The sequence below is a fragment of the Budorcas taxicolor genome, unplaced genomic scaffold (assembly GCF_023091745.1).
Source record: "Budorcas taxicolor isolate Tak-1 unplaced genomic scaffold, Takin1.1 scaffold153, whole genome shotgun sequence".
In the NCBI taxonomy this organism is placed as follows: Eukaryota; Metazoa; Chordata; class Mammalia; order Artiodactyla; family Bovidae; genus Budorcas; species Budorcas taxicolor.
The window spans coordinates 114,610-257,429 of record NW_026291620.1 but is presented as its reverse complement, the minus strand read 5'-3'; the positions used below and the strand labels follow the sequence as shown (position 1 = coordinate 257,429).

Genomic DNA, 142,820 nt, shown 5'->3' with positions numbered 1-142,820 from the left:
CCCCACTCCAGTTCCCTTGCCTGGAAAATCCCATGGACGGAGGAGCCTGGGGTCGCGAAGAGTTGGACACGACTGAGGGACTTCACTTTCACTTTTCACTTTCATGCACTGGAGAAGGAAATGGCAACCCACTCCAGTGTTCTTGCTTGGAGAATCCCAGGGTTGGCAGAGCCTGGTGGGCTGTTGCCTATGGGGCTGCACGGAGTTGGACACGATTGAAGTGACTTAGCAGCAGCAGTATTGCAGATTAAGCTGCCTTGAGGAGAAAGCCCTATTTAGTCACCTGGGAGACATAGCCTGCTGCTCTTTGGGAGCCAGTTTAAATTTCACCTTCATTAGCTTTGAGTGGTTTTGATTGTGGTCAGCCCAGAGGAAGTTGATGGGATGAAGCCTGGAGAGATTGGAGGAGACCTCGTGGCTTGGTTGCCATCCTCCATTCTGCTTTGCTTTGCTAGAAGCTGTGAGCTGGATGCCAGGGTGGAGCACTGAAGCATGAGGTCAGAGGGCACGGGGCAGCTGTGGAGATAGAACATCCCTCTGCCCCTCCTCTGCCAGTGACTCAGAAGGCAACCAGTGGAGCAGAGCAGCACCTGGCAGGGCTATCCCACAGCTTCAAGCATGAGTGATGACAACAGGGATCGAACAGCGGGCTCCTATTGGCACAGGTACTTGAATATTTCATGGGTTTGGATTTGAAAATTAGTTGAAAGGTGAGATATTTGTTTGTAGTAGTGTCAGATTCAGTCACAGACCCTCCAGAGCTTTGAGAATGGCCTCTTCAGCCCTCCAGACTCTAGAAGTCTCTTTCCCTTGGTTACTCCACCCCCTGTAGTCTCACTTGTGCCTGGTAGTTGACACTGCCAGCCCTCACCTCCACTTCTGGAGGCAGCACCAACAATTCACACAACAGACCTTTCTCACCCCTTTGTTGTGATGTATCTGCCTCCTAGGGCTTCCCAGGTAGCGCTAGAGGTAAAGAACCCACCTGCCAGTGCTGGAGACTTGAGAGACTGTTTAGATTCCTGAGTTGGGAGGATCCCTTCTGCCTCCTAACAGGTCTCCTACCCAACTCCTAGTCTTTGCCCCAAAGTACCAAACAAGACATAACCTCTTACTGCTTTGCTCTGACATCTTCAGTAGGTCTCTGCTACCTACTGGATAAAACCCAGACCATTCTGTCACCCAAGGCCCTCTGGAATCTATCCCCAGCTCCCTCCTCTGCAGGTAGACTGTATCAGGCGCTTTCTACGTGGCAGGCAGCGATGCAGGTTCTTCAGTGTAAATTTCTTGTTTCATCCTGACTGGCCTTTGCTGGACTTCGAACATACCTCACGTGTTCCTCTGCTGCTGCTGCTAAGTCGCTTCAGTCGTGTCTGACTCTCTGCGACCCCATGGACTGCAGCCTACCAGGCTCCTCCATCCATGGGATTTTCCAGGCAAGAGTGCTGGAGTGGGGCGCCACTGCCTTCTCTGGACGCATTCCTCTACCTGCTCTCTCTTAGAATGTTTGTCTGGCTGCATCAGGTATTAGTTTGTGGCATGCCAGATCTTCTTTGTGGCTCACTGGCTTCTCTAGTTGCTATGCACAGGCTCGGTAGCTGTGCTGCCATGAGGGTTTAGTTGCCTTGTACCACCACATGGGATCCTGGGCTTCCCTGGTGGCTCAGACAGTAAAGAATCCGCCTGCAATATGGGAGACCTGGGTTCGATCCCTGGGTTGGGAAGATCCCCTGGAGGAGGGCATGGCAACCCACTCCAGTATTCTTGCCTGGAGAATCCCCACGGATAGAGGAATCTGGCAGGCTACAGTCCATGGGATCACAAAGAGTCAGACACGACTGAGTGACTTAGCACAGATATGGTATCCTTGTTCCCCAGCCAGGGATGGAACCCATGTCCCCTGCTTTGGAAGGCCAATGGATTCTTAACCACCAGGGAAGTTCCTCCTCTATATACTCTTAAGTGTAAATGATGCCTTCTGTCTAGAATCCTCCTGCCGCTTTTCATGAAACTCTGCCCAGCCCATACCCACTCAGAGATCTCTTTCCTGAAAAAACTTCAAATTCTTCTAACTGGAATCTCAGCAACATTTAATTATAAACTTTCTTCTGTGGTAACTGAAGTTTTCAAGTGTATTTGTCTTCAAAATGGATAACCATTTAGACCGCAGAGACCAGCCTGAAACTTTGCAGTGCCAAAGCATCCTCCTTGGCTCATAGCAGGTCATACATGAATGTTGAAATACGCCATGAACCTTCTGCCACAGAACTGAATAGGAGGCTTACCCTCTGGAACCTGGGTAATAGCCAGTTCAGCACCCTCTGAAATCATGTTTTTAAGTAATTGGGTATGGAATTATTCCTATTTCTAAATCCCCAGTGGTAAGCAGAGATAAATGTGAGCTTTGTTGTATTAGCCCCTTAAATATTCCCCAACCCACCTCCCCCTGAACAGTCAGACTAATACAAATAGGGCCCAGCAAAGTGGATGTTAATTACAGGCAAATTCTGCCTGGCCACAAGGGTAAAGCTCTCCTAACTGCCTGATCACACTAGGTCGCCTGGCCCTGAAGACCAAAAAAGAGAATTTCCCCAGGGGAAGCCATTTAGGGGGCCAAGCCAGTGGGTATGGGCAGAGTGTTTACTGTTCTCATAATGGTGCCCTGGGCCTGCTGTTTATTTCGGAGGTTTTAATTGACTAGTGAGGTGGTGCTATACCAGCTCACCACCTATAAACCTCCCTGGAACCAGCTGAGTGAGTTAGGCACTAAGCCTGTGGGACAAATTTGGAGTCTTGGAAATTAACTAGGCATGAGATGATCCCAGAGCAGACCCAGGAAGCTTGCACCCAGAGAAGTCATGCTGCTGTGTTGCTGAGGGCAGAAGGGATCTTTCCAAACTGGCTGATCTGTTCCTTAATCGTCAGGTCACTTGCAAGCAGCCAGTTGGCCGGATCTGACTCAGACACGTTTGGCCTGACCTGTGGAGTGTTTTTTAACGTTTGAATTAGTAGCTAACACTTCAGTAGGAGAAGACTTCACATAAGAATCTGAATTTCTGGTTTCTTCTAACAATAGAGCACCTGGCCACGCTGGGCCGTCGCTCTCAAAGGGACATCCCCTTTAAATGGGGCATTCACTTCCCACCAAACTGATCACTCATTTTTTGTTGCTGCCCAGCCTCTGCTTGTTTCCCCTGTTCTAAAAAATTGTAGATTGCAGTGGGAGGTAGAATTAGATAGCTCTTCCAGTCTAGCAGCTCCAGGCTCTGTAATGCAGAGGCTTACGCTCTGCCTATAGAGGGTACACCTCTGGGTGTAGAGGCAGTAGTTAGAGCTCAGGGAGTCTGTGATGCAGTTGAGATAAGGCATTTTTCATGAATACTGAACTTCCTGCCACCAAGTATCACACCCTGGAGGGATAGGTATGTAGAATCCAGAGCATTGGCAGGCAGATGCCATTCTCTGGTTGAAGTTGGCTGGAGTTAACCTTTACTGAGCACTTACTCTCAGCCGGTCTTTTCAATCTTTATGACAGTCCTGTCAAGTAGATAATCAGTCCCATCTCTGGGATGAAGACACTGAGGTTAGTGCCACATGGCTAGTGACAGAACTTACTCCAAGGGCTTAACCAAGGTCGTCTCTCTCCACTCAAGCTTCAGTAGCTGTGGTGCATAGGCTTAGTTGCTCCTTGGAAGATCCCCCTGTGAGATCTTCCCGGATCAGGGATCAAACCTGTGTCCCCTACATTGGCAGCCAGATTCTTAACCACTGGACCATTAGGGAAGTCCCTGAACATTTGTTATAAAAAGCACACAAAAAAAGGAATGTTTAAACTAGCATATTAGTGATGATTTTCTCAAGCAAGAGTCCAAAATGATTTGGTTTATATACTGCAAGATGGGAGTGGGTGGAGATGTGTCAAGGGTCTGTTTACCTGGGGGACTGAGGGGTGAGCTCTGTGGCCCAGTGTTAGTCATGGTGAGCCCTTCAGACTTCTGAGAGGAGCAACTTGCAGGCTGCAGCACACATTCCTATAAATTTTCATAGCAATTGACCCAGGGGTACCCAGGAGATATGTAAATTCATTTTTTACTAATCTTCAATTATAATACATCCAAGATTTTCCAAGATTTAGAAACCATTGTATTCAGCTGACTGTAAACTTCCTTTCTTGACTGCTAAGAACTCCCCATCTCTGCCCAACTCCACCCCACCTCACCTCACCAGGTCTAGCGTCAGCTTTGGGGAACTTGGAAACCTCTGGTGATAAGGTCAGTTGGGAATTTACGAAGTCATGGGTGTCGGAGGTAAAGGTGTAAAAAAGGGGAGGAGGAACTGGTTTTTGCTCTAGGACACAGGGAACTTTTAAGGTTCTTGCAAAACCGTTGCAGCTCTTGAAAGCCTTAAAGTCATCAGCGCCCCACTGCGGAATTGCGGAATTCAGAGCTTGTCACAATTGTTAACACCCTCTTTGACCAGTTTTTTTTTTTAAATTTAACGAGTATTGTCTTCTGAGCCTTTTTTACCCCCAGCAGAAAGGTTCTGCTGTTTTGGCTTTAGGGGGTGTTCTACACAAAGCGCAGCTCCTTGGCGTGCAGCAGTCGAGGGATTTCTACCTGCTTGCTCGCTTTGCAGGGTGAGTAGGGTTCGAGGCTTAGAAGACGGGGCGCGGGGCAAAGGGCAAGTGAGAGTCACAATTTTGGAAGCCCCTATGGGTTATACTGAAGTTAACTGCGCTTCAGTTTCCAGGTTGAGCACAATGACCACCTCTTCCCTGGGCAGTTGGGCCCGGGCCGAGCGCGGAGGAACTCGGCTTTTGGCTTCGGTTGGGAAACCCAATTTCGGAGTGTGCGGAGACTGCGAGTCTTTCCGAACAGGAGGAGGCGCGTCCACTCGGGACCCTGCGTCCCACCGCGCGCCGGCCGCGTGGGGCTTCCCCCGGCCGAGCCGGGAAGGGGATGCTCCCTCGCAGCCCTCAGGGGAGCCCTCCCACTCTTCCCTAACTTTCCCGGCCCCTGGGCCGGAGGAGGGCGCTTCTCCCGGCGGGGGCGCGCTGGGTACTTAAAGGCTGCTCGGCGGGGCCAGCGCTCGTCAGTCGGAGCGCGCGGCAGCAGCGGCGCCCCGTGGAGCGAGGCGCGGCGGCGAGGAGCGGGAGGAGGGGCATGGAGCCGCCGCGGGCCTGCTGAGCACGGGAGCGCGGGCAGCCGGCGGCACGGTGAGCGCGGGTCTGGCCAGCCCTCTTAGAAGGGCGGGCTGCCCGAGGGACCCGGGCGCGCCGGGCTCCAGGGTGGCGCTTGCGGAGCCCTGCGGACCCCGCCGGCTCCCCCAGCCGTGTGGGTGCTGCGTGCAGCGCCGCGAGGCGGGCTGAGGGCTGCGGCATCTCCAGGCTTCCTGGCGGCGGTTCCTGTAGCCCTCTCCCCACTGACCCCTCCTCCCTTTCTCCATCCTCTCCTTCTCCAGCCTCTCCTCCCTTCCTCCCTTGCGGCTCCTGTTTTGTGAATGGATTAGGAGGTGGACGACGGTGAGGGGCACCAGGCTGGCTGGAGTCTCGCTGTCCCAGGCCCGCCCGGGTGTTCGCACCTGTCCAGGCACCAAGATGCTCGGTGCCCCGGTTACTGCGGGTCAGCCCGGCCGTGGCCGCAAGTACCTGCGGCCTGGGCTCCCCTTCCCTTGCGGGCTCGGAGAGGCTGGGAGGGCGGCCGGGCGCAAAGGAAAGAGCCCCTGCCCCGCGCACAAGTTTCCGTCCCGCCGCGTACGGGCCCCGCAGCAGGGCACACCTGTCAGCTGGAGAGGCTACAGACTGGGCAGCCCCGCGTAGTGTCGGGAGTAGATTGGCGGCGTTCGTCTTTGGCTGGAGGTTTTCTCTTTCCCACGTCTCTCGGGGTAGGGGGAGGGCTTAGAGAGCGTCCCCAGTCTCTTGCCCTTCAAGCCGGGTGCGCATTAACCTACAGGGGCCGAGCTCTCCTGGATCTCCTCTGAGCAAAGGGGGTGGAGGGGGACAAGAGGCTCCTCTCGCCGGCTTGAGGGGTGACACGGTCCCCTGTCGCGGCAGGGCCACTTGAGGCGGAGCTGGCACCAGATCCTGATTGCACATGAGGTACCTGGCTGCGGGACCTTCTCGGGGCCTCTGTGGTATAGGGGTGCCAGGATAAAGCCTTTAGTTCCTGAGCAGGGAAGGAGGGGTCCTGCCCGGGAAAGGAGGGGGCCGGCGACACTGAGGATGCCGCCTTTGTCTGCAGGCACACTTTGCCAAGGTAGCGCCCGTCCCCCCTCCCCCCAGGAGGTGAGTGGGGCCTGGTCCGACTGATTCCTTGCGTTTTCCGTTTCTTCCCGGCTGGGTCGTGGGAAACGGGCACGTGGGTGTGGCCGGCACCGTCTTCGTTGGAAAGCCGGGGTCTGGCGGGGGTGAGAAGCATGGCCAGTGCCTTCCGGGCTGCGTTAACCTGGTGGGCACCGCCTCTGGCACTGCACCGAGGCGGGGCGCCAGCGCCGGGCAGGTTGCTGGCTTGGCCTCGGCGCCCCCTGCTCTTTACCAGCGCGCAGGCAGGCAGCAGTGCCCGCAGCGCCCCCATGGCATATAAGCTCTAGAGGGGGGTGGGGGCGCTCCTGGGTGGTGGATGCAGGGCCTAGGGACCCGTGCACTGCTAGCGCGTGCGAGGCTCCCCCGGGGGGTGTGGGGCGGGGGCGACAAGGACGGCTGGGAATCCTGCAGAGGAAGCACAAGGCAGGCTCCCCGGGACAGCGGGGCAGAGCGCCCGGAGGCCGAGCTTCCCGGAGAGTTGAGGCTGCCAACAGCACTTTCCGGACCGAAGCTGCTGGAATGCTGCTGAGGCCTGAGTCTCCGGTTGATTTAGGCACCGACTACGTGTTCCTCGCCCCTCCTGTGTGAGAGGTGGCAGGGGAACCAGCTCCCTAGCAAGAAAGTATGTTTGTGTTGAGGTGGCAGTCAGGAGTCAGTTTGAGTGAGACCTAGACTTGGAGCAAGCTTGGAAGTGAGACCCCTTTGTCTGTAAAGGGTGGGCGGTGGTGGTAACAGAATTCTCCAGATCAGGCAGGTGGCAAGGAGAGGAGATGGGGAGAGGGCCTCAGAGTAGCGGTCAGGGAGCTGTCCTAATCAGCCTTCCCCCAACCCCTCCCCTCCCCCACTCAGTCCTTCAGGGCTACTAATCAGTATAATGGTTTACCTGGGACCTATGGAACAAGAAACCATTGGAATCCCTCCCCGGGGAGTTGCTAAGTCCCAGAGAATTTGGGCAAGATCAGGCAGCCAGGGTGATAGTAGGGCTGTGTCTCCAGCACAAGGCTTCAAGTACCAAGTGCTAGACTCGGCTCACTAAAACACAGCTCTTTTCAGATGGGCAGATGCTGGAAGTCCTAACAAAACCTGCCAGCATTTCCTGGAGTAGTGGGGCAGGGGTACGTGGACAGAGATTCCTTGCGGCTTCCTGGCAGGCGCCTGTCCCGGGCTGCTGGGCTGCTGGGCTGCTGCAGTGGCAGCTGCAGTTCCCCCTGGTGCCCCAGTGCTGGGCTTCCAGGAGGGCTGTCCACACCCCAGCTCTCATTTCCTTTTCTTTCCCTTGTCTGCTTTTCCTGGTTACTTTCTCTTTCTTTGCTGCCTCTCAAGTCAAAGAGAAAAAGGTGAGAAAGCAGAGAACATTGGTAAACTTTCTCTTACAGATTTAGTTGTTTTGAGAAAGGGAAGCTGTTTCCTCCTTTCTTCCCTCAGGCATGTCTCAATGTTTCCTGCTCTTTCTCATCTTTCCCTTCCCCACTTTCTTCGTGGTGTGATCCCCTGGTGGGTATAGGGCATGAAGGCTGCCTACCTACCCTGGCCCCTCCACTTCCTCCCTCTTCTTGGCTTCTCAGATGCTCAGAGCTTCCTCTGGCCTCAGGCTCACCCCTACTGAAGCTTATCTGTGAGAGCTTTGGGTCAGGTAGATCCCAGTTCTGCCACCAGCTAGGTCTCTCTCAGATCTCTCTGGCTTGGGTTTAGCTAATGATAATAAATGCTGCTTTGAGTGCTTTATGTATATAACCCATTTAATCCTCAAAGATGTTAGGAGGTTAGTGCTGCAACACGCATTTTACAGATGAATAAACTAAGGCGTAGAACAGGCACACAGTAAGTGGCAGAGCTGAGGATTCTTGCCTGGAGAATCCCCTGGACAGAGGGGCCTGTCCTCTGCTACTAAACTACTACTACTACTGGTCTGGCTTTCGAGTCTCCAGTCCTAGTCATGCTCAATAAATGGTGATGGTTGTTATTAGTGGATCATTTCCCCAGTTCAAGGCCAGGTCCAGAGACCATGCCCCCATGGCCATTGACCAGAGAAGCTGCCTCCCGCTGACCCACTTCTCCCACCTTCTCCCACCAGATGCCGGTGCAGCTGACAACAGCCCTGCGCGTGGTGGGCACCAGTCTGTTTGCCTTGGCAGTGCTGGGTGGGATCCTGGCAGCTTACGTGACAGGCTACCAGTTCATCCACACAGAAAAACACTATCTGTCCTTTGGGCTGTACGGTGCCATCCTGGGCCTGCACCTGCTCATCCAGAGCCTGTTTGCCTTCCTGGAGCACCGGCGCATGCGACGGGCAGGCCGGACCCTGAAGCTGCCCTCCCCACTGCAGCGCTCGGTGGCGCTCTGCATCGCTGCGTACCAGGAGGACCCCGACTACCTGCGCAAGTGCCTGCGCTCAGCCCAGCGCATCGCCTTCCCCGACCTCAAAGTGGTCCTGGTGGTGGACGGCAATCGCCAGGAGGATGCCTACATGCTGGACATCTTCCACGAGGTGCTCGGTGGCACCGAGCAAGCTGGCTTCTTCGTGTGGCGCAGCAACTTCCATGAGGCGGGTGAGGGTGAGACGGAGGCCAGCCTGCAGGAGGGCATGGACCGCGTTCGGGACGTGGTGCGGGCCAGCACCTTCTCGTGCATCATGCAGAAGTGGGGAGGCAAGCGAGAGGTCATGTACACGGCCTTCAAGGCCCTTGGTGATTCAGTGGATTACATCCAGGTGAGGGTGCCTCCCTAGGTGTGTGTGGATGTGTGGATGTGTCCAGCCAGCCAGGTATATCTCCTGGGGAATTTTAGGTCCAGTCTAGGTGCCTTGGGTCGTGTACTTTCCTCCCCTACACTTCAGAAGGCAGTAAATACAGTAATTTTCAACAGCTGTCCTGGGGTCAAGAAGACCTAGGCGGGAATCTTGGATCTGTGGGTACTTAGCTATGTGCATCTGGGCAGGTCTCTGGACTCTGGGCAGGTCTGTGGATTGGTATCCCCAGAGTGGCAAACAAGTGTATAGAATTTACTTTATACCAGACACGGTTATAGGTACTTCATGTGTTTTAGTTCTTTTAATCTTCATAATATTCCTAGGGGATAGGTACCATGCTTATTTCTGCTTACAGAAACTGAGCCTGAAGTGCAGTTGCCTAACTTGCCTAATGTCACACAGCAGTAGTGAGCAGAGCCAGGAGTTGAGCCCAGGTCGTTTGTCCTTGTGCAATACTGCCTCACCATTGGCAGCATGGGGATGAGCCTCGTCATAAAGTGTGGGGAAGAGCCAAAAAGAATCATGCTCCAAAGCACTCAGACAGTTTTAGTTATGGGTTGATGAAAAGTCTCACTCTTTCTGGTGTCAAGTTCTTGTCTGTGAGGCGGAGGGACACAGGTGCGAATCACCCCCCAGCTCAGTGCTGCAGCCATCTTGGCAGGGCCAGGACCCCAACAGACCCTGCCTTGCTTCCAGCTGAAGCAGGCATTGACACCTCCTTGGAAATTTTATTATGTTGACAAGGTAACACAGCTCCAGTTTTCATATAACAAAACCTAGAGAAAACTGATCAAAGATTATGCATCTCAGTACCAAGTAGAAACTGACACCCAGGACCCAGATTTGTGGTCCAGCATCTGTTCCCCCTTCTCTGTTCCTGCCCTTCTCCACATATGCCCATCTCTTGAATGAGTAGCAGCTGCTGTGGTCGCCCACCTACGTACCAGCACAGTCTTGCTGACAGCATGTTGTGTACTCCAATATTTAAATTTTCTATACGGTACCCACCTAAAATTAGCTTGCTGCATATTTTTTTGTCTTGGCTGTTTGGAAAGTTGCACCCTCACATACGAGTTGGTACACCTGCCTCTTCCTGCCTTCCTAGGCCCAAGGGCCTCCTCAGCGCCAGAGAGGGAGGGCTGTGAGACAGGTCTTGATTCTGCAGTCTGTCTAGGGTCAAGGGGCCTTTGAGACTTGCCTGTGGACTCAGACGACTTAGAAAAAGCCCTTGAGCCCTGGCACAGGCTCAAGCCATAGTGACTGCTGTCTATTCCCTCGAAGCACAGGATCCCCTCAACCCTGCCCTCCCACACCTATTCCTTCCAGTGTGTTCTGGTGGGTCGGCACATGGGTTCACTGTCTGGGGCAGCCCTGGGCCTGCCTGTCAGTGAACACTCTGGATTTCAGTCTGCCTTCACGAGCCCGCTTAAGTTGTCTTTCCCCCTTCAGGAAATAACCCTGCTTCAGCCAGTGGGCAAGCCCAGGCAGCCGAGAGCGCTAGCCTTTCCTAACCTTGCTCAGTTGGAAAGACCTCCCTGGGGTGAAGGAAGTGCCGCAGTGTGAGGAATGAGAGAGTCAGGGCTGGAGTAGTTGTGTGACCAGCAGCGCTGGGAAGCTTGGCCTGTAAGCTGAGGAGGTTCTGGGAGTGTGGCCTGAGGCTCCTGTGACCTTCCCAGTTTGGGCCAGTACTGTAAGGCTGTCAGTGGGGAGGCAGGTCAGAGTGGCTGTGATGACTCCACCTGGTTCCCCTCAGCCCTCCCTCTGCTGCTTGTCTGCAGTCATTGAATCTTCCAGTATGGAGAGAGAAAGCAGAGGGTTGGAGTGCAGCCCCCTTCCTGCAGGCAAGTGGGCTCTCTCAGCAACTTCAGTAGAAGAATTCTAGGCTTTTGTAGACTCTGGGCTCATCTGTGGATACTGTTTCTTGCTCTGTCAGGGGTCAGGAAGACGGTTCCCTTACCCATTGGCTATTTGGGATTTTCACACCATCTCAATCATTTTCTAAAATGTAAACAAGGAGTCAGGCAATAGGGAAAGTGTTTGTAGTACAGGTTCAGCTATTAACAATAATGGGTCACCTAACAGAATCAAACCAGGAGTCTCCCATTGGAGGGGAGGGTGGGTGGGTAGGATTTGATCCAGGTTCTGAGTGGAGGAGCTGCTACCAGCTTCTAGGCCCATCCAGAGCTAGAATCTAGGTGAGAACAGCCCTTGGCTCTGCTGGACCCAAGTCTGGGAGACCTGGCCAACAGGGCACAAATGGCCGGGCAGCCACAATGGTGGGGCTCTGACTGGGCTAGATACACCGTCCACTTGGGCTGGCTGTCTAAGAGACTGAAACAGGGCAGTGCCGTTCGTGATGATCCCGTGAGCAAGCTTTGGTGGTAGCCTCTGGCAGGAGCCATTTCTCAGCCTTCTGAGCAATGCCTGCTGGCCTTGCTCGAGCCACAGTGCCTGTCAGTCTGATTTCAGTGACATTTTCCTTTCTTCCCAAGGACCCCAGAGAAATATATTAAGACCACTTCTGAGGAGCCTGGCTCAATCAGGGCTAAAGATCTGTCCAGTACTAGACACTTCTCCCTTTCTGGGCCCACCACTGAAAGTCCCCTGGGTTCCTCTCTCAGCCAAGCAGCTATCAAGTCGGTACCTGAACTCTCCTGTTTCTTACTTCCCTCGGTAATTCATCTCACCCCTTCTATTTGGCATAGATCTCTTTGTTAGTGGTTTGAAGTGTGTCTGGTGAAGGGGTTATGTCCCTCGGGCAGTGAGCCACCAGGGTGGGGTGGGTGGATGTATCTGTGTCAGAATGGACTGACAGCGCCTTCCTTCTGCAGGTGTGTGACTCTGACACTGTGCTGGATCCAGCCTGCACCATTGAGATGCTTCGAGTCCTGGAGGAGGACCCTCAAGTAGGAGGAGTCGGGGGAGATGTCCAAGTAAGAAGTAGCCAAGGATTCCTGGGGCTGGAGGGTCTGGATTCTTTCTGCTTCTTCATCTAATTGGATATACTAGGGAAGTGGGCATTTTGTTTTGGAGGGGGGTTTCCTCTTTGACAGTTTCATTGGTACCGAAAGGCTCATCTGCTACCCACCCACTTTCCTGCCTATTTCCACCAGGGGCAGGGGGCCAGAAAATTACTTGACTGGTATGTAGAGAGCCTGTACTGCTGGGAGGGGCACAGTGTTCTGAAGTCATCCATCCTAGAGGGTGCTTCCTTTTTGGCCAGTGGTGCAGCGAGCACCTCCAAAGTTAGACCCCCTGAAAAACGCTTGCTGCTGGGGACGTTGCACTGAAGAGCTCTGTGCGGTATGGTATGAATAAAGGGCCAGATCTTCTTCCAAGGGAATTGCTGGCAACATACTATGTCTTCCCAAGAAGCTTTCCAACTGCAGAAAGGGTCAGGATCGGGGGCTGGGGTGTTACTTTGCTTCTTTCTCAAGCCCTTCTCTCAGCCACCACCACAGGCTGCCTCCTGAGACTGAAGGTGGCTTTGGCTGCTAGAGCAACTTCATTGGGACAGTCGGTGCATATGACATAGAGGAGAGGCGAGGCTGGTGCTGAGAAGAGTTGACTGGGTGTGGTTGCCTCCTCTCAGCCTCTGGTTTCCCATCTCTGAGAGAGCTGGGACTTGTGGCCAGGAACCAGAGCAAAGGGCTACGGATCTCAGAGTGTAGGGAGGCCTGCTGTTCTCTGGTGTCTGTCTCCTGGGGCTCTCATCCTCAGGCAAGGAGGCCCAGAATCTCTGGTTCCCTTGCAGATCCTCAACAAGTACGATTCATGGATCTCCTTCCTGAGCAGTGTGCGGTACTGGATGGCCTTCAACGTGGAGCGGGCTTGCCAGTCCTACTTTGGCTGTGTGCAGTGCATCAGCGGGCCCTTGGGCATGTACCGTAACAGCCTCCTTCAGCAATTCCTGGAGGACTGGTACCACCAGAAGTTTCTGGGCAGCAAGTGCAGCTTTGGGGATGACCGGCACCTCACCAACCGAGTCCTGAGTCTCGGCTACAGGACTAAGTATACAGCTCGTTCTAAATGCCTCACGGAGACCCCCACCAAGTACCTCCGGTGGCTCAACCAGCAGACTCGCTGGAGCAAGTCTTACTTTCGGGAGTGGCTCTACAACTCTCTGTGGTTCCACAAGCACCACCTCTGGATGACCTACGAGTCAGTGGTCACAGGTTTCTTCCCCTTCTTCCTCATTGCCACGGTCATACAGCTCTTCTACCGGGGCCGCATCTGGAACATTCTCCTCTTTCTGCTGACAGTGCAGCTAGTGGGCATTATCAAGGCCACCTACGCCTGCTTCCTGCGGGGCAACGCAGAGATGATCTTCATGTCACTCTACTCCCTTCTCTATATGTCCAGCCTCCTGCCGGCCAAGATCTTTGCCATTGCTACCATCAACAAGTCTGGCTGGGGCACCTCTGGCCGAAAAACCATTGTGGTGAACTTCATTGGCCTCATCCCTGTGTCCATCTGGGTGGCAGTCCTCCTTGGGGGGCTGGCCTACACAGCTTACTGCCAGGATCTGTTCAGTGAGACAGAGCTGGCCTTCCTGGTCTCTGGGGCCATCCTGTACGGCTGCTACTGGGTGGCCCTCCTCATGCTGTACCTGGCCATCATCGCCCGGCGATGTGGGAAGAAGCCAGAACAGTATAGCTTAGCTTTTGCTGAGGTGTGATGCAGCCCCCAAGCAGAGCGGGAAGAGTGCAATGGGTAAGGGAGGGAAGGGGAATGGAAAAGACAGGGTGGGAGGGAGAGGGAGTGCTGTTTTAGTTTCTTAATGGTCCAAAGTGCAAAGAATGGTGACTGTTGTATGGCCTGGGACAGCTCTGTTTCGAGGAGGCAAGTCCAGTGCAGCGGAGGAGAGGCAGAGGAGGCACACTATTTTCAGGCCGCTTGTCTGTTGCCTCCACACATACAGGTGGCCTGTGGGCAAGATTCCATTTCCTCCCCTGAGATCCAGAGGGAACTCAGAAGTGTGCTAAAGCAAATAGTAAGTTCCATTCAGTGGCAACTTCTCACGGATGAGTGAGCAACAAGGGCCCATGGGAAGGGGTTCTCTTAGTCCACCTGAACACAATCAGAGGTGGTGGGAGTACTTCTGAGTGATCTGGGCCAGCTAGTAACATGTCCCCACCTCAATCTAATTATCAATGCAATAAGATTGTGCCTGAAATACAAGGCCCAGAAGCCTGATCTTTGGGCATCAGAAAACAGGGTCCGGGAATGGTGCTTTCTTATGTGAAGTACCTCATTCCGCATCTCAGCATCCCAAGGATGAGCCAGACTAGCAGGGAGTTAGCACTGTACTGTTTTTAAGTGTGTGCGTGCGTGTGTGTGTGTTAAAAAGGAAAGCTGGCCAGGAGGAACAAACATTGGTGGTGGTGGTGCTAAAAGCCATGGGTTACATGGAGGCTGGGAGCTGACTGTATTCTACCTGGAAATTGCCCAAACATCTATCTAGCTTAGCTTGTCTGTGATCTCTTCTGAGAAGGTAAGATGTTTTGGTCATCTACCAAGAAGATTAAACTGTAACGTGATGAGAAAGGAAGTGAAGACTTGGGTATTACAAGCCATATACTCCTGAATTCCTCTCTCAAATTCAGCTCTGAGTCTAAGCCAGCCTCCTCACTTGGCTTCCCTTCACAGTGGTAAGTCGCCTCTCCCACCCTCCTCCTCACCGAGTTGTTTTTCAAGTGGTGAGTGAGACAGAGCCTAGGGCTCTCATCGGCCCCTCTGCAGTAGGCCAGCCTGCCATCAGCATATGGGGGGAAAGCTATTAGGAGTCTCTGACCAAACTGGCTGCAGCCTGGAACTGCCTGGACAGGTTCCTTGGCAGCTGGACAGCACACATGACATTCAGGCTACAGTTCTTGACAATCACCTCTACTGGAAAGCTTTTCAGCATTCCCTATGTGAGCCCTCAGTCCAAGCTGGTCATCGTTGAGACTGTCCATTCTCCTCAGTGGCTTCTCCAGGGAATTCTTACAGCCAAGTTGTGGATAGTCACTACTGTACTTGCTTGCTCCTGTCCAGAAACCAAGCAAGGGGATGGAACTGGTATCTAAATTCTAAGGTTCTTGTCTTCTCTCATGCCTCTTGAGGATGTTTGATTTTCCTCTGCTTTTTTGGAGAGGGTGTGAGGGAAGGCCGTTTTCTACAGATTTGCAATGCACAAGCCTGCTCTGAGCTCTTGGGTTTAAAACCTGGGATACTGACTAAGCCTTGGACTTAAGGGTTGCTTGCTCCAGTGTGCTCTCTCTCCAAACGTCCACTCCAGAGGGCCTGCTGACCTGTCAGAACCAGCACCAAGGTGGAGAGTAGTTGAGGGGCAAGCCTCTAGTGTGCCCAGGTGCTGCCCACAAAAGAACTAGGTGCACTCTGAGCCAGACTGGCAAACCCTGGTGCTTCCCTTCGTTGCCCGCCAACTCGTGGGTTTTCCAGGTGCGCCAACACTGCTGCGTCGCATAGGCCTCCAGTTTCTAGAAGACTGTTGGTTGACATCAGGCCTAATCCAGAAGGCTAGGAAGAGGCAGCAGGCATTTGCTAAAGGCAGTTGTTCCGGGCTCTTCCGTGTTTTTGCTGGCCAAGAAGTAAACTATTTTGAGCACTACAGTGGAGGAAATCCGGTCAGCCAACTGCAGAGCTCAGACTTCACTAAGGGCTTGTTTTTCTTCAGCTTTTACTTGAAGGTTAACGTGGGATGGACTCCCGGATGGAGAACTCTAGGCAGTCCTCCTCTCAGCTCTGCCTTGCACTTTGAGATTATCAACTTTTCCCAGGTCGAGCAGGCAGGTACAAGTAAGTGGGCTCACAACGTTTGACCTCGACTGGTTTTTCTAAGTTATTTTGTACATTTTTCAGCAGCGAAACCAAACTGGGTCTTCAGCTTTATTCCCGTTTCTTGCAAGGGAAGAGCCTTTATACAATTGGACACATTTTGGTTTTTCCTCAATGAGAATTTTAACCCTCTTTTGTATTATTTCTACAATTTGTAAACATATTTATTTTTACTTTTTTTTTTTTTACTTTCTGGTGAAATTTTTTATACTGCACTTATTTGTCAAAATAAAGTATCTCACTTAAGGCTGGTATCTCTGAACTCCTCCTTCCCTCTTTGAACTAATGAAAGCTCTTTAATTCAGTTCCAAGATGGGTATTTGAGGCAGAACTAGTTTTGTCAAGGTAATTCCAATGAACTCAGAAGCAGGTAAGTTATCAAAGCTGCCTCTGGACCTGGGGAATTCCAGTAGGCCTGCTTAGTAACTACACACCTGTGGTGGCTTAGTTTTTACTGTAGAGGATGCATAGGGTCTTTGGAGAAATTACTAAGCCAATGAGTTAGCCCTAGCTACCCAGTTAAGGCTAAAAACCAAAGCTTGCTTCCTCCTTAAATGAAAGTATATTATCTGAGAGGTCATGGAGGATTGTGGCCAAGCTGAAACAATGAAAAGCAGTGGGTAAACTTCCTTCCCTGTGGAACAGGTAATAAAAAGGGAGTGAAATCAACAGCCCTCTCGTCTCATTTATTAAAGAAACAGTAAGAAAAGATACAATGCGGGAAAAACACCAACCATCCTTTCACATCAGGCTGGACAAAGCACAGTGATTTCTCCCCTTTATCCCCCACCCCCACCCCAATTCCCATAATCCCATCCACATCAGTTTAATCTTGAGGTTCTTTGATTGGGAGTACCAGTGGAGAGGGAGTTGGATGAGCAGTGGAGCCTTGGTTCTGGCTTCCTCTAAGTCCCAGGAGAAGGAAGCTGCAGACCCAGTCAGTCAAGCGGATGCTGTATTTGGTGGCTCTCTGAAGTGGCTGCACTTCCCTGTTCTGTGTTCAAGTCCGCGGGGGAAGAAGGTATGGCAGTGGAGGATGACCAGGTCAGTGTTGCAGAAGCATGGTCCTTTCACCAACACAACATTTCTAGAGAGCAGTGAGCTCATTCTCCAGTGGTGAGCAGGGGACTATGTATGAATTGGGACCTGCAGGCCAATGTATCCCTGAGGAAAGGTCCACAAGAACAATTCAAGAACTAGTTAAGAAACAAGGGGCAGAAAGCTGTGGGACAAAAGCACAGCAGGCTCCTGAAGGCTGGAGATTCCTTCTCTCAAGGTGGGATCATTCCCACCTGCCAAAGTCCACATCCCACAGTTACAAAGTTCCTTCAGTCAAGAAAGACGCCGAGTGGGGAAAAAGGCTCATTTGAACCTGAGCCCCAGGTATGTACTTCAGATTGTAGTTCCGTATCTACTACTTCACCTGTCCAGAACCACAGTGCCTGGAAACCAAGGTGGTCCTGGAGAGAAAATGGTGTTTAAGGGGGTAACATTCCATTTGGGTACATTGCAGCCATCGGCCCCCCTGGTCTGGGGAAAGCAGCTGGGTTTGTGCCAGGGAGGCTCCCTACTCTAGGAAATGGAACCAAAGTCTTGCTCACAGGGCCATTCATTCTTGGAAAGGAAGCTGGGTTTACACCCAGGGCCCCAGTTGGCCTTGCAAAAGGAGCTGGGTTGATACCCACAGGGCCTGCTGGTGAAGAGCCTAGGGGCCCTGGAGCTGGCCTGGGGAAGGTAACCTGACCAGGGCCTAACGGGCCAATAGACCTGGGGAAGGTAGCTGGACTTGGACCCTGTAAGCCAGTGGCCCTTGGGAAGTTAGCTGGGTTGGGGCCTAGTGGCCCAGAGGCTCTTGGGAAAACTGCTGGACTTGAACCCTGGAGGCCAGCAGACCTCTGGAAGTTAACTGGGTTTGAAGCCAAGGTGTTAGAAGACTGAGAGAAGGCAGCTGGGTTCAACCCCCCTGCACCTGTCCCCCTTGGAAAGGGATTAGCATTTACTCCCATAGGACCAGCAGGCCTTGCAAAATGAGCTGAATTAGGGCCAACAGGGCCAGGAGCCCTTGACAGGGGAGATGGATTTGGCCCTGGAAGGCCAATTCCCCGAGAGCCAGGCCCTGAATTTGGGCCTATGGGGCCAGGAAATCTGGCCATGGAAGATGGGCTTGTGCCCATGTTTCCAGAAGCCTGTGAGAAAGAAGCTGAATTTGCTCCTAAAAGACCTGCTGCTCTCAGAATGGGAGCAAGATCTAGGCCTTGAGGCCCAGCCATTCTTAAGTTAAGACCAGATCCTGTGCCCAAGAGGCCACCTGCTCTGGCATCCAGATTAGGGCCTGGGCCCAGGCCACCTGCCCTTGGATTAGGCCCAAGGCCTGGGCCCAGGCCACTTGATCTTGGGTTGGGCCCAAGGCCAGGACCTGGAAACATACTTGACCTCGGGGCAGGGTTTGTACCTACAAAGCCTGACCTCAGACTGGGACTCGGTCCAGGGCCCAGGCCAACAGGTCTAGGATTGGGGGGACCATTTCCAGGAGTCAACAGGACACCTGCTCTCAGGCTGGGTCCAGATCCAGGGCCCATGGGGCCACCACTTCTGGGGTCAGGACCTGTTCCCAGAAGACCACTTGGCCTTGGGTTGGACACCGGACCTGGCCCTGGGAGACCCCCTAGCCTTGGGTTAGACAGAGGCCCTGGGCCTGGAAGAGCCCCTGCCCTAGGATTCAGAGCTGACCCTGGGTTTGGGCCCAAGAGACCAGCCGGCCTTGGGAAAGAAACTGCACCTGTGCTAGTGGGGTTCATCCCTCTTGGAAAAGAAGCCAGGCCCGGGTCACGAGCACCAGCAGGGAAAGGTGCTGGACTTGAAGCCAGTGAGCCTGATGAAGTGGGAAAAGGAGAGGGGTTCCTTGGAAATGGGGCCAAATTTCCACCAAGAGAACTGCTTGCCATAAGGAAGGGATCTGAGTTCAAACCCAGTGGGTGGCCTGTGTTTAGAACAGGACCCCCCTGGGGTCCCAGGGAACCGTCCAGCCGTCCTCGAGGTGGCAGGGGGGCACGAGTCCAAGGAGTTGGCCGCTCTCGAGGGAAAATCCGAGGTTCTTTCATACTTTCTTGGGGACGTTGGTGATGATGGGCTTGGGGCGAGTTTTGAAAAGGATCTTGTTTTTGATGAGTGCTGTCACCAGGTACCGGGTGCCACTCTCGCAGCCGAGTTCATCACAATCCTGCTCCCCGGGAGTGTGTTTCACAAGGACGGCAAAAGGTTTCTCCAGGTGGATGATTTTCCCATACAGGATATGATGCCCCACGATCAGCACAGGGATTCCCTTTGGCAGAACAAGAATGAGATGCCTAAGGTTCAGGGCAAAGTCATGATATCCAAGTGCCTTCCAGAGATGCTCTCAGGAGACGATGCTGGCACCTCCACTCCCTCTACCACTGCTGGGAAGCCACAACGGACAACCCACCCTCATATCCTTTTTCCTCTTTCCGGCCCCAGGTAAGAGAATTGCTACTTTCAGAACTGTGACCTTTCCAGATTCCCCAAAGCTAAATTACCCTGCTACTGCAGAGGTCGGGGGTGGGGGGGAGAACAAGTGGGGCTTGGCTAGACCCTGAATAACAAACCTGAGGGCAGTCCTCACTGTGGGTCCTGGGAGCACCACCTTGGTGTAGCTTGCTTTCCTGAGGCATTAGGCAGGGAAAGAAAAGTCCCCTCACCTCAGTGGTGTAATGTAGGTCTCCCAGGAGGTTTCCAGCTAATCCAGTGCTGTGGCGAGCCTCGATCTCCCCCTGTAGTTCCATCAGCACCCATTCTGCCAGGCCTCCAGCCCCAGCACTGCAAGCAAAGGGCTGGCGGTTACACTATTTTGGAGGGGTGAAGGATGAATCATAGTGTCCTACACCACCATTCAAGGCCCAAGGGAACTCCTTGTTGAGCAAAAATTCTTGGGAAATTGGGCAGTGCCACGCACTGAACTCAAAACTGAAAGGCTGGGATTTGTGCTGGATGCATCTGAGGACCCCAATTCTTTCAGGGAAATTTCAAACCTATATAGACTTGATCATTCAAGCTAAATTAAAACCCTCAAAATTTACTCACCTGGAAATAACAATCTGCACCATGAGCTTTACGTCTTCAAAAAGCAACGGAGAAGAAGCTGTAGAGAAAAAATATATTTTTTAGGATAATCATAACGAATACTGTGTGCCAGGCACTTTCTAAATGCTTTAGACACATTTAATTTCATTCCCGTAACAACTCCATAGCATGTACATTTTTTAAACTGGTATTATACATAGAGAATTCCTTCAGATCACCAAGGGTCAACTACAGTGTGGAAAGTTAATAGGTACCACGGTGTGTTCAAGGTCACATAGCTACTAGTCAACTAGCCAAGATTTGAACCCAAGACATATACTGCAGAGCCCACCCTCTCGTCAGTATGCTAACTTGCCTTTCTCAGGGGCGTTATATTTTCCATTCTGTGTATGTCTAAAAAACTAAGGAATTATTTTAGATTTAACTTTTTTCTTTGGTGATGGTGTAAGTAGATGTTTGCCACTTTGGTTATATTTCAAGATTCAAAGGATCTTGAAAAGCTGAGAGAACGGAAAAGGTCCTTCAGACTTTAGTGAATGGTAAAGCTTATTTCTAACGTGATTCTCATCAAACACATTGCCCATCTTTCATTTAGACACTAAAACAACCCTGATGCTTAATCCTTCATTTTATACAATGGCCCCACCTGGTGGCAAGTTTGCAGAATGAGTTAAAATGGGACATTTTTGCCTGTAACTGGCTTCTTATACTTGTCTTCCTAAGAAAGGTAGATTAACGGGGGGACTAAAGGGATGGGGGATCTAAACTATGACTTCTGTACAAATCTTTCCAATGAATAGATGAAGCCTAGTGCAAGGTTACAGATCAGTGTTTACCAACTGTAGAACAAGTTAATAGGTATGATTATTGTGCTCACCATTAGCAAACACCTGCTTAAACAGCTTTCCTTACTGACATGTCAATCTTTGTTTTGGATCTCCAGGGAAAAGTATCAATATACTGCCAGCAGCCCTGTAAGACAGCAGAAGCTCTTTCTCTTGAGCACCAAACACACTTTGGAACCATGCGGCCGGTCAATTACTGGACTTCAAGTATAAACAGCAGCTATTATTTATTCCAGAGAAGGCAGTGGCACCCCCAATCCAGTCCTCTTGCCTGGAAAATCCCATGGATGGAGGAGCCTGGTAGGCTGCAGTCCATGGGGTCGCTAAGAGTCAGACACGACTGAGCGACTTCACTTTCACTTTTCACTTTCATGCATTGGAGAAGGAAATGGCAACCCACTCCAGTGTTCTGGCCTGGAGAATCCCAGGGACAGGGGAGCCTGGTGGGCTGCCATCCATGGGGTCACACAGAGTTGGACACGACTAAAGCGACTTAGCAGCAGCAGTATTTATTTAATTTTTACTATGAATCAGATCCTGTGCATATATATTATGGGTGGTATCTCATTCAACTACTGTGAGACAGGGACCTCCCCGTATTTTGCAGATAAAAGTTACTGAGGGATATACTCTTGCTTATATGTGGCACAAACACAGCTAGCAGGTAGCAGAGCCAGTGTAAAATCGTAGGCCATCCGACTTCACACTTGTAATCAATACCTCTCAAACAGGGAGAAAACCAAGCGAGGACAAAAAGGCACGAAAGCATCAGGCAGGCGCTGCTTACATGCACTTAGCAAGAGCTACATCCAGAGGCATGCTTCAATACGCCAGGCCTGCTGCAGCACCGCCAAGTGTGGTACCCCTGACCACAGGTAATACACTGGCTCAGGCGAACAGAGGTCTGACAGGTAAGAAGGCCCTACCTCCACCGTCAGCAGACCAACCAAAGCACTTTCAATATTCTCCCAAGGTCTCCTGAAGGAGAAAGACTAACAATTTAAAATTAGAAGCCCTAAGTTCAGGTTCCAGCCTGACGTGTGGACACTCAGCACATACAAGTCACTGTGGGGCTAAAACCTAGACTGTCGGCTTCATTTAACTATTACAAAGACCAAATATTATAAGATGTGGAACTGCTTTAAAAGACTAACATATAGCTAATTTTTCAAAGGATAAGTAAATCAGCATTTCTACATTATAACTATAAAACTTAAGAGCATGGTAGGTACATTTTAGCCATAAATCAAAAAGGCTCAATAACTGAAACTGAAGTTGTGATGTTTCTAAGGGTTAATAAATACATGTTGATCAAGAAAGAGTTCTTGTGAGTTTTTAAAATTGTATTTATTTTTTGACTGATAACTGCTTTACAATATTTGTTTGATTTAAATAAACTTCTGGTGACTGATGATACAGTGTATTTTCCCTGATAAGTGCAAGTGATAATAAAATACAGGGAGTTTCAGAGAAGCAATAAAGTGTTCACAGAGATACACATTTTAGGAAAATCACGGCAGGGAAGGAGATTAATCTTTAAGACTTCTGACTCTAAGGTAGGAATGTATGGACTGTTTAGAAAAAGGGGATGTATTAATATTAATAGAAATATTTTTGGTGCATTCCCTATTTCCTGGACAGTCTCCTGCCAGAACAAGAATTCAAAATAGTGGCCTACTTAGGGCTTTCATTGCCATGGGCCTGGGTCAGAGAACTAAGAGCCCACAAGCTGCGAAGTGTGGCCAAAAAAGCTAAATAAATAAAAACAAAAACCAGAAAAAAAGTGGTCGAAGTCGATAAAGGAAAACAGATGCCTGGTAGCTGGGTCAGAGTAGCTGCACCTCCATACTTGTTGCTATTGCTTCAACAAGCCTACACAGCTCTCTATCCACTTACGTAGGCGGCCCTGCCTGAGTACACCTATTGATACAGGCAGGCAGCTAGCAATTCTCCTAAAAACAAAAATCCTGTGACCTAAACACTTTAGACCTAGACCTAATGAGGCTGGAGATGTGACGACAAATGAAGTTCACACCCAGCTCGCAGGAGTCTAGCTCATAGGAACCCGTGGACTGATATGGCTGTATTTACGTACATGGGGGTGTATTTACCAAGTTGGTATTAATAAATAATGCAGGGGAACTCATCCCTTTGAATTTTAAAATTCTCCTTCAGCACCATAAAATATCCTATTGGCTGAATCAGATTATTCTTTTTCTTGCTCCATGCTCTAAACAGCTGTTCTTAAAACTAGGTATGTTTACCTGGGCACTTCACTAATAACACACGTAATGGAGGTGCATTTCACCCAGTGTGGAGATAACTAAAAAAAACATGAGAACATGCAGTCCAATCTGTCCCCATCCCCTTGAGAGCAGGCAGAGCAAGTTAGTAGGAAAACAAAGAGGTGAAGAAGTAAAATACAAGTCAAATCCTGTTGGTAACAAGTAACATTATAATGAAAAATTTCTGTAAAACAAAGAAATTTCTAAGTCTTCAGTTTCAATTCATTCCAACTTTTACAAATAACCAAAGCAACTTTTAAATGTCTGTTCTAAGGTACTGCTTGTGTAGAAACTGCAGCTGTTATCAAGAGCAATATCTGAAGGCACAGTTTGACCAATGTACCATATCAAATCACGAAACTAAAAGTCAATGGAAAAGATTGCCCAGCACCTCTCTCAACAGCCTTGAGTTTAATCCCAGATTTAGACAGGATCAACTGTCTTTGGTTAAGAATAGTAATTCCAAGTTCCTGTAGAGCCAGAAGAATTTTATGATCTCACTTTTCAAAAAGATGTTTAAATTCAATGTATTTCAGAGTGGAGTCTCCAAGGCCACGACTACAGTATGAACTTGGAGATGGAAGGTATGGAAAAAACCAAACACCTTTTCCCTGCAATGAATTATTTTGACTCCCTATCCTCTCTTATAAAAGGGGAAATTTTTTTCTAAGTTTTTGAGGCTGTTACATGGCTAAATAAATACATATGTTCTGTACTCATTAGTCAAATGACTTTAGCTATGTAAAAGAAACTTTTTAAAAAGCATTGTGTACATTTTAACTCCTATCTTTTTCCTTTATGGAAAGACAAAAACAAAATGTCTTTTGGGGGAGGCTTAAAGATTTCTGGAAATAGTATCTAAAATTTTTTTAGAAATATCTGAGGTTACCTCAGATCATTCCCAATCTTAAGACCTGGAGTTATTTTGGAGGTTACAAGTAAAGCTGAAACACTGTTGTTTCTTAAGACAGTAGTCCCGATGACTTCAAGAGGCCTGAACAAACTACAGAGTAGCAAAGGAATCCCTTCTTCTCAAAACAAATGCATACTCACAATGGGAGCCCTAATTAAAACTCAAAAGGTTTGTCTGAAATCAGACCAAATCTGGGATATATCTTAACTGTCATTTTGAAGTCAGTTACTATTAAAGTTATTAAAAACCTGAAAAATCAAAGTGCCACCAGTTTCTTAATTAGGAAGAAAAGTTCAGGCAAGGCATTACATTTTTAATACAGAAAGCTTCATTTCTTATATAGCTAAACCTCTCTGAACATTTCCCTGGATTTTTTTTCATCCTGCAAACAAGGCACTGTCTGTCACTGCCTTTTTACAGTGAGGAAACAAGCGCAGAGAAGCTAAAGGTTAAGTAACTGGTCTAACACCTGAGAGTGGCTGCTGCGGAATATGACCTGACTGTAACTCCCCCACAACCCATCCTTTCCTGCGGTCCTCTCACATAGCACCCCCGCCACCCACCATGCCTGACGTCTATAGAGGAACTTGCTTTATAAACACTGCCTTTCTCACAGCATCTACCACCGGATGGCAAATAAACCACCTATGAGGAAAATCTTACACACTGCCACTATGACATCTGTGGCGTAGGCAGCTGAAATCAAGCAAGCCTGCTTTTCATCATATTCAATTGATGAGGCTTAAGTTTCTAAAATCCCTAGAGATGTACTCAAGGTCAGCTCCAGGATTCAAAATTATTGCCCAAACCGGTTTCCTTAATGTTAGACAAAGTCAGTCAGAAGAACAGAGCATTCTTTCTCACTGACTCATCTAATCTACAAAATTTTTTATCCATCGGTTTCTGAATTGTTAATATTACTAAGTGCTTAACAGAGAATAGCAATGAGCAAGGATCGTTAATAATGGTAACAGCTCCCAAAATAAGATATAGCAGAAAGTGTGGTATGTACGGTATTAAACAGAACATGCAGCTTTTATGGAAACAATGGGCTCTGACTCAATGGTTTAACCCAACTACACAGAATTAAATTTTATTAGAGCTAAAGTCTTTTTAAAATTTTCATTAGGTCCTTACAAATTTATATTTGCAAATTGCTGGGCCAACAATTAGCATTTATTGAGTCCTTATTCAGTCCCAAGGACTTTTCTGTGTTCAGGGATTTAGTGAGAATTCATTGTCAGAACTGCCTTCTGAGTCTACCATCTTTCTAGCCTATGTATGATGGAGGTAATGTAATCTTATGTCACAGTTTCTCCACCAATAAACTTAACATAAAAAGAACCTATCTCAAAAAGGTTGTTTTATTAAATGAAGTTATGAATGTAAAGTCCTTAGCATGTGCCTAACATATGGTAAAACTTAGGGTCAAGCTATTGATTACCTGGAGGAACATGGCATTTTCTTAGTATATGCCCAATAGAATGACTTTACACTACTGTTTAATTATTATTTTAATCTTTATAGTGGACTAAAACATCCTATAAAAGCAGCATGTTGGAAGAATAAAGTCGTTTACTTTATTGATGGGAGAACAATTCAAACATGGCAGGCAGGGTTTACCAAGCTGCTTCAGGGATTAAGTTCTGGAAGGTTTTCTTCTCTAAGCATGGTAGCTATTTCTCTGTGTGCCTTTCCAGCAAAGGAACAATTCATGAACTTTTACATACAACTGGATACAGATTACTTTTATTAGCAGTGTTACTGTGGTTTTGTGACTGATAGGGATAATCTAAGTTTCAAGGGAAGACCTTGTCTCTTGACAGACTTATTAAGTGATAAAATCCAGTTTCTAAATGAAAAGCCTGCTCTCCTCCGACAAGGGGCCATGGAGGGTAGGTGGAACTGAATGCTTCCGAACTTTTCATTAGTGACCAGTGTGTTCAAAAACGTGTGTGGACACTATGCATACATGTGGGACTTTCCCATCACGTTTTAAGATTCCCATGATGGAGGGAATCAATTACTGGTATTCGCAGACAATAGGTAGAAAAGATGGCTTCAGTCGTTCTTACTCCAGTTTTCTCCATCTTCTGCTACTCTGCGGCCCCATCTACCCTTCCTCCTTTTACTGCCCTGAGCCCCTCCCTTGCCCAAAGTCCCTTCCTGTCTAGCTCTGTTTGAGGTCTCCCTCTATACTGGATTTCCCTCCCACGAGCCCCATCTTCACCATCTCCCCTGACCCCCTCCTCCTCTCCCTGGAAATTGAGCTACAAGCACTTCCTATGTCTAGCCCCTCCCACTTTCTGGGACTTCTCCGTCCGCTTCCCCTCTCTTCCCCACCCCCACCCCATGACCCCCCCCCCCCCGACTTTCTCTAGGACCTCTTACCAAGACTTTCTCCTACCTCCCAAGGAAACTATATTTTAAACTCCACCCTCCAACCCCAGAATGGTCTTTCCAAACCGTTCACCCTCCTAAAGATCGCTCTAAACGTTATTCCTCTACCACCCTCATCTTCCAAATCGTTACCTATGTCCCCCAATTCTTAAGTACTTCGCTCCTCCAGGACCCGACTCCACCCCACTCTTCTCCGGCCTCTCACTCCACTCACAAAAGCAGCTGGATCACTCTCCAGTCTCTTCCTTCCAGTCACCCTCCCAACTACCGCTCCCAATAGCCTCTTCCCCCCAAGATTTAAAAATGTCCCCTCCAAAGAACTCACGGTCCTACCCCCCGCTTAGACCCTTTCTGATGTTCCCGCTACTTCCTGGGTTCCAGGTCTCCCCCACTCTCGCAAGCATCCCGTGCTGGGTTCCCTCCCCACCCAGGGAAAAGCCCCTTCCCGCACATACCTCGAGATTCCGGCCCGCGCTGCCCCCTTCTCCGTCCTCCGCCCGCGCTCGGCCACTCTTTCCGCCCTTCTCCCGCTCCGCCCAGCTCGCTCCCTTCCCTCCGCCTTCCGACTCCGCACCGCTCCCTTCTCCGCAATTCCCGGCTCTCCTACCCCGAGGGCGCCTCTGGGTCGCCCCCACCTCTGCGCGGCCCTCCCCGCTCCCCTCCCCCTTCCCGGCCTCCCCTCCCCCGCCCGCTGCTCCCCGCCCCTCAGCTCGCCATTCTTCCCCTCGAGCCGCGCGCCCCGCCCGGCCCCAGCTTCCTAGCTTCCCGCTCCCTCGCACCCTCGCCCCCCCATCCCCGGCTCAGCCCTCGCTCCCCGCGGCCTCCCGCGCTCCCTGCCCGCGGCCTGACCTGCAATGGCGGCCGCCGATCGCGGCGCCGCGCGGCCAACGGGCGACAACCGAACCTCCCGCCGCCGTCGCCGCCGCCGCGAGCACTGCCTGCGCACTTCCGGCCTTGCGCCGCGAGCACTTCCGGGGCAGAACACGCGGGCGCGCGCACGTGGGGCCCGGGGGGAGAGAGGCGAGCTCCCTAAGTGGCGAGCCCTTCCACCGGTGAGTTGGGGAAGGGGCGTAGGTAGCGGGGATGGAATGGGGTTGTATCTAGCGAGTGCGGCTTGCTCTAGGTCGGCCCCCCGGGAAACTCGCCGGTTCCCCTCTGCCGAGGCCGGGTGGGGGCTACTCCAGACATCCCCGGAGAGGGAAGGGGCGGCGGAGCCCTCGCGCGCCTCGGAAGCACGCATAGCCTAGCTGGGCCGAACGCGCCTTCTCTCCTGGCAGATTCTTCACCTTGAAGGGAGATGAGTAAAGGGGCGAACCTGACCCGAGTGCGTCTGTTGGCGGCGGCGGAGCTGGGGATAGAGAAAGTAATTGACAGATGCTAGATCAGTCCTGTTGCTTCTTCCCGCTAAGAAGCTCTTGGTTCTTCCTGCCCATCAGCTCCACCTTCACCACCGTAGTTGAGTCTGTGATTTGCAGACTTAGCATGCAGTGGAGATGGAGATGTTTGCCAAAATGCAGGTTCCTTGACCTCCTCCCACCCCCAAAGACTGGAATTCTAGAGCTATGGATTAGTACCCGGAATCCTGCCTTGTTAGAGATCGTTTTGGTTTAGGAGTTCTGCGGACTCTGAGAGACTCCTTTAGACTGTCAACATTTCTTGCTTTCTTAGAATGATCGAGGTATTGATCCTCTTCTTCACCACCCCCAACTCCAGAAACCTCACGCACCAAATACGAAGGAGACTTTAGTTCTGCCTCGAATACAATTCCTGGAGAAGAAAGTGGCAACCCACTCTAGTATTCTTGCCTGGAAAATCCCATGGGTGGAGGAACCTGGTAGGCTACATACAGTCCATGGGGTCGCAGAGAGTTGGACACGACTGAGCGACTTCACTTTCTTTTCGAATACATTTGGTCAGCTCCTTGTGGCTCCATTCAAGCGCGCACTCCCTGTAAAAAAATGAGGTTATGTTCAGTCTTTTGCTCTAAGATCAAGTTTTAGATTCTCACCTCTCTTCCTGGAGCACTTCCTTCAGGCAGTTTGCAGGATTGCTAGGAGGCTGGGTGATGGTCTATGTGTTGCTTTTGAATTTTTTTTTGTGGAAGAATCCTGAGCTTCTGGAGACTATTTGATAGATTCTGTGTGGACCATTAAAGCATCTTTAGTTGAATATTTTAAAATGAACCTCAGTCAGACTTCCCAGGCGGTTCAGGGGTTAAGACTGGGAGCTTCTAGTGACAGGAGCAGGGGAACTAAGATCCCATATCCTCCCCACCCCCAGTTCCTGCCTGGCCTTCTCCCCACCCCGCAAAAATGGGGAAAAATAGAAATGAACCTCAGTGAGATACATTTGGAGTCTGCCACATAGAACAGTGGTACTGTGCTGCGCTTAGTCAGTCGTGTCCGACTCTTTTCCACCCTATGGACTGTAGCCCGCCAGGCGCCTCTGTCCATGGGGCTTCTCCAGGCAAGAATACTGGAGTGGGTTGCCATGCCCTCCTCCAGGGGATATTCCCAACTCAGAGATGGAACCCAGGTCTCCCTCATTGCAGGCTGATTCTTTACCATCTGAGCCAGGAGGGAAGTCCAGAAGAGTGGTAATAAAAGACAGGAGATGTGACATACTGCTGTTTAACAATGATTCTTTTCTCCCCTCCTAGGAATGGGTGAATTTAATGTCCATCGAGTGCGTTTCTTTAATTATGTTCCATCAGGGATCCGCTGTGTGGCTTACAATAACCAGTCAAACAGATTGGCTGTTTCACGAACAGATGGCACTGTGGAAATTTATAATTTGTCAGCAAACTACTTTCAGGAGAAAGTAAGTCATATGGGAGCCGGATTTGGTGGTGTTGATGTTAATTTTTTTTTCTTAAGTTTAATTCTGCAAAATCTTCTGTCTTTTTTGTATTCAAAGAGATCAGAAGAAAATGACTCTCCCCTACTCTCTCTGTTGTTTAGAAACAAAGAACAGATATACAACCTCTTGTCTGACTGATAAACTTAGAGCTTCAGTCTATGTAATGTTGGTTAGAAAGATCCTACCTAGGAATTGTGGTGCTTACTGCCATTTGGAAACTGATGTTTACTAGATTTGTTGGGCGCAGCATTCTTATTGTCAAGATCATTGCTTCCTATCAGTCTCTGCACCTATAACTTTAGTAAAGTGGCATTTCCTGCTGTGTTATTACCCATTTCACTGTTAATTCAGAAAAAAATGATGAGATGTTTTAATATCAAACTTTTTGGTGATGTGATAGCAAGAAGATGAATTCCTAAATTATCTATTTGAGAGAAGGTAGATTTATATACCTAATGTTTGGAAGTAAAGAAGATTTTAAATTAGGTAAAATATCATTTGGGTATATGCACAGGGCTGTTACAGCAGCCTATTTTTCAAAGTCTCTGATTACAGATTTCAGATGCAGCAAAATAATTCAGCTCACATTTACTGAGTGCTTTGCATGCCCTCAACACCATGATACAAATGAATAGAAGGAAAAATGAATGCAGTGTCTTGCAGCGTAGTACTTGGAATTTAGGTACTCTGTAACTATTTCTAAATGACTGCAAGCATTAGGCATTAAGATGAATGTCAGAGGCCCTACCTTCAAGGAGCTCAAAATCCAGTGGGGGAAAGATGAGTATACGGTTTGAAATAGTGTGGTCAGTTTTATGATAGACCTAAGCATGGGCATAGAATCTTAGTGGAGAGGTGCCTTGCTCTGATGAGGTGGGTTTAGGATTCCTGAAAAGGGATGACTTAACTGAGCTGACCCCTGAAGCAATAACAAGAGTTAAGAAATCACTGGTCACCAAAAATGAGTCCCATTCTATAGCATGAAAAACATGCTGTGATGCACGCTTGTTGCATCCTGTGATTTTTCTTGTTATTATTGTTGCAACTATATAATTGTTTATATATTTGTTTAATGTCTTCTTCCCTGCTGAACTTCCAATTTTATGAAAAAGGGATCTTGTCAGTGATATGGCTGTATTCCCAGCATTTAGCAAGTGCTTAATACAAAGGCATCACTGAGTTAATATATGTTCAACGGGTCTTTACCTAGTACATCTTATTTTCCACTCCCATCGGTTTTCTTTTTTCTTGAACAATTAATTCAGTCTAGTCTTCCACCTTGTTTCCTTGTTCCCTTCCTGGCTATTGAAGATTGATTAGCTTGGGTGGTCACTGTCAGATCATGAGAGTGAAGAGTAGGGACTAGTAGTAAGGAGAGTTATCTTCTATTTGTGTCATCGACTTTGGCAATTTGGGCAGACCATTTACAGGTGCTCTGCTTTTTCAAGTTCAGCTAGGAAAAATTGTATCTCTCCCGGAGAAGGCAATGGCAACCCACTCCAGTACTCTTGCCTTGAAAATCCCATGGACGGAGGAGCCTGGTAGGCTGCAGTCTAGGGGGTCATGAAGAGTTAGGCAGGACTGAGCAACTTCACTTTCACTTTCATTCCCTTTGGTGGCAAGCAGCTATAAGAATAAAATTCCTTGATTGTATGAATGCTTTTTGAGCAAGAAGAAAACACTTAGAAATCTGAGACTTGAATGAAAAGCTGGAGTGAGCTGCATTCATTTCTTTTCTTTTCATTTTTTAGACAACATTTATTGGTGAAATTGGCCCACAGTAAGCAACATGTTTTCAAAGTATACATATTGATAACTTTTGACACATATACACCTTTGAAATCATCGATCAAGATCACTACAATGACTTTTAAAAATCAGATAACATGAAATACAATTACTTGCAGACTTTATTGTCCGAAAACATTTTGCAGAACTAGTCCTAGAAAAAGAAACAAAACCAACCGTATAACTAAAATGTGAGCCTGAAAAAAAATGAAAATATCAGTATCATGATCTTCAGATAGTGTGAAATTCCACACTAAGTTATTTCTAGAGGGGCATTTTAATTTTCCCCGTTTACCTGTGATCACTCAGTGCTGGTAGCTGGTGAATTCACGGTGGGTTGAGAAGTTATTGTGTTTCTGTAGTTTTTCCCAGGTCATGAGTCTCGGGCCACAGAAGCTCTGTGCTGGGCGAAAGGACAGCGACTGTTTAGTGCTGGACTCAATGGAGAAATTATCGAGTATGATTTACAGGCATTGACCATCAAATATGCTGTGGATGCCTTTGGAGGGCCCATCTGGAGCATGGCCGCCAGCCCCAATGGCTCTCAACTTTTGGTCAGTACGCAACTATTGGTAATCCAAACCGAGATCTCCTCTTGCGCCCATTTACACTTGCTTCCCTGTGCTCATAGGAAGGTAAAGTTACATTGTGGCCAGTCGCAATTCCAGTCTGAGCCGAATTCCAGCAACCAAGCAATCAATTGTACCTGGATTCCAATAGGAGATACACGATTGGGGTTATTACTGGAGATGTAAAAATCCCTTGTCCTTTTGCACCCTTTCTGCTTCTACTTTGGAGCTTGTTTGTTCATTAATGACACCAGAGGTTTCAGTTTGGTTCAGCATCTCCCAAACTGTGTCCTTTGGAATTGGGAGATACAGACACTGTCTTTTGTTTTGCTGCACTTTGTGTTTTATGATACATTTTGCTTCAGAATTACCACGTGTTAAGTCCTTCTGTAGATTCACAACACACGTTAGTATATTAAGAGTTCTGATAGGTCTTTTTACAAGTTGACTTGTAGAACCATGTTTCTCAAAAATTTTTTGAGCACAGACTTAAGATTTCCCTCCTCCCTGCGCATTCTTACCATTAATTTTCTGTAATGAGTTACTGATTTTTTTTTTGGTACTATTTTACAGTATCTTGACATATCTCCATGAAGGTGACACAGTTAACGGGTGTTTAATTCAGGCCATCGTATCTAGCACAGACATGCCGTGAAATCCTATTTCTCCTCCATGTCCTGTGCAGGAATTAGGCCACTCATTGGCCTGCTTTCTGGTTGGGATGTGATGGCTGCCAGGAACCAAATTTCTTGATACCAGTACTTTTTTCCTCTCACAAACTATTTTTCCTCTTTCAGAGCAAGTGTTAGCTTGATGGAAGAAATGTATATATTTTAAATGTGTATATTTGGTTCTCTAAAATGCTTTCTTTGTTTTCCACCCCCTTTTCCATGATAGGTTGGCTGTGAAGATGGATCTGTGAAATTATTTCAGATCACTCCAGACAAAATCCAGTTTGAAAGAAATTTTGATCGTCAGAAAAGTAAGGGTTATTTGTCATCAGGGCAGTGAGTAGTGTTAACAAGAAGTTATGTTTCTGTGCCACTGGAGATGGGATACTTTCCTATGGGTTCAGAGAATATTTTATCTGTGTGCCAACTTTCTGCGATGCAGGGTATATGCTAGATGCTGTCCTTAGCTCAGGTTCTCTTTACTGTGTAACATAACGTAGCTATGACTACCTGGTTAAGTAATAATAGAGAAAACTGGCAATCCAAAATAGGAAAGCAAGTGTTTCTATGTGAATCAATTTGTTAGTTCTCACTCACTTCAGTGAAGTTTTGATAAATGTGCATAAAGTCTCAAAACTAGGACTTTGCTGTAGGTAGGAGCTGTGGTTCTCAGTCCTGCTAGTACATTCAAGTTGAATGTGGGAATTTTATAGCCAGTTGCCCCTGTTCCAGCTGTACCTACTGACACTGACTTCCAGATCAGAGATTGGCAACCTGTTTCTGTAAAGACACCAGCTAATATTGTAGGCTTCAGCAAAGCAGTCCTAGATAATGCTTAAACAAATGGTCATGGTTGTTCTCGCCTAAAACTTCATTAACGACAGCTCACCCCAGGTTGGCCTTTGGGTTACAGTATGCTGACTCCTCTTCTGGAGAGTGGTGTCTGAGATGTTCTCTATGTCCATTAGTAATATTTATTCTCTATTCATCAAATCCCTGTATGTTTGTTTTTAATATCTTGCAGGTGTTCTTTTTTTTTAATTACAAAGGTGACACAGTGTTGTTAAAAATTTCACACGTTTGGCTAAGGGTGAAAGAAAAGAATAAGTGGCTCATCTCAGTCTGTAGGCAACATTTTAAAATGAATCTAGACCTTGTATCTTCGAACGGACGGATACATTTCCAGGAGTGCTTGCACTTGCTTTTCAGCTTTTTTTTTTTTTTTTCATTTGCTATATCACAGACATCTTTCTGTGTGAGCTGAGTTGTGCCCATGTGAGTGGCATTCCATTTTATGGTGTTCCATAATTTATTTGATCAAACTCCTACTGATAGATACTATTATTAATATATATATATATATTTTTTTACTACTCAAGCCAGTGCTGTAACAAACATTCTTTTCTTCACTTGGGCACTCTAGTAATATTTCTCTGTGTTGAAATTGCCAGTGCAATTGCTGTGACAGATAGGCACGTTTAAATTTTGTTTGGTTACTGCCTGGTCACCCTCAGAAGGTTGTGCTTGTTTACAATCCTATCAACCATTTATCCATTATTAAAAGCAAGCATCAAATATGTCATGTGAGTCCCAGGAAAAAGTTGTTCCTCACCTGTTGCAAAACAGTTCTTCACGAAAATGCAGTAGGTGAGTGCTAAGACTATAGAACGCTAGTCCTGTAGATCACTGTGGAAAGAACTCAGTTACTGTTTGCTGTATATGTACGTGTATGTCACTTTCTCTTTGGTTGTAAAACTCCCCAGGTCGAATCCTGAGTCTCAGCTGGCATCCTGCTGGTACTCACGTTGCGGCTGGCTCCATAGACTATATTAGCGTGTTTGACTCCAAATCAGGTGACTGTTTTTCTCAGCTCATTTGGGATGTGGGTCTTGTTTGTCAAATTCACATTTCTCTGTTTCCAAAAGCTTGTGTCCTTGTGCTTTCACCAACCTTCTGAGTTGTCACTATGAATTTCATATCTTTCTTAGATTCCTACTGCTGCTTTTAGGAGAACCTTGATTCTTCAATTAAATACAGTATTTTTCATCATAAGAATTCACACTAAAATTTGCCTTCAACCAGTAAGCCACTTAGTATAAATAATCAGTAGATACCTATTTATATATACCAGTTCTTCATAAAAGAAAGTGTCTGTCTTTGAGGAACCTAAGTTCTTGGTAACACAGTAACATATTTCCTCTGCTCTTGGCCTGGAGGATTGGCTGATGGATTCCTTCAGTGATGAGACTGACTTCAACCTGTTAGGTGGCTGTCTGTACTCCCCTCTAAGATGAGAGGATACGCAGGGCAGGGATGTCGCCTTTTTCTTCCTCTGTACTGCTTAAGCAAGTTTTTTATTGTTATCAGTCATATGCATATAGTCAAATAATTCCTTAAGGCTTGTTACAAAAAAGCAGGACTCCCCCAGTATCCCTTCTCCTGCTCCTCAAAGGCAATAACCTGCAACTCTTAGCTGTTTCTTTTGGTATTTGTCTCTGTGCTATACATAGTATGCTTAAAATACTGTGTTTTATTTTCTCAGTTTTAGCCCCTTATTTATTGACTTTCACTCTATTAACCCTCTTTCTTTGCACTTTGCCACATGTACCCATATTTTTTCTTGATCCTCCCAGTACGGTTATTTTGCAGTTTTGTTCAGATTAGCAGTTGATGTTTTTAATCTCAGACTATATAGGTACTACTGGCAGAGTAAATGTCTTTTCCTTCCCTGTATGGTTTTTTTTTTTTTAATTTTATTTTTAATTGGAAAGTACCCTGTATTCTTTTCGTTAATATTGTGTGTCTGTCTCTCTCTCTCCTGTGTGTGATTGATACATATATCAGTAATTCATCTCTACATTCTTTTAGTTGTATAAGGTAGGTTCAGCTACATCTGGTTTTCTTTCTCATTTTGGGTGGGGTGGGGTGCGCTGCACAGCTTGCAGGATCTTCGTTCCCTGGCCAGGGATTGAACCTGGACCCCTGCAGGGAAAGCACCAGACCACCACTAACCACGGACCACTAGGTAATTCCCACTTCTGGTTTTCTTTCTACTGCTTTCATCTCCTTGAAGGATTCTCTCCCAGAGCCTTCTGCCCTGCCTCAGTCGAGTGGAGCCAGTTTCTGGGCCTGCTGCACAACTCTGAGATCTTGAATTCTGGTTTTTCAACCATTCCGGGAATTCCCTTTGCTTGTCTCTCACGTGGAGTTCCCCGTGGCCATGTCATGCACTTTCCTAGTTTATCACTTTGTTTGGTGGATCCTGAGAAAGGGTTTTTATGAGAAAGAATTCTAAGTTGGAAATTATTTTTCCTTAGAATGTTGAAGCCGTGGCTCTGCTGTTCAGCTTCTAGTGTTATAAAGTCTGATGCCTTTTTGGGAGTAGATCCTTTGTGTAGGTTTTTGTGGTTTGTTTTTCCTGGGAGTTCTTAAGATCTTCCTTTTATCTTTACTGTTCTGAATTTAATAATTATGTTCTTTGTTGTGTGGATCTGTTAATATCGATTATATTGGACAACTTGATAGTTTCCTTCAATCCAAAAACCCATGTTTTCCATTTCTGAGGAAAATTCTTATAATCATTTTCTAAATGAGTTGCTCTCCATTTTTCCCTAGAATTTTATCATTTGAATGTTGGCTTTTCTCATTTATTTTCTTTCTTTCTTTTCCCTGTTACTTTTGATCTCTAACTTTTTACTCTGCTTCCTGAGAGAGTTTGTCATCTTTATCTTAGTCCTTTTCTTGAGATTTTCCTTTCAGCTGTTTGTTTCTAGACTTCTTCTTTGTTTCCTGAATGTTCTTTTTTATAGCATTCTCTTTTTATTTCATTATATAGTATGAACTCTTGCATTATATAGTACTAACTCTTCTCCAAGACTATTCTCGTCTCCAACTGTTACTTATTTCTCTCTGCCCCTCTCTTGGGCCTCTGCCTTCCATACTAAGGCTGTCCTCCAGTGTCTAGGGGTTCCTTTCATCACCAGACAAGTTTATTGCATCTAAACTTCACTGAGGAATGGTCTGGCTTGACTGTCAGTATGGGGAAGCTTTAAAGACAGGCTGTTTAGGTCTTTTGTCGTGTACAAGTCATATTTCCCAGAAGTGTTTTTTGTTCTCCTGTGGGGTGATAACAAGCAGGGCCATCAGCATTCTAAGAAAACTGGTGTTCTTAATGTTGAGAGACAAGTTTTCACTTAATCTATGCTCCATATACCGCTTCCACCCTCAGTTGCACTGATACCCCTCTTCAGAGAATAAGTTTCTGGTCTCCTCTGAGAAGTGGAATTTGGGGAGTTGCCTGGATTCTTAGCTGTGAGGCGGGACCTGAGGGATATCATATCAGTTCAGTCACTCAGCCGTGTCCGACTCTTTGCAACCCCATGGACTGTAGCACGCCAGGCTTCTCTGTCCATTACCAACTCCCAAGCTTACTCAAACTCATTGAGTCCATTGAGTCGGAGATGCCATCCAACCATCTCATCCTCTGTCGTCCCCTTTTCCTCCTGCCTTCCATCTTTCCCAGAATCAGGGTCTTTTCTAGTGAGTCAGTTCTTCAAATCAGGTGGCCAAAGTATTAGAGTTTCAGCTTCAGCATTAGTCCTTCCAGTGAATATTCAGAATTGATTTCCTTTAGGATGGACTGGTTGGATCTCCTTGCAGTCCAAGGGACTCTCCAGAGTCTTCTCCAACACCACAGTTCAAAAGCATCAATTCTTCAGCGCTCAGCTTTCTTTATAGTCCAACTCTCACATCCATACATGACTACTGGAAAAACCATACCTTTGACTAGACGTATCTTTGTTGGCAAAGTAATGTCTCTGCTTTTGAATATGCTGTCTAGGTTGGTCATAACTTTTCTTCCAAGGAGTAAGCATCTTTTAATTTCATGGCTGCAGTCACCATCTGCAGTGATTTTGGAACCCAAGAAAAGAAAGTCTGCCACTGTTTCCATTTTTTCCCCATCTATTTGCCATGAAGTGATGGGACCGGATGCCATGATCTTAATTTTCCAAATGTTGAATTTTAAGCCAGTTTCTTCACTCTCCTCTTATACTTTCATCAAGAGGCTCTTCAGTTCTTCTTCACTTTCTGCCATAAGGGTGGTGTCATCTTCATATCTGAGGTTATTAATATTTCTCCTGGTAATCTTGATTCCAGCTTGTGCTTTATCCAGCCTGGCATTTTGCATGATGTACTCTGCATATAAGTTAAATAAGCAGGGTGACAGTACACAGCCTTGACGTACTCCTTTTCCTATTTGGAACCAGTCTGTTCCATGTCCAGTTCTAAGTGTTGCTTCTTGACCTGCATACACATTTCTCAGGAGGCAGGTAAGCTGGTCTGGTATTCCCATCTTTTGAAGGATGTTCCATAGTTTGTTGTGATCCACATAGTCAAAGGCTTTGGCATAGTCAATAAAGCAGAAGCAGATGTTTTTCTGGAACTCTCTTGCTTTTTCGATGATCCAGCGGATGTTGGCAATTTGATCTCTGGTTCCTCTGGCTCGTCTAAATCTAGCTTGAACATTTGGAAGTTCACGGTTTATGTACTATTAAAGCCTGGCTTGGGCAATTTTGAGCATTACTTTACTAGCATGTGAGATGAGTGCAATTGTGCAGTAGTTTGAACATTCTTTGGCATTGCCCTTCTCTGGGATTGGAATGAAAACTGACCTTTTCCAGTCCTGTGGCCACTGCTGAGTTTTCCAAATTTGCTGGCATATTGATTGCAGCACTTTCACAGCATGATGTTTTAGAATTTGAAATAGCTCCACTGGAATTCCATCACCTCCACTAGCTTTGTTCATAGTGATGTTTCCTAAGGCCCACTTGACTTCGCATTCCAGGATGTCTGGCTCTAGGTGAGTGATCACACCATTGTGATTATCTGGGTCATGAAGCTCTTTTTTGTACAGTTCTGTGTATTCTTACCACCTCTTATCTTCTGCTTCTGTTAGGTCCTTACCACTTCTGTTGTTTATTATGCCCATCTTTGCCTGAAATGTTCCCTTGGTATCTCTAATTTTCTTGAAGAGATCTCTAGACTTTCACATTCTATTGTTTTCCTCTATTTCTTTGCACTGATCACTGAGGAAAGTTTTCTCATCTCTCCTTGCTATTCTTTGGAACTCTGCATTCAGATGGATATATCTTTCCTTTTCTCCTTTGCCTTTAGCATCTCAGGTTTCTTAAACTTTTTTCCAACCAGTCCCTCCTTTTAACCCCACTTTCACCTCTATTTCCAGTGTGTCTGGAGTCACCAGTTGCTGGGTCTTCCGAGGATTCCATGGTAGAAATCAGGTGGTTTTTTGGCTCTTCCTTCTGCTAATTTGGGACTTAGTTTTCAGGTTCTACTAAGTCAGTTACTACTCTGTGTCTGCTTTCCAATCCCCAAATTTTGATGCTGTTGTCTTCTATCCCATTCTCATGGAGATTTGGAAAAGAGCAGAGTAGCATATGTATGCAGAGGTGGCCATGTTTAAGTGAAGTACCAAACGTCTCTTTCCATCTCACCTCCTCACCACAAATGTCTTCTGTCAGCATGCCCCTGCCCCACCCTCCTTCTCCAGGTAACATTTTGGTGTTCCATACTTGAGTTCACCATAACCACTGTTTACTGGCTCTCTGTGATCTGGGCTCAAGCAGCTGAACTTACCAGATGCCAACACAGGCAGCTTTTCAAGACTAAGGAGAAATGAGTGCTGTTCAAGCGTGGGCTTTGCTTTTTTCACCAGGAAGCGCTATTGGTAAGATGCTGGTGGATAGGCAGTACATGGGCGTGTCTAAGCGGAAGTGCATCATTTGGGGTGTGGCCTTCCTGTCAGATGGCACTGTCATAAGCGTGGACTCTGCTGGGAAGGTGCAGATCTGGGACTCAGCTACTGGGACCCTCGTGAAGAACCATCTGGTCTCGAATGCTGACGTGCAGTCCATTGCCGTATCCGCTGTGAGTATAGCCCCTGTTGGAGCAGTTCCTGTACACCCTGGGCAGGGAGGGGAGAAGGCTGTGTCAGGGATGTGCCATCAACACTGTTCCCTAATCCTAAGTGTTGTAGTGGAGGAAGATGAGCTTAGGACACTGTGTCTCAAAACCCACAGAATTTGCCAGAACTCTTATTCTCCAGCAGTTAGAGAATAGCCCCTAAAAAGTTAGCTGAGAGGTTTTTTTCAGACTCCCCTCCTCCCCGGTTAACCCACCTTTTGACAGAGCAGGGTATTTTTAATGTAAAATTTGTATTTTATAAACATATAATATAAGCTTTTACAATATAAACTGATACAATGCTTTTTAAAATTTTTAGTTGGAGGATAATTGATTTACTATGTTGCCTTGGTTTCTATGTTGCCTTGGTTTCTACCGTACAACAACATGAATCAGCCATTAGTATCCATATATTCCCTCCCTTTTGAAACTCCCTTCCACCTCCCCCCTTCCCACCCCTCTAGGCTGTCACAGATTAGCACTCCCTGTGTTACATAGCAAGCTTCCCCCTCGCTGCCTTACAGATGCATATGTTTCAGCGATGCTCTCTCTATTTGTCCCACCATCCCCTTCCCCCACTGTGTCTACACGTCTTTTCTCTCTGTCTGCATCTCTGTTCCTGCCCTGCAAATAGGTTAATCAGTACCATTTTTTAAATTCCATATATATGCATTTATATTACAATGTTTGTTTTTCTGACTTACTTCACTCTGTTACAGGCTCTAGGTTCATTCACCTCACTAGAACTGACTCAAATTCATTCCTTTTTATGGCTGAGTAATACTCCTTGTACCTATGTACCACAACTTCTTTATCCATTCATCTGTGGATGGACATCTAGGTTGCTTCCGTGTCCTGGCTGTTGTAAATAATGCTGCGATGAACATTGGGGTACATGTGTTTTTTTGAATTATGATTTTCTTAGGGTATATGCCCAGTAGTATGATTGTTAGGTCATGTGGTAGTTTTATTCCTGGTTTTTTAAGGAATCTCCATACTGTTCTCCATAGGGTCTGTATCAATTTACATTCCCACTAACAGTGCCAGAGGGTTCCCTTTTCACCACATCCTATCCAGCATTTAATGTTTGTAGGGTTTTTTTTGATGATGGCCATTTTGACTACAACGCTTTTTAAAATGTAGAATTTATGTTTTCTTATTGAAAAGCTGCTTGAGACTTCAACATAAATTTTTGTCATATTACTCTTACGCATATATAAAATGGAAAGTGTATGAAATAAAGCAATTGGGGTATTCCTAGAGCTTTTTCACGTTCAGCTGGACTCTGAATCGCCTGGACTCAGTTCTCAGGGTCCATGGTTCCCACACATGCCTCTCTGCCATCCACAGTGTTCGCAGAAGATGCCCCACTGTGGTCACAAAGTTTTCTTTTAGGCTTTTGACAGCTCTTCCAGAAGTTTTGATACTCGTTCTTTATCTGAAGATGTCACACATACAAAGATTGACAGATATAAGATTTTTATTTCAGAGATGTTAAAATGTGGGAAAGTGTGTGCCTGAGAATCAAGGGATTGTGGCACTTTTTTTTTTTAACTGAAAAAAATGCAGTGATACAAATTCCAGTCCTCAGAAGTACTTATCGCAGACTAGAACTGGGCAGACTTTGGTTTGAATCCCAGTTGTGCCACTTAATATAGTTCCATATCTTCCTTGGGCAGGTTGCTGCTTTCATGCCTCAGTTTCTTCCCCTGTGAAAACAGGAATGTCCATAATACATGCCTCATAGCTGTCTGAGGAAAGATTCAATGGGTTGCACTTGTGAAGTGCTAGGTACAGTGTCTGGCACAGTGAGTGTGCTATTACCATTTTTACATCTCTTTTAAAACCAATCCTAATTTCAAGGCTTTTCTCCACACTCTCTTTCCAGAACAGATGGTTATTTTTAGGTTTCTTTTTTAATGGTTTTTCACTGATTAAAGAGTGAATTTTGGCAAACGCCCAGTCCTTTGATACTTGGAGGCCTTGTGTGTGTCCACAATCACATACACACCTTTTCCAAGTCAGCTTTTCCCTTGCTTGGTTCCTGCTGCACTCCAAGAAAGCCCTTAAAAAAAAACTTTTTTTTTTTTTTAGTTTAACTTTTATTTTGGCCGCACTGCTTTTCATTGCAGAGCATGGGCTTTCTCTAGTTGTGGCACAAGGGCCTCTCTCATTACAGTGAGCAAGCTTCTTTCGTTGTGGAGCATGGGCTCAGTAGTTGTGGTATTTGAGCTTCTCTAGTTGTGGCCCATGGACTTCGTTCTGCCACCAAGGATCGAACCCATGTCCCCTGCATTGGCAGGCAGCTTCTTAACCACTGGACCACCAGGGAAGCCCCCAAGAGAGCTTTTGTTTCCTTCTCAGTGCTTTTATAATTCGACCTCAAGGAAAGAGATTGTGGAATGAGAAACTTGCCTTCCCAGTTCTTCTCTGTAGGTGGGACTTTGAGCACATGGCCACTTGATCTGTTTAGTGGAGGTAGAGGCAAAGAGCACGTGTGTTCCTAAGCAGCTCAGTATTTTCCCTTTTGCTCTGGGCTGATGCCTTCACTTACTCCTTGGAAGAAAAGTTATGACCAACCTAGATAGCATATTGAAAAGCAGAGACATTACTTTGCCGACTAAGGTCCGTCTAGTCAAGGCTATCGGAGAAGGCAATGGCGCCCCACTCCAGCACTCTTGCCTGGAAAATCCCATGGACGGAGGAGCCTGGTGGGCCGCAGTCCGTGGGGTTGCTAAGAGTCGGACACGACTGAGCGACTTACACTTTTCACTTTCATGCATTGGAGAAGGAAATGGCAACCCACTCCAGTGTTCTTGCCTGGAGAATCCCAGGGACAGGGGAGCCTCATGGGCTGCCGTCTGTGGGGTCGCACAGAGTCGGACATGACTGAAGTGACTTAGCAGCAGCAGCAGCAGCAGTCAAGGCTATGGGTTTTCCTGTGGTCATGTATGGATGTGAGAGTTGGACAGTGAAGAAGGCTGAGCGTTGAAGAATGGATGCTTTTGAACTGTGGTGTTGGAGAAGACTCTTGAGAGTCCCTTGGACCGCAAGGAGATCCAACCAGTCCATTCTGAAGGAGATCAGCCCTGGGATTTCTTTGGAAGGAATGATGCTAAAGCTGAAACTCCATTACTTTGGCCACCTCATGCGAAGAGTTGACTCATTGGAAAAGACTCTGATGCTGGGAGGGATTGGGGGCAGGAGGAGAAGGGGACGACAGAGGATGAGATGGCTGGATGGCATCACTGACTCGATGGACGTGAGTCTGAGTGAACTCCGGGAGTTGGTGATGGACAGGGAGGCCTGGCGTGCTGCGATTCATGGGGTCGCAAAGAGTCGGACACGACTGAGCGACTGAACTGAACTGAACTGATGCCTTTCAAACTGTAGCCTCAGAGGAGGTAAAGGAGAGAGGCCTGTGCCCAGAGCAAAGGCTTTAGCAGCGTAGAGCATGTAGCTTTGTCAAGTCTGTAAATGGACAAGCAGGTAAACTCTTGAAATTGCAGTTTCCTTATCAGGGTAGAGGCCTATTAAATGATGATTAGGCAGGGGAAAAAAAAGGTAAAATCATGATTCATACAAACATGAAATAGACATATGTCCAAGATTTTCTGTACCTCATTAATTAATGAGGGAGCCAATAAGATGTCACAAGCAGTTCAAAGGGAGAAATCAGAGAACACAGTTATGTCAGGCCATCAGGAAGGTGAAATATTTTATGATTTTGTTGCAAACTCAGTGTCCACAGGGCAATCATCTACTGCATTCTACTAAACAGAATCCCTTTGCATCTCTATGCAGGAGAATCTTTTGCATCACTCTCAGCTTTTCACAATTTGTAGAGTTGTGAAGTAGCTCTTGAACGATCAAAGGGCTCCCTTGACAAGGACTTGCTATGCTCATTTCAGTCCTTTTACAGTTGCTCCCGATAGGGCAAATGATACTTAACGTTCAAGCTGTTGAAAGATTAGAGATGGTATGACTTAAAATTCCTAGCACAGTGTGTAGTTGACGGTAGCTCCATTCTCACGTGTTCAGACATCTAACTGTTCTTGATCAGTTCACCCACTGTTTACACTATTTGACTTGTTTAACTACTGATCTAGGTTCCTGATTTGTTTCTCACTACCCTATCAGGTATCCTGTTTTGTTTTTTTCTTATTCAGAATTATGTGCAAAAAATAAAGTTACAATGAAAATGATTTTAGAGAAATTTTAAAAAGTAGTTGTAGACACAGCAAGACCTTTTAAAACTAACAGAAATCCCCATGCTCAACACACTGACCAGAAAGAGCCTTGAACTGGGAAGCCAGGGAGCCTGCATGTTTGTGATATTGATCAGGCCACTTCCCCTCCTCAGGCTGCCCTTGCTCCTCTAAAAAGAACAGTGAATTTTAGGGTTTTATGAACTTCTGTCTTCTGGCTGCCTCTTTTGAGGCCCCTCCTCTTTTGCCCAATATTATTGCTATTCTGTTGAGGTCTAGTTTGCATTGTATGAAAACATTCAGAAGTTTAAAGTACTTCCTGTTTATTTTGTCAGCAGGGGGCGCCTTGTGACCTATTCATGGAATTGTTAGCTTCTGGAGGAAAAAAGACCCCGGCAACCTCCTGTCCCCAATTCTGGGCATTTTCCCCCATAAGCTTTCCAGGTAGAAGACCTCGGGGAATATTTTAACACTGGGCCTTGTTTTGCTCAAATGTACCTCCCTGATGATTTCTTTTCTCAGCAAGAAGACAGTTTCGTGGTGGGTACAGCCGAGGGGACAGTGTTCCATTTTCAGCTGGTCTCTGTGACTTCCAGCAGCAGCGAGAAGCAGTGGGTGCGGACGAAGCCATTTCAGCATCACACCCACGACGTGCGAGCCGTGGCTCACAGCCCCACCGCACTGATATCTGGAGGTGGGTTTTGCTCTCCGCCTGGCTGCTTCTTAACTCTGCCCATCTCCAATTATGTTCATGTGGAGCTTTTTCTAATTCTGATGCTTTTTCCCCTCTGCTTTTCACTGCAGGCACCGACACCCACTTAGTTATTCGTCCTCTGATGGAGAAAGTGGAGGTAAAGAATTATGATGCTGCTCTCCGAAAAATCACTTTTCCCCACGTGAGTATCATCATCTAACCCCACCGCCTCCTCACCTCCCCGTCCATCTGTCGCACAAGACAGCACCACTCACTCTTGGGCAAATCTGTAGGGCTTCTGTAGTTACCTGCCTTCTTCTTTCTTCCGTCTGTTTCACAGGCAAGCCTCTGGCAAAGATATTTACAGGGGCCAAGAGATTTAGGGCAGCATTCCTAGTTCAGCTTCTGGGGAAATCACTCCTTTTTCCAGTTTGGTGTGGTTTATGGAGATTCTGTTTGTTTTTGAGGCTGGGCTGTTTATTATCCTGGATGGGAGCAGAAAAATCCAGGCTTCCAGTGTTCTTTTCTAGGTAAACTGATCATCTTTCTAGGCTAGAAACTCTTCTGCCCACTATCTGCTTCTACGTTCCATTCAACCAGCAAACCTTACCGAGTCTGTTTCCTCATCTTCTCGAATCTGGCCATTTCTCTTTGTCTACACTGCCATGATCCTAGTTTGGATCCGTGTCTTTTCTCATCTGGATTTTTTAACAATAGCTTGTTAATGATCTCCTTTTATAGTTTGTGTCATTCTAGCTTATTCTCCACATGATTTGTTCAGAAAGCAACTTTATTCATTGCTCCATGCTTAAATGCCTTTGGTTGGCCCTCGTTGCCTTCAGCATAAAGACCTGCTTCCTTAGCATGGCTCATGACACCTGTCTTGATATGGAGAAGAGAGCTTCTTCCCTCCCCTCTACTCTTACACTCTTGGAGCACCTCCACCCCCACCTCTACCCAGTCTGGCAGTTCTGAAGGACTTCTCTTTACTCCCCACAATGCTCTCTTATCTTTGAGATGTTTCCTGAGCCATGTGTTTGCCTAGAACGTCCTGACCTGCTTTCTTTCCTGAGTGATCTTTACCAGTGAACCTGGTCTGGGCTCCTGTCTTTACTGCCTTGAAAGTGAAAATGAAGTTGCTCAGTCATGTCCGACTCTTTGCAACCCCATGGACTGTAGCCTGCCAGGCTTCTCAGTCCATGGGATTTTCCAGGCAAGAGTACTGGAATGGGTTGCCATTTCCTTCTCCAGGGGATGTTCCTGATCCAGGGATCGAACCCAGGACTCCCACATTGTAGGCAGACGCCTTACCCTCTGAGCCACCAGGGAAGTCCGTTACTGCCCTGGGGTTAAACTAAATATCCTTTCTACTTTTATTCATCACATATTGTGCTTGCTGCTGTTGCTGCTAAGTTGCTTCAGTCGTGTCCAATTCTGTGCGACCCCATAGACAGCAGCCCACCAGGCTCCCCCATCCCTGGGATTCTCTGGGCAAGAACACTGGAGTGGGTTGCCATTTCCTTCTCCAATGCGTGAAAGTGAAGTCGCTCAGTCGTGTCTGACCCTCAGCAACCCCATGGACTGCAGCCTTCCAGGCTCCTCCGTCCATGGGATTTTCCAGGCAAGAGTACTGGAGTAGGGTGCCATTGCCTTCTCCTATAGTGTGCTTAGCCGTGTTAAAATTCTGTGCACCTTTAGTGTAATTGCCTGTTTAATTTTACGTCAGTCCTTTAAACTGTAAGCTTGAGAGCAGTAGCTAGGTTTATGTTTGTTCGTTTGGTTGCGCTGGATTCTTGTTGGGGCTCATGGGAGTCCCCTGTTTCAGCACATAGGCTGTAGAGCGCACAGGCTCAGTAGTTGCCCCCTGGCATGGGGGATCTTAGTTCCTTGACCAGGGATCAAACCCACATCCCCTATGTTGAAAAGTGGATTCTTAACTACTGAGCTAACAGGGAAGTCCCAGTAGCTAGGTTTGTATTTACCACTGTGTTTTTAGATCTTATGACTGCCTGGTATATGGTAGTACTTAGGAAATACTTGTCAAGTCAGTGGATTTCAACATTAAAAGTGTTCTGAGGTGTTGTTGCGCTAGATTACCCCAGCTTGTTTCTGTCTTTTTGATTCCTGGATGGGTACAGCGACGGCTTGTTTCCTGTGCAAAAAAGAAGCAGCTTCTCCTCTTCCAGTTTGCTCATCACTTGGAACTCTGGCGACTGGGATCCACAGTTGCAACAGGTAAGCTGGGAGAAGGTCTTTTCACAACAAGAAAACTCGGAGAGAGAAGCCAGAAATTGCAGTTGAAATTCTGCCTGTGGAAAAATGGAAGTCGATTCTTTTGCTGTCTGTTTGACATCCTTACGGTTTCCTATCCACTAGACAGAGCAGGGGAGTTCCTCAGAGTGTGAAAATCATTAGCTGCACACCGAATCACCTCTGGAAAGTTTACAGTCCTGTACAGTGCGCTGCAGGGCATAGGGGAGGCAAGGGGCGTGGAATAGTTTGCCCTGGCTGGACCGGGATCAGAACAGGTTGTTGAACAATGACAGACTGTCATGTTTCAAGCCTTCATGAAAAAGAAGGTCATGCAGATCTTACCAGGGTGACAGCCTCATGGCCTTAGGTATGACACACATGTGTGGGTGCTGTTGTTTTATAGTAGAGGCTTTGGCTTTAGGCTCCACGATGAACAAAAGAAGTTAAAGTTGAGGCCACACAAACTTCACTTCCATCTACCTGCATGCCTGGCTGTGGGAAGCAGCTTCAGAAAAGAAGCGCCATAGCCATATTCAGGGCCCCCACGGAGAAGCTAAGAAAGTGCTCACTGTTCTCCTGTTCATATACATACCCCCAGAAAACTCTAAGCTCATTCTGTCAGACATGTTTCTGATTTCCCAGTGGTAGAGATTCCATTCTACCCAGGAATGACTTTTTAAATGAAAAAAACATTTGTATAGCCTTCCTTTGGGAAGAAAGATATCAGAGATGTTTCTTGTTCCAGGAAAGAATGGGGATACCCTTCCGCTCTCTAAAAATGCAGATCATTTACTTCACCTCAAGACAAAGGTAAGGAAGTTGAACTGGGTGTTTAGACTCTGAAATCCAGAACATATTTCCTGTTCTAAATTTGGGTGGGGGTCCTTAGCTGATATCCTAAACTGTAAAATGTAAAACTATTTGAATGAAGTACCATATCAAGAGGATTGGGTTTCCTGTGATTATAAGTCAGGCATTCAGAATTTATTAGATGAATTAATACAAGAAATTGGTTTTTCTTTTGGTATTATGAAGATAACATGCATATTCTTAAAAAATTCAAATAATATAAAAAGAATATGCAGTGAAAAATGAACCTCCTTCTAACCCCCCACCCCCCAGAGATGATTGCTGCCAACAGTTTCTTATATATTCTTTTAGAAAAAATGTTCACTTGTGTGTATGTGTATATATCCTTTCTTTCAGTACTGATGGGACTGCTATACAAACAGCTTTGCTATCTTCCTTTTAAAACATCTTCAATTGTACACTACTTGTGAATTACAGTCTTCCTATAAAGAACTCAAACAGCAGTGATAGGTCATATTTTTGTCCAGCTCTTTAATTCTAGTCACCCCTCCTGAAATGATTGCTGCTAATTGATTAGCTATATATCCTCCTTGACCTTGTTCTGCATATGAGTGTATGGATGTGTGTGTACATACATACTTACATGTTTTTTCCCTTTTTTGGCCATGCTGGGCAGCATGGGGGATCTTAGTACCCTGAGCAGGGGTTAAACCTGTGCTCCCTGATTTGGGAGCGTGAAGTCTTAACCACTGGATCGCCAGGGAAGTACCCTTACCTACATTTAGACGTTCTTTGAGTTTTTTGAATGATAACAAATGTTACACTAAACTTTTCCTGTGTAGTGCAAATTTTCTTTCACTTAATATTTCTTAGAGGTCTTTAAAGAAGGTTGTCATTAACAAAACAGAAAACCAGTCCCCAAGTCACCAGGCCTCCAAAGCTCCCCTGCATTCAATGCCTGCCTGATCAGGTTTTTAGAGTTAGGTTTAGTAGGCAGCTACCTGTGAAGTACGTGATGGGCTGCGATAAGCTGACATTATTCAGAGACCTCTGTTCTGGAAATCAAAGCCGCACCCTTCCGATGCTCCACCTGTGAAATAATCATAGTGATGCACAGCATATAACTGTAAGGATTACGTGTAGGTATTTGTGGGTTCAGAGTGGCAGTAGCTTGAGGATCCATGTCACAGTGAACCTTGTATGAAGTTTTACTTGACCGTTTGTCCTGCTTCCTCACTCTGCCAGGGTCCTGAGAACATTATCTGCAGCTGTATCTCCCCGTGTGGTGGTTGGATAGCCTGTTCTACAGCTTCTCGTTTTTTTCTCTATCGACTGAATTACGAACATGACAACATAAGCCTGCAGAGGGTGAGTGATAACCCAGGGTCTGGTTGAATAAGAAGAAACCTTGTAAGTGGGTGATTGTTGTGTGAAGTGGATATTTTCTGGATATGAATCCTTATTCAGTGAGAAAACGTAACAAAATGGTCTCTTATTGCCAAATTTAAAATTATGTTTTTGGAGGAGTAAATGCCACAAAATGGCAGTAAAAGGTTAGGCTTTTGAGGAGATGTTGGGGGGAGTGGAGGGGTTACAGTAGGCACGTCGGTGTTCCAGGCCCTTGGCCAGTGGGCCTCCTTGGAGATAGGAAGTACTCATGTGATGTGAGCCTGGCGCTGCTAATTTTTTATGGGCTTTGGGTCTAACTTCTGTCTCCTTCTGACCTTTACCACTGTTTCCCCCAAGGTTTCCAAAATGCCGGTGTTCCTTCGCTCTGCCCTCCAGATTTTGTTTTCTGAGGATTCAACAAAGCTCTTTGTGGCGTCAAGTCAAGGGTCTCTTCGCGTCTTTCGGCTCCTGGAAGGAGGCTTCACGCACCTGCATTCTTTCCAGCCCCAGTCAGGTGAGAAGTTGGGACCTGGCCTCGGGAGAGAGTAGCCAATCTCCGATGTTTCTTTTTTTTCACTTAAATCTCAATTGTCAGGGGTTCGCTAATGCTCCTCTCGGTCCTGCAAAAACTACACACTCACGTATCTGCGATTTAAAGCAGGAGATACCTGGCAAGTGAAAACGCTTGATGAGATCTGAAGTGTTGCTCACACCTACTCTTTTCTCACTGGGTTTTTGATTCCTTATTTAGGGCCAGAGAAGTTTCATCACGCTTCTTGGAGTTTTGTTAGTAGAGCAAGAAGGAACTTAAAATCATTTGTGATCCTGATAACCTCCATTGTTATCTGTATATTTCTAGGAGGTGCTTGTATGTAGGTATTTTGTGGACACATTAATTTGGGGTTTGTTATTTTTTTTATAAAGATGAACTTGTGCATACAGTTTCACTACCTGTCCTAATGTTTTTGGCTACGTTTCTGTATGTTTTAAGAACATGAGTGTGCATGAATGTGTGACTATGGGTAGATAACTTTTAGTGAGTTGACCATTAAGAACTTAGTACTCAATACTTCCCATGGGTCTTTTTTTTTCTCCCTTGACCAGGATTATAATGACTTCACCGTTATGTAGACTCCATCTGTCTGGATAATGAACTTTTAAGATTTTTTTTTTAATGTGGACCATTTTCAAAGTCTCCATTAAATTTGCCACATTGTTGTCTCTGTTTTTATGCTTTGGTTTTTCTGGCCACCAAGCATATGGGATCCTAGTTCCCTGACCAGGGATCAGACCCACGCCCCCTGAATTGAAGGTGAAATCTCAACCACTGAACCCCCAGGGAAGTCCCAGGAAAATCAGCTTTTTAAAATCAACTTAAAGTCTCACTGCTCATAAGCTGTTCCAGAAACAAATTGGAAAAGAAACATACAAATTGGGAATCAGATGAAGTAGACTGACAGTCTTTATTGAGTACCTATATGTGGTTTTATTATGAAACTTAGATTCTTTACCTTGCCTTTAGCGCTCATTTAAAATTGTGGTCTGCATTATGTACGTGGCTTTATTTTGTCCTCCTCTCTCATCTTACTTCCTCTGATGGTCAGGCTGGTTTCTTTACAGGCCTCAAACCTGTGTTTTCCTGTCCTTGTCACTTAGCTCACAGTGTTCTCCACCTTTTTCTACCCACCTCACTCATCCTTTAGCATCTAGTGTATGTCTAGTTGTAAAGCTTTTTCATTGTTTGGGGATGTTTTATAGGCAGCAGTTACTTTGGCATATCACATCACTGTCTGATTTTTATCCCACAAGAATCTTCATGTTGCCACATTGGTTTAAAATTCTTTTAATGACAGATGGCTCATCCGTGCCCATGCTCCCTTAGTGCTAAATGTATAGCAGGGACTTTGTAAATTAAAGATCTGCCTCAGATCTATTGAATTTGCTGCTTGTAACTTTGATTAAAAACATTTGATAGGAAAGGACTTTAGAACAACTGAGGTATAGATTTTGGTGATAGCTCTTACCCTTGATTCTCCACTTCATAGTTGAGAGCTCATCTCCTTCCCAGGCAAGTGCTGCTTTCCGGTTTCTCTCTCTCTGGCTCCTCTTTACTTGGAGAATGGCTACTTAAATTATAGTAGGCGGATTAGCACCTAGAACTTATTTGTAAAACTGTCGAGAAATTGTCCTGTCAGTAACCGGAAACTGAGGTGGCTTTTGCCGTCAGACTCAGGGCAGGGGTGGCTGGCTGTGGACACCGAATTCAGAGACTGAGCTGCTCTTCTGTCCTCGCAGGGACCGTGCAGTCCATGTGTTTGCTGGCAGTCAGTCCAGACGGAAACTGGCTCGCTGCCTCAGGCACCAGTGCCGGTGTGCACGTGTACAATGTGAAACAGCTAAAGGTGAGCATGAGGTTTGGTTGCAGCAAACAGGAGGAAGTTAGCCCTGCAGTTATAAGACTCCGGGAAGACTGAGAGGACCTGGAAAATTTCTGGCCTTTTTTTTTTTTTTTAAACAAAAAAATTTTTCCTGTTTTACTTGTTTGAAACCCCAAAGCTATAATCTTAAATTAAAAATCAGTCAATAGGAACAGTGAAGCCACTTGTCCTCAGAAATTTGAAATTAAGGATTTATGAGTAATGAAATCTACATCTAGGTTTTGTCTGTATTTTGAGGAGGAAAATTATGATCTACAGAGGAATAGATGGGGATAGAAACAATTTCCTTGAATAGCTTGCCTTGTATTCTCAAGATATTTTCAAATTAAACAGAACTAGGAATAGCAGGAAAACATTTTTCACTAATTAGCAATGATATTGTCATCCCCAGATTGAATTACTCATGTTCCCTTACAGGTTGTCATCTTCATCTGAAAGTCAGATGAAGAGGGGTGGGGATGGGGAGGAGAGGGTGAGATGTATGGAGAGAGCAACATGGAAACTTACATTACCATATGTAAAATAGGTAGCCAACGGGAATTTGCTATATGATTCAGGGAACTCAGACAGGGCTCTGTATCAACCTAGAGGGGTGAGATAGCGGGGGAGACGGGAAGGAGGCTTAAGAGGGAAGGGCCGTGTGTATACCTATGGCTGATTCATGTTGATGTTTGACAGAAAACAACAAAACTTTGTAAAGCAGTTATCCTTCAGTTAAAAAAAGAAAATACAAAAGAAAAAAAAGAATTACCGTAAACTTAATAACTTTGTTGCATTGTGGCAAGAGCATGTACTGCTCTTTGAGCTTTGCCTGGCATTTAAAAGTGTTCTGTGTACCAGTGCACATGCCTTGTGATGGACATATATGTCCCTGCCTAGGCATTAATTTCTTTTTTTTAAATTAATTTTTATTGGCATATGGTTGCTGTACAGGCATTAATTTCTTTTAAGTTCAGTGTAGAGCTGTAGATCCCCTGTTCAATGATGTGTTTATGAGCAGTTCATACCTGTGTAGAGACAGCAGGGGAGGCTTTACTTCCAGGTCTTCTGTGAACACTTGTCATTTTTCTTGGCAGTTAAACTTGCACTTTTTAAAAAAATAAAGTTTATTGTTTGGGGAAATACCTGACATTTACAGGAACTGCCGTAGAATAGAACGTTTTGAGTTCCAAGGAACACTATTTTAAAACTACTGACCTAGACCATCCGGTCGTTCCTGGGGGATGGAATCCCGTTTTAGAGTTTCCTGTGTCTTTGATTTGTCCCCAGCTTCACTGCACAGTGCCTGCTTACAACTTCCCTGTGACTGCTCTGGCCATCGCACCCAATACCAACAACCTCGTCATTGCTCATTCTGACCAGCAGGTAAGAGATCCCAGTGCTTTCCAATTCCCTCCAAATGGATGGGAACTAAAAAGCTGAGATAATGACAATTTTGGAGGAGCTTTTCTTTGCAAATACTGAGTGATATAAAAGTAGTTTCCTCTTGTATGTAGTAAAGCTTTCACATAAAATAGTTTCTTTTAAAATCACATAAAAAACATAAAATACTTAGGAATAAGCATCACCAAGGAAATGAAAGACTTCTATGCTGAGAACTATAAAACATTAATAGAGGAAATCAAAGATGATTCAGAGAAATAGAAAGATATCCCCTGCTCTTGGATGGGAAGAATTAATATTGTTAAAATGACCATACTACTGAAAGTAGTCGGTAGATTTAATGTAATTCTTATCAAATTACTTGTGACATTTTTCACAGGACCAGAACAAATAATCCTAAAGTTTATATGACCCAGAATTACCAAAGCAGTCCTGAGGAAAAAGAACAAAAGCAGGAGGCATAACCTTTCGAGACTTCAGACATTACTACAAAGCTATAGTAATCAAAACAGCTTGGTAGTGACACAAAAACAGACATAGGGATCAATGGAACAGACAAGAGAGAGCCCAGAAATAAACCCACCCACCAATGGGTTAGTTTATCTTCAACAAAGGAGACAAGAATATACAATGGACAAAATTAGTGCTTTATCTACCACTTTTTTCCATACCAAGTTTTAATGAGAATATAATTATAAGAGCTGTAGAATATCTGAGCTACAGAACACATTATGCATGAATTTATCAATACTTATAAATTTCTGGTCAAATAGGCTTGATAATACCTGCCTCACTGAGCTAGTATACAAAAGATTAAATGTGATCCAAGAAGCACTGTTTTAAAATACCAAATTATTATAAATTCTATTGTTTATAAATATTAGATACAGATATACATATGACTTTATAAATTATCATAAAATTCAGAAACATTTTAAAAAGCTGAACCATCTCAATGCAGGGCTCGAAGAAGCACGCTTGAGTAGACCACTAGGCAGATGCTGGCTACTTTGATTAGCAGTTTTTACACAAACGTATCTATTACATGAAGAAAGTGGGATCTCTCATTTTAACTTCTTCTCTTGTTAAAACTAGCAGGAAATTTTTTGTACCTGCTTAATTAGAGATTAATAGCGTTACTCACACACTGCAATGAGGATACCAGGAGACATCACTTCATATAGTATGACCCCCTTGGAGAGCATTTGGAGAAACCTAAAAAAAAATTTTAATCCGCATCATCTTTGATTCAGAAGTTCCAGCTCTAGAAGTTCTCGCCGCAGATGTATGCTTTTAGTTGTACAAAAAAGACACTGATACAGAGAGGATCATTACAGCCTCATGTGTAGTAGCCGAAGGCTGGAAATACCTCAGTGCTCATTAAACAGATAGAAAAATCCTGCTACATCCAGGAAGTGAATAGATTATTATTATGTGTTCTTCAAAGGGAGCATAAGTGACGTGTGTGGACGTTGGTATGAGTCAGTCTCCATGATACAACGCTCAGTGAAAAATGCAACCTGCAGAACAGTGTGTACTCTGTGCATAAAATATCTCTGAAAAGATACAAATGAGGAACAGGCTACTTTTGTCTTGGGGAAAAGAGATATTAAGATTGCAAGGGTGATTTTTCACTATATAAACCTTTCTGTGCTGTTTGAATTGTTTATTTTTCTGTAATTTACCTTAAATTGTTTTAATTTTAAAAAACAGCAGTCGAGACTTCTTGGTGGTCCAGCGGTTAAAACTCTGTGCTTCTACTACAGGGGTCGTGGGTTTGATCCCCAAGTGGGGAACTAAGATCCCACATGCTGTGTGGTGCAACCAAAAAAAAAAATAGTGAAAATGTGTATTCTGACTATGATAGAGGCAGGGTTTATATAGCTGTTTTTCCAGTCAGGGATGACCTTCTGGTTTTCTGGGTACCAGCGTGTATTTCCTCTGTGTTATATCCTTTCTCAGGTATTTGAGTACAGCATCCCAGACAAACAGTACACAGAATGGAGCCGGACTGTCCAGAAGCAGGGGTTTCATCATCTTTGGCTCCAAAGGGACACTCCCATCACACACATCAGTTTTCATCCCAAGAGACCAATGCACATCCTCCTCCACGACACCTACATGTTCTGCCTCATCGACAAGTCATTGGTGAGTCCTTCACCACTGCCTCCTCTACTCTCACTGGCTTCTGCTTTCCGTAACAATCTTTTGTTCTGAAAGCAAAGGAGGACCATTAGTTAAAGGAAGGAGAATCAGAGTAAAGGTTGCTGGTACCTTCTTTGGAGGGAAGGAGCTTTTAGTTTTGCAGATTTCCTCATTTTTCTTCCCAGTCTCTGGAGGTTCTGAGGGAAGGGGCAGGCCCTGGTGTGCTGGTTTTTGCTGATTTGACTATTTCCCTGCTTTGCCTCTGAGCACATAAAATTAAGTAGGAAAAAGATGAGGTCCATATTCAGAAAGTAGCCATAATCAGGCACTCAGTCACTTCCACTTTTGCACCCTGGGGTGACTGACACGATTTCATTGAAGGATATACATACAGGCTGGGGTTTTGACTGCTTGTGCCCCCCTGGGTTGAATTTACTGGCACACCATCTGCCAGTTTGAGGAGCTGTTGTTAGCGTCTTGAGAAAAGGCCAGTTAGGAAAATTCCATCTTTCGTGGCTGTGATTTAGGTGGGATGTGAACACTTTTTTTTTCCGTTCCAGATTCCAGCCTCTGCCAGCTGCTCTTGTGATTGACCCTAAATTTCATGTCTATTTCTGGGCAGGCACTGTCTTCCCAGCAGCGGTGTTGCTGTGGCCATGCCGTAATGCAGTTTGGGCTGAGAGCACAGCCAGCACACGGTGCATTGGTGCCTTGTGAAGGTGGGGTAGGAGGAGCACGGGGAGAGCAGCAGATGGCTCTAAAGGAGGTGTGCGTGGCGATGTCACTGGAGCTCATCTCTTGGGCCCTGCGTGCTCCGGGCGTGGGAAGCAGAGCCGGCTGACAAGTGCCTTGTGCGAGATGACGATACAGGAAGGGCCCCTCCCACTCGGTTGCCTCTTTATAACTCAACCCAGATCAGCCCAAGTTGTTTTGTTCCCCCAGTATTGGTGATAAGTCCATCGCCTCCTCATGAAGGGCAGAGCTATTTCCCAAGGAAGTCAGAAATGAAATAATCACTTGCTTGGCTAGAGGTCATCATCTCTCGCAGTGTTAGTGACATCAATGGGGTGGTTTGTGTCACTTGGCTAGCCCATGATCTATTTGGGGGAGAGTCTAGAAAGCAGAGCCTGCACAGGCTGAGCTCCTATGCACACGAGTTTGTTTCTGTCTCACAGAGTGTTACTGACGAGACTGGCCAGGAGCCCCGGGCCAGCACTTTGATCTTGCTGGCAGACGGTACCAAGCTCTCTTTGCCACGTATTCCCCCCGCTATACCGTAGAGCTGGGGGTGTGGCTCTAGCTTTCTCCCTGAAGTAAGAAAAGTCAGGGAGGGAGACTTCCCTGGTGATCCAGTGGTTAAGACTGCACTCCCAACACAGGGAATGTGAGTTCAGTCCCTGGTCAGGGAGCTACGGTCCCACATGCCGTGCGGCACAGTCAAAAATAAATTTAAAAAAAGAAGAATCAGAGAGGTAATAAGTGTATAATATGGTGTTTAGAAGATGGAGTTTTCCTGAAAAATCACTAGAGTCCTTTAGTCTGTAGAGGCCCAATTTAAACAATAATAATTATTAAACAACATATTTTTGTCTTTCTAGCCTCTTCCAAATGACAGAACCTTACTGTACAACCCACTGCCTCCCACAAACGAATCCGATGTCACCAGGAGGCGCACAGCTCATGCCTTTAAAATTTCTAAGAAATATAAGGTAATATATCTTCTATCATATTCTAAGTGGTTGGTTCCCTGTGATATTATCAAAATATAGTAAGTCCCACAAGAGGAAGACAAGAGTGTCTTCATTGTACATGCAGGGAACCTGGTTTGGGGAAATAAGCTGCCTTTCTGAGGCTGTTTGTCCCTTAGGTTTGTAGTTGATTGTTCTTGCCTCAGTATATTAGAGCCAGGCACCATACTTTACAAAAATGAAATACGTAGGTTGTGAGAAATGATGGTGGAGCTCAGCTGGGTCTCTCTTTGGGTTAAAGCTGGGCTTTTAAATTTGACTTCCAGTGGAGAATAGTTCTTCCACAGGATAAGTTTCAAGCAAATAGAAGTCATTGAATTTATGATCCCCTTTCTGGGCTAGGCTTTCCACTCTGATAGAACACGTATTCATTGAATCCTGGAACATTTTCTTGGGGGTCTGCAGAATTTTTTTAGAGGAGGAGGTGTTTTAAATTTAAGTAATTTGTAACTTGCCATTTATCAAGTTTAGGCTCCAGAGCCCTCTGTTACTATGAATTCATAAGAAATTAGAGGCTCACAGACCTTTACAGAGAAAAATGAAGAATCCTACTAAAATCTTAAATGATTGGATTCAGTTATAAAAGCTCCCAACCTTTGGAGTTCTAGGGCAGGAAGCCTCCTCAGAAATTTACTTCCCTCCAGCTCGCATGAGGCTAGCCTTTTGGCCCTCGATAGTCAGTTGAGAACTAGCCCTGGAATCTAACTCCTGGTGAGAACCTTCCCATCTTTCTCCAGCCTCTGCTGTTTGTGGATCTCCTGGATGAAAAGACCCTGGTGGCGGTAGAACGGCCTCTGGATGACATCATTGCTCAGCTCCCACCACCCATCAAAAAGAAGAAATTTGGAACCTAAAAAGGGCACTGTCTGTGTCCTTCCTTGAACTGTCTACCCTGTTTTCACAAATCATGATAATAAAACAAAGTTATTCTTTAGGACTAGTTATTATGAATGTTACTCTCTAAAATAGTGGACAGTAATTTCCCTTCATCGACTGAAAGTGAACAGAAACTGCCAGGTATTTGTCATTTAGATAATGTTCCAGTTAACCGCAAATTCATCCAACTTTTTTTAGTATCCTGTTCTTCAGACCTTACTCTCAGAGGTGGGGGAAGACGATAGTTGCCATCTATTCCCTAACACGTGCTTGAGGCTTCCAAAGGCTGACAACTTTCATTGTCTACCAACCTGTAGCCCGTCAGAGGTGTGGGGACTTGGCCCAAGTTGCCTTCGAGGTTAGGGAAACTATGGTTGCTTATTCAAGCCGGCCTCACTACCAAAAGCCATAATCAGGGTTATGTTTCAAAAGTGAATTTTAACTGTAATGCTCCATCTGAAAAATAGATGCCCTTAGCCATTGGTAGTGAACTATTCAATTTTATTTGAAAGGAAAGAATCAGGTTTGGGGATATGTCTCAGTAACACATCTTTTTATGTTCTAAGCCCATTCCAAGATTAGGGAAAACACTGGGCATTTTCTTACAAAGCGGGAGTGGAGGTGGGGACCCAAAAGCCTGATGTATAATATTTCACCCTTTCTGTTTTCTTCTGCTTGCGTTGACATTGTTATTCTTATAGGTGTCATTGGTTGACGAGTTTTAATGTGATCTTTTAAATTAGAACATAAAGAACTAAAGTTGACCTGAACGAAGCAGATAGCTTTCTCATCTAGGTGGATATATTCCGTTGCATGCCTGTGGAAAGCCAGTATGTGTGGTTTTGTTTGTTTGGGATAGGTGAAAGGCTGTGGTACAGACAGAGGAATATGAGGGCTCTGATGACGTCATGAGTAAAGTACTGATGAGAAACATTTTTACTGAGATGAACCCCACCCTCCAGCTTCAGTTCAGTCACTCAGTCATGTCCAACTTTTTGCGACCCCATGGACTGCAGCACACCAGTCCTCCCTGTCCATCACCAACTCCTGGAGCTTACTCAAACTCATGTCCATTGAGTCAGTGATGCCATCCAACCATCTCATCCTCTGTTGTCCCCTTCTCCTCCTGCCCTCAATCTTTCCCAGCATCAGGGTCTTTTCCAGTGAGTCAGTTCTTTGCATCAGGTGGCCAAAGTATTGGAGTTTCAGCTTCAACATCAGTCCTTCCAATGAATATTCAGGACTGATTTCCTTTAGGATGGATGGGTGGGATCTCCTTGCAGTCCAAGGGGCTCTCAAGATTCTTCTCCAACACCACAGTTCAAAAGCATCAATTCTTTGGCACTCAGCTTTCTTTATAGTCCAGCTCTCACATCCATACATGACTACTGGGAAAACCATAGCTTTGACTACACAGACCTTTGTTAAAGTAATATCTCTGCTTTTTTAATATGCTCTCTAGGTTGGTCATAGCTTTTCTTCCAAGGAGCAAGCATCTTTTAATTTCATGGCTTCAGTCACCATCTGCAGTGATTTTGGAGCCCAAAAAATAAAGTCTGTCATTGTTTACCCATCTATTTGCCATGAAATGATGGGACTGGATGCCATGAGCTTAGTTTTCTGAATGTCCAGTTTTAAGCCAACTGTTTCATTCTCCTCTTTCACTTTCATCAAGAGGCTCTTTAGTTCTTCTTCGCTTTCTGCCATAAGGGTGGTGTCATCTGCATATCTGAGATGTGAAAGATTGATATTTCTCCTGGCAGTCTTTATTCCAGCTTGTGCTTCATCCAGCCCAGCGTTTCTCATGATGTACTCTGCATAGAAGTTAAATAAGCAGGGTGACAGTATACAGCCTTGACGTACTCCTTTCTCAATTTGGAACCAGTCTGTTGTTCCATGTCCAGTTCTAATTGTTGCTTCCTGACCTGCATACAGATTTCTCAAGAGGCAGGTCAGGTGGTCTGGTATTCCCATCTCTTTCAGAATTTTCCACAGTTTGCAGTGATCCACACAGTCAAAGGCTTTGGCATAGTCAATAAAGCAGAAATAGAAGTTTTCTGGAACTCTCTTGCTTTTTTGATAATCCAGTGGATGTTGTCAATTTGATCTCTGGTTCCTCTGCCTTTTCTAAACCCAGCTTGAACATCTGGAAGTTCATGGTTCACATACTGTTGAAGTCTGCCTTGGAGAATTTTGAGCATTACTTTACCAGCATGTGAGATGAGTGCAATTGTGCAGTAGTTTGAGCATTCTTTTGTATTGCCCTCCAGCTTGGAAAGGGGGAAAAATGAGAATTTATAGTAGGAGAATTAACAGAGGTAATAAGATAAACAGAGCCGTATAAATATATAAAAGAAAGCCTATTTTGGGTTTGCTAAGAGAACAGATATAACAAGGTTTATAATGGTTGGTTTATAATGGCCTTTCTGCACCATCTTTTTATGTTTTTTTTCCAGTGAGAAGAGTAAATAAATAGATGCAACTTTTCAGGTCATTGTGAAAAGTAACTTTCCTCTCTCTTAAGTACACCTTAGTGAGACATATTCTTCCAGTCTGCATTTGACTGGACTAGCCCAGGCTTTCAGTAGACTGGAATATCCTGCCCTTCCTAAGAAATCTTTGGGGTCTTCTTTTGTGTGATTGAAAGCAAAGTTCAGGTCACTGAGCTACAGTGACTATGACCAGAAGGACGCTGCTGCTGCTGCTGCTGCTAAGTCGCTTCAGTCGTGTCCGACTCTGTGCCACCCCATAGACAGCCTCCTACCAGGCTCCTCTGTCCCTGGGATTCTCCAGGCAAGAACACTGGAGTGGGTTGCCATTTCCTTCTCCAATGCATGAAAGTGAAAAGTGAAAGTGAAGTCACTCAGTCGTGTCCGACTCTTAAAGACCTCATGGACTGCAGCCTACCAGGCTCTTCGTCCATGGGATTTTCCAGGCAAGAGTACTGGAGTGGGGTGCCATCGCCTTCTCTGAGAAGGAGGCTAGGATGCCTTAAATATTAACTCACTCGCTTTTCCCTGACTGTAGAGCTATAAATTCAGAGACTCTTTATTAACTGGAATCTAGTTTAAGACTTGTTTTACTTAAACATATTCTGAAATCCCGTTGATGGTGGCAGGTGTAATTCTGATAGAGAGGGCTCACAGATCATCTGAGTGAGGAAGTAAAACTTTTCTGAAAGTAGAAAGCATTCCTTTGCAACATTTCCAGCCAATGACTTGGACTTCCATAAATGGTATGGGAAGTAAAAGCTTTGGGCCTTGAAATTCTTCCTAAGCAGAGAGTTTCTGAATTACAAATGAAGCAGAAAGTGATTGGGGCAGAAAGTTAGAGAAATTGGGGGAAGGGAAAGGGAAACAGTGTATGCAAGGGACACTTTGGGGCCTGCGTTTTAGGGTGATTTTACTTTAGGAGTTTCTGTAACCTAGACGCATTATGTTTCTGTTTCAGGCATTTTGCAGACTGCTGCTCATACTCGAGTGCCACAGAAAAATTTTGAGCTGAGACCAACCTGAGAAAGGTCATATTTGCGAACCTGACTCAATTGCTTTAAAAATTCACTTTTCTCATGCAGTAACTAGTAATTGGATCTCTGAATGGATAATGAAACCTTTACCAGGGAGATTACGCCAGTTTAGACGGAGAGAAACTGAAATCTTGGACTAGTGGAAAAAAGTTAGAGATCATGTACTCTGAGGGTTTTAAAGTTTGTTTTTTTTATGTATCAAAACTTTCTTCAAATGGAACTTTGTTCTGAACTGAAATATATGCTACAGATAAAAGTGGAGCTGTTTAGGCTATTGGGGGTGGGGGGTCGGGGAGTGAGGCCCAAGATTTTCTGAAAGAAACCTGTGTGGCTCTTGGCCTCATTTTGTACTCACACTCATGGAAATGGAGAACAAGAGGTGATTTTTCCCATGGTTACACAATGGTTCATTAGAAGCCAAGGTAGCATCCTTAATAATTATTCTTCTACTGTCTCTTAGCAGGAGGGATGCACTCATAAATAGGATTAGCAGGCATGGTCTGCAAAGGATTTTCCATGCCACAGGCTGCAGAGAAGGTGTTTAAGGATTTCTTGCTCTGGATGAGCACTTGATTACACTATTAGAATGAGTTCTGTGGGCAGTCTTGTATGTAAACCAGAGAGTGTTGTAATGAACAAACTAGCATGTTGTTTGCTGGTGCTCTCATGGGGATGTTACTCATGGGTTCATTCTTAGGGCTGGACTTGCTAACTCATATGGTGCTCATTTTCTTTCAGTTTCCCTTTGGAGTTGAATATATGTCCATCAGAAGGGTTTGAAAGCACTTGCTTATTTCCTTAAAACTTTGACACTGTAGTGATAGACTTTAGTTTTAGCCTGTCCAATAGGTGAAAAATAGTATTTTGCCTTTCCTTGTTTACTCATGAGTTTGCTCACTTTTTAGTGTTTTTTGGCTATTTGGCTAATTGTGTAAACAGCATGACCTCTTCTCCTTTTCCTCCTAATGTGTTGTCTTTTTCTTTCATATTTCAAGGCATTTTATTGGATACTGTGCATCCAATAAACTCTTCGTGGTGGTGGAAATGTTCTGTATCTGTGCTGTACCATAGCCACATATGGCTGTTGAGCACTTGAAATGTGGCTGGTATGACAAAAAGAACTGAATTTTTAAATTTTAATTGACTTTGACCTAGGAATTCCCTAGCTATTCAGTGGTTAGGACTCTGCACTCTCACTGCTGAGGGCCCAGGTTCAGTCCCTGGTCAGGGAACTAAAATTTCATAAGCCACATAGTGCAGGCAAAAAAAAATTAAATAGCTATGTGTAGCAAGCGGGTTTCTTGGTGGACAACAGAGATACAGATATTAAGGCTTAGCTTGTGTCAGTTCTGTCTTTAGAACTTAATATCTATTTAACATACATTTATGGAGTGTCTGCTATATGCTTTGTATCAGCCAACAGACAGAAGATGGTGTTAGCCCTCAAGAACTTCACTGCCTAGTTGAGGAGAGAAGCCCATCAACATTAGAGATGAGCACAAAGAAGGGGCACCTAACGAGGTTGAAGTCAGGAGACAGTCCTTGAGAACTGGGTAGGAATTAGCAAGGTGGAAAGGAGAAGAAAAGAGGCCTTCCTGCAGCATTCTGCATGCAAAGGTCTGAAGTGAGAGCATAGCCTGTCCAAGGGTTCACCAGTAGTTCCATGTGGTTGAAACACAGCATAGATCAGAAATGGAGGAAAGTGAGGCTGAAGGGTACCGTAGTATTGGGCGCACCCTGGAGGGTGACAGCTTCCCCAGCTGATAGTAACAAGAAGCAGATGAAGTACCTAGGAAAGGTAAAGAATAGAGAGTGCAGAGGAGAGCTAAGCAGCTTAGGTAAGTAGGTTTGGATCAAGAGCTCTTAAGCCCACGTGTAGTGAAAAATAGGGCCAGATAGGAGTAGACCTTGAAGTCTGCAGTTAAGAATTATTCAGTGGAAGACACAGTTATGAACCACTCAGATTCAAAGGGATGGCACAGTAAAAATGTCCACTTGTGTAAGTAAAGGGCAGAAGAGACTGGCAGTTAGGGAGGCAAATAACAGGCTCTTGTATAGGTTCTTGACTCGGGGTTTGTATTAGTTTGCTAGGGTTGCCATACTGCATCACAGTCACTGGGTAGCTTAAACAACAGAAGTTCATCCTCTCAAAATTCTGGAGGCTAGAAATCCAACATCAAGGAAGTAACAGGGTCAGTTTCTTCTAAGGCCTCTTTCCTTGGTTTGTAGAGGGCCCTTTTCTCTTTGAGTCTTACCTGTGTGTCTGTTTCTTAATCTCGGTTTATAAAGATAGCAGTTACATTGGATCAGGGCCCACCCTAATGACTTTATTTTAATTACCTCTTTAAAAACCCTGTCTCCAAACATTCTTACTCTGAGGTGCTGTGGACCTGGACTTCAGCCTATAAATTTTGAGGAAACAAGATTCAGCCCATGGCAGTGTATGTGGAAGGGCTTCAGAGGCTTTGTGAGCCCCCAGGTTTGAATGCTGAGTTTTACACAAATGTGCATTTGTCTGAGGTGGGTCCCCAGCAGGCAGCTGATTCCCAGGGAGATCCATGTGTATGTGGTAAGTCACTTCAGTCATGTCCACCTCTTTGTAACCCTGTGGATGTGGATTATAGCCCACCAGGCTCCTCTGTGTATGGGATTCTCCAGGCAAGAATACTGGAATAGGTTGCCATGCCCTCCTCGAGGGGATTTTCCCAACCCAGGGATTGAACCTGCATCTCTTTTGTCTCCTGCATTGGCAGGCAGGTTCTTTATCACTAGTGCCACTTGGGAAGCTCAAAGGATCCATGATCCCTCCCCAGTTGGCTGTTCATAAGATGTGAGACCAATGCCTTACTGGAAACGCTACAGGCATCGATAAACATGATTTGTTGTTCACTTGTATGTGAAGAAAGAGAGTTTAAGCTGACTAGAAGACTACAGGTGTTAACTGTGAGGCACTGGAAATTCCGTTAGAACCGATATGGAAGGAAAGTGGATTTTTATTTTTGGACCTTATTTGAATTTCATGGGAAATGATATAATTACCATGACTGTCAATAAAAAACACTGGTGATTTTCCGTAACTTAAGTGGATTCAATGAACTAAACTTCTGCTTGTTAATGTCCTCACTAATATTTTCTAAAAGGAAAGTCGCAGAACTACAAAACTGTCACCAGCTGCTTCTCATTAGGAATGTGGTTAACAGATGTGGGTTTTCATAGTTATAACGCTTGAGATAGTTAATCCATCTTTGTGGGTTTCAGATGGATAGTGATTTATCTTGGTGGGATGAATTTTAAAATGCGCTTGCATCATCTAAAGGGTGTAGGCACCTTTTCCTCTTGCACTTCATGTTTGTGCTGGAGAGGAAAACACACTCTAGGATATTTCTCCTGGAAGACAAAGTCATACTGTCAAAAGGGACAGTTGATCTCACTGTTCCCTAAGCGGGGTGGATATTTTTTCAGAGATGGAAGTTGGATTGGTTATCTTCCAAGCTGCTTTCTCCCTCTGGCCTCTTCGTTAGTAGTGACTGAGCAGCTCTTGCTTTTGTTCCTCTGGCATCAGGCCGCTTTTGTGGTGTAACCTTCAGGCTTGCTAAGGGCTGCAGTTTTGCCTGAGGCCCTCCTTCCTCATGAAATTACACAACACTCAAACCTTGGAAGCAGCCCCAGATCCACTAATTCTTTCCTTTGGCAGACTTTTGGCACTCTGTACTCCCTTTTAGCCAAGTATAGCTTTACACGAGATCTGTTTGTCACCGAAATTAATTTGGTCATTTGCCCTTTAAACCTGGAATCAAATCATATGATGGTGGACTCATTCCTCGATAAAGTATAGACTCTCAGCTGGAGAATTTCTTCCAAAGGTTTTCATTGTGGCTGCTGCTAACGGTCAGCAGGTAATGAGAATAGCAGCGGCTCTTTTCATGCAACTCTCGCATCAGGTACAGTGCTAAGCACTTTGCAGCCATCATCCTGGTCAACCGTCCCAGCTGCGCTTTAAGGTAGAAGATGTCTGAAGTTTTTCGAAGAAGACACTGAGGCCTATGACCTCAGTCCCTTGACCGTTGTCATGTAACTAGTAAGTGGCTAGACTGTGATGTGAACCTTGTGCTTTTATTTTTGTATGTTTTGAGACAAGCACCTGATACAGGTTTGTTAATTTTTTTAATTGACGTATAATTGCTTTACAATGTTGTATTAGTTTCTGCTGTGCAACAACGTGAATCAGCCGTATGTATACATATAATCCCCTCCCTCCTGAGCCTCCCTCTCACCCCTCTAAGTCATCACAGAGCTGAACCTTGTGCTCTTAATTACCATGCTATATCGCACATCTAGTATGAGAGAAAAGAAGAAAGGGGAAAAAGGGCCATTGGCTTTTGAGAGAACCTAGAATCAGAGCCTGAGTCAGAATTGTAGGAAATTATGGAACTGAGAGAGCTAACCCAACCCCCTCACTTTAAAGTAGTGTAGCAATGATGCCTGCCTTGTTCTGAGAAAACGGTAAGATAACAACTTGAGCAGAGAATACCTACTGATAGGTGACAGGAATGAAAGGTGATTAGGAATTATCACAGCCATTCCCTTTTTTAGAGGCAGATAAAATAGCATGCTTGTTCAAAGAATTATGTGTGCTTGTCTTGCCATCCCTAAGAAACTATGGGAACAGATGTGTACTCTTTTTAATTCAGATTTCATTGTCCACAGTAAGTAGATTTCCACTGACTACCTGAGATTTCCTAGATGGCAATTTTCACTCTGCAAGGAACCAATAACCTTCAGAGGGATTATTTGAAATGACTGCAGCGCAGGAGGCACTGAATTTCAGTCAATCACATGTTTAATGAGTTCCTTCTCTGCAAGGTGGTATTTTTGGAAGAGTGGGGAACAAAAGGAAGTCGATGGGTGGTTCCTGCCCTCCTGTATTCTGTAACCTACTTGGACAAACAAGCAAGGCATAGAATAAAGTTGTTCAAAGGACAAAAAAGTCCCAACAAATTGGGAAGACGGCAAAACTGGGGTGAGATCTTGCAAGGTGGTTAAGTGGTTAAAAGGGGCAGGAAGCGTTTAGAAGGATGGCCTCCAGCAGGAATGTGCGGGGTGTTGTTGGGAGACTCTGGGTGAGTTTGGCCAATCTGAAAGTAGTGATGAAAGAGAATATGGAAAATTAAGTTCTGATGGAAGAGCTTATAAAACCAGTTCAATAGTTTGGAATCCCAATATCAATCTCCATTACCTTCTCTCTTCCTAGGCTTATTTTGTTATATAACTTATGTAAGTGCCCTCACCTACTATTTAGTTGTAAGATCTATGACTTCCTTCAGTTCTGTTGACCAAAATGTCATGACATTTTTGGAAAGAATTTCCAGCACTTCCCTTTTGCTCATCAGGGTATCTTCAAGTGCCCAACCTTTGGGTGAATATGTACATAAAAGGTTCAAAATTGTGCTTATACTCTAAGGAATCAGCTGCCAAGTGCTCTCTAATAAGCAGAAATTTCACATAACTCAGGCCTCTGGGGGCTCACGCCTCAGCTGGAGCAAAGCCAGAAACGTCTGTGACTGCAGGTGCACGTGGGCACATCGAGACCTGCCGGAACAGTGAGCTGGCCTCACTGCAGTTGATTTAGGAGAGGCTGGAGGGTTGAGCTTCTGCTGACACTTGCAGCTTGGAAAATCCTGCTCTGCTAATTGCAAAGAGGATTCTACTGTAATGATTTTTTAGGGGTAAGATACTCTTCTCATTGTGAATTCTTTCTTCACTTGGGCTGTGGGTGATTTTCTAGTCTCTATTTTTATTGTTTTCACTTCTGGTATAGGAGGCTCTTTGAAAGTTTCTGCCCATACTTGAATGTGCATTCAGAGTGTTGCATGGACACAGCTTACGAGCTTCAACATGAACTTCATGAGCAAGCAGGTATACAAACCCCTTTTACAGGAATTGGTGTACACTCCCTGGGCTGGCATCCCCCTTTTCTCTCCCCTCCCCCTGCCAACTCCCCTCCTGCCGAAATGAAAATAGGGGAATTTTGCTTTTCCTGCCAAAAAAAAAGGAACGTTTGAGGGCACGGTGATCTCATGTTTTTGAGATAGATCTTCCCAGCGTGATTTCTGGACCTCATCCTTGAGGTCTGGACTTCTGTTTTTTTTTTAAAAAAAAAAAAACACTGGACCAGGAGGGTGGGAGACGTGAGTTGTCTGTTTCTTCACTGTGAGCTTTGGGCCAGAATCTTTGACTTTCTGGGCCTCAGTTTCCTCAGCTCTTTTTTTATTGTGTAATTTTAAGGTGAGATAGCTGATTTATTCTCCCCATTCTACTAAAGCAGTGTCTTTTTTTCCTTTGAGTATAATTGCTTTACAATGTGTTACTTTCTGCTCTTCAAGCCCATGAAACTGTAAGAAGCCAGTGGATTGTATCACCTGTATCTTTGGATAAAAACCGCTGCAGGCCCTACATTGTGCAGTGTTTCTGGGGAGGCCCATGTGCACTTGCCCTAACATAAGGCCATGGCCTCCAGGGTGAGAAAGTCAGATCTACAAATTCAAGTCCAAACACTTCCAAATATGTGGTTATATGCCGCGTTTTACACTCGTATCCTGTCATTGCCACTGACCCTATCCTCTCTTGACATTGGATTCTGGCATCTCCCTAAGTAACCATCATTTTACAGATATCTTTGAGACCTACCTGTCGTGACTGCGGGGCTAAAGATATTTTTCCTCTGACATTACTGGCAAGTAAACAGGGGATTACAAAGCAGAGTGACAAATGCTCAGACTTTTGAGTTTCATTGTCACCTCTATAAAGCTGACCCCAGACCCAACTAAATGTTCTCATCTGCTCACAGGGCATTTTGTACTTGACACTCACCACATACTATAACATCAGGTTAGCTGATTCTCTTTGTTTTCCTCCCCAACTAGACTCTCAGCTCTCAGCTATGGTGCATTTTATTCATCTCATCTCCAGGCCTCAAAAAGGAGCACACTTGGCGGAGCGTTCTGTAAACCAATCAATGCAAAAGTGTACCTGCAACTGGGTCTTGCAGGCTTGCAAAGTGCCTCTCGAAGCTGATTTTACTCTCTCTGCCCAGGCAGCTCTGGCGAGTTGCACGGTAGAGGTCAGGAGCTGGGAGTGGGGAGATCGGAGGCGTACGAGGGAGAACGTGAGACAGTCCAAACCACGCGAGCTGCCCACGTCCGGTGAACTGTAACCCACTGGACCGCGGGCGACTCCTTAACCTCCCGGAAGCGGCTCGGCTGTCCTCTCCCCGCACCTCCGGAAGGTGGGCGTGGCCTCATGAATAATGAATCACCGCCGGGGGCGGGGCCGGACCCGCCCCCACGGGCGGGAAGGGGGAAGCGCCGAGGCTGCCTGACTGGAATGAGGGTAGCTGCGGCGACTGCGGCGGCGGGAGTGGGGCCGGCCATGGCGGTGTGGACGCGGGCCACCAAAGCGGGGCTGGTGGAGCTGCTCCTGAGGGAGCGCTGGGTCCGAGTGGTGGCCGAGCTGAGCGGGGAGAGCCTGAGCCTGACGGGCGACGCCGGGGCGGCTGAGTCTGAGCCCGCTCTCGGGCCCGCGGCGGCCGCCTTCAACGGCCTCCCGAACGGCGGTGGCGCCGGCGACTCGCTGCCCGGGAGCCCGAGCCGCGGCCTGGGGCCCCCGAGTCCACCCGCGCCGCCGCGGAGCCCGGCGGGCGAGGCGGGCGCGTCACCGCCGGTGCGCCGCGTCCGTGTGGTGAAGCAGGAGGCGGGCGGCCTGGGCATCAGCATCAAGGGCGGCCGCGAGAACCGGATGCCGATCCTCATCTCCAAGATCTTCCCGGGACTGGCGGCCGACCAGAGCCGGGCGCTGCGGCTGGGCGACGCCATCCTGTCGGTGAACGGCACCGACCTGCGCCAGGCCACCCACGACCAGGCCGTGCAGGCGCTGAAGCGCGCGGGCAAGGAGGTGCTGCTGGAGGGTGAGCCGGGCCGGCGGGCGGGCGGCGCTGGGCTGGGCTGGCCGGCGCTCACTTTGTTCTGCCACCCTGCCCCCTTTGCGGGGCCAGCCCCTTCCCTCCCACTCGGAGACCTCACCTTCCCCTCTGCTGGCGGCAGGCTTCCCCACAACCCCGTTGCTGGGGCTTTGGAGATGGAAAAACTGATGCTCCCTGCAGGAAAAGTTGGGCAGCCGCCGAAGTGTGGCTTGCAGTCCCCTAGGAAGGTTTTAGTTTGGAGCAGCCGTGCTTGAAGCCCCGCCTCTGCACGCTAAGCTGACACTAAGAACTAGAACAGGACTTCTGAAGGTCTCCGTTTGCCTCCTGAGTGGCGCTTTCTTCACTCATCTCTGGTTTCTTAGGCCAGGCAGGTCTGTTAAAAAAAAAATTTCATCCACACCGATGCCAGCGGTATGCTTGGGCAGACCACCAAAACGCTGGTTAATTTATGGGAATTTAACCCATCATTGGCTCTCAACAATAACCAAAGGAGATCATAGCACTTCATCGAAGCCAGAAAGCTGAAACAGCAAGTTTGTGTGGTTAATGAGCCTTGTTTAACAGTGGAGGCTCACGTGTTTGAACATTTACTGCCAACTAGAATTTTGCCCCTTTTTGCAGGAGACGGGGTGCCAGCTTCCTCCCATTCACAGGCTTCAAGGCTTTAAGCTTGAATTCAGAAGCCTGAAGTGTTAAATCTCAAGTCATGTTTGAATAGTCAAGATTATTCTTAGAAGTTTGAATGTGATCTGTTACCTGAGTCTTTTATGGAACTAAGGCAAAATAAATTTTATCTTCTTGAAGGACTCATGCATATTGGAGGTAATACTACTTCAGAAATTTTTGAGCGATCAGCCTTTCACCCATTCAGTCATTTAAGAGGCATTTATTGCTGACAATATAGAAGAGAATATAAAAGATGATGTGTCTCTATTTGGTGTCTAGTTGGGAAAATGATAGAAAAATGCAAAACAACTTACAAATTATAGATTGTGGAGTGCAAACTATATGAATACCAAGGGAGTGCAAAGTTAGGAAGTAGTGGAAATCAGCTTGATCAGGGAGGAGTTTTTCAAGAAGCTGAGTCTTGAGCCAGGTCTCCAAGGAAGTGATGGACATAGGCAGGGATGAGTCAAGAGGGTATTCCTGGCAGAGGAAGAACAGAAGGGAAGGGGTGGGGAGTGGAGGTAGGAAGGGGCCAGTCGTCAAACTGACTGAGTGGCCAGAAGTCTAGCTTGGCAAAGTGATTTTCACTTTTTCCTAAATCTGCTAGTAAACATTTGGGAAGGTGTTAGTTTCCAAGTAAATATTTTAATGTGCTCTAATTGTGAAATTCCAGTCTCCCACCTTATAATATCCTATTTATAAATATTTATATTTCACTTAGGTGGGGCAAGGCACTACTCAGAAATTAGTGTTAATAAAAGGAGTAAAATTATAAATTGTGGCGATGTGGGTTGTATGTGTGTAAAAAAAGAAAGAGTTGCCATAAATGTGTGTCTTGAAATTGTGCTAGCTAAGAATTTGGTTATAAATTCTTAGAGCCAGAATACTGACTGTAGTACTATTTATGTGGTGCTCAGTGGTGATGGGCAGATGTTTCAGCTCTTAACCCATATCTATATTTTTTAAATCTAGTTTTTGTTTAGATATAATTTGAACGTGGTATTCATACCACTTAAATAAAAATCATCTAGTAAACACTTCATAGTATTCATTAACCTAAAATAGGCCACATATGCTTTTAGAAGGAGGCTTTACAAATGGCAGCATAACATTTAGTGAATGTTTGTTTACCTAACACAGGTTCTACCTTATTTTCCTATTTTCTAAAAGACAAGACATTTTTGTTCTTATATGTGTGGAGAGGTATGAAACTGAACTTTAAAAATCAAAGGATATAAAAATAAAATTGCTTATAATATGCAGAAGCACTGCAAACAGTGATTTCATAGAATCAGTCAAACGTTTAAAATTGAGAACTAGTGACCCATCCAAGAAGGCTACTTCTAAAAGATAGATTTTTATGCTTAGAGTTTTAGAACTGAATGATCCTTCCATTTGATGTCTCAAAACTTGAAAAACTACCTTAACATAGCACAGTTTAACATAGCACAGTGATGCTCTTTTGTGGTGCGTGCAGGGAATTTTAGGCATGCCTTTATCACCCCCAGGCAAAGCAAAGCTGTACTCTCTGGTTGCCTGTGGTTAGGGAACCCAGTGAATTGAAGGTTTTTTGTTTTTTTTTTTAATCTCATGGATTTGTAGGGATTATTCATTCATACATCAAAGGTTTATTCAGCTCTTCCACTTGCCAGAGTCGCTTAAAAATAGTCTGATTTCTGCCCTCAGGAAGTTTGGAGTTGAGATAAGAGAGAGTTAAGAAATAGTACAGCTAAGGGCTAAAAACTGTGAGAATACAACTCTGGAGAGGGTGCAGTACAAAGAAAGACCCTTGTGGGCATCAGAGGTTGAGGATGCCCAAGAAGAGATTGATGGAGAAGTTCAAGTTTGAATCAAGCCTTCCCCTAAGGAGAGAGCTACCACCAGTAAAGACAAGTGAGAGACCTGAAGAAGTCATTTTGCCCAGGGAGGTTAGAGCACAAATGAGGGCTTTGTGGTCAGCTAGACCAGGGTATGTTTCTGGCTAGTGGTTTGTAACCCCTAGGCAAGTTACTCAACCTTGCTGCACCTTAGTTTCCTCATCTGTAAAACCAGGATGATGATAACACCTCTTCACAGGGCTGTTGTTCATTTGACAGTTTTTGTGCCGGGAGCCTTTGGGGGAACTGGGAATAGAAGCAGTAAGCAACAGTAATGAAAACAAAGTCTGAATAAGGAAGGTAGGACTGGGTCATGAAGGTATGCTACGAGTTAACAAAGACTCTCAGAATAGCCAGAATATCAAGTTGTTAAAATCCAGGGCTCCATTTTACTTGAAAAGAAATACATGATAAGAATAAGTTATTTAAGGTGAACAGGTCAAGAATGATTTTGCATTTTTGGCATGCAGACCCATTTTTCTAATCTTGTTTTCCTGTCATCCTTCGTGTAGGCCAACTTTTTTATCCTTAAATTTTGCATTTACTTTTCCATCCCTCTGATTGTTCCTGTTCCTTCACACTTGCTGCTCAGAACCTTATAACTTGCTAATAACCTTGTACTTGTAGTTTTGACTAATGTCTGATGTTAAGATATGCAGAGATACACAGATTTTCAGCATAAAGGGGTGACTGCTCTTCCATCATATTGTATGAGTTAAACTATATCTCTGTGTTAGAGAGAGTCTATCCAGAAAGCTTCTAGAATTTATATTTGAATTAGACTACACATTGAAAAGTGTTCCAGAGGAGGTTAGGAAAGACAGAATGGTGTTCATTGTAACATCTGAAATTTGAGAAAAGAATCAGTAAAATTTTGAAGCAATTCTCGTTGGAATATTGCTGGAAAATCATCTTTTATTGTGTAAATATGATTCTAAAATTATTGTTATCAAATCTATGGAAAAGAAAATAGTTAAGTATGTAGAGAAAGTAGACTGATGTGAAATTTAATTTCAGAGCTGAAAATAATTTTTGTATCTAGAATAGTTTGAGATTTTGAGTGTCATATATGACTGATGCTTTGTGTTTGTTAAAGGACATGTAACTACTGATGTTATTAGGCTGCTCATTTGAAGAAGCTAGTTTGGGTTCTTAAACTGCTGTTTTCTTCACTGTGTGTTGGAAAGTTTGAGAGTCTTCTAGAGAAAACATTTTACATTTTCTTTGAGACTTTGCCATATATATTCATCAGTCTGTGTCTTAAAGAACCACTAAATTGTCGGGGCATTTTATGTTTCTGGATTTTGTTTTTTTTTGACTAGCCTCATTGTATTTCATTTGAGTGATTAAGCATGTTTATATAAGCAGCTACATGTTTGTAGCCAGATTATTTCTTATAGAGTCCCCTTCATGCTAAAATATGCTCTCTATATTATTAGAAAAATATGAGAAATTTATTGGTTCTAATACAGAGTGGTTATGAAAATTCTAAGAGCATTTTTGGAAACCATACCTGGGCTTTAATTTAGATCTCAACTGCAATTCAGAACTTCAGCTGATGTATTCCCTGGTCTGTAGTCCTTCAAGGATAAAGGTTACTTTACTTTGTGATCAGATGTGTATCCTTGTACCTGAGGGATGAGGGCCTGTGCCTATGGAACAGTGTTCTGCTGGGCTTAGCAGACTGGGTCATTGGAGGATCCAATCACTGTCCTTGGATAGGCCAGCATACTCTCCTCACCAGCTAAACAGATGATGCTGCTTGCTTGTATTTCCCACTGAATAGCATGACAGTGCCTTAAAGTTTTTACCTGGGTTTTAAAATTATATGTGCATTTTCATGTGTATTTTCTCATTTGACCTTTACATCATCCTTTGAGGCTGGTGTTGATTGCACTGAAGTTCATTCATGTTAAATGAATTACTGAATGTCTCAGAATTTCTCTTTATTTTTAGGGGAAAAATGTTCATGTTTCTTGTGAGCATGAGGAAAAGTCTTACCTGGAATTTTAAAAATTGTAAAATAAAAAAAAGTCTCATCTTGCAGATAAAGGATAAATGACCAAAGAGGTCAAATAAGCATGTTTAAGGTCATCTAACTAACCAGTTATGGAACTTGGACTAAGACCCAGTTAGTTCACTGCTGTCTCCCTGGCACCATGATATCTACGGCCAGTCAGTCAGAACTTGTGGCGTCTCATGCATCATCACGTTGCAGCATGCGAAAGCAGCTGACGATGGTCGGTCCCTGGCCTCGGAGAACGTGGACTGAAACTGGGGCGAGAAAACCTCCCAACAGAGAGGAATTGCTGCAATGTACAGTGCTCAATCTTCAAGAATTCTCTGAAGAGGTGATCCTCTGGGGGATGGAAGAGTCAAGTGTGACTTCATGGGGAAAGGATACTTTTGTCTGAGCTTGAAGGATGAGTTGCTCCTCTGTAGTTGGAAGGCAGTTCAGCGTGAGGAGGTAACATGCGCAGAAGCCAAAGCAGGCATGACTTGTAATAGGAAGTGACAATAGGAATGGACTTGGGGGAAGAAAATTAAGCCAAGTAGATAAGTTGAAACCAGATTATGCAAGGCCTTGAAAGCAGGCCAAGGAATTTGGACTTTTTCATTCTGTCAACCTTAAGTATCTACTGCAAGTGAGGTGTTCTGGTAGATGCTGGGAACTCAAAATTGGGAGTAACCCCTGCCCTTTAGGCTTGTAGGGAAGCAGTTATGCAGACTGTGATAAATGTTTTAAAAGAGATGAGAATCTGGTGCCCTGGAAGCAGAGGTAGAAGTGCAAAGGAGATGGCCCATCAAAGGCAGGGAAGTGATGAGCAGCTGGTGTGTGGAGAGAAGTGAAGCGTGGGAAGGTGTGGGAAGGGTGTGGCAGCAGAGCAGGCTGGAAAGGTGGGCAGAGGCCAGATTGGTGGGCAGTGCCAAGCAGTGGGCTCTAAGTGGAGTTTATATTTGCAACCTAAAACCTAAAAGAAGAACTTTAGTTGCATTAGTGTTTATAGATAACCCTGGTTCTCTTCCTCAGTCTTATAAGACAGTGACATTTCATACTTGATGCACAGGGTGATGTCTCCAGGGAAGAGTGAAAGCTTCACAGAGCACAGGAGTTGAGAGTGGTGACTTTGTTCATTTTTCTGCTCCTATCTTTGCAACTTATTACTTGAGCCTGGTTTAGTGGATTTATGATATATTATCTGCTTTTAACTACATTTATCTTTACAAAGTGAGCAGGTGGCTTAAAGATTTGCACAGAGAAACCTTGGATTCACGATAATTCTAGCAATACAAATAATAACAAAAAAGTCGTTTTACTTTTCTCCTGGTAGGAGCTCTTTGTCACATTTCAGGGTAATCCTGTCTGTTAAGACATCAACCTAAAAAATGAAATCATCAAGAAAAGTATTTAAAATGTGGATTAACACATTACCTTTAGTAATGAACTATATAAGGCTGTGTTGTACTTCGAATCATACAGTAGCTAATGATGGCATAACTTCATCAGGGATATATTTAGTGTATTTATTTCATCTTTACCTCATTCATTCTTGATGTTTATGTCTTGTATATGTTTTATAATACGTATGCTTTAACGAATATTTGTAGGATGAGCACGTAGGCTCACATATTTACTGATGGGTGTGTACTATCAAGAGTTTCAGATCTGGCAAGCCACCCAGGTTGTTAAAAGTGCTTTAAATAAGGAGTGCTTTAAACAAAGCAGCAATCTGCCAGAAAGAGTGGCAGATGCGGAGTGTAGGAGCTCAAGACTATGAGGTCAGGGAAAGCACTTAGGAGCCTGTTGGGACACCGTAAAGCTAGTGAGACTGGATAGGACAGTTATGAAGCTGAAAGATACTAAGTAGATAGAAGTGGTGATTCTAAATGATGTTTGGAGGAGGAAAGGAAAAGAGAGAGAGGATAACCCCTAGATGTCTGGCCTGGGAAAGTGGATAACTGTGAAACCAGAATGAATGGGGGAGGAACTCATTTTTTTCTGGGGAAGAGAAGTTTGGTTTTGGACTTGTAGAATTTGAGTCACCTGTGTGACATCCTGGTGCAGATGGCTGATACAGGTCTGTAGTCAAGAGAAATGTCAGAAATGAGCTGAAGATTCATGAGATGTTACTATAGGAGGGATTATTGATGCCATAAGTGTCGATGTAATCGTTAGGAGAGTGCAAATTAAAGAGAAGTGGGGACAGGATGGAACCCTGCAGAACTGATCTATTTAAAAGCAAGAGTGGAGGAACAGAAATCTGGAAAGAAGTGGTTTCAAAAAGGAGGAGGTGATCAGCATCTTGAGATGCTGGCGAAGTCAAGAAGGAAACAGAAGTCCATTGGATTTGGTGATTAGAGAACAAGAACATGAGAGTTCTCTTAAGAGCAATTTCAGCTGAGTGACAGGAACAGAGAGCAGTGAATAGACCATACTTCTCAGCTTCTAAAGCTTCTCAGAAAAATAAACGCCACGAAGGTGGTAGCTAGAGTTGAATAAAGTATCCAAGAAGAATCCTACTTTTGTAGTTGTTTGGTTTTTATTTTGTTTTAAGGGAAAGAATTGCGACCTCTTTGTACAGTAAGGAGAAAAGGCTGGCCGAGAAGGGAGAGGCTGAAGAGATAGAAGGGATGGGGAACTGATGCAATCCATTCTCGAGCCAGGAAGTGACATGATGGGAACAGAATTTTGGGTTGGCAGCAGTGGACGCACTGGATGCAATGCGAGAGGAAAGAGCAAAGGTAGGAAAAAGCACAGCTGTTGCAGAGAAGAGGAGTCCAACGCAGAGACGGTGACCACTGGAGGGGGTGACAGTGGTGGTGCTGGGAGCAGGGGCAGGTTCGATTCAAGAAACACTTTAAAGCAGGTGATTTCTTGCCAGGGAACAGCAGTATCCACTAGGGACCTTTTCCTGCCCAGATAGCCTCCTGCTGACTGCCTGGGACGCCCCAAGTTTGGACACTTGTAGAGAATCTCTGGCCTCTGTCACTAGCACAGGAATTTGATCCCTCAGAGTCGTTGGAGTGGAAACTAGAGAGCCACTGTTTTGAAGGAAGAAATGACAGGATGTGGGGGTAGATTGGATATAGTGAATTAACTCTGGGACAGGGACAGGGACGGCAGAAGCACTCAGCCATGTTATAAAGCCCTTAGGCAGCGTAACTCTTGTCAGCTGGCTGTGGGGTTGAGAAGAAAAATTTTAGTTTATAAACATCACATCTAGTCACATGGCATAAGAACATATTCTTCCTTTAAAGGTTTTATCCCCCTAGATTGGTGAAAGGAGTTTTGGGCTTCTGGAGAAATGATGGTATATTTGGGTGAGTTTAATATTTTGTATCTGGAGAAGTAACTTGATTTAGTTCCTTAAGTGCCATTCTAAGGAATATGCACTGAGTCTTTCATAAAATGTGTTTTCATTTCAGTGTGAAAACAAAAATTTGTGAAATAATTCTGTATATAAACAGTGCCAGTGATTATGATATCAGTAGATTTAAAAAGAGTAGAGTTACAAAACTCAAATTTGGTTTGGTTTCTGTGATCCGGCTCCCACGACATTGCTAGAATGATTCGACATGTAAACTAGGGAAGAATATGTGAAGTGCAACCTTTAATTTTGGCCAAACCTCGTGGCTTGCCAATCTTAGTACCCCATGAGTGAAAGTGAAAGCCCTAACCACTAGACTGCCAGGGAATTCCCAAAATGCAGCTTTTTACAAAAATTACTTTGACTTTTCTGCAACATTTTTTTCTTTCTACTGTCTTCTACTCTTTTTTTTTTTAATTTTTCAAGTATTTCAAAATGCTTTATGAAAATAAAGTTGATGGGATAGAGAGATGAAAAAGTTGAATCTTTATCTTTAAATTTAATTAAGCTATTGTATATATAAAATATTTACTCCTCACACTTGGAAATTGGGGAGTTTTGAGTTTTCATTGAAAGAGACAAAGGTTTATTTTTGGTAAAATCAGTTGATAACAAGGTGTTTTTTTTTTTTTTTTAAGAAAAGATAATGCACGTGCATTATTCAAGGCTTTTTTGGTTTCACCACCGGTTCAAATTGAAGGGTGGAAGTATTGGAAAGATACAGACAGGTCTCAGGACTCCAGGAAAAGCTGAGCCTCAGAAATGTCAAGGACCCAGGCAGTGCTGAGGACTACGCTTTCCACTTTTGCTCATGTCTCCTCATCTCAGAGCTTCTCTGTTTTTCTCTGAGAACGTTCTTTTGCAACAGCTTTGTTCTAGTCCTTTTACGGTTTCACTTTTTAATCTACACCAGGTTTATTTTGACATAGGTATGCGAGAGATTCCACTTTCTATGCTTTTCCAAATAGTTAACGACTGTCTCAGCATTTGTCAAATAAACCTCTTGTGTGCACTGTCTACCCACTCCAGTGTTCTTGTCTGGAGAATCCCAGGGACAGAGGAGCCTGTTGGGCTGCCATCTATGGGGTCGCACAGAGTCGGACACGACTGACGCGACTTAGCAGCATGCACTGTCTGCTAGATTGATGGGGCTGCCTGGAGTGCCATGTGGGGAAAGATTCCAAAGCCATATCTGGGTGCAGCAGGAGAACAGTCTATGCTTAACTAGGGACGTCTGCAATGAGTGTGCTGCGTTGAGGTATATAATACACATGCTACATACCTGTCACCATAGGAATGACCCATTCTTCCCTCACTGATTTGAATTGTACCATTGTTTATATGTTTAATTTTTATATTCTGCAATCTGATTCTGGACTTTTTATTTGAGTGTTTTGTAACCACACCGTATGTTGTAACTTTAACAGTTAATAACTGATCATTCAAGTGGATTACACCATTCAAGAAGAATTTGGAAAAATAACAATGAATAATTAGAGGCTGGTGTACTTACTTATTTATCCAGATAAATTTTGGAGTGATTTTATCATTTCTTAAATCCTTTGGGATTTTGATTAAAATTATATTAAATCCATAAATTAATTTTTAAGAGAACTGAGATCTTTGTAATATCTCTTTCCCAGTCATTTTGCCAGAAGTATTGGACCTCACTCATATATTCCAGGCATGTAGCAGGAGATAACGGGATGTTGTGGTTGGCCAGCCTAAATCACATGGGAGTTTCTCAAAAGATAATCAAGCTGATGTTACCAAAAGAAGGGGGAGTGGATGGTAGGCAGACATAAACAACCGACACCCACTCCAATGTTCTAAAACCACCAGAGGTTCATAGTAGAGATTAAATGAGAAACTACCATATAAGTGAAGAGATTTAGAAACTTTATAAACAGCTATAAAAGGAAACCAAGAAGAATACCTTTGCTTGGGTACAGGCGAGCTAGTTGGAGCATTTCAAAGATTCTTGAAACTCGAAAGTGCATAATAAATTATTAGTCTCAGCATTCTCTTTTGAACATCAATTTTATATACATTTCAAGCAACTTCTCCAGATTGTATTACGATTATCGTGTTATAACTAGGGAAAGAAAACTATCTAGAGCTTACAGACGGGACCTGGCGTCAGAGGTAGAATGGGATGGAGAAAAATCTTTGTCTATCAGAACAGACATAGACAGTTTTTTTAGTAAGAATTATTTTGGTTTGCAGAAACCCAAACCAAACGGAGCAGAAGTGGAATGTACTGCCTCATATAACTGCTAAGACTGGGGGTGGATCTAGGTTTAGGTCCAGAGGGATCCAAAGGCTCAAATTATCTTGGCTGCAACATCTGCTGTGGAGAATCTAATTCTGTGGAGTCAGCTAAGATGGCGCCAGCAGTTGTAGGAATGTATTGCCCTAACTTAATAACCTCTTTAAAAAAGGACAGTTTTTATTCTAGCACCTGCAGTTTCTGGGAAGGACTCTGATTAACTCTGCTTTGTCTACCCTTGGGACATATCTCTGTTTCCACAATGGTGGAGACTACGATCCCGGCTTGCCTCATGTGCCCATCCTCGGTGTGCTGAGATCGGCAGCATCACCGCACTATGAAATGTGGAATAGAGTGGATGCTAAGCAAACTTATGTCCATGACAATAATGCAGACTTTGAAGCTAGAGTGCTTGAAATATTTTTGTAGCTAAATTGTAAAGTTTTTAAAAGTTAAAACAATAGAAATAAGTAATAGTGACATTATTGAGACCTTTACTCTGCTAAGCAATTTACATGCATTGTCACAGTTTCTTTTAACAGCCCCGTGAGGCAGGTATCATCATGCCCATCTTAAATGTGAAGAAATTGAACCCTGCAGAGATGAAATAATTTGCCCAAGGTTGCAGCACTTGGATGGTAGAGGCACAGATTTATCAGACTCCACAGCTGCTGCTATTTACTGTTTTGATAGATCGCTTCTCCAGTGAATCAGTTTAAGAAGCTAGCAAGCCTGAAGACCAGTAGAATTTATCACTGTGATTGGCTTCATGTGCAGGAAGTCATGCTCTGGATTCTGGGTTGTTGCATCAGTCCTCTGAAGGGTATTATTGTTAGTGCCTCCCAGTCTTTGATTTTCCGTGCCAGGCACAAATAGATAGGTGTATGTGATTAATCAGTTCATTGAATATGCACATTTCTGCTGGATACTCGGAGAAGTAGAAAGAAAACATGAGCCCCACCACCCTTACCTCCAAATGGCTTTATAAATGCTAATAAACTGACATAAGTTAATCTAGACTGTCTCATACATATTATACAAGTGATAGACAAATGCTGAGAGAACTTGCAGTGCAGGAATGACGGACGTTAGAAATGTGTTTCTCTCAGGTGTGAGGGGGGCAGGCTGTGGTATTGGCGTGGGAGGTCTTCAGGATGAAGGTATTATTAATTTCTTCAAAGACTGTTGATTACACGCTAGAATAAAACTGCGTTTATTTTTATTTATCTATTTTGGCCACACTGTCAGGCTTGTGGGATTTTAATTTCCCAACCAGAGACTGAACCCAGGCTCCGGGCAGTGAAAGCACAGAGTCCTAACCACTGGACCACCAAGGAATTCTGTGAACTGCATTTATTTTTACAGTGAACGTAAAATAACGTTAATGAAAAAATTAAGCTCTTTGTTGTTCAGTCGTTCAGTCATGTCTGACTCTTTGCGACCCTGTGGACTGCAGCACGCCAGGCTTCCCTGTCCTTCACCATCTCCTGGGGCTTGCTCAAACTCATGTCCATTGAATTGGTGATGCCATCCAACCATCTCATCCTCTGTCGTCCCCTTCTCTTCCTGCCTTTAGTCTTTCCCAGCATCAGCCAAAACAGCCACAAAAAAGACTAAAGTGAAATTCTTAAAGTCATTGCTCACAACAGATGTTTTAATATTGATCTACTTTATCCATTTATAGTATAATAGAGTTGATTTTTATACTTGTTAATTTCATCTAGGATGCAGAATAATGATATCCTCACAAGATGAGTGCAAAGCATTTATACTGGAAATTAAGTAATAGTTTTAAATGCTAACAAGCTGGTTTGTAGCAGCCAGGTCTTGCAGGTATTCTCAGAAAGCCAAATTTGTAGGTTTTTTCCCACAATATATTTTGATAAGAAACATGTTTTCTTGAATGTTTTTCCTCTGCACTCTCTCTAAGGAGATTGTGGTTGGAGAAAGATCTCAATTTGCTCTTATTTCTCTACCACCCACCAGTTGACTCCCACTATTCTCCATTTATTTCTCATATTCCCTCCTACTTTCTCTGTGCTTGGGACTCAAGAGAAGTCTTTGGGATCTTTAAGCATCTCCACCCTTAGGGATATAGTCATAGAAACTGAGTCTTTTTTTCCTTTTTTTTTTTTTTAGAAACTGAGTCTTGTACCAGAAATACTTAGGTCCCAAACTGAAGCATGAGAGGACAAGATACTTAGGAAAAAAAAAAAACCAGCAAAGCATTTCTAGTGACCATTAGTTCCCTATGTGACCTTGGATAAAATATTAGCGTTACAAGCCTTGCATTTCTTATCTATTAAAAATAAAATGCCTTTTAATTCTCATATTTTATAGTTCTATAATGACACAGAGAATGCACAGTTACAGTTACTATAAACTGACTATAGAAATAGATGGATTGTCAGGGAGGATATAATCCAATTAATTTTAATAACAGTTCAGTTCAGTCACTCAGTCGTGTCCGACTCTTTGTGACCCCATGAATCACAGCACGCCAGGCCTCCCTGTCCATCACCAACTCCCAGAGTTCACTCAAACTCATGTCCATCGAGTCAGTGATGCCATCTAGCCATCTCATCCTCTGTCGTCCCCTTTTCCTCCTGCTCCCAATCCCTCCCAGCATCAGGGTCTTTTCCAATGAGTCAACTCTTCGCATGAGGTGGCCAAAGTATTGGGAGTTTCACCTTCAGCATCATTCCTTCCAAAGAACACCCAGGACTGATCTCCTTCAGAATGGACTGGTTGGATCTCCTTGCAGTCCAAGGGACTCTCAAGAGTCTTCTCTAACACCACAGTTCAAAAGCATCAATTCTTCAGTGCTCAGCTTTCTCCACAGTCCAACTCTCACATCCATACATGACCACTGGAAAAAACGTAGCCTTGACTAGACGGACCTTTGTTTGCAAAAGTAATGTCTCTGCTTTTCAATATGCTGTCTAGGTTGGTCATAACTTTTCTTCCAAGGAGTAAGCGTCTTTTAATTTCATGGCTGCAATCACCATCTGCAGTGATTTTGGGGCCCCCCCAAAATAAAGTCTGACGCTGTTTCCACTGCTTCCCCATCTATTTCTCATGAATGATGGGACCAGATGAGATATTCCAAATATAGTGAAGCTCTCTGATCATTCAGATGGAACCTCAGCATTTATAATGCTTCATTCTGCACTTTATTTATTTATTGACTATACCTGAGGGCATGTAAGATTTTTTAGTTCCCCTGACCAGGGATGGAATTTGTGTCCCCTGCAGTGGAAGTATGGAGCTCTAACCACTGGACCGTCAGGGAATTCCCTCAACTTTATTGTTGAGAGAGAGATACATAGAAGTGCCAGATAAGAAATTTGCAGAAAAATCAGCTTTTGCTCTTCTGTTCTTTAGTCGTGTCTACCTTTCATTATAGCTAGTAACTAATCTTTAAAACAACATAGGCAACATTTATTAAGCTATCTTTTACTCCAAGCAGAGGAGAATCACTTAAGGAAGAAGGAAAACTGAGCGATCTAGATTACAATTAATTTTGCCACTGATTACCGTGTAACTTAAGGTTTGTTCATTGTTCTTTAGTGAGCAAGGGCAAGACTATCTTAATGAATATTGCAAAGAAAAACCAAAACCTGGGACTTAGATGCCAAATAATTCCTTTTTCTTTGCCCCTGTTCAGTTCAGTTTAGTTCATTCGCTCAGTCGTGTCTGACTCTTTGCGACCCCATGAATTGCAGCACGCCAGGCTTCCCTGTCCATCACCATCTCCCAGAGTTCACTCAAACTCACGCCCATCGAGTCGATGATGCCATCCACTCATCTCCTCCTCTGTCATCCCCTTCTCCTCCTGCCCCCAATCCCTCCTAGCATCAGAGTCTTTTCCAATGAGTCAACTCTTCACATGAGGTGGCCAAAGTACTGGAGTTTCAGCTTTAGCATCATTCCTTCCAAAGAACACCCAGGGCTGATCTCCTTTAGAATGGACTGGTTGGATCTCCTTGCAGTCCAAGGGACTCTTTATTATATTTATTTGTGTTGACCATTATTGTCAAGCAAATTTATTCATGGAATAAATTTAGGAATTTAGATGTCAAAGAGTAGAACACAGCTGACGGAACAGCAACAGTGAGGAAGATGAATGGAGTTGGGGAGAGGTTCATGGGGGCTTTTTGTTAGGAAATAAAGCTGAACAAATAGGACAGAATTTTAAGATTGATAAAGTTGAGTTATGTGAATGTTCATTATACTGTACTCTATGTATTTAAGCATATTTTAAATATTTCACAGCTTTTAAAATTCAGATAAAATTTAGCCAACTGTCCAGTTTTTCTTTATGCTGGATCACTTAACTATCACTTTGATTCTGACTTCTTAACATTAAAAAAAACTTCAAGTATAATTAACATACAAAATGTGTTGTTAGTTGTTCATTTCAATGAATTTTTACCATTTTATACACCTGTGTAACCACTACATAAGCTATAGAACATTTCTCACCTCCAGAAAGTTCCCTCATGGCCATTTCCAGTCCATTCCTTTCCCCACCCCACCCCTAGGAACCATTTTTAAATTTCTTTCACCACAAATTAGTTTTGTCTATTCTTTTTTTTCTAAATTTTATTTATCTGTTTTTGGCTGTGCTGGGTCTTCATTGCTGTGTACATTTGTGTGTGTGTGTGTGTGTGTGTGTGTGTGTGTGTGTGTGTGTGCGCGCATGCGCAGGCTTTCTCTAGTTGCAGCAAGTGAGGGCTTCTCATTGCAGTGGCTTTTCTTGCGGAGCACAGACTCTAGGGCACACAGGCTCATAGCCTCTAGGGCGAGAGCTCAGTGGTTGTGGCACATGGGCTTAGTTGCTCTGAGCCATGTGTAATCTTTCTGGATCATGGATGGAACTCACGTTGCCTACATTGGCAGGTGGATTCCTATCCACTGTGCCATGAGGTAAGTCCCAGTTTTGTCTGTTCTTGAAATTCATTGGAATGGAATCAAAAGTGTCGAAGTCCTTTTACCTAAATTTTTACTGGGTTGTTTATCTCTTTGTTGTTGGTTTGTAGAACTCTTTATATATTCTAGACACAAGTCTGTTGTCAGATGTCTATGTTGTAACTATTTTTTCAATCCTGTATCTTGTCTACTCAATTTCTTTTTCTTTTTAAAGCTGTAAAATTGCCAGTTTTATTCCTCTGGCTGATAGGTCAAGAGGTAATTTGAGGTTTACATTTTTTTTAAACAATTCTTTCATCAAGAGTTTAGGTGCTCCAGTTGCCCTTATATAAACTGATTGCAAATTCTTTGACTGACTTTTAATTATGGAAAAACCTTTAATTCTTTTTGTGTGTTTGATGTGTTCTTTAAGAAATACATATAAGCAAAAAGAAAAAAATACCACGCAGAAATAGGCACAGTTAAATTTTTGATATATGTATGAATGTGTACACACATGCACACACACACACACACACAATTTGAGATTTTCTTCTACATATGTAAGCTGATACTAAATATACTTCCTTGTAGCCTGTTAAATTTTACTTTATGATATGAGGTGAACATATTTTCATGCATATATGTGAAACTTCCCGATTGAAAAATAGACCTGGAGAATGTGTCAAAATAGAAAATCCAGATGCTGGTAACAAGGAAACTACCTAAAACAAAACTACACCAGATGATTAAAAATAAAGCAAAAGTCAGAGAAACACCAGAAAATGCTAACAGAAAGAAAGCAGGGGCCAGTTTTTAATATTAGACCAAAAGGAATTCAAGGCCAAAAGCGAACAGGATGAGGAGGGCAGTGTGAATGTCTTTGTTTCCAGTTCAGTTCAGTCACATGCGACTCTTTGTGATCCCATGGACTGCAGCACACCATGCTTCCCTGTCCATCACCAGCTCCCAGAGCTTACTCAAACTCATGTCCATTGAGTCAGTGATGCCATCCAACCATCTCATCCTCTGTCATCCCCTTCTCCTCCTGCCTTCAATCTTTCCCATCATCAGGGTCTTTTCCAATGAGTCAGTTCTTTGCACCAGGTGGCCAAAGTATTGGAGTTTCAGCTTCAACATCAGTCCTTCCAATGAATATTCGGGACTGATTTCCTTTAGGATGGACTGGTGGGATCTCCTCACAGTCCAGGGGACTCTCAAGAGCCTTCTTCAACACCACAGCTCAAAAGCATCAATTCTTCGGTGCTTAGCTTTCTTTATAGTCCAACTCTCACATCCATACATGACTACTGGAAAAACCATACCTTTGACTAGACGGATCTTCATTGACAAAGTAATGTCTCTGCTTTTTAATATGCTGTCTAGGTTTGTCATAGCTTTTCTTCCACGGAACAAGCATCTTTTAGTTTCAGGGTTGCAGTCACTATCTGCAGTGATTTTGGAGCCCCCCCAAAATAAAGTCTGTCACTGTTTCCATTGTTTCCCCGTCTGTTTGCCATGAAGTGATTGGACCGGATGCCATGATGTTAGTTTTCTGAATGTTGAGTTTTAAGCCAACTTTTTCCTTTTCTCTTTCACTTTCAAGAGGCTCTTTAGTTCTTCTTCCCTTTCTGCCATAAGGGTGATGTTATCTGCATATCTGAGATGTGAAATATTGATACTTCTCCTGGCAATCTTTATTCCAATTTATGCTTCATCCAGCCCAGCATTTCTCATGATGTACTCTACATATAAGTTAAATAAGCAGGGTGACAATAGACAGCCTTGACGTTCTCCTTTCCCAGTTTTGAAGCAGTCTGTTCCCTGTCCAGTTCTAACTGTTGCTCACAGATTTCTCAGGAGGCAGGTAAGCTGGTCTGGTATTCCCATCTCTTGAGGAATGTTCCACAGTTTGTTATGATCCACACAGTTAAAGTCTTTGACATAGTCAATAAAACTGAAGTAGATGTTGTTCTGGAACTCTTGCTTTTCAATGATCCAACAGATGTTGGCAATTTAATCTCTGGTTCCTCTGGCTTTTCTAAATCCAGCTTGAACATCTGGAAGTTCATGGTTCACATACTTTTGAAGCCTGACTTGGAGAATTTTGAGCATTACCTTGCTAGCGTGTGAGATGAATACAATTGTGCACTAGTCTGAACATTCTTTGGCATTGCCCTTCTTTGGGATTGGAATGAAAACTTACCTTTTCAAAGGTCAGTTTTCTAAATTTGCTGGCATATTGAGTGCAGCTCTTTCACAGCATCATTTTAGGATCTGAAATAGCTCAACTGGAATTGCATCATCTTCACTAGCTTTGTTCATAGTGATGCTTCCTAAGGCCTACATGACTTCGCATTCCAGGATGTCTGGCTCTAGGTGAGTGATCACACCATCATGGTTATCTGGATCATGAAGACCTTTTTTGTATAGTTCGTGATTTTTGCCACCTCTTCTTAATGTCTTCTGCTTCTGTTAGGTCCATACCATTTCTGTCCTTTATTTTGCCCATCTTAGCCTGAAATGTTCCCTTGGTATCTCTGTAATTATCTTGAAGAGATCTCTAGTCTTTCCCATTCTGTTGTTTTCCTCTATTTCTTTGCATTGATCACTGAGGAAGGCTTTCTTATCTCTCCTTGCTGTTCTTTGGAACTCTGCTTTCAAATGGGTATATCTTTCCTTTTCTCCTTTGCCTTTAGCTTCTCTTCTTTTCTCAGCTGTTTGTAAGGCCTCCTCAGACACCCATTTTGCCTTTTTGCATTTCGTTTTCTTGGGGATGGTCTTGATCACTGCCTCCTGTACAGTGTCATGAACCTCTGCCCATAGTTCTTCAGGCACTCTGTCTGTCAGACCTAATCCCTTGAATCTATTTGTCACTTCCACTGTATAACTGTAAGGGATTTGTTTAGGTCATACATGAATGGCCTAGTGTTCTCTCTACTTTCTTCAATTTAAGTCTGAATTTGGCAATAAGAAGTTCACGATCTGAGCTATAGTCAGCTCCGTCTTGTTTTTGCTGACTGTATAGAGCTTCTGCATCTTTGGCTGCAAAGACTGATTAAGTCTGATTTCAGTATTGACCATCTGGTAATGTCCATGTGTAGAGTCTTCTCCTGTGTTGTTGGGAGAGGGTATTTGCTATAACCAGTGCATTTTCTGGGCAAAACTCTATTAGTATTTGCCCTGCTTCATTTTGTACTCCAAGGCCAAACTTGCCTGTTACTCCAGGTATGTCTTGTCTTCTTACGTTCCAGTCCCCTATAATGAAAAGGATATCTTTTTTTGGTGTTAGTTCTAGAAGGTCTTGTAGATCTTCATAGAAGTTTTCAGCTTCAGCTTCTTCAACATTATTGGTCGGGGCATAGACTTGGATTACTGTGATATTGAATGGTTTGCCTTGGAAACGAACAGAGATCATTCTGTCATTTTTGAGATTGCATCCAAATGCTGCATTTGGGACTCTTGTGGACTATGATGGCTACTCCATTTCTTCTCAGGGATTCTTGCCCACAGTAGTAGATATAATGGTCATCTGAGTTAAATTCACCCATTCCAGTCCATCAGGAGTCCACTGATTCCTAAAATGTTGATATTCAATCTTGCCATCTCCTGTTTGACCACTTCCAATTTACCTTGATTCATGTACCTAACATTCCAGGTTCCTATGCAATATTGTTCTTTATAGCATCAGACTTTACTTCCATTACCAGTCACATCCACAACTGGGTGTTGTTTTTGCTTTGGCTCCGTCTCTTCTTTCTTTCTGGAGTTATTTCTCCACTCTTCTCCAGTGGCATATTGAGCACCTACTAACCTGGAGAGTTCCTCTTTCAGTGTCCTATCTTTTTGCCTTTTCATACTGCTCATACTGTTTCCAGTTTCTAGTCCATCATCACAAATTTATTTCTTACTCGTCTTATCCCTTCTCTGCTGCTGCTGCTGCTGCTAAGTCGCTTCAGTCGTGTCCGACTCTGTGCGACCCCATAGACGGCAGCCCACCAGACTCCCCTGTCCCTGGGATTCTCCAGGCAAGAACACTGGAGTGGGTTGCCATTTCCTTCTCCAGTGCATGAAAGTGAAAACTGAAAGTGAAGTCGCTCGGTCGTGTCTGACTCATCTGTTCTTCTTATCATTTCTTCATGGTCCAGATGCCCAGTGGTTTTGTCCCTGACCAGGCAGAGTCAGCCCTCCTCTAAGGTTTCCTTCTGCTTCCTGGGCTTGCGCCTTTTGAGAGTTGAGGATGTCCTTCTGCCTCCTGTGGTACACTGTCCCAAGGGCTATCTTCCTCGGCCTTTGGCATGTTCTGTGGTTTTCCTCCTTTTTCTTCACAAGACTTTTGCATGCTGAGTATTTTTCTCTTATTTTCTTTTTGAGTAAATTAATTGTGCCGAGATCTAAGGGATTTTTTTTTCCTCCCTCTTCCCTTCGACGCTTTTGTGTCCCTCCTGAAAGACCAAGAGTCCTGAAAGGATCTGAGACCCTTCTCTCCTTCTCCAGCAATAGGGAGCTTCCACAGGTCAATAGGCCCTGAACTGTAAGGCCACTCAGTTTCTTAATGGTGGATTTGGATGATCTGAAATTTTTTCTTTCATGGTAGCATTATGTTTTCTGTCCAAGAAATATTTGCCCACTTCAAGGGCAGCTTTTTGATTGTGTTTCAAATTTAGAGCTACAGTCTATCTTGAAGTAATCTTTTGTATATTGACTACTTTTCTTTGCTATAGATAGCCCTCAACCTGACTGCTAAAAGTTCATCTACCTTTAGTATTCTCCCTATTTCTCTTTGGGAGTAATAGCAGGGGACTCTCTATATAACTTTTACTAAACCCTTTAAACACTGCTGCTGCCTGTTTATTTCTGTATTTTCCCTCTTCAGTGGTGTCTCACTGAAATCTCAGACAAATTGAGTCATCTCTGTTTTCTTTTTTGTAATTATACCCCCATTACACCTTCAGGGCCTCCAAGGGCCTTATAGCAGTGTATTCAGGAAAGCCATAGGAAAATAGCATCCTGGCCTAAGGGTTGCCATTGAGATAAGAAGTATCACATGCGACTGCATGATTATTTAAGGATTTCTTCGATGCCTTACCATTTATTTAAGCTTCTTGAGCAGTATTAGCATTGTGATGATATTAATGTCACAGACCTAGAAGGACCATTCATTAACAGTAATAAATGGGAGAGAATGCACTGAACCAAAAGTAGCAGTCTTAGAACCTAAGGCTTTCTTAAATGCAGATCTGTGCTTAAAGCAGCAACTAACTTATTTTTGTAATGTTGATATACTGAATAGGGGACAGGGCTGTGGCAAAATAGAAAGGATTAAGGAGGCAAGGACACAAAATCCTTTAATACTGCTTAGTAAGGTATTCATTTTATCCATTTGTAGAAATCTGAAATTCTTTAAGAAAGGAGTATATTTTTAAGTTGGAGGTGGGGAACAGTTGGTAAATCATTGGATATTAACCAGATTAGGATACAGATTACAGCTAGAAGGAATGTTAATCCTGTGAGATCATCTTTATTGTCAACAACACTACCAAAAAAAAATACCAACCTGAAATTATTCTCAGATTTTCAGGGAAAGTTTTGAGCAGGTTATTTTAGATTTCTTATTTGAAGGGTAATAAACTTGAGTTTGTTTTAAAACATTTTTTTGCATAATCAGCTCTTAATTATTCATGTGATATTAATCAGTTTTGCTATTATTTTCCTAATATATTTCATCTCGATCGAGTTTCTCTTGTCCTCTTTGGCTCTGGGTGAAGAGTGAATTACTATAATCTGCAGCATTTACTATTAGATGGAAGATGAATTTTAATGTTTGCTTGGAAGTGAAAGAAAGTGAAAGTCGCTCAGTAGTGTCAGACTCTTTTCGACCCCATGACTGGTACAGTCCATGGAATTCTGTAGGCCAGAATACTGGGGTGGGTAGCCTTTCCCTTCTCCAGGGGATCTTTGGGCAGATCTTTAAGATCTCCAGGCATATTCTTTACCAGCTGAGCCACAAGGGAAGGCTAGTCTTTGCTTGAACAAAATGTAATTGGAGATAAAGCTGCTGCTACAAAATAACAAAAAAATCCCATAAATTTAAATTATTCTGGGAGTATCCACTATTGTGAACTCTTTCCTTATCTCTTCAACTAGTGAGAATGGTGGAATTGGAGGTCTTGACCCCATAGAATCCTGCTTTCACATGTTTTTAGCTTCCTGGCTGTTCATGCATGCCTTTTCATGATCCTGTCCCAGCAGTGTCTCCTCAGCAGCAGAAGTAAGTTGTACAGCTGTCAGCCAGTATAGGCACAGCCCAGGAGCTTTCATCAAGGCAGGAGCTAGGGAATCAGTGGCTTATTAGGGTCTAGAAACCTGTAGGTCCACAAAATGAGGTGATCAGAAGGCCACCAGTTTTACTGTTGAGCAGAATACACCCAACTGAATCCACGCAGATGATTGTGTTGTAGAAGAAATAGCATTGGCTTTGGAACCTCGCAGACCTAGAGCTCTGCGTGTTGTGGGGAAAACAGTTTATCCTCTTTAAGCCTCTGTTTCTTTCTCAGTCAAATGATTCTGAAGGTTACATAAACTATTTTATATGAAGTTGTTGTTGTTCAGTCACTAAGTCATGTCCAACTCTTTGTGACCCCATGGTCTATATATAACATACCAGACTCCCATTTCCTTCACTGTCTCCTGGAGTTTGCTCAAATTTATGTCCATTTATATGAAGCACATAACAGGTGTTCAAACAATGTTAATTTTCCTTCCCTTCTATGCATTATACCTGGATGGAAAATTATTTTAGGATCTCTTTCTGCCTGTCTGGAGAAACTGGTGCTAGCTAGTTTAGGAGCAGGGCCTTATTTATCTCTCTCGTATACACCCACTGTTTAGGTCATCTGCTCATGTAATTTCAGCAATTACCTGAATATCTATAATGTTTAGCTACAGCTGTTTGTTCCCAGCCTTTCTGTGATCCCTTACCAGCATATCAGATTTAACCCTGACCTAGGCAAACTTCTTTGCAGTCATTTATTATTTGTTTAGGGTGTACAGCCTCTGGCCCTGTCTCCTTCCTCTCTTCTCATTGGCTTAGAGGCTTTCTCCTTGTGTTTGTCCTTCCCAGTTTTTACCTTAAGGCTTATGAAGAGCAGGAGTAAGTCCTTGAACCTCCCTGGTTAGTAGGAATTATTTTGAACAGAGAAAAATGTCTACCTTTAAAGAGCTTATAATAGAAGGTAGTGTGATGGTTCCTATTCATATACTGGAGTGGGCTGCCATTTCCTTCTCCAGGGGATCTGCCCAACCCAGGGACTGAACCTGGGTCTTCTGCGTTGCAGACAGACGCTTTACCGTCTGAGCCACTAGAGTGATCCTATAATAGAAGGTAGTGTGATGGTTCCTATTCATACAACATGTAGGTTGTGAATTTTATGCACTATTGGAATTTCTAAAAATATTAACCTTTGGATTTTTGCCTTTTCCATTTAAAATGGTTCCTCAAACCCTTTCCTCCTGCTTTTTTTTTTTTTGAACTCCATTAGTAATCTGTTATTATTGAGATTCTTCTCTTAATGTTGTCTTATAAGCTAGAGACTGGTGAGGACTGTCCTCCTTGGCTCAGAGTGTAAGGAAGCAAGAGTGGATGGCATTGCTGTTCAGGGCTTTTGCTTCCATAGGAGCACCAGGAGCACCAGAAATCTTTCACCTAGCACCAGATTCACTGGTTGTATTCGTCCCATCAGGTATTATTCCAAATATGGAATTTTATTGCTCCTCAAAAGAAAAACATGTTGAGACAGTAGTTTCTAAGAAGTCAGACTTTGCCACAATTCCTTTTAGATGTAACACCTCAGGCCTTTCCTAGCTTAGATTTGAAATTCTTTCAGAAGCACAGATTTTTCACAGGGACAGATGATTCATTAATTTTGCTCTATGGAAAGAAAGGATCTCAGGTTAAATACACCACCCACACCTAAATGAGCTGACTACAGATTTAAGCTTTGGGAAACCTAAAACATCTTAAGAGCATCCAGTCTTAAACTGAAGCAAGATATTTTCAATACTCTACCAACATATGGAAACTGGCAACTTCAGCCCCTTCAGTAGTCTCTCTCAGTTGAATAGCTCATGGCCTAAACAAGTATTTTTCTGCTCTTCAGTTTACCACATCTTTCTTGGCATCAAATTACATTTTTACGTAGTTCAAATCCTTAGTTCGACCGTTGGGCTGAATTCATTTATGGAAGTGGAAATGAAAATTATTTGTGACGTTACTGCTGCATTGCCCACATATGGTCATGGTGTGTATATAGCTTGTTTTCCTGAAGTTATATTTTTAATTGCCTATTTACAGAGTCATGAAGTGAAGTGAAGTGAAGTTGCTCAATCATGTCCCCCATGGACTGTAGCCTACCAGGCTTCTCTGTCCATGGGATTTTCCAGGCAAGAAAACTGGAGTGGGTTGCCATTTCCTTCTCCAGGGGATCTTCCCGACCCAGGGATTGAACCCGGGTCTCCCACATTGTAGGTGGATGCTTTACCATCTGAGCCACCGGGGAAATCTTACCAAAAGGAGAATTCTCATATGCATGACCTAATTTACTTTCTTAGAGCTTAAGGGAAGTTATATGAAATACTTTCTCTACATTTGCCCTCAGATCCATCCCAGGGAAGAGGCTGTTACCAGAATTGAATTTCACAGGCTCCTAGTAAGGCAGGGAGAAAGATCTCCAGCTTTATCTTTCCTTTTCCCTTCCTTCTCTTGCCTACTGATCATTGGGGTGTGTGGAGGGGTGGTTCTGGTGTCTTGTTTGTTGGGTGTGACATAATGGCTTTTTCTTTTAATTGGATAATATTTTCCTTCCCATTTCTTCTTCCCAGTATCTAGCATTTCCAGCCTATTTCTTTCAGATTTTGCACACATAGGTGTGTAGATTAGGCTGGGGACAAACTTGAGATATCCTGTGCAGGTATCTTTGGAGTGCAGACAAACAATCCTTTGACTTGATTACATTTTGCCACCTGAGGACAGGAGCCCCAGAGCACACAGTTTATACTAATTCTGCTCACAACTCAAGTGATGTGTTTTTGAGTGACATCTAGGTTGTATCCTTTCTTTAACTCAGTTCTTTAAAAATACGTATTTATCCATTTTATTATGAAGTTTGTGATCTGTGTTTCAGTAGTGACCTCACTTTTTTCTTTTTGAATATTCACCTTGGTAGTTCTTTAAGGAGGAATGATCCATAACAGCCAGGGCTACCTTTCACAGTATCTGATCACCCTTAACTACGTATCAACAACCTTTCTAGAACAGATCACAGCATTTTACCCTGACCCCGATTCTGGCCTTTCCTAACTGCTTACATTTCTCTGAATGTTTCATGTCCTCGACTGGATGCTGTAACCTCAGCCAGGCACACTCACTTCCATCTTGTCTGCCTGGGGTACTTCTACTATCATTTTCAGTGATAAGTCTCCTATTACTTTGTGTAATACATTCTGTATATAGTTCTGTAATGGAGCTTAATATACTGAGTTGTTATTACTTATTCATTGGTAAAATATAGTAGTATTTACATGGTTGGTCTTTCTTTCTGTCTTTGTTATTTACTGGTAGAGTGGCACATGCCAAGTTTTTTTTTTTTCTCTAAGGTCTCAGTATCCTCATTTGTAAAATGGGAATAATAAATGTCCCTACCTACTAGGGTTATCATGAGATTCAGTGAAATTATTCACATAAAACACTTAACTCTGTTTTTGAACATTAACTGAGCATTGACGTCAGTGATTGAATATTTGTGTCCTCTATTACCAGTCTGGAGACTGGTGGAGACATGGAATGTGTTTTATTCATTGTTCAGGGATGGCGGGGCTGAGAGGGGCCTGTTTCCTCTGAGATCAGGTCTGCTATGTGAGCCTTATTCATTGACCCTCATGGTAGTACTCTGCTGTGATTAGGGCAGACGCAGAAAGGCACAGTGGTCATTTTTCTGAGTTCACACCACATGTAATCCTTTATGTTCTATGGTAATGCTCCTGGGGAAGAGGTCTTAACCAGTTTGTACACTCATTCGTTTAACAGATGCTTTTTACCATGTGCTGTGCTAATTTCTGAAACTGGTGAAAATGACAGTCAGGTTCTGCACTAGGTCATAATAGTAATATTTCAAATTTGTATGGCTGTTATAATTCATAAAATCCTTTTCCAGTCCATGCTTTATTTAATCTTCACAATAACTCCCTAAGGATAGACTTTGATTTTTACATATAAGGAAGCTAAACTGCAAAAAAATGGAATTAAGCCACGAGCGTGGATGTAAATTCTTGTGAAGGATGGACACACAGAAGCACACTCTTTTCCAAAAAGTAATCATTTTCTTTTGAAAAATAGCATTCTTGACTCGTGCTTTTTGTTTAGTTTTGTCTTGGCTGGGGCTTTCCAGCCGCTTTTCCGCGCTGCCGCCCTCCGCCCCACCACCCAACGCTGCCACACCCACGGCGGGGATGGAGACTGCGGCTCTGACTGTTCTGGCGCCTCTGTGCTGCTGCCGGCTCAGAGCACCATGTGCTGTCAGTGTGGGCAGGCTAGTGAGTTAAATATTGATCCCTGGTTGTTATTATTAAAGTCTTGTGTCTAATACAGAAAAAGTGAATTACCACAGGATGAAAGGACTCTGACCTGAGTTTTTAAAATATGCTAATAGAAAGGTCATTGTAAAGTACACACCCTTCTGCAAGGTGTTAGCCAGCCCTTTTTTCTTTTTTTTCCCCCTTATTCTTGAAACATGAATTGAAATGCTCACTTGCTTACACACACGGTGAGATTATCCTGTTAATCTTAGATAAGACCTGGTTACTCCACTTTTTAACTGTATAGAGCCAGTGAGCAAGTTTGAGTGCTGACTCATTTGTACTGGTGGCTGATGGATTTATACAAACAGTGTTTTATGACTTTCCACTATCTCAAAAGCCAAACTGAAAGCTGAGGACATATTCATGAAAAGATGACATGGGTTTTTAGCCGTGGCTTTGCCACAGACTGCAGCTTGGAAGAAGTTTTCTAAATTTCTTTGAGCCTCCTTTTTCTTAGATTTTCAGTTTAGCATCCTTAAAAATGAACAGTTTGTACAAATGATCACTGAGGTCTCCTCTAGCTCTGCAGTTATGTAAATTGTTTAGATTAGTATTTGTGCACAGGACACTCTGGACGGCTGTGTGTGTGTGTGTAAGGAGTCAAAACATAATGTACATGAAATTGATAGCTATTTCATTCATCTCTAAATATGATCACTTATTTAGGCTATATTGACTATAGCTCTATAATTCAAGGGTACATACTACACTCTACAATTGTGGATCTTTCTCCTTTCCTAGAATAATCTCTGGGAGAGAGGTGGATTTAGAATGCATGAAGATAAACATAATCTCAAGATAAGCACTCTTACTGATTATAGGAAGCTAATATTAACACAAATTGACTGTCAGTTGCAAGGGCAAACTCTCACATAACCAAAGAGTGTCTAATATTACTATGTATTATAGTAATGCACTATAATATTACTTAGTATTATTTGACAGGAACGCTTGGCATGAAATTTTGGAATTACATGTAGATGCTTTTAGAATGAAAAGGGCTTCCCTGGTGGCTCAGCTGGTAAAGAATCTGCCTACAGTGCAGGAGACCCGGGTTCGATCCCTGGAGAAGGGAATGGCCTCTAGAATGATACTGTTCTTTGGTTTTGTTATGAGTCTGACCTCTCAAATTTACTCTGACTTGTTAAGAATAAGTAAAACTAAAAGTGAGTGGAGGGAAATGCAAAGTGGTATTTGGTCAAAGGGTACAAACTTCCAATTGTAAGATGAATAAGTTCTGGGGATCTGATGTTCAAGCTGATGATTATAGTTAACAAAACTGTCTTATATACTTGGAGTTGCAAAGAGAATAGATCTGAATGTTCTCACCACACTTAAAAATTGTAATTATGTAAAGTAATAGATGTGTTAACTAACCTTATTGTGGGAATCGATTTTGAACCATTTGAATCATTTTGTAAAGTATCTATCAGTTTGAATTTGTGTCACATTTTATCATGAACAAATGGACCTTGTGTATTTTTTGAGCAAGAATACTACAGAAGTGATATATCCTTCTCAGTATATATGGGAGGGTAGTGGGCGTGATGTCAATATGTCTTAATACTAGTAACGTAAACCTTTATAACTATCGAATCTCTCCACATAAAGTTAACATTTCCCCCTTTGTAATTAATAAATATCTTGGTCAAGACTGTAAGTATCCTATTACTGTTTGAGCTTTCACCCTTTATCCTTTAACCTTTTCACTAATTGTAGTGTTCATTACTGGTTTGGTGAACAACAGTTATTAGTGTAGTGTCCTAATGATGATTTTCTTTTTTTCTCATTCCTTTAACACTTGTTAATTGGAATTCCTCTTCTTCTCCTTCTGCTTCTTTGCTGCACCACATGGCTTGTGAAATCTTAATTTTCAGACCAGGGATTGAACCTGGGCCCTCTGCCGTAAGAATGGACCTAAGCAGTGGATGGACCGCCAGGGAATTCTCTAATTGAAATTCTTTAAGAGCTATCCCTTATCCCTCATTTATTTATTTATTCAATTATTTATATCTGTGTGGACTCATGGATATTTATAACCCCATACCACTGTTATTTATTTTGATGCTTAAATTGTTCCAGCTTTTTGAAAATTACCCTTTAATTTAAAAAGTTAATAAAACGAATTATAAGTGAAAGCCGTTATTTGTTGTGGGTTGACCAGTACATGGCATTGTTGCTTAAATTCACTACAGTAGTTGAAGTCTGTGCACTCTGACAATTCTCGGTCTACCACAGCTGAACTCCTCAGTCATGTGTTATATAAGAAGGAGGGGAAAAAAAGGAGGAGGAAAAGAAAATGAACATATCTTTGTCTTTTCTCCTCTTCCTGAACTCAGTTAATTCTGCCAATTTGGTCAGAAAATCCCTCGTGACAACAAAAGCTTGGCAGTTACTAATAGCAGTTCTTTTGTACAATAAAAAAAATTGTGAAGTGCTTAAAGAGATGGAAACTTGGATGGCATTCTTGTTCCCCAGTGGTAACTGACTGGATGTTCAGGATGGAATGCTTGCTGACCCCTTGAGCACAGCTATTGTGCTGGGTTAATACTGTGTTTCCGTCTATAGTTTATCACTTGGAGTGCCTATCTAAAACAAACCATCCGGTATGTCCAGCTAGTCCAGGACATCCACTTTGCAACGGATAAGGATTTCCTTGTGCTTAAACTGCTAGGTCTTTTTTTTCTGGTCTAGTAGAAAAACATTACTTTATTAGTGTTTTCATTAAATATTTTTCAGTTATTTAATTTTGTTTGCTGTTGTTATATCCAGTTTTGTGTAACATTTTATTTCTACTTCTTTAACAGCATACATCACATAGTACCTTTTCTCATTTCTCCTTTATTAATTGGTCTTTTGGGGGGTGCGGGTTATGTATCTTTCTTTTCCTTTTCAACTAGAAAACTTGAGGTCAGAGTGTATATTAAACATTTTAAATAACCTACATGCTTTGCACATAGAGAGAGTTCATTGATGTTGAAAAGGGGGAAACATTACAATTTTTTTTTTGAATAGTAAAAATTGTCTCCTATCATTTATGTTGGTGGTTTAGTCGCTATGTTGTGTCCGACTCTTGTGATCCCGTGGACTGTAGCCTGCCAGGCTCCTCTGTCCATGGGATTCTCCAGACGAGAACACTGGAGTGGGTTGCCATTTCCTTCTCCAGAGGATCTTCCCGACCCAGGAATCGAACCCGTGTCTCTTGAATCGCAGGCAGATTCTTTACCAACTGGGCTATGAGGGAAATACTATCATTTATGTTAGTGAAAGTGAACGTTGCTCAGTCTTGTCCTACTCTTTTCGACCCCATGGACTATATAGTCCATGGAATTCTCCAGGCCAGAATACTGGAGTGGGCAGCCTTTCCCTTCACCAGGGGATCTTCGCAACCCAGGGATCGAACCCTGGTCTCCCACATTGCAGGCGGATTCTTTACCAGCTGAGCCACAAGGGAAGCCCAAGAATACTGGAGTGGGTAGCCTATCCCTTCTCCAGCAGATCTTCCCGACCCAGGAATCAACCCAGGGTCTCCTGCATTGCAGGCGGATTCTTTACCAACTGAGCTATGAGGGAAGCTCATTCATGTTAGGAGTAGATAAAAGCATATATCTTGGGTTTGTGAGACAAGGGCTTTCTTATAGAAGTATGTTTTAAACCATTATTGACTCCCTATAATATTATATTATTATATCACTTCGAGAATAAACTGCTCATCCATAAACCATGTGTTTAAGTAGATAATAGTTTATTAAGTAGAATTTTGTTCTAATGGCTTATGTTTTCTAATAACACATTTAGTTGACAAGAACCTCAACAAAGATCATTCATATGCATTTTGTGTGATAACCTTCAGTCTGTGGAGTGACCAGTTTCCACATAATCAAAAAGAAGATGACAGTGTTGAACATGGACGCTTTATTCAAATATTTGCAAACATCCTTAATCTAGAGCTATTAGCAGCAGTTTTTAACTGGATTTTACCACCCATGCCATAAATATTTCTCATGTTTTCCCCAGGATAGGGAAATTAGGACTAAATATATCTATATTTGTGACAGAATTTTTCATAGTTCATCCAGACAATATTTGTGGTTCATCAATATGTTCATGATCCCTGTTGTGAACACTTTATCAATATACTGCCAAATTTTGACCACTATGTTACATTCATTTGTACTAAAACTAAGTACACATATTGTTACAGTGATGTCATATGGATTGGGGTAAAACTTGCTCTGAAAGGTTGGAAGCAAGTGTGATGTCAAGCCAGAGTCACAAAAAGATTGTGTATGTGTTATGAAAGTACATGAATTTCACCTCATGAATGTGCAAGAGAATGTATTCAGGACCTTAAGTAGTCCTGCCCAGACAGCAACACAATTCTGAGGAGTGACTAAAAAGAGTGAAGAACCATGGACAGATAAACCCTATAGAAGTGACGTGTTGCAATTATTGTTGACTTTTGTAGTCTTGGCTTTTAATCCCTTCAGTGACCCTTGGTCAAATGGAGAAGATGAGCAAAACAGAAACTGTGACATATGTTATTGTTGTTCATTTGCTAAATTGTGTCCAACTCTTTGTGACCCCATGGACTGCAACATGCCAGGCTTCCCTGTCCTTCACTGTCTCCTGGAATTTGCTCAGATTCATGTCCATTGAGTTGGTGATGTCATCCAACGATCTCATCCTCTGCAGCCCTCTTCTCCTTTTGCCTTCAGTCTTGCCCAGCATCAGGGTCTTTTCCAGTGAATCAGCTCTCCATGACAGGTGGCCAAAGAATTTGAGCTTCAGCATCAGTCCTTCCAAAGAATATTCAGGGTCGATTTCCTTTAGGATTGACTGGTTTGATCTTGCAGTCCACCAAGATTTTCCATGATCTTCTGAGCCCCTGAGACTTTGGGGCTTAGCCTTCTTTATGGTCCCACTCTCACATCCGTACATGACTACTGGAAAAACCAGCTTTGACTATATGGACTTTTGTCAGCAAAATGATGCCTCTGCTTTTTAATATGCTGTCTAGGTTTGTCATAGCTTTCCTTCCAAGGAGCAAGCAGCTTTTAATTTCATGGCTGCAGTCACCACCCACAGTGTAAAATGAACCCAGGAAAATAGTTAATCTTACTTAATCCTCTCAGTTATTCAGGATAGTTGGTATTAAGGTTAATATTAGAGTTTTGTGGACTAGAAATTGAAGTTGAAAAGTTGAATTATTTGTCCAAATCAGGAAGTTTATAATTGACAGAACTGAAATGCAAATATGGTCTGTTCAATTTCATATCTTAGCCTCTACCTACTTTGTCCAGAGTATATTGTATTAATTGCACACCCAAATACACACTGATATTCATTGTGTGCTCAAGCACAGGCATGGGCACTTTTCTTCCATTTCTCATTCAACCGCCATAGCCATTTGAAGTTGGTATTTAATGTTTTACAAATGTGGAAACTGAGGCTTAGACAAGAAAATTATGTGCTTCAGACCTCTCAAAAGATAAATGGTAATATCAAGGCTTGTACTGAATTTCATTTGACTAAAATTTGTTGCTCTGTTTTTATACTTCAGTGACTTTACAAAAATCCAAAGAGCATCAGCTGTAGGTTAGCAAATGCATTGGAGGATGTGAGATACAGACGTACAGCAACTGCATGCTGATACTCCATTGTTCTTTCAGCATTTATGGAACAATCACTTTTCCCCATTGTTGTTGTCTCTGCCCTTGAATCTTTTTCTGAAATTGCTTTCTAATCCGTGTTTTTCTTTGTTATTTGATGGCATGTATTAAGTTGCTCAGTTGTGTCCGACTCTTTGTGACCCCATGGACTACAGTCCATGGAATCCTCTAGGCCAAAATACTGGAGTGGGTAGCCTTTCCCTTCTCCAGGGGATCTTCCCATCCCGGGAATTGAACCCAGGTCTCCCACATTGCAGGGGGTTTCAGCTGAACCACAAGGGAACCCCAGAATTAACTTTACTGTTATTTATTTAATAGAACATATGCTTATTTAAAAGTTCAAGCATTGTAGAAATAACTTTCAATAGAAGAAATCACTATAATTACAATACAGATATAACCATTATTAGCAAATGGCATATTTTCTTGAGTACTTTATGAACATACTAATTATATATAATTTTTTAAAACATAAAAGCTTTTATTTTTCTTTTGAGAACTTACTATTTTCACCTAGTAACTCTGATATACCCTGAGTTTTGCCTTTGGTTTTATAGTGTTTGAGTCATTTTACATCATTTTTAAAAATCTGATAAGGTTAATTAAAAAACAAAATAAAACTAGCCTCTACTTTTTTATTTTAGCAGGAGATTAAGAAGCAATATACATTTATTATAAACAGAAAGGAAGAATTAGAGATTCTGTGATAATAAATGACCTACTGCATAAAAAAAAAGAAGCAATATAAATTATTCCTAAGCAGCCTTATGCAAAGTGCCTTTCTTGTTGCCTCTGCTTTAGTGAAAATAAAAGTCTTTATCTTTCCATGTTTTCTAATGCTATAGGTGGTCAAGACTTGCTTACAGTTGTCAACAGTCCTCTGCTTTCTATTTTTAAAATATTTATTTATTTATCTATTTTATTTATTTGACTGTGCCGGGTCTTAGTTGCAGCATGCAGGATCTTTAGCTGTGGCCTGTGTGATCTAGTTTCCCAACCAGGGATGGAACCTGGGCCCCTGCATGGGGAGTGTGGTGTCCTAGCCACTGGACCAAAAGGAAGTCCCTGCTTTCGTATGTTTTGAAGTTAGCAAGAAGGGAATGACACAGATAGGAGCATTATTTCACATAAAGCAGTACTTCTTTTTAGGGGAGGAAGAAGTACTAAGAGTAGAATTGACTTATAAAAACAGAGATATGTCACAGAAAATAAACAGAAATGTCAACACCAAAAAGAAAAGAAAAATATGTAACTTGAAGTAATTTTTCAAATGCACAGTGTTTTCTGGTTGTGCATGAGTTATATAAAGGATTTTCAATAAACATCTACTTACTGTTTAGCAGTTTCCACAAGGAAATTTGCTGGTAGCTGTATTCCTTACAAAAACATTTAAAAATGCAAATCTAAGATGTTTAAAACATTTTTTTGTGAAAAAATGAAAAGCTTGCATATACTTTTGCAGTTTGAAGAAACATTCCAAAGAAAATCACTTTTTAAATTCATTTTTTAAATATTTACTTTATAAATGACCCACAGTGGGTTTTACCATATAAGATTAGTAGTTGAAGAATACTACCAAGGAGAAATTATACAGAAGCAGTCCAAATACCCAAATTATTTCAACCATTTGTTCTATGTTTATATATATAAAAGCATGAAAGCTAATACTTTTGAATAAAAGTAATAGATAGCCATGTTAGAATTTAATTGAGGCCTAAAAAATATCCTTTTTTGCCAGTTTGCATAAATTTATTATAAAAGGCCATAATTTTAAAATCCTAAAATTTTAATTGTTGGGGATGAATTTAGAGCTACCTTATTTCTGGTTTGTTTGGATTTATTCCACTGTAGCTTAGAGGTTTGAAAGGAAATTTGAGTTCTCCTTTGTCATCTCAGTAGTAATTTGAGATCCTCAGAAAGGATTTTTCTCCTACTTCTGTGGACTTGGACAGGCCTTGGAGTGAAATGGAGTAGGAAGATGGGTGCTGTGCTTATTTGCTCAGTCGTGTCCGACTCTCTGTGACCCCATGAGCTGTAGCTTGCCAGGCTCCTCTGTCCATGGGATTCTCCAGGCAAGAATACTGAAGTGGGTTGCCATTTCCTTCTCCAGGGAATCGTCCCAACCCAGGTTACCGAACCCAGGTCTCCTGCATTGCAGGCAGATTGTTTACCCTCTGAGCCACCAGGGAAGCCCAGGAAGATGGGTAATGAAATTAATTGAAAATCTCAGGACAAACACAAGCGATAGTTACTTTGTTTTAAAGCAGAACACTGAAATCACATAAGCCTGTGTACTGCTTCCCAGGTAAATTAGATATCTGTTTATGGTTCTCCAGCTATTGTGGATGGCCAGTTAGATGGGGGTATGGGTGCCATTGTCATCAACTCAAGTAAAACTAATTGTTTCTTTAATAAGGCCATGCAGTAGGCTGTGTGTTTATGTCTGTTTCATTTAAATGTGTATAGTAATAAGCTCATTGATGCTCTGTGATCAAGTGAACATCTGAGTATGTCATAAAAGGGGGCTTTTCTAACACTATAGTATTTAAGAATAGTCATTAAGAATGTCTTTAATTTCTCCCAGTTGGGAGCCCAAAAGTTAGTATACTGCTTTAAATGTTTAAAAAGTAAATCTCTGCCATTAGCAGTGCCTGGAAACTTTAAGAATTTCTGCCCAAGTTGTTGTGATCTTATTCTCTCTTGAAAGCCCGGAGCTAAACTAACGCTTGTGTTCAGGTGCCCGAGTCAGCTGCTCAAGGCATATACTAGGCGCACTCCTGCTCATTTTCTAGGGTGGTTAAGTCTCCTTGGTGACCTGAAGCAGTTAACTCTTACTCTCTCCACCTCGAAAATACACGCGTTATAACTAGACTTAGAAAGCACCCACATAAACACACATAAATCTTTCTAAATGTTGACATTAGTAGTATTGTATCTCCTAGAAGTACGTTTAACTTTAGCAGATCTTGTTCAATAACTTATAAGAAAATAATTTTGCCTCTTCTACTGATGGCTTTTAATTTTTTTTAACTTTTCTAGCTTTTTAATTTAGAGAAGAAAAAAGGCACCTACTGTTTATTGAAGGTTTATTATATGCCTAGAATTTTTTTACCTGCTTGCAACTAACTAACACACATAAGTACAATCTATTAGTAAAATTTCGAAGGCTTGTAAAGCTTGTAATGCTATAAAATATTAATACTAGCTATTATGACATTGATAAGCATTGGTAATGACCGTATCTTTCTAGTTTTCCAGTTCCCTTGATACTACTCTAATGACCTTCCACAGCGTAATTTGAGAGGAGGTAAATGCCTGAAGTAACATCTATTGATGTTTATAGATAAATGGTGACTGATTTATCTATATTCAACTATTTATTGACATTTTAATGCTTTTAAGATTTTAATAATGTTCAGTTTATCTAGTTTTTGAAATAAGAACACCATGCCTCAAATGACAGTAGTCGCCAGTCATAAAGGAGGTAAAAGAAGTGTACATCTTAAAAGTGAACTTAAAAAGGAGAATGTTTTCTTTTGATTAAAAGCCATATCTTAATTTGGGACTACCATTGGTAGAAAAACCCTTTAATACCATTAATAGAAAGCTACCATTAATAGGAAAACAAGTACCATATCTTTGTACTTGTTTTTCAAAGCTATGATGGTTTGTTTTCATAACTGTCTCCCTTACTAGACTGGGCATTCCTGAGGGCAGAATCCATGCCTAAGCTGCTCTTGTATTCTCAGTGGCTAGCCTAATGCCTGATACTTGGAAGGTAGCTACAAATGTTGATTGGGTTGAGTCTAATTGAAGTAGAGATACCTAGCCTGGAGGAGAGAGAGATAATCTTGAACTTCAGATGTTTGAAGGGCCCTCATATAGAAGAGATTAAGTTTGTTCTGTATGGCCTCTGTAGACAGCAAACCAATGAGTGAAAGTTTCAAGTTTCTAAATGCTAAAGTTGTTTAAAGCTAGATGGGGCTGTCTCAGGAAATAATGAGTCTATCTCCAGATTCATTCCTGTTGTCCAACTACTGAGATAATTCAAGTATTTAATTGTTAATTTTTTCCCTTTACTCGTGTATTCAAACATTTACTGAACAGGCACTGGTCTGAATGTTGGACATCAAGATTGAATAAACCATAAACCCTGCCTTTGGGGAACTTGCAGCCAGCAGGGGAACTGAAGTATTATTAACAAAGGATTACAACCCAGGGTGCCTAGAAGTTATTACAGAGGAGTGAGTAATGGCAATACCCTGGAGAGAGTAAACAGGATAGGCTGCTGAGGAGGTGAGTTGACCAGGCAGGCAAAGGGAGAAGGGAGTCCTAAGAAGAAACCATATGCAAAGTCTCAGAATCCGGTTTTTAGGATAGAGTGGTGGCATATCATTTGGATTACCTGTGCTCTTAAAGCACCCTCTAATCCTAAGATTCTGTGTGTGGGCTCTTTAACTTTGTGTTGTTTTTTTTTTTTTTTTTCACTTCATGCCAGATAGTTCCTATATGTATATATTTCAGTTATTTTTCATAGGAAGTAAAAATACTGACCTTCTTCTTTGACTTTTGTTCATAGTTAAATTCATCCGAGAAGTAACGCCATATATCAAGAAGCCATCATTGGTGTCAGATCTGCCCTGGGAAGGTGCCGCTCCCCAGTCACCCAGCTTTAGTGGCAGTGAAGACTCTGGTTCTCCAAAACACCAGAACAGCACCAAGGACAGGAAGGTCATCCCGCTCAAAATGTGCTTTGCTGCTAGAAACTTAAGCATGCCGGACCTGGAGAACAGGTGAGCTGTACCTAAGGAGAACATCCTACTCACAGCTTTGCAAACTTAAATGGATATATTATAATACTGCTTTTGCATATTTTATACAGTATTATGGCTGTTGACTAAATTAGGTAAAGTAAAACATCAATCTGAGATGAAAGACTCATTTCTGGGCTTCCATGTTTAAATTACTTCAGACATATATGTGCACTGCTGTTGTTCAGCCTCTCAGTCTTGTCTGACTCTTTGCGGCCCTCTGCACTGCAGCACGCCAGGCTTCCCAGTCCTTCGCCATCTCCTGGAGTTTGCTTAAACCCGTGTCCATTGAGTCGGTGATGCTATCCAACCATCTCATCCTCTGTCGTCCACTTCTCCTCCTGCCTTCAATCTTTCCCAGCATCAGAGTCTTTTCTAATGAGCTGGCTCTTTGCATCAGGTGGCCAAACAATTTTGGACGAACACACAAGAAACTTAATGATGGTTATCCCTGGGGAGTGAAGTGGGATTAGAAGGTAGAAGGAAAGAAGAGGCCTTTACGTTTCATTTTATACCTTTATGGAGTGTTAATATTACTCCTTCATTGTGATTATGACTTAATAACTGAAAAAAATCGTGTTCAAGAAACTTCTAAAAATATCTCCATAGAAGGAAATTCCTTATACTATGGATAGTGTAAAGAATCAGAGATCTTCATTATAGATCAGGTTGCATCAACTACTAATATCACTCTTGCAAGTTAGCTTCTCTTGACCTCAGTTTCCTCATTTGTAAAATGAGAGCATTGGATTGAATAATTTCTAATGTCTCTCCTAGTTCTATCACCATTTGGTTTCTATGACTTTGTCTTCATTAATGCCATGAAGTGGTACCATTAAACTTAGTGTTAGAATAGACCTTAAGGGAAAAAGAAAGATAACGATAGTTGGGAAGATCCCCTGGAGAAGGAAATGGCAACCCACTCCCAAATTCTTGCCTGGAGAATGCCATGGACAGAGGAGCCTGGTGGGCTATAGTCCATGGGGTCACAAAGAGTCAGACACAACTGAGTGACTAACTTTCGCTTTCACAAGGACAAACTTTTTATAATTTACTTTGACTTTTATGGTCTCCTCTGATCTGATTGCATAGCCAGGTGCCTACTCAGGATGGGATGGTTCACAGAAGACAACCAGAAACTGAATGACCTTGAGCGTTTTATGCCATAGGGACATAGAAGCTCCTGCTCTGTAGTATATTGTGTGTATGCCGGAAACAGCTGAGTTCTGCAATCACACAGGCCTTAGTTTGAGTCCCAACTAGGTCACTTGCTCCAAGGAGGGCTCTGAGCAAGTTCCTGCACCTCTATAAACCTTCATGTTCTCATTGATTAAGAAAAAAGGCTTAACTGTGCAGATTAAATGAGATAATCACATACAGCCCTTTGCATAGAGTCAAACACATATCAGGATCATAAGAAATAGTAGCTTAAAAAGTCTTAACTGCTAACTTTAACTTTGTGTGTGTGCATTGCAAGCAAATTCTTTATGTCTGAGCCACCAGGGAATCCTATATATACACCTCATACAGACACACACATACACGTTTTGTTTGGCCTTGCTTTGTGGCTTGTGGGATCTTAGTACCTGGGTCTACAGAGGTAAAAGCATGGAGTCCTAACCACTGGCTGCTGCTGCTGCTAAGTCGCATTAGTCGCGTCCAACTCTGTGTGACCCTATAGACGGCAGCCCACCAGGCTCCCCTGTCCCTGGGATTCTCCAGGCAAGAACACTGGAGTGGGTTGCCATTTCCCTCTCCAGTGCATGAAAGTGAAAAGTGAAAGTGAAGTCGCTCAGTCGTGTCCGACTCTTGGTGACCCCATGGACTGCAGCCTACCAGGCTCCTCCATCCATGGGATTTTCCAGGCAAGAGTGCTGGAGTGGGGTGCCATTGCCTTCTCTGCCTAACCGCTGGACCACCAGTGAATTCTCATATATACATATTTTGAAAATTACATTCTGATATGTTTGTATTGTTTTTATTTGCTTTCTTTTAAAAGTTCAAGACATATAAATTACTTTGTGTTACATACAGGCATACAGGTTTATTTGTGAAAGATTATATATATATTGGATCATATATAAATACAAAACAGCTTGATCTTTGAAGAAATGCTGTTTTTTTTTTATACAGTAAGAATCTAATTTGTAAAGTGAATAATCACCTCTTAAATCCAAATTAAGTTTTTTTTCTCAATTGAGTTAGATTTATGTAGAGACTTTGATCATGGACTTAAAAAAAAATTAAATAGTAAGGACTAGAGTAGAGTTATAACGTGACTAAAGAACAAATACCCACTAAATTTGTCAACTGATTGTCAGGCTGAGGAAAGTATTTAGGCTATGTCCCTCCATTATAAATCCTTTCTGGAATGAGAATAGATTGTTGTCTTACTCCATTCAAGCTACTGTTTAAAAAAAAAGAAAAAAAACATAAACTGGGTGGCTTATAAACAACAGAACTTTATTTTTCATGGTTAGGGGAAAGGAGGGAAGTCCAAGATCAAGGCACTGGCAGACTTAGTGTCTGGTGAAGGCCCGCTTCCAGTGGTCATTTCCTTGCCATGTCTGCAATGGCAGAGAAGTCTAGAGAGCTCTCTGGGGTCTCTCTCACAGGAGAGTACTAGTCCCATCTATGAGGGCTCTGCCCTCATGATCTGATTGCCTGCCAGAGGCCCCATTTGCTAATCTTGTCATATTCGGGTTAGAATTTTAACATATGGATTTGAGGCGGAGACACAAACATTTAGTCTATAGCACTTGGAGTGCTGCTGCTATATCTGAGTATTGTAAGAAAAGAAAAAGTATTACACAGTTTCTGTAGGATACTGGAGTTGTGGGAGTGAGGAAAGAAGGAAGGAGGAAGATGAAATGACTTGGCTCTATTGCTGAAAGCTGTGCTAGTTTATCATCCACGAAGACGTCTTTCAGAGCTCAATAATCTTGACCTTTATTGAAACTTGGGGCTGCATTCTCTTTAGCACATATGCTAAAGATATTTGATCAATGGTCAAATTTGAAATAGATTTTTAGAACCAAATGGAGAGGGCAGTTTGGGCTACAAGAGTGTATCAGACACCATGCTCTTTAGTAAGACCATTGATTGGTCTACTTGGCCAGAGTGTACTATATGAGGGAAGTTCTTAGAAGAGTCAGGCTGTTGCAGATTCTCAGGCTTAATTCTGCAAAGTAGTTCATTTCTGATGTTGCTTGAAATACCAAATTTGGGGACCTCCCTGGCAGTCCCGATGTTGACTCCATGCTCCCACTGCAGGGGGCGCAGTTTCAATCTTTGATCGGGGAACTAAGATCCAGTATGCCCCACGGTGCCGCCGGAAAAAGAAATACCAAATTTGCAAATGATCTGCTTTTTGTAAAATATAAATCGAAAGAGATTCAAAGTTATTCTTATGTCACTCTTACTTGCATTCCAAGCGTGCTTTCTAGAGAAAAAGAAAAGCAGTAGAATTCCAGGTACCTGGAAAAATTACTTGTGACTTTGTTTATCCCCACAGGAATGTGGATCTTTATCCTATGTGTCTTGGTTAAAAAAAAAAAAAGTTCAGAACCATTGACTCGTTAGACTGAAGTTAGGGTGATGGACTTTGACACTTCAGCCAAGCTATTTGTTTTCCATAAGCCATGGTTTCCTCCTGTAGAAAATGAAAGCTTATGTGAGGATTAAATAAGAGAATGATTATAAAATTGGCATAGAATGCTCTCAGTATATTATTATTATACCTGCTGCTGGTGTCCTTGTAACCTTAAATAAGTCCCTTAATTTCTCTGTCCTCCTATTTTTTTCCTTCCATAAAATGAACATAATAATACATGTTTAACTCATTTTTTTTAGAACTACTTCAAGAATAAATATGATAGTATCTATAAAATCACTTCAAGCTCATTCATCCTTAAATTTATCTCTGCTCTGTCAAAGGGAATGTCATGACAGGTAACACAACTGCAGTGTTTAAAGCCATGTAGAGAAACAGTTCATTTAGGAACAATAAAAATAAATTTTATCAGGACATCTGTCACCAAGATATTTATCACATTGTAGCCCTAATTTTTTCCCTAATGTTTTATTGTGAAAATCTTAAAACTTACAGCAAAGTTGAAATAATTTTACAGTCAACACTCATTTCTCCACCACCTAGATTCTACCGTTAACATTTTACTATGTTTGCTTTATCACAAATAGGCCCATTTAGCCATCCATCAGTCCATCTTATATTTTTGATTCGTTTCAAAGTAACTTGCTTACATTACTATGCGTCCCTCTACTCAAACATGCATATAGAGTTCAGTGTTTTTGGTGTAACTTTTTTTCTTTTGAGATAATATCTACATACAATAAAATATACAAACCATAAGTTTTGACAGATGCATTCAATTGTGTGACCCAAGCCTGTCAAGATACAGAGTATTACTCTTACCCTGGGAGGTTTTCTTTTGCCCTCCCCAGTCAATTCCCTCTCCCACCATCCAAGGCTACTCCTGTTCTGACTTGCTGTCATATACTGGTTTCAATTATTCTAAAACTTCATAGAATTATAGTCATGTCATGTGTACTTTTTGTGATAGAATTATTTTACTCAGTGTATGATTTTTTTAATTTATTTTTTAATTGAAGTAAGATAGCTTTACAGTGTTGTGTTGGTTTCCAGTGTAAGATTCTCGAGATTCATCCTTCCTGTTATGTGTAACAATAGTTCTTTCTCTTTATTGCTAAGTAGTAGCATATTTTATGGATATAACACAGTTTCACAGTTTCTTTATCAATTTTCCTATTGATGGTTACAGTTCTTGTGGGCATACATTTTTAGTTCTTGTGGATAAGTTGTTAGGAGTGAAACTGCTGACTCAAAGGATAGGTGTATATTTACTTTTTTTAAAAAACTGCGAGACTTTTTTCCAAAGTGGTTAACATTAACTGAGTGTGTAGTGGAATCTCTTTGTGGTTCATCCTTTGTGTTTATGTAAAGACTTCTTTGACAGGAGAGGAAAGCAGCCTTTATTTCCCCTCTGTTTCACTACATTGATTTAGTTTGACTATCTAGAGCTGGAAAAAAGTGCTGACTATCAGAATGTATAAGTGAGGAGGGGGAAGAAATTTATTTGCTTTTTCTACCTCTCCTCTTTCAAGACCTCACTAGATGCTTCTGATCGTTATAAGCAGTTCATTGTGGAAACTGAAAGCTAAATAAATAATGACAAACTCCAGGGAGAGAACATGAGCCTGTTCCTTAGCAAACAGCATTATGGGCAGTGCAGAGTTTATCGAGAACAAGGTGTTCTTAAAGCTGCTTTTCGGAAATGTAACTCTGTTATTGTTGAAGAGGTTCACAAGGTCTGGGTCATCTTCGCTTTGGCTGTTTTCCATGTAAAAGGTAAATTTTGGCTTTATGACATACAAAACAACATGATTATTAATTGAACATTATTATAAATTGAACTCATACGTTATGACAAAGACTCTTCTGAACAGAATAAGCAGGCTCGACTTAGACAATCTTATGCTTCTGTGGACCTAACCATGATCTGATTCATCTGGTCAGAATGTAATTGCTTTTCTCAGGAAATCCTCAGTGGTTTGACTGGAGGCCAGACCTCTTCACACTGTAGCTGTCTCCTCCTCTCTCCTGTGGGCCCAAACAATGACTGGCAGACTGCCTCCAAACTCTTAGTAGTTTTCATTTGAATTTGTCTTTTAAAACACCAGTCAACATTAGGAAACACTTTGTTCCCTTTATCAGCTCCAGGGGCTGCTTCTTCAAAGGCAGACTTCTGGATCCTAGAATCATTAGTCCTGTTGTGGAGTTTGTGTTCTGAATTCTTCTAATTTAATTTCCTATTTTACAATCACATTTTAAGAAACACTGCAAATTTTCTCTTTTGATGAAAAGTTCGTGATTATGTCCTAAGGAACTGTTTTACTTCCTGTTTTCCCACTTTTTAGCCTAGTGGTCCCATGATCTTCTGCTTAATCAGGTTAAGTTTATTTTATAACTGATATATTTTCCTTTCTTTCACTTATTAATAAGTAGGAACTTTAACATCTGAATTTTCAGAGTGTTAACTATGGCCAAGGACCTGTGTCTGAGGCTTTCCCAGGAACTGTATGAGGTCTGAAGGCTTTTTCAGAAGGTGAACGTTTTGTGTCCAGAGAAGGATGAGCTGATTCCTGCCTTTAGTGTTAAGTAGGTCAGTAGGAGGAGTGAAAGAAATTTTTCGTCATGGTTTTGCGACTGAACTTTTAGCATGTGATTAAGGATGTTAAGCTGGTTACAGTGCCAAAGCGACCAGGTAGAAATGAACAGCCTCTGTAGAAAATGGTCAGCCCCGAAGAGGGTCTAAACTAAGGATATCCCTGGCTCTTGCGTTCAGTTTGGTGGGATGAGGGTGGCGGTCAGGCTCCTGCTGGATTGAGGGTGGGGCAGTCACTAGCTGCTGGGTGTGGGGAATGCTGAACCGGTCAGCTGGCCTCTCTATTGTAGCTGCGTGCTTTACTCCCACTTCCAGAGGTAACTGGCGCCTCCAATTCCTCAGCCTCTTCAGGATTCTGCAACGTGGACTGGCTCAGATTTGACTCTCCCCTACTTTTCTTAGGTTTGCTAAATCATTTAACTGCTCTGTCTGCTTGCCAGCTTCCAAAATTTTGTTGTAGTCTCTCCTTTCATCTTCTCCCTGAGCTTGTAGGATTATGCTTTTTAAAAATTCCCTTTAAATTTGTAAATGACTCCTTAGATAAAATACCGAAAGCACAGTACATTAGAGAAAACTTTACAAGTTGAACTTTATTAACAATGAAAGCTTCTCCTGTGTAACAGACACTGTGTACTAGGGTCCCCAGAGAAACAAACAATAGAATGGATAGATAGGTTTATTTACTCATTATAGGAATTAACTCATGCAGTTGTGAAGACAAAGTCCCATGGTCTGCAAGCTGGAGAAATAGAAAAGCCAGTCTTAAAATTCACCCCAAGTTCAAAGGCCCAAGAACCAGGAGCACCAGTGTTTGAGGGCTGGAGAAGATGAATGTCTCAACTTCAGACAAGAGCGAATTTGCCTCTCCTCTGCGTTTTTATTCTGTTTATGCCCTCGGTGAACTGGATGATGCCCAGCCGCACTGGCGAGGATCATCTCCTTTACTCATTCTACTGATGATGCTAATCTGTTGCAGAAACACCCTCACAGACACACCTGGAAATAATGTTTTACCAGCTACCTGGACATACCTTAGCACAGTCAAGTTGACACATAAAATTAACCATCACACACTGTTAAGAGAACAAAGAGATAAGCTGAGGACTGGGAGAAAAATCTTTGTAAAATACACATGAAATAAAGGACTAACATCTGAAATATACAAGGAATTCTAAAACTCAGTAATAAGAAAACAACCCAGTTTTAAAATGGGCAACAGACACTTCACCAAAGAAGAAATAGAGATGACAAATTGGCAAATGAAAGGTATTAAAATCATATTCCATTAAGGAATTGTGAATTAAAACAATAAAATGTCACTGTACACGTACTAGAATGGCCAGAATCCAGCGAACAGTACCACATGCTGGTAAAGATGTACAACACCAGGAAGGCTTATTCATCAGTGAGGGGAATGCAGAATGATACAGCTACTTTGGAAGACAGTTTAGCAGTTTCTTGCAAAGCTAAACATAGTAGTCTTACCATGCGACCCCACAATTGTGCTCCTTAGTATCTACCCAAAGGAGTCAAAACCTTAGGTCCACACAGAAACCTACACATGAATGCTTTCATCATAATTGCCAAAATTTGAAAACAACCAAAAGGGCCTTCCATAGGTGAATGGATAAACAAACTATGGTTCCCCCAGACAGTGGAATATTATTCAGCCATAAAAAGAAATAAGCTCTTAAGCCACAAAAGACATGGAGGAACCTTAAATGCATATTGCTAAGTGAGAAAGTTACATACTGCAGGATTCCTAGATCAACAGCTGCCAGGAGTTCAGGGTCAGGGAGTGGGGGTAATCTGCTGTTTTAAATCATCCCGTAACAAGTGTATAATTGTTTTTTTTAGAGAATATAATCGTTTTTTTAGCCAAGAAATATCAATATTTATGTTAAGGACCATGACAGCAACAACTGATATAGTGAAAAATAATATTAGAAAGAAAAAAACATTATAAAATAGTATAGAAAACTAAATAAAGGTCAATGTGAATATTAAGCTATTTGTCAGAAATCTCTTTCCTTCTCTCTACTTTTTCTGGACTTTTTGGATGGAGGAGTTCCTCCTGCTTAGGAGTGTGTGTCCTGCTGGTGACTCAGCAGGTAGTCTCATCCTTTTTGGGTCCAATTAAATCTCCCTAGGCCATTTCTCTATTGTAATCCATCTTACATCCCACCATGAAATTATTTTTTAGCTTATTATTTTTAATTGTGATAAAATACACATAACATAAGATTTACCATCATAACTATTTTTCTGGAGGAGCAAAGGGCAATTCATTCCTGTGTTCTTGCCTGGGAAATCCCATGGACACAGGAGCCTGGTGGGCTATAGTCTATGGGGTTGCAAAGATTCAGACATGGGTGAGCAACTGAGCACACACACGCACACTCACTGACAACATAAAATTTGCCATCTTAACTATTTTGAAATGTATAGTTCAATTAATTGAACTATAATTATAGTTTATTTATAAAGGTATTAATTATATTCATATTACTCTAATATCAATCTTCAAAACTTTTTCCTCTTGCACAACAAAAATCGTACCCATTCAACAGCTCTCCGTTTCCCTCTCCTCCCATCCCCTAGCCACTACCATCCTAGTTTTTGTTTCTGTGACTTTGACTACTCTAGGTACCTCATATAAGTGGACTCATATAATATTTGCCCTTTTGTGATAGGTTTGTTTCATTTAGAATAATCTTCTCAAGGTTCATGCATATTGTAGCATGTGTCAGAGTTTCTTTCCTTTTTAAAGCTGAATATTATGTGTGTGTGTGTGTATCCCGTTTTGTTTATTCATCCCATTGATGGACATGTGGGTTGTTCCCACCTTTTGGTTATTGTGAATGATGCTCCTCTGAACCTAGGTATACAGACATCTCATAAAGTTAATTTTTTAATTCATTGTCTTGATCATATTGTCCCCTTGTTCAGAATCCTCAGTGATTCCACGTTGCTTACCAATTAATATCCAGACTTAACCTGCTATTCAAAACCCCCAAAGTTTTAATCTCAAGCTACTTCTTGCTGTATTTAGCTATAGGATAGGAAATCAAATAAACTCATCAGAAGAATAACTAAAACAGAAGCAAAATAGCTTGTGACTTGCTATCTAAAGATGCTTCAGGTATGGGCTTTGTGAAGTGTTTCGACTGGTCACAGATCTTATTTTATGTTTTGACTATTTTCTAGAACTCTCTGGCCTCTTTGGCTATTGCTGTAAAACTGTGAAGGCATGTGAAACATGGATAGACTGGTGGGTAGCCCTTCAGGTAGCTAGGAGGGTAAGTCTAGTGGAGGGCATGTCAGCGGATAAGTAGGTAGGTAGCATGGATAGATGTGTTTATAAGCTGTATACCAGTTTGGTAAGTGTGCCCCAGTGGTAAAGAGGCCCCCATTGTAGTCATGCTTTGCTGCATCTCAGGAGTGCCTTTTTGAGCCAAGAATTTTGTGGTAGTCATCACAGTTCTTTATAGAAGTAGTTTTTGTAACTTGCATATTAGTTAAATATAAACTTTCTGCCTTCCCCATTAGATGATAGGTCCAGTGAGAGGAGAGACTAGTTTTTCTCTCTTTTTTTCACTATTATATCTCTAAGACAGTGTCAAGCATAGAATCTAGAAAACAGTAAGTTTTCATTAAATGTTTATTTAAGAAAGGATGGACTGACCAGAGCTCAAATGAGAATGAATATTTACCACATTGAGTATGGCAAGTTAAAATGGAATTATAAAGGAATCTCTAAATATGACCAGAGAGAGGGATGCACGCTTCAAGGCAGACATGCTGGTGTTCCTGTAAACCAGTCATGTTTGTCAGGTAGTGTGGGATCTCATGACAGGGCTTCAAGGAAGCGAAAACTGTCTTCAGAAAGATGAAAGAATGAAAAGTTCTCTCCTTGGTCAGTGGCAGTTTGTCAGTTTTTAGCCTACCATGAAAAACACTCCTAAGAGCTTTTAATTTTTTCCCTTTTAAAAGATATATATGTTCACTGTTAGAGCACAGCAGTGAACATACGTTAGTCATTTATTGATTGATTTTTAAAATTCATCTTGGCAAAAGCTTTGATCAAAATACAAGATAGTACCCAGCAAATTGCTTTATAAGGAACTGGTTGCATGTACCTTTAAAAAGATTTAAATAAGTCCTAATGGTTACTTTTGAAGTAGAGATTGTTCTTAGTTGAGCATTAGTAAATAATAGTCATAGAGTTGAAGATTTCTCAACTATTTTTCCTCCACTACTTGGAGGATGAGTTAATCATATGACATTACCCAGACCCTAAAAAACAATTCTAAATTTTCATAGAGAGTCGTATTCTTCAGCTATTTTATTTCACACAGTGGAAATTTCAGTTCAATTTTTGGCAATAAGTTTTACTTACCTAGCAATACTATATACCAGAATTTTCTAAGTATTTAAAAAAAAATCTTTCATTACAATGTGCCTATGCGATTCAACAAGCAGGCTCTCCATTTCTTTGACTTGGAAATGAAGGCGGAGTGAAGTGCTCTGCACTAGGCTCTCTCATTCCAGGTCATTTCATGAATACTGAGATGGCAGCCCAGCAGTTAGTCTTTCTGGTGATGATCTTTCCACATGTGGATTTCTCTGGGGTTGGGCTCTAAGGAATTAAGAAAAAGCATTTATATTCTGGAATGCAAAATTAAAGTTGATTTTCAGTTATATATGTTAACCATGGCAGTTTTGATGGCTTCTGATCTAGCTCATTTTCTTTTTTCTTTTTCCACACAGATTGATAGAGCTCCATTCTCCTGATAGCAGGAACACTTTGATCCTCCGTTGCAAGGATACAGCCACAGCACACTCCTGGTTCGTAGCTATCCACACCAACATAATGGCTCTCCTCCCACAGGTGTTGGCTGAACTCAATGCCATGCTTGGTGCAACCAGTACAGCGGGAGGCAGCAAGGAGGTTAAGCACATTGCCTGGCTGGCAGAACAGGTAGGCTGGGAGGCAGGGCAAGGTCTCACCGGGTCACCGTTCAGAGCCAGGATGGTTCCCCCATTCCGTATGTCTGGAATATTTATCACACAGTCAGGTCTCCAGTGCCTAACTTGCAGATCTTTTGTTTCTCCTCCCCTAGTTTTTAGCTATTTATTGCTAATTATCACTTCCACCAGCTGAATGGACTGTCATGATAGTCATCATCATAACATAACTATGAAGAGATTCTTATCATTTCTTATCATCCTTAATGACTGGAGATAATTTTCATGATTTTAGAATGGAATCAGCAACTTATTTTGCAAAGGGCTATTAGTGCCATGACTTCTTAACTCAGCCATGATAGCAGCAAAACAGTCATAGACAACATGAATGTGAATAGATGTGGCTGTGCTTTAATAAAACTTTATTTACAAAAACAGAAAGTGGGCTGTGTTTGGCCCAGAGGTCATAGTTTCCCAATTCTCACTCTAGTCTATTGACAGAGTTTCAGAGACAACAGGCTTACTACCCTGATCTGGGAAAAGTTTAAAATATACAAAATATTTTACAAGCTATTAAACACATGTACAGCTGTCTTCTACAACTGACAAATGGAAAGAAACTAGAAAACTTAAATAGAGGTTGGGTGAAAGGAAAGGAAGAACATAACCCTGGTTAGTTTGGATCCAAAGTTTGACAAAAGGAAGACTAAAAGTTCTACACGATGTTACCACACATCCTTTTTCTTTCGGGGCCTTCACCGTCAGCTGGGCCAGAGGGAGCTGAAAACAAACAGGGTTAGGGAGTCAGAGATGAGTGTTCAAGTGCTAACTCTGTTTTTCATTGGTTTTCTTTTTAAAAGTTCCTTCATACCTTTGCACCCTAGTTCCTTCGTGTGTGCCAGGGGGGCAGGGATTGCATCAGTATCAGCCCAGAAAGGTTTTGTTCTTTTGTGTTGTTGTTTTGTTTTGTTTTAAATACAGTTTCAGGGTCTGGCTCCCCGTGGTCCCCCTCAGGAGTCCCCATTTGGTAGACTGATGGGGGTGCCTGGCAATCTCATCTGCTGCCCCAGGTGATAGTGTGGTGAATCAGGTTTGGACTCCATTGATCTATTTATTTTCAGCCATGAAATTTTATGAACACTTCAAATAATGATTCTGATAAATTAGAACACAGAATTAGTACTGTGATGATTTCTAGGAGGCATGACTAGAATAAGCAGAAGAAACTAATGAAAATCGTGGTATAAGTACTTTTGACTGTGAAAGTTTTAGTATTTTATCATGGTTTCTATGTTTTTATATGCTGGTTGAAAAACTCAATGGAGTGGTAGTTGTTCTGTGCTTTTGGCAATGTTAGAAATCTTCATGATTTAAAAAAATACATTCGTAAGGTTCTAAGATTGAAATGAGAAGTTAATAGGTGAAGTCTTACCCTCCTTCTGGTTCCCCATCCACCTAATTCCCACCCCTCAGCCCCCAGAAAGGTAATCACTTTGATTCCTTTATAATGACTCTTGAGAGTTTCTTATGCAGATAAAAGCAAATATGGAATATGTTCTTTTTCTCTTTTATAAAAGAAGAAAGCATATTATGCACACTACTTTATATCAATACTTTGCTGTTTTTTTTTTCTTGAAACAGTATATCCTGGAGATCTTTTTATGTCAAACATATGGAGCGTTCTTTTTTACAACTGTATAGTTTTTCATTGTGTGGCTGTAGTTAAAGAAGCATTTCCTCCAGTGTTGTTGTCATTTGTGCCCTTACACAGAATGAATAACCTTGCTATAATGAATAACCTTGTAGTTTGTCCTTTCACACGTGTGCTGTCCAAACTCTTTGGTTCCAGAGTCCAGATAGAGCAGATAACAAGAGAACACACATCATCTGAATGTATTTGGTTCTTAAGTTTCTGGTAGTAAGTTGTAAAGCTTTGGTTAGAAAAGGATTTATCCAGAATTTGAGCATTATTTCCTGAGCTTTGATCATTAGAGTTCGTAGAACTGAATATTTGTGTATCTGTAGGATACATCTCAGAAGTGCTGTTTCAAAGGGTTTATTAATAACCTATCTCTATAAGGCAAATGACCCCCAAGACTTAGTGTCTTTGGAATAACACTTATGTCCCACAGTTTCAAAGGATTGTGAATCTGGTAGCCATTTAGCTGGGTGGTCCTGGCCCAGGACCCTTCAGGAAGTTGCCGTCAAGCTGTTAGCCAGGGCGGCAGTCATCTGAGGGCTTGATGGGTTGGCGGGTGCACCTCCAACATGATTCATCTATATCGCTGTTGGCAGGAAGTCTCAGTTTTTTGCTGCTTGTAGGCAGAAGTCTTCAGCTCCTTGCCATGCAGGCCTTTCCACAAAATTGCCTGGAGTGTCCTCAGGATACAGCTATGGGTTTCCCTCAGAGCAAGTGATCTGAGAGAGAGAACAAGATGGACACTACAATACCTATGTGGCTATGACCTAGGCTCTTCTTCTCTCTTCTTTTCATTAGAAGTGAGTTATTACTAAGTCCAGTCTACACCCCAGGGCTCCAGCTTTTAAAGGGAAGAATGGTAAAGAATGTGTGGACATCTTTTTAAACTACCACAAAAGATACAGGCATTTGTATCAGTGGGCTTCCCTGGCGGCTCAGATGGTAACAAATCTGCCTGCAGTGCAGGAGACCCAGGTTCAATCCAGGGGTCGGGAAGATCCCCTGGAGAAGGAAATGGCAACCCACTCCAGTATTCTTGCCTGGAGAATTCCATGGACAGAGGAGCCTGGCAGGCTGCAGTCCATGGGTGTTGCCAAGAATCGGACAGGACCAAGCGACTAACACACGCAACCACAAACACTGGGACTAACACTTTGTATCAATAATTTTGATACATATTGTCAAATTGCCTTCCATTAAGATTGAACTAAATTCCCACCAGCAATATATGAGAGTTGCCAGACCTTTAAAGTGGAGTTTATTTGGTTTATGCTACATACAGACCAGAAGAAAGGAGAAATTTCTCTCAAATCTTTCACCCCAGAGAACTTAGCCTAATGCTTTATATATAGTAGATATTCAGTAATTTTTTCCTTTGTCTACATATATACATGCAAAAAGCAAGTAGACAAGTCATTAATTATAAAACGCTATCCAGGAACACAAGCTCAGGGTTGGGAAATAATACTAAGTTGAATAGTTTCGAGTTCTTTAAAAAATAGTACTACAGAACTAATCCAAAGTGCTGTTTTTAAACTGTTCATGATTTTTACTTTTTCTGTGTAGTTGTTTCGGCCGCCCAAATCAAATACACTTAGAATAAGGTGTTCAAGCAAGATTGGATATCATTTCTCAGAGGAATTTTATAATGAACTTACATATTTGATAAAAGTTGAACTAGGTAAATGCCAAAGCCTTCTTTAATTGTGATATTATTTATTTCTATGAGTGTGAAAATGGCCAATCTATTTTCAGATCATGTAATCTTTTTAAAATAGGTAAGCATTTCTTTTAGCAATAGATATATTTCCTGAAAAGCATATACATAAATGAAACTGTTTCAGTTGTACCTAGAAAAGATAGGCATTTGGGTCAGATAACTTAAGGAAGGATTATTTATTTAACTTTAAATGATCTTTCTTTATCTGTTTGTTATTTTACATTATCATAAATTGAGTTTGCCTAAAATAGGGAAAACCTAGGCTATAGATGTTTGGTAACAAATAATTTCTGTGCAAGGGACTTACCTCTTTATTGATGCTGATTTTTATGTGACTGATAACTATAACTTTTATATTCTTATGTTCTAACTATACCTCTTTTATATTAAGAACTGTATATTCTTAAGAGGGAATTTTCTTTAAGTCTACCAAGTGTGGAGACATACGTTATCTACAAAATAAGTATTTTAAGCACTTAAGTATTGATGGAAAAGCCAAGATAGCCAAAGAAAGATTCATTTTCACAGTTTCTACTTTGTCCCTCATGATTCTCAGAATGTGTCAAGATTCAAGTTAGAAACATATACAGTAAATCAGGATTAATGGCACAGTTTATGTTTTGCTCTGTGTTTTCTATCATAATACTAAGATGCGTAAAGAACAGAAGTATATCACCTCTTAAAAAGATTTGTACGATGAAGAGATTTAGGGAATGAATAATAACTATGATTAATTTTTTCATCTTTAGTGCTATTCAACTCTATTTGTTAAAAAGCAAAATTTGGAGAGGACTATTGTTTGGCCAGGTGTACACACGTGTGGGTGTTGAAACACAAACAAAGCAGAAGCCTAACATTAGTATCCTTTTTTTCTCTGGCCAAAAACTCGATAGCAGGGGAAAAAACCACCTCAGCAGTTGAGCCCCAAGGCTGCTTGTACTGATACCACAACCGAAAGCACATGCTATATATAGCCAGCGGCATTCTGATTCCAGTGAAGGCAAACAGTACCCTTATAAGTTAAGGCAGATAGGCAAACAGAATGACTGAAACTGAGGTTTCATTTTTCTCCAGTGATTAAGTAGAAGAGGGAAAAGATATCCTCCAAAAGCGAAGGACTCGAAAGAGCTAAAGAATAAACACTTTTTAAAAATTGTTTATTGAAAACAAAAGTTCTGTCTTTAAATTCGATATTGTTTCTATTGACATTAGCAGTTTTCCTTTCTCTTCTTTGGGAAGAAATGCATTTAATTTAGATTTTCTAAATGCATATACTGTGACCTGGCATTCACAATCTGTCTTATAACTTAGCAAAAAAAAGTTAATTTAAAAAATCAAGTTATCATTTTATTCCTCTGGGAAGATAGATTTTTATATTATTTTCCCTATGAAATATTGTCCATAACAATCTCAGAGACGAAGACTTAGTAGTGCATATAAATTAGAAATCCCTTTTGAGTATCTGTAACCCCAAAACTGAAGAATCCAAGAGAACCTCTTTCCAGCTGATACTTTCCCTCCAGACATCACAGTCTTAGTCTTTCCCCCTAGACATATAAAATCTTAGAAAGACATCGCAATCTTTACCCCTAGACATATAAAGTCTTAGAAAACTCAGGTTCACCAGTAAGGAAATAGTTAATTATTTCTCCCGTAGTTTGCTAGAATTCTCAGGGTTGGGTCATGTATTTTGGGCTTTCAGCACATGGTTGAACATGGGCAGCTTCACTGGCTGGAATTCATTTCCTGCTCATGGAATCCAGTCATAGCTCTAGCAAGAACAGAGACCCAGTGTAGATGTTACAGCACAGAAATGGACCACTCAGGCCACTTTTCAGATCATAGATGTATTCTTAAAATGCTCTGACATGTTCACATTACCTTCAGAAGTCATTAAGGAAGAGAAGATAAAAGGTGGATCTGAACACAAGTGAGGGAAAAGTGATTCATCAATTTAAATTTATCTGGAAGCTGCCAGTGATAGCAAGCTGAAAAGTTGAGGGTTGAAATACTGTTGTTACGCACTCCCTGCTCAAAGGTCTCATCTTAGGAAGGCAAACATTTTGATGATACCAGGGCTTTGCTTGAACGTGGTCTTTTGCTTTTTGGCCTTGGATCCTTGACAATATATATAAATAGTGGTTGTTTTCCTATGTTTTTAAACTATCACAGAGATAACTGAGCTTTATGCAATTAAATGCAATGGTACATTTGAAACTGAAGCATAAACTTCCTGAACTGTAATGGGCAGCTCATTGACAGTAGTTTATATCAGCGTTTTCCAAAATAGAGCATAGTTGGTCATTTTGCCATTTTAAAAAGATAAAATAGAAATTATCAGAGTGCATTGTACAAAGGATAGGAATTATGGTTGTTCAGGAAATTTTTAAATTCAGTATTTATATATATGTGTTGAGTTGCAATGTAAAATGTATTTCTTATTGTAACTCTTGATCAAAAATATTTGAAAAACACTGATGTTTAGATTATACAGACTTACTTGGTAACAGTTTCTATCCTGCACTTAGAAGATGTTACTCCCACATCAGGTATACTAAAACCATTATCATTTTGAACTGAGTGCTGTGTATTTAATTAGAATTTGTGATAATTAGTTATTGTGGAGTAGGGGAAAGAAACTGTGTCATATCATTAGGAAATGTGTGTAATTCACTCAGGGAACACTTTCTCCAGCTACACACAATCTACTTCACACCTCCCAGTGGAGAGGCCCTGCCAGTGGGAAGGAATCTGTGGGGCGTTTCCTTTGTCTCACATGGGTTAGGATGGGGAGGCAGAATGGAGACCCACTGTCTTAGGTGGTCACTGAAGGAACTTTCACAGTTACACATCATTATAGTTAGCTCTACTTTCTGGATCTCATCTCTGTAACAGGCAAAGCTAGATGGTGGAAGGCAGCAGTGGAGACCTGTCCTCATGGCCGTGACTGAGAAGGACCTGCTGCTTTATGACTGTATGCCATGGACCAGGGATGCCTGGGCATCACCATGTCATAGCTACCCTCTTGTTGCCACAAGGTAAGACTAAAGACAACAAAATATCTGTCCTACTCTGAATCTGCTGCTGCTGCTGCTGCTAAGTCGCTTCAGTCGTGTCCGACTCTGTGCGACCCCATAGACGGCCTCCTGCCAGGCTCCTCTGTCCCTGGGATTCTCCAGGCAAGAACACTGGAGTGGGTTGCCATGTCCTTCTCCAATGCATGAAAGTGAAAAGTGAAAGGGAAGTCGCTCAGTTGTGTCCAACTCTTAGCAACCCCATAGACTGCAGCCTACCAGGCTTCTCCGTCCATGGGATTTTCCAGGCAAGAGTACTGGAGTGGGGTGCCATTGCCTTCTCTGACTGAATCTACTAAGGAATTCTAAAGGAATTTTAAAATGACTTCTGTTATCTTTTAGGTGCCTAAAATAGCATTCAAGCAGCGATGTAGACGATTTAGACAAAAACTTTTCTTTCACAACCCTATTGATCATTTTTTGCAGCTCCTAGCTCAGAATATATGGTTTCTGTCACTAATATTTTTGTGTGTATTTTTTAAGTTGTTGAAGCAGCTCCCTAACTGCTTTTCTCAAGACTTGGCTTACTCATGAAGATAAATAAATTGTGTTTTGGTTTTTTTTTTTTCCTTATTGACTGTGACTAGAAAATCACTGAAATTGTGGCAGCATTTTGACTGAGTGATGAAATCATTTAAACCAGAATGTGGTACTGTGGATAAACTATACAACTCAGCCAAAATATTCTTCAACTTCTCTTTCTAGTATAAGAGTACATTTGATTCCATCAAGTAAACATTTATCTGACCTGAAGCAACAGGATGTTTCTAGTATGCCAGATGTAGGGAGCTGGAAGGAAAAGAATGGAGAAATGTAGATTTGGAGGCCAATATGTCTTAAGAAATAATCAGAAACTAGTTATCTAGTGTGAAACTAGGAAAGATATTCACATTCAGTGTTAATTTGGGCTTAAAAAAGAATCAGGTTTTGATACAGCTCAAAAACTACACATTAAAAAGGAGTCCCACAAAAAAGCACTTGATAGTCAAAAAGGTTAAATGATGGCGTCATCTAGGATGTCCCACGGGAAGCAGTGTGGGAGTTCCAGCTTTCAGGAGACAAAGATTCATGTGAGGAAGAGAATTCTTACATTACAGGAAGACTTTTACATTATGTAGGATTTCCTTCAATTTGCCAAGTTCCCTTACATATATCATTATTTTTAAAATATATAATTTTCACATAGCTTTTCAGGAGTTTCTCGGTAATTTAGAGCTGTAGCCTGTAGATCACAGAATAGAGATGAAGGATTTATTGAGCCTCAGAGTTGGAGAAGCGTGCTGTCATTAATTCCTTCAGGATATGAAGGTCCTGCAGAAAGGGCCTTGATGATTCAGTAGCAAAGGTAGACAGTCTCTGATAAATAAATAAATAAATTATAGTTCAAAAATCAAAGAACACTGCTAGGGTGATATAAATTAACATGAGTTACTATTTACATTGGCTTGCACATTTACAGATTCTTGGAAACCAAAGCTGTATGTTTGTGTTTATCTAATAGTTGATATTTTGGGATGGTCAGGGAATTGAGTAAAACATGAATGTGATAAATGAAGAGGATTTTTATTTTATTATTTCATTTGACACATTTCCTGAGGTTAAATCCAAGTGCCCAATACAGGTAGAGAATTAGATACACGTGCTATAGATTTTGCAGGACGTGCATTTTGTAGCCTTTTCCTATATGCCTTCTTTGACTGGAAAAGAAGAAGATCCAGAGAAAGCGTGGCTACTTGACAATGTGGAAAATTGAGTGGTGGTGTGCTTATGGGATTTATGGGGCCAAAGCCGCTGTACCGCCTTTGCATGAGCTCATCAGGCCTTCCCACTAAGGGGGCCTTTTGGCAGTGTGTTCTAACCAACTGCTGTGCAGCAAGAGTCCAGCAGCTGGTTTGAATTAGATTCCCTCTGCCAAATATTTCATAATCAAATCTGTAGGAAAAATTCTGGACTTTATATTTTTTAAGGTCTGATTTGAGATTAGCAATCAAACTGAATATGGGGGAATACACCCTGACACTTTGCTCACACTCTGTATTACTTGGATTGCATGTGGAGTAGTTTTGAAACTCATTTAACTCTTGCTGAGGTAGCTAACGTGTAATTGGCATGTTGGTTCTACAGGGATCAGCTCAGGGAGGTGGTTCTCAAATACTTTTCGTGGACCTCTGGGGATACCCTCTTCACGGGGTCTGTAAGTTTAAAACTGTTTTCACAGTAATACTAACGTGTTGTTTGCTTTTCTCACTGTTGACATTTGCACTGAGTTTGGTAAAATTGCTTGTACCTTATCATGAATCAAGGCAGTTGGCACCGAACTGTATGGCCTTGCAGGGAGAAAACATGCCACTGTAACCTCAAAATGCCTTTGTTGAGGCAGAAAATTGCTAGTTTTATTTAATCTCAGCCCTTGAGTATTCATGCTGTTGATAATCTGTGAGATGATGTGGGAAGTGCTTAGAGCCCACTTCTCCTGCATATGGAGATGTGATGGTTTTTTACAAAGAAAAGCGTGTGTGGTTTTTATGAGCTGAACTGGCTGGTTGGTTGGTTGGGGTTTTTTAATGGAACACCACTTTCCCTTCAAAAAAAAAATGACAGACTATGGCTACTCAGACTTGGGTATTTGTCAGACTTTTAATTTTTTCTAAAATAAAATTCAAAATGAATTTGTCATTTAAAGAAAACACTGATGGTATTTGTTAACAATTTAAAATTTCTATCTTTCAAACAAAAAATTAGAATTCTGGAAAACTTGTGTCTCTCACTATGAATTTTGACAGCTTCCTAGTACTTAAAGACTTACCTGATGAGATCAGTGGCGATATTACCAAATGTGACTTTTTTATATAATAAAATACTTTTAACATTTGGAAAATGTACATAATTCAATGAAAAAATATATTCCAAATGACCAGTTCATGATGCTGCAAAATCATGCAAGGGTAAAAAAATCTATTCAAGCTGCAGGAGAGACCACTGGATTTTTTAATGTAACAGGATAATTGAGGGTTTCCTGGTGGCTCAGTGGTAAAGAATTTGCCTGCAATGCAGGAGCCGCAGGGAGAAGCAGGTTTGATCCCTGGCTTGGAAAGATCCCCTGGAGAAGGGCATGGCAACCCACTCCAGTATTCTTGCCTGGAAAACCCCATGGATAAAAGAGCCTGGAGGTCTACAGTCCATGGGGTCCCAGGATCGGACACAACTGGAGCAGCTTAGCACACATAAAAACTTTATTGATAAGGTTTCAGATCCTACCTTGCAACTAACCTTTAAGAAACTACTTGTTGATTTTTGGTTTGGTGGACAGAAAGATAGCCATAATTATCTGAAATAGCTATTAAAAGACTCCTTCCTTGTCCAGCTGCATACCTGTGTGAGGCTGGGTATACTTCAGCTACATGCTGTGGCAGAATGCAGATACACATAAGAGAATTCAGCTGTCTTTTATTAAGCTGTATATGAAAGAGATTTGAAAAAAATTAAAACAGTGCCAGTGTTCACATTCATTTCATTTTGAAAAATATTATTTTTAATAAAAGTATGTTATTTATATTAGCACCTAATAGGTTTTTTATTTTTATTTCTAAATGAATTAATATTTTGAAGATTTATCAGGTTTAATTTCTCATTATAGTAAATATACTGTATTTCCTAATATAGTAAATATAGTGCGAAGAGCAGGTGGCGCATGGGCCCTCTCATCGCCACGGCTTCTCCAGATGTCAAGCACGGGCTCTGGGTGCGTGGGCTTCTGTAGCTGCGGCACATGGACTTACTAGTTGCAGCTCCCGGGCTCTAAAACACAGGCTCGGTGGTTGTGGCACATGGGCTTAGTTGCTCTGCAGCATGTGGGATTGTCCTGGACCAGGGATCAAGCCTGTGTCTCCTGCATTGGCAGGCAGATTCTTTACCACTGGGCCAGCAAGGAAGCCCTAAAGCATAGAGCTTAATGCTCTTTGACATTTGCACAGAGTTATGCAGTTACCACAGTCACTATTAGGACGCTTGAACCACCCCAGAAAGAAACCCCTTACCCACTAGCATTCACTCTCCATTTTCCTCTCCCTCAGCCTTAAACAACCCAAAGTTAGCTATGGGTTTTTTTATAGGTACACTTCATCTGAGTGAGAAAGTTCTGTTCTATTCCACATTTGTTGAGTGTTTTCAATTTGGGGTTTAATTAAATGATTTTGGATTTGTTAAAATGTTTTTTCCATGTCTATTACAGTGGTCTTGTAGGTTCTGTCCTTTTTTCTATTTATATGGTTTTACTTATCAATTTATAAATCAATTTAAAAATAATTTTTAAATCAAATCAATTTATAAATAAATTACCATATTGATTTTGAATATTAAACCAACCTTGTACTTCTGAGATAAATCTTATTTGGTCTTGCTAGATTCAATTTGCTAATAATTTGATGAGAATTTTTGTGTCTTGTATTTATAAATTATCTTGGTCTGTAGTTTTTCTTTTCTTGAGATGTCTTTGATCTGGGTATTAGGGTGTTACTGGCCTCATAGAAAGAGTTGGGAGGTATTCCCTCTTCTGTTTTTTAGAAGACTTTATAAAGAGTTGGTACTGATTATTCTTTAAATATTTGGTAGAATTCATCAGCAAAGCCATCTGGGATTAAGATTTTCTTTGTGGGAAGCTTTTCACTATTAGTTGAAGGGATTTTTAAAATGCTTTAACAGTCATACTTTCTTAGACAGTGTTCTACTCTTTCCCTTTTATCTGAAAATATTTTTTAGTTCATGAATGTCCCATTTCTTATCTTTGACCTTGAAACCCTATTCTTATGAGCATCTCATGGGGCAGAATATGTAGGACACATTGTAGAAACTAAGGTTCTTTCAGGAGAAGGGGACGACAGAGGATGAGATGGCTGGATGGCATCACTGACTTGATGGACGTGAGTCTGAGTGAACTCCAGGAGTTGGTGATGGACAGGGAGGCCTGGTGTGCTGCGATTCATGGGGTCACAAAGAGTCGGACACGAGTTGGTGATGGACAGGGAGGCCTGGTGTGCTGCGATTCATGGGGTCACAAAGAGTCGGACACGACTGAGCGACTGAACTGAACTGATGCTTCTCATGTTTTTTCTCTTCTCTGTTTTGTTTCATTGCTGTCCCATTCTTGATTTGACTCTTCTCCCCAAAATGATTTTTTTGGGCCATGCCGCACAGCCTGTGGGATCTTAGTTCCCTGGCCAGGATTTGAACCCAGGCCACAGTAGTGAAAGTGCCAAATCCTACCCATTGGACTGCCAGGGAATTCCTGGAACTCACTTTTTCAAATAAAAAGATGGCACATCATTTTTTTTTTTTTTTTGTAGTAGAGTAGTATCATATTTTAAGTGAATGAGAGTCAAGAGCTGTAGCCAAGTAGTTCCAAATTTTCTTTTTTATGACTGAATAATATTCCATTGTATATACATTCCACATTTTATCTACTCAATTGATGGATATTTGAGCTATTTCCACTTTGAGGCTATTAAGAATAATGCTGATATGTACATTTGTGAACAAATTTTTATTCTAATGTATGTGTTTGTTTATCTTGGGTACATACCTGGGAATGGAATTGTTGGATCATATGGTACCTCTATTTAACTTTTTGAGGAACCAGTCAGTTAAAAAATAAAAGAAAAAATCATGGTCTATCTTTAGCCAATAGTAACCTCTTCAGCTGAACTTCTGAGCATTTTTGATAGGGCTTTTATATAAAAGTATTTGAGGACTTCCCCAGTGGTCTAGTGGTTAAGAATCCATGCTTCCACTGCAGGGGACATGGTTTCAATCCCTGGTCAAGGAAGTTCTGCATTGTGTGGCCAAAAAAAAAAAGATATTTGAGAACTGCCATATTAGCTGTTATGATAGAACATTCTGGACTTGTATATTTTCTGCTCTAGATCTGACATTTTCCAAGAGACAATAAAAAGATCAGGTGTTCCCCAGGGAGAGAGAGGATAACTAGGCAGTATGCTGAGGATTTTCAGAGCAATGAAAATTCTCTGTATATTATAATGATGGCTGTGTCTTTATATTGATATATTTGTCCAAACCTGGATTTTGACTGATTATGATGTATTGGTATACATTTATCCTTGGTAAAAAATTACCATTCTTGTGATACTGACAAGTAGGGGAGGATATGCATGTTTGTGGCTTATTTTTTAATCAAAATTGAGTCCTTTTTTTTTTTTTGACATGCCTAGCCTCTTGGGACGGCTTCCCTAGTGGCATTGCAAAGAGGTGGACATGACCAAGTGACTAAGCACAGTATAGCCTTTCATGGGAGCATGAAAAAGCAAATGGGAAATTGAGGTTCTTGGGCCATCTGACCTAGTGTTCTGCTTGTGACACCAGGAGTCATTTTTATGGGAAAACAGAATAGTATCTATGTCAAATACTATAATCTTGTTTTGAGATATACTTACCTAAAAACTGCTGCCGATGTTTATAATTTTCTGCATTTTTATCAGCATAAATTGCTGAGATTGTCCTCTGACAGTACATTAATGACTTTTGAACTTTGCTGTGTTTGTGGTCCTAGGCTGGTTCATTCTGGCTCTGGGTGTCGCTCACCCTCCCTTGGATCTGACCTGACGTTCGCCACCAGGACAGGCTCTCGGCAGGGCATCGAGATGCATCTCTTCAGGGTGGAGACACATCGGGATCTGTCCACTTGGACCCGAATACTCGTTCAGGGCTGCCATGCAGCTGCTGAGTTGATCAAGGAAGTCTCTCTAGGTATAGATACTGGCATTTCATTCCTAACAGTAATTAAATGTCATTCTTTATTTTAAAGTAAAAATCATTATCCTGTGGGCCGACTTAAAATGTTCTGAATAAGACACCTGAAGGTGATCATGATGGAAAGAAACTGAGTTTCTCTACTTCAGTAGCAAAGTTTTCGTAAGTTGTTTATGTGACTCTGAACACATTCACAACAGTTTCTGTACAACATAACATGGCTGTTTTACTCTTCATTATTTAAATATTTAATAATGTGAGGACTCATTTACTAAATACTAGGTGTATTGACCCTCTTGTTAAGATTTGGAACATGGATAGACACCCTTAAAAGTGTGACCATCTGGAAGAGCTTATAGCTGTAGAAAAGCGAAGAATCTGGAATTGGAGTTTCTGTTGCAAAGTTGGAAGAGGTGTGCCCAGTAAGTACTGAAATGGGCATCTAAAGGAAATCACCCTGGTGGTCTCTTTCCATTGTTGAAGCGCCCTCTTGTGGCTTGTCTGTGTGAATTTGAAGGGATGAGTTCACATGTGTGTATCTGTGTATATGGCTATGTATAGATATTTCCAGATTGCTTTTCATTTTAAGAACAGAGAGTTGTCAAAATTAAGACACAATTACAGTTTCTTATATGGTTTTAATTACTTTGAACATCTTGCCTGGAAGTTGGTTTAGTTCTGCTCCTGTTTTCTTACATTTTGTTTCCTAAACCTAGTTTTACAGGATTTACATGAAAAGAGAAAATGTTTGAGAGCAGAAGGTCTTGTGATTTATCTTCCTTTCCATTGCTTTTGGGAAGTGAGGGGTCTCTATGGCTTTAGAACTGCATGAGCGGCATTTCCATGGGTCATCTTCTAACAGTGACACCAGACAGCTTCAGTGTTGTAACAATTCTTCAGCTGTTTAGGACATGCTCTGTATTTTCCTTACGACCACAACAATGGCTCAAGCGATGACACCAATGTCAATGACACCCGCCTTGGATTTTGACCGAAGTCACCACACCACACTGTCTTTCTCACTTGCCTGTCTCCCACCCATTGTGATTGGTCACCACATTAAGGACTGTGGGGCTCTGGTTTTTGTCTTGGCCACAGAATGTGATTTCTGGGATGGAGAAGTCTTCAGTTGAACAGGCTGGATGCCCTGTGTCCTTGTGTGGAGTCCCAGGGGTCTGGCCAGCACACTCATCACTGGCATATGGGGTCACCATATCTTCAAGTACCTGGAAAGATATGCTTCCCAAAACAGAGAGTACAGTGTGGCTTTTGAACATTTTTTAGTTTTGTGTTGTTCCTTTGGTGTCTGTAAACTTCATATTACAGGAAACCAAAATCTATTCAGTCTTTGGCTCACAATTGTTTAAATACAAATGGCTTGAATAGAGAGAAAATAAGGACCACCTGCTTCCTTATATTTTTAAATGGACAAAAGAAACTTGTTTTTTGGTAATTTCGAATTTTTTTGTTCTCATTCACAGCACTGTTTCAATATTTTACCTTGGTAATACTTTCATTTCCACAGTTCAAGTCAATTAATGTACTTATTAATCATTTATTCTGTATTTAGAGCTTTCCAGACATGCTAAACTGGCTGAAAGTAAATCACTCTGCAAAGAACCAGGATTTCTTTAAAATGTGTGTGTGTGCATGTCCTCACACGTGGTGCAGGCGCTTAGTCTGTTACACCTTTAATAGGATGCGTGTGCCTGGTGTGCACATACACATGTATACACATACATAAATAAGCCGGCATGTCCTTCAGATGCGTGTTACCACCTTCTTCTGTTAAATTGTTGGCTCCTTTTCTGAAGTAATTAATATTCAGAGTTCATTGTGCAAAACTCTCCTCTGTGAGTTATTCCTTTTCCTTATTTCTTGAACATGCCAGCTGCCTTGACTGAGTGTTTTTCATGTCCAGTGAAAGGATACATTGGTCTCGATATGAGGACTTGCTTGTTTGGGAGCCATTCTTCCTGCTCACAGCCATGATGAACTCAGTTCTCAGAGGACTGTGTTAATTTCTATGGGGCATAGGGCCTCTCACCAGTAGCCCCTGTACTAACAATAAAACAGCTTAAATGTTGGTGAAACAGGGACTTCACCAGTCTTGACGGGAGACATTTGCCAGTCTTGATGATCAGTTCTTTTGGCCCCATCAATTCAGATGTATCTTTTCGAATTTTATCTTTGGTGGGACTGACAGTGCGACTTCCCAACTACCAGCCATGTTACTGCCCCTGAAAGGTGTCTCTGCCTTTTCTCATTTGGTTGTTCCTCCTTGCGCACTCGAAACCTTCTTCCTACTCCTCACTGCCTATCAGGTTTGACCACGTTTTCGGGACTTTCTCAAGTCCCATTCCTCCAGGAAACCATTACTCAACTTGGGCTTTATTGAGCTGGTATTTAGTCATCTTCTATACCCTTTACCTTAAGCAGTTAGGGATTTCATGTCTACGCCTGTCACTTATGAGGTCTTGAGAGCAGAGACCATGCCTCTTACTTCTCCAGCACCACACACAGCCTACTGTCTGCACAGTGTTCAGTTGATACTCACTGAATTGAACTGAATCAGATCAGATGTCAAGTAAAGTTATGGTAATTTCTTCTTCATCTCAATCAAGATGTTGCCTTGAGTGACCAAAACAGAATTCACTTCAGGACATTCCAAATAGGTTAGGTATCACACATTCTCAGAAAGATTCTTTTCCCTTTTCCCTTTTTTGAAGTCAGGAGAAGCCTTTGTCACTCTCTCAACTGCAGTAGGAACTTCATTAGTGATATCTGTTTCTTGTCTTCAATAGGCTGCACATTAAATGGCCAAGAGGTGAGACTCACCATCCACTATGAAAGTGGGTTCACTGTCTCCAGGGAAAACGGAGGTTCCAGTAGCATCTTATACCGCTACCCCTTCGAAAGGCTGAAAATGTCTGCTGATGATGGCATCAGAAATCTGTATCTGGATTTTGGTGGTCCCGAAGGAGAACTGGTAAGCATGTTTCTGAAAAACATGTTTATTCTAATAGGCATTCTCTTTCTTATCATTTCTTACCTCTTGTCATAGAAAATTGTGGACTTACCATCTACTATTCCATTTGGAGCCAAGGAAATTCTTCTTCAGGTTCCAAACATGCATGGGTTTGGCTTTGGGGTTTTGTTTTGTGTTTTCCCCACATTAGGGAATCACTGCCTTTTTAACGTTTTGTTTGAATATCAGCAAGAAAAATTAGATAACCCTATAAGAAACAGGCTTTTGTCAAATGTAAGATATAAAATACTAAACCTGGCACACTTTAATAAATGAGTTCTATCCATTGCTGTTATCAGCAATTTGTTGGGATAAGAGTTAAAAGTAATAGTGACTTAGTTGCTATAGAAATTCTGCTAGTCAGAAAAAAAAATGCAAAGATATGTCCATACACCCATCATCTGTTTTGACTTCCTTGTCCTTTAAAGGAAATACCCACAGGAATTCTTGAGTCCCCTTGGAGAACTACAGAAGTGTGTCGAGGGTACTTCAGAAATCAGAAATTATGATAAAGGACTCAAAAAGTCATGCCTCTATGTCTTACGGTATTGAGCCAACAGTTCAAGTCTTATCTTATATGTGACATCTTATGTCTATTGATACAGTCACAACAGGTATAAATTTGGAAAACAGAATCTTGATGTTTTAGAACTAATAGAGATATTAGGGATAATATAGCTCAAACTCCAAATGAGAAAACTGTGACTAGAAATCTTCTTTTAAATGATGAACCTTTAGGAAACTATGGATAGCCATGGACTTCAAAAGCCTGTTGCAGCCTGTTCATCGGATGTCAGCTGTCCAAATTAGAGGCCTGTGCTTAGGAAGGTATAACTAGCCCTTCCAACCAGCTTCAAGATTTGCCATTCCCAAAAAAAAAAAAAAAAAGATTTGCCATTCCCACCACGAACTGATAAGGGGTGTCAAAAATCTTAATAGATGATCACACTTCAGCTGAATTCACTGATTCCCTGTGGGAAATATACTTACAGTTAGTGATTTCCATATAGGATATTCCTCTTTTTCTTTACCTCTTCTACTTTTAAGTTCTTCCTATCTGGCATGGTGGAATCTAATTCCACCATGGTGTAATTAGAGTGGTGCAATTAGAGTACACCACTAATAGTGTCCTAATTGTGGATGTGAACTCTGACGCTAGTGTTTAATTATGCCATGGAATAGCCTTACTTCTGAGTATATTTCCATTTGCAGCTCTAATTGCCCAAGTGTGGCACATAAATCTGGCACATCCTTTATCCAAGTTCTTTTTAAAAAGTAAAACACAAAAAAGTAGTTTCCCTGGTGATCCAGTGGTTAAGAATCCACCTTGCAATGCAAGGGACACAGGTTCAATTCCTGGTCCAGGAAGATCCCACATGCCAGGGACCAACTAAGCCTGTGTGCCACAATTACTGAGCCAGCACTCTAGAGCCTGCGAACTATGGCTACTGAAGCCCGAGCTGTCTTTTGCCCATGCTCTGCAATAAGAGAAGCCACCAAAATGAGAAGCCTGAGCACCACAGGATGGGTAGCCCCCACTCGCCACAACCAGAGAAAGTTTTCCTTCTCAAAGAAGCAAAGACCCAGCGCAGCCAAAAAATTAATGAATAGATCTTTTTTTAAAAAGTAGAATATCATGTTCAAATTTGTTTACTTTGCACATTTGTGTATTAAAGCATCCCTGTATAGTAGTGATAATTAATGTCCTTTCTCCACAGACCATGGACCTGCACTCCTGTCCGAAGCCGATTGTATTTGTGTTGCACACATTCTTGTCGGCCAAAGTCACTCGCATGGGACTGCTTGTATGAGCAGCAAAAAAAAAAAAATCAGTTAAAGAGCCTTGAATGTCATAAGAAGTATTTACACCTCAAAAAAAAAAAAAAAAAAAAAAAGCACAAAAAGAAAGCTCTTTGCTCTCTCCTCCAGCACAGTGCCTTGACAAGGACCTGCAAATCACTGCTGAACTGTAACCATGTTTAAAGAAGAGCTTGCCTTTTACAAGCCACCTTGGCCGGAAATTCTAGGACTCTAATAAGCTCCAAAATGAATCTGTTAATTTATTGTCTAGTCTCCTAATGTGGTTTTTAAGTAATTAGGTTTATTTCCCTTGTTAAGAAGGGTGGCTCATTCTTTTTCACTTTGGGCATAATCAAACATCTAAGCGTTTTCTTCTTCTCCTCCTTCCAGTAGAATTTGTTTCAAGCTTAGCCTTGACCACTTGCTTAGAACAGGCATCCATGCACAGGTGCCAGTTTGCAGCAGCCTGGGCTTCATGGTCACTCCGTGTAGGTTAGACATTTGGTTGGAATTTACTGTCCTCATTTACTCCTCCTACCCTCGGAAGTCCTTGAATTGCATCACCAAAGGGTTCTTCACATGTTCTGGCTCTCCCTGTATCCCACCCTGACCATCATGTCCCACCACATCACCGGCTTTGTCACACCTAAGTGCTCACTTTAGGACTTAGAACTTAGGAGATTTGATTTGCCTTGCTTTCCACTCCCTTTCTAGTAGTGACCAACTTGAAGAGCAAGTTGGTAACCACTGCTCTGAAAGCAAAGTTTTGCTTGTTTTAGGATTTTCTGATTTTTCTCTTTGGTAGGAGCCAAGGGGATAAGATTTCTTTTAAAAGAAAATCCTCATTTTAGCTGAAGCCATTTTTTATTGCTGACCAAATGTGCCTTTGGTGAGGGTTAATGGAGCTTTATTAGTCACTGTTTGAATAACTGGATATCACTGCCATTCCAGGGAAGTCATCTATTCTAATTTTGAGGAACAGTCTTTGAGGTGGGTTTCCTTAATGTGGTATCTTTTCCAACTGGTAGATCTTCTGAAGCAAGATAAATCCCGTAGAGCCAGCTTGTTTAGAGTACACATCAGTGAAGCCAGCACACCGTCTGCACAAACATCATGTCGCATCGCTTTGAGCTGGGTGAGCCCAGGCAGGATCCAAGCCCAGGCCCTCTCCCTCCCGGGCAGCAGAGTGGCATCCGTCAGCACTGCTCACTCAGTGCTGGCTCAGTGATGCCTCCTGCAGTGGGCAGGGCAACGAGACGGTGGAACAGCTACCTGGGCTTCACTCAGCATCACCAGATGTCATCAGAAGATCACAGCAGCAGCGAAAGTGCTGGTTCTGCAGTACTGGAGAATCGCATTCAGCTTTTTTTACCTAATTATGAAGGAAGTATATATCTGAAACCATTTACAACAGTATAATAGCTATATAAAATGTCAGGGTTAGTACAGTCCCCAGATCCAAAAGAAAAGATAACATTGACTTGTCTGTTCTCTGTGCTCTCTGCAGAAGGGTCTAGGAATAGTTCTCATTTACTAGAGTCATCAGGAATGCCATAGAGGATGTGTGTACTGTGGAGGGTGTTGGAGGCTAGCAATTCAAAGATAGGAAAGAAGAAAAAAAACCACCCACAAATGTACTATTTGCAAAGAGCCATTTGGTTTGAGTGCAGACAGACCTATAGGCAGGAGGACATAGAGCAGACCAATGAGCAGAGATGGTTCAAATTAGATTTTGTAAACTCATTGTCTTCCCTCGCCCCATAAGTCAGTTCTCTCAGCTCCAGTCCTCAAAATGTTCTACTTAAAACTGGAAATTAAAATCTAGGCTAGAGTATAACTTTTAAGAGCTTTTCTTATGTTTTGAAATTTCATAAATCTAAGTTTGGTTCCATCTGGGATATGTTGCAAGTCAGAGAAGAAAGAAAATATCTTGAAGATCCAGCTAAGATTTCCGGAAACAGAATGTCAACACACAATACCCTCAGATAAGTGAGCTTAGACGCTTTTTGCAGTGAGAGTATTACTAATCTGAGAAGTTGAACAATACAGTCATATACTTCACAGCAAAGCCATTTGGTGAGGTTTTCTGTGTTAGTATGAAAGGCTAATAAGACACTGAGAATTTTTTCTGGGGGAACTTCTGAGCCACACTGCTCATTCCTTATATGAAAAAGATCTGTTAAAGAGGTGTGATTTAAATGTGGGCAGGAGAGGTAAGGCATTGTGTGCATTTCGGCTCATTTTGCTCAAGTTTTAACTGTCATAGCACCAAGATCCCTAGGGTTTCTTAACATCTTTTGAGTCTTGATGCGAAATGAAAGTATATAAGGGGTTTCCTTTGACCACAAGCACCCCCAAGAGCAAGAGCCCTTCAGCTGCTTGTTTAACAAATGTCAGCAGCTTTCCAATCATGGGTGACCAGGTTGTTCTTCAAGTAAGTATGTTTGTGGGACTCTCATACCACAGATGAAGTGCTTTTTATGAATGAGACAGCCTTGGTAAATAGGTATTTTGTATCAAGATGCCAAAATGTGGCAAATTATCTTCAAATAGTAACTGCAGATGGGCAGTTTTGATATTTCACCTCTTTTCTAGTACAGCTGACTTTTCATTTCTCTTTCATTTTGAACTAGGAAGACTGTTGAAGATGTGGTGGGCTTCCCTGTGTCAAGTGGAAGGGAGCCGCAGAGTAGCATCCCCTCATTCTGATGGACCCGTCCTGTGTCCTCGGGACCCACCTGAGGGTGTAGACGTTTTCTCCACATTCCACACAGATGCCTACAAGCAGCCAGCTGGGGTGTGAGCTTTCCTCCTCCTCATTCTCTAAAACTTCTCCCCTCCCTCTCCAAAAAAAAAAAAGGAAAGGAAGAAAGGCTCAATTATACTTTTTCTGGAAAATACAAGTCCTTTCCTCAAGTATTCAAGCAAACCTTACCTGGAAATTAGTATCTAATATTTTATATGAAAAATACTTTAATGTATGTTTATACAGTATTTATTAGGTAGTCATAACTGTAAACTCACCTACCTAGAAAAGTTTCAGATTAAATATTGGGACATGTACAGGAATCAAAAATATTACTTTGAAGGTCATTTGCCTATTTTAAAGCCATGTTTTAGCACCTTTTAGGCGAGGTGAAGTCTGATGGTGCCTATTCCTGTCATCTGTACTCTCACAAAGTTATTGAAAATTATTGCATGCGGGAGAGATCAAAGTGTTTATTTCCTATATTTTTATAAGTGGAAAAATCTCTCTGACCAACAAATGATTAAAGTTGTTACCTATTATTCTCTTAATTTATCATCCTAACAGAATGGTAACAAAGCTTTTTTCAGCCAATTACATGCACTTAGCTAATAAACCAAAATTTACTCTTTAAAAAAAATGTAAGCTGTGTGGAATCTGGACAAGACTACATTTCACTGTAAATGGTTTTGATGGATAAAAGTGTGTCCACTTTTGCAAAAAGGTTATAATGGATTGTTTTTAATTTTGAGAGAACCTCCAGTCTTCTTGTTTAATTTATATCCATATTTTTAAATTCAAATTATCTTGTAAGCTGCTATGCAAAATCTATTAAAAGCCCTACCTACTTAAAAAGTTATAAACATTTTTGAAGTTTTCAGGGAAGACCTGTAGACTTAAGCACTTTCTCTGCCTTTTTTTTTTGCTTATATCTTAGACACGCTGAATTATGTTCTTATTATTTTCACTGGTTATAAGCTATTGACTGTACATAATATTTAAACCATCCAAATAGCCAGCATACATTTCCGTGTCACTGCCATCCACTGTTGATGCCGTGAATGAAATGGCTGGTTAGAGAGCCAAAGGTCATTATTTTTTTCCCCCAATATCCAATGAAGAAGTAAAATGCCAGATCTGTTTCATCTCAAAGCATACTGAGATCTGCATATCTATGAAAGGAAGAGAGACTGATTTGGGATTCTGCTTAAACTTTAAGTTGTGTTTGATTATAGTCATATTCATTTGTTTTACTGATGTCTATCAGATATATTACATGCCAAGTGGTACTACATCCTATTGGAAATATCTTTCATTTAAATTTGAATTCTTATTATGGCTTTTTTTTTTCTCCATTAGATCAAAGTAGAGGAGTCTGCCATTTTCTACCATTCTGTGTTCCTATTTTAATTGCTTGGTGATCTAGAATTATTTTGTTATGCATACTGTCTTTAAAAACTGACAGCAGCAGTCTTCCCACCCGCACCCACCTTTTTAAGCTATATGTTTCACTGTGCTGGGCATGGAGACACTCATTAAATGTGTGATGACAGACAATTCTAAAATAATTATGCTGTATATCAGGATTATGTGGTTTTGAGCAATATAGCTACTTCTATGGTATAATGATATTAAGTGAAATTTATTTTACACTAGTAATAGACTACATAGGTGGTTGATTTGAAACCCTTTCCCTAAAGCACACACACACACACAAACATACTTCTAGCAGATCAGTAATTTCCAGTTAAGGTAAGGTACAATTAATAGACACATAGAACACATCTGTCTCTTCAACACTAGCTAAACTGCCAACTGGAAGAATGATTGTTATATATTAACTTTAAAAAATATCTTAACAAGATGTCGTCTTTTATAAACTTGAGCTGAATTTCTTGTCACCTCTGTTCTTACTTTCCACTTTAGCTGACTGAACCAAAGCTTATTCTGGTTTTAAAAGTAAATCTACCCTTGATGTAATGCATAAATATACCATTTATTCCTTGCTCTCCAATGAACATTTGATTGTATTCAACAAAAGTCTACCATATGACCTGTAATATTTGAATTGCCACAAAATAGATTGGTTGAAACTAAAAAGATGTAACAGAGAAATGATACTTCATTTTATTGTAAAATTAGGTATTCTGGTATATTTCTAACTTCTGAGTCCTGGAAGTACTTGGCTCAGTTTAATAATAATCTTACTTCCATGCCATTGATATAAATGCAAAAGTTTTGAGTCCCTCTTTAGCCTAGTCCCATATAGACCCTTGGAGCCTGATTATCACCTCTTCCAAGGTGACAGCAGTCCCTAATGAGTAGACAAAAGGTTCTTTGGGGCCCTAGAGAAATTTTTGAAATGACAAATCTAGTTAATTATATATTAATTCATGGATTCTTTCATCTAATAAGCATTTATTCATGTGCAGTTCTTCACAGGCACTCTGAAGGGTCCAAAAGAAAATTCCTGCCCTCAAGCAACACCTCATCCATTATTTCTCAGTCATACCATGCCATCTATTCATTAACCACCTCATATTTTTACCAAAGTAAACCTCCAGTTCTGCTCACCTGGCAAACTGGAAAGTGTTTAAAAGGATGCTCAGTCATTGGTCCATGCCAGCATGAAAGAACTCCAAGCACACTTAAGAAGGTTGGTCTTTTCATCATGCATCTTTTTTTTTTTAATGCAAAAGCAGACTTAAGTTTGGGAAGGAGAATAGTGTAGAATATTCTTAGTAAGGCAAATCACAACTATAAGTAAGCTCTATTGCCCCAAGTGGATCAATGAGAAAGTCTTTTTAAAGAAATACTTACCTATCAACAGAAGAGATCAATGTATATTTTATCTACTCCCCTTTGTAGATTTTGCTGATCCAATCATTTCCACACTTACAGCCTTTAAACATCTCATTTGCTCAAACTCCTTACATGTGGTAGATAGGCTGTTGCTTCATCTGATAAATCAAAATAATGAAGATATTTAAAACTTAGCAAAATTTCACTTACTCTAGAACACTTGGGCATTCAAACTCAGTAAAAAGGGCACCTTACAAAAATAAGGGAGGTTGCATGAGTTTTTCCATTTTTTCCTTCAATATCAGTCCCTTTCTATCCAGCCTGCTTCCCATCCGTCACTAGAGGCAGCCTTTCGGCCACAGCCTTTGTCATGCCCAGAGGTGCTGAGATGTCAGTGACTGGAATGGCATAGGGAACACAGTCTCCTGGGCTCCTTCTCCATGGTTTACAGTGTTCTGTAGTTGTGCACAGAATTTAGGTCATGCCTTTAATGTCTTGGTCTTTATACCACCCCCTTTGACAATCAGGTGCTAATGATTCTATTGGAACCAGCACGTATTGTGTAAATGTCTGTTCTGCGCAGGTTGGAAGAAGTGCTTTCCTTTTATCTCAGTCCTGTTCAGGTGGGTGTCAGTTACATTTTCTCACCTCTTGTTTTGTGAATTAATAGAAGTTAGAGGAAAAGAAATGACTTAAACTACAAGTTTGGGGTTTGGCACAGTCATCAATCTTGATGACACTCTTCATACTTTAAACCAAATCTTCTCTATCATAAGAACCAATTTCCAATTGTTTTTCTCTAGTTTGGACTCCAGTGTTATGTTTTACAGTCTGGGTAACACTGTAACACTGATGGGTTCGACATGATACAACCTGGGTACCCAAAGAATCTGTTTCCTTTGTGGTACCAGACCCAAGGTCTTTTAGAAACTAATGTGGCAAAACACCACCTATAAAGGCCTGTTTTGGCTGATCTGTGCAAACTCTGATTATACCCTCTTGTATGTATTCTGTCCCACACAACTCTCGTTTTTTAAGTATTAAGACCTAAAAAGCTAAGATAACACTTCTACAAGGAGTTAAAAGTATGTGATATTCTGGTTTTTCCCTTCCTTTTGGAATCCTGTATTTAAACAAGACGTCTTTTTAAGTATTGTTTAAAATTTAGGTCTCAAGTCTTCTGGCATTACCAGACTACCAAATCAAAACCCATGGTGTAAAACAGGGCAGTATTTGTGTTCTTAATAATGAAAAAGCTTTATGTGTACTCTGTAAGTATAATGCATAGACAACACTTTCCCTTGAGTTGCACATCAACACAGAGCATTGTACATTACAATGAAGTTTGTAACTTAAGGGTATTATATATATAAATACATATATACCTTTGTAACCTTTATACTGTAAATAAAAGAATTGCTTTTAGACTTGTTTTTTCACACTTTTTAACATTAAAATCGTTTCAAACTTACAGGAAAGTTTTAAGAACAGTACAAAGGGGCTTCCCTGGCGGCTCAGTGATAAAGAATCCACCTGCAATGCAGGAGACACAGGTTCGATCCCTGACCCGGGAAGATCCCACATGCCAGTGCACCACAGCTGCTGATCATGTGCTCTTGAGCCCATGCACCACAGCAACTGAAGTGCATGTGCCTAGAGCCTTGTTCTGCAACGAGAAAGCCACTGCAATGAGAAGCCCGCACCCCACAACATGAGAAAGCCCAAGTACAGCAATGAAGCCCCAGAGCAGCCAGAAATAAGTAAATCTTTAAAAAAAAAAGTAAAAGGAACTCCTGCATCCCCATCACCCGCATTTCCCAATTGTTAACATTTTGCCACATTTGTTGCATTACCCTGTCGTCTTTTTCTGACATGATGCTCATCACCCTTAAATTCTCCAGTGTGTACTTTGCAAACACAAGGACACTCTCCTGTACTGCCACCCTGCAGCCCTCCCAATCAGGAAGTCAACTTTGGTTCAGCACTGCCACCCATCTACAGACCCCGTTTAATAGGGCCAGTCTTCCCAGCAATGAATGTCTCCATTTCCTTCCTGGCACAGGATCCTATCCAGTATCACATGTGTTTCGTTGTCACATCTTAGCCTTTTCTGATGCCATTTTTAAATAGATTTAGGGCAACTCCAAACTCTTAAAAACTTAGTTTTTGTTTTAGTTCTACCACTGACCATCTGTGTGACGAGAACTTAATCACTGGATCAATCTGAGCTTTATCATACATTCAGTTGCACAGAGGAAAGTGAGGTGAGAGTTTCTCAGGGATCTTGCTAGGAGATCAGTGTTCCATTTATTTTGGCATCAGTCACTTTGTGTGATATCTCAGCATAATTTTGCCCTGGCCTTACCTCTCTAAAATGTTACTAACCTAAACCTTGTTTTTATTCCTCCTCCTCCACACTGTTCTTGCTCTCAACCAAGAAGCTCCTTAAAAAATTGCTCAGAACCCATTCCTTGGCGTGAGCCAGTCTGATTTTATGAAGTCGTATGGGCTAAGCAGAGTTGACTTACTGGTCCAAGCTTGGGTTTACAACAAATGTCACACTCTCAGCGTCATCAGAACCCAATAGAGTAAAGTGCTGTGTGAGAAAACAAATTATGCAGCCACTGTAGAGGACAGTGTGAAGGTTCCTTAAAAAAAATAGATTTACCATATGATCCAGCAATCCCACTCCTGGGCATATAGCCAGAAAAGATGAAAACTCTAATTTGAAAAGACACGTGGACCCCAATATTCATAGCAGGACTATTCACAATAACCAAGTCATGGAATCAACCTAAATGGCTGTTGACAGAGGAATGGATAAAGAAGATGAGGTACATATATACAATAGAATGCTACTCATCCATAAAAAAGCATGACATAGTGCCATTTGCAGTCAAATGGAGGAACCTGATGGACCTAGAGATGATCATGTACCTTCCAGGTGACTCAATAGTAAAGAATCCACCGACAATGCTGAAAACGAGGGTTTGATCCCTGGGTCGGGAAGATCCCCTGGAGGAGGAAATGTCAACCCACTCCAGTATTCTTGCCAGGA

The 142,820-nt window shown here is 42.4% G+C and overlaps 5 protein-coding genes across 6 annotated transcripts; 3 read left to right on the top strand and 2 right to left on the bottom strand.

Moving 5' to 3' along the window:
• The first annotated feature begins 8,375 nt into the window (after positions 1–8,375).
• Positions 8,376–13,728, top strand: LOC128071113 (hyaluronan synthase 3). Its single transcript, XM_052664077.1, has 3 exons — positions 8,376–9,011; positions 11,882–11,983; positions 12,805–13,728. Exons 1-3 carry the CDS (start codon positions 8,376–8,378, stop codon positions 13,726–13,728), a joined length of 1,662 nt encoding a protein of 553 aa, XP_052520037.1.
• Positions 13,729–16,702: 2,974 nt separating this feature from the next.
• Positions 16,703–18,991, bottom strand: LOC128071112 (decreased expression in renal and prostate cancer protein). The gene has a single exon (XM_052664076.1). The coding sequence runs from the start codon at positions 18,989–18,991 to the stop codon at positions 17,369–17,371; it is 1,623 nt and encodes a 540-aa protein (XP_052520036.1). The 3' UTR covers positions 16,703–17,368.
• Positions 18,988–27,369, bottom strand: LOC128071114 (chromosome transmission fidelity protein 8 homolog). 2 transcript variants are annotated; one of them, XM_052664078.1, is made up of 4 exons: positions 27,281–27,369; positions 19,989–20,046; positions 19,607–19,724; positions 18,988–19,212 (listed from the first exon to the last, which is right to left on the bottom strand). In XM_052664078.1, the coding sequence occupies exons 2-4, from the start codon at positions 20,009–20,011 to the stop codon at positions 18,988–18,990; spliced, it is 366 nt and encodes a 121-aa protein (XP_052520038.1). In that variant the 5' UTR covers positions 20,012–20,046; positions 27,281–27,369. The 2 variants fall into 2 exon arrangements, with proteins under 2 accessions (XP_052520038.1, XP_052520039.1); XM_052664079.1 differs by lacking the exon at positions 27,281–27,369 and adding an exon at positions 26,887–26,932.
• Positions 27,370–27,410: 41 nt separating this feature from the next.
• LOC128071119 (U3 small nucleolar RNA-associated protein 4 homolog) lies at positions 27,411–57,323 on the top strand. The gene is made up of 17 exons (XM_052664087.1): positions 27,411–27,483; positions 29,091–29,251; positions 31,441–31,632; positions 32,545–32,629; positions 34,082–34,171; positions 39,052–39,263; positions 44,030–44,201; positions 44,312–44,403; positions 46,340–46,436; positions 47,200–47,264; positions 48,510–48,632; positions 49,011–49,167; positions 50,949–51,055; positions 52,361–52,456; positions 54,437–54,622; positions 56,218–56,328; positions 57,105–57,323. The coding sequence occupies exons 2-17, from the start codon at positions 29,093–29,095 to the stop codon at positions 57,219–57,221; spliced, it is 2,061 nt and encodes a 686-aa protein (XP_052520047.1). The 5' UTR covers positions 27,411–27,483; positions 29,091–29,092; the 3' UTR covers positions 57,222–57,323.
• A 10,818-nt stretch (positions 57,324–68,141) lies between these two features.
• On the top strand, positions 68,142–134,484 carry LOC128071122 (beta-2-syntrophin). Its single transcript, XM_052664090.1, has 7 exons — positions 68,142–68,732; positions 104,726–104,939; positions 115,934–116,144; positions 122,446–122,588; positions 129,187–129,383; positions 132,191–132,375; positions 134,133–134,484. The coding sequence occupies exons 1-7, from the start codon at positions 68,153–68,155 to the stop codon at positions 134,223–134,225; spliced, it is 1,623 nt and encodes a 540-aa protein (XP_052520050.1). The 5' UTR covers positions 68,142–68,152; the 3' UTR covers positions 134,226–134,484.
• Positions 134,485–142,820: the final 8,336 nt, after the last annotated feature.

What these genes read in the sequence shown, in the direction of transcription:
- LOC128071112 (XM_052664076.1), bottom strand. Translation starts at nt 18,991, where the DNA reads ATGAAAGAACCTCGGATTTTCCCTCGAGAGCGGCCAACTCCTTGGACT.
- LOC128071122 (XM_052664090.1), top strand. Translation starts at nt 68,153, where the DNA reads ATGAGGGTAGCTGCGGCGACTGCGGCGGCGGGAGTGGGGCCGGCCATG. An exon ending in CAAGGAGGTGCTGCTGGAGG is followed by an intron (nt 68,733 to 104,725) that starts GTGAGCCGGGCC and finishes TTTTGTTCATAG; the next exon opens with TTAAATTCATCCGAGAAGTA. An exon ending in ATGCCGGACCTGGAGAACAG is followed by an intron (nt 104,940 to 115,933) that starts GTGAGCTGTACC and finishes TTTTCCACACAG; the next exon opens with ATTGATAGAGCTCCATTCTC.
- LOC128071114 (XM_052664078.1), bottom strand. Translation starts at nt 20,011, where the DNA reads ATGGTGCAGATTGTTATTTCCAG. An exon ending in GTGCAGATTGTTATTTCCAG is followed by an intron (nt 19,725 to 19,988) that starts GTGAGTAAATTT and finishes CTTTGCTTGCAG; the next exon opens with TGCTGGGGCTGGAGGCCTGG. An exon ending in ACCTACATTACACCACTGAG is followed by an intron (nt 19,213 to 19,606) that starts GTGAGGGGACTT and finishes GTTCTGCCAAAG; the next exon opens with GGAATCCCTGTGCTGATCGT.
- LOC128071119 (XM_052664087.1), top strand. Translation starts at nt 29,093, where the DNA reads ATGGGTGAATTTAATGTCCATCGAGTGCGTTTCTTTAATTATGTTCCA. An exon ending in CGTGTTTGACTCCAAATCAG is followed by an intron (nt 34,172 to 39,051) that starts GTGACTGTTTTT and finishes TTTTTTCACCAG; the next exon opens with GAAGCGCTATTGGTAAGATG. An exon ending in GGGATCCACAGTTGCAACAG is followed by an intron (nt 46,437 to 47,199) that starts GTAAGCTGGGAG and finishes TTCTTGTTCCAG; the next exon opens with GAAAGAATGGGGATACCCTT.
- LOC128071113 (XM_052664077.1), top strand. Translation starts at nt 8,376, where the DNA reads ATGCCGGTGCAGCTGACAACAGCCCTGCGCGTGGTGGGCACCAGTCTG. An exon ending in ATTCAGTGGATTACATCCAG is followed by an intron (nt 9,012 to 11,881) that starts GTGAGGGTGCCT and finishes TTCCTTCTGCAG; the next exon opens with GTGTGTGACTCTGACACTGT. An exon ending in GAGTCGGGGGAGATGTCCAA is followed by an intron (nt 11,984 to 12,804) that starts GTAAGAAGTAGC and finishes GTTCCCTTGCAG; the next exon opens with ATCCTCAACAAGTACGATTC.